Below are 106313 nucleotides of genomic sequence, written 5' to 3' on the forward strand. Positions count from 1 at the left end.
GGAACTGCTCGGTCTCTCCCAGCTAAGGAAGTGGCCCCAGGCGACGACAGCAGCTGCAGCATCCCAGCTCCCCACCAGGGACCGGAAGGCCCATCTGCGAGGACAGGAAGGACAACCCTGGCTGTCACCGGCCGAGAGCCCTGAGCCCAGGGCCAGGCCCACTCCACCCTGGACCCCGTCCTCCCGCTCCCCAGGCTCCTCCTTTCCCGTCTGTTTACGGATCTACGCCATGTGCTGGGCTCAGGTCCTCTGGAAGCTTTGCCTGCTCGTGGCTACAGGGAGGACAGTCATGCTTAGCTCACAGGAATGAGGGAAGCATGTAAAACACCGGGACGCAGCAGCGCGGTCCGCACTGGCCAGAGGGTGAAAACGGCCTGCGTGCCCGTCAGCTGGCGATCGGAGAAGCGCCTGGCAGTCCAGCCACAAGGAGTACTATGCAGCCGTGAAAAGGATGGTGGGGGGGGGGGACTGGCTACAACAGGGCACCCGGACCACAGGGTGCTGAGAGCCGGACGCAGACCTCCCTCCACGGGCAGTGGGGTTCCGTTCACTGTGGCGTCCAGAACGGGCACCTCCTTAGAGACGGAAAGTGGGTCAGAGGTTGCGGGGCCTGGCGAGGGGTGGGAGTGAGTGCTCAGTGAGTGTGGGGTTTCTTTTCCGGGTGGTGAAGATATTTCCAGAATAGATAGTGGTGATGGTTGCACAACATTGTGAATGTGCTAAATGCCACTGAGTTAGACTCGAAATGGTTAAAACGGTTATGTAAATGTACCCCACCCCCCCAAACAGGATGCATGGGAAAGGGCCTCCCTTGGGGTCTCCCTCCCTCCCTCCTTCCCTCCCTCCCTCCTTCCTTCCCTCGCTCCCTCCCTCCCTCCGGGGAAGCAGAGTTTGTGAGTGAGACTGGGAGGAGGAAGCCTGGGCGCAGGCCTGAGCTCCTTGGCAGCATCTAGAATGGAGGGGGAGGGGCCCGGCCAGGCGCTGCCCAGCGTCCAGCTCCCCGGCCAGCAGGGGCTGGGCTGAGGCTCCTGGAGGGCTGTCCCAAGACCTGTGGAGCCTGGAGAAAGGCCAGGCGGCCGGGCCCCCGGGGCCGGGGCGGAAGCCAGGACAATGGAATCCCCTGCGTTTGGACGTGGCCCAAAGAGGTTCATATTTTCCGTGGAGATAGAGCTCATGAGACAGCGGGAGGCTGGGTTTCCCTGGCGCCCGCAGCGATGCGGCCCAGGCTGAGGCCGCTCTGGCCCCGCAGCCAGCCAGGCCTGCTCACCGCAGACACCTGGCTGGTGGGTCCCGGCTACTGGAGAACCACGGGCGCTGCTCACGCCGGCCACGGTGACATCCATGTGTCTGTCACACACCAATGCAGGGCCACACATCCTTCTCGCTGCCTCTCCCCCTCCGTCTGATTGTTATCTGCATCCTTTGCGCTAATAAACGGAAGCCGTGGGAATGCCAGCTGTCGGCGATGTGAATCATCCTCGAAAATCACCGAAACGAAGCCTGGTTTTGGCAACTCCCCAAGCTGGCGGTTGGGTCAGAAGCAAGGCCGTCCCGGGGGACGGTGTCCACAGACGTCTGCCCCCGCAAGTCACCCGGTGCCCTTCACGCCACAGCCTCACCCTCACGACACCGACGACCCCATCCCCGTTTTAAGAGGAGGAGATGAAGGCGAGAACGAGGTGCAGACGATGGGAACCGTCTGATTTCCGGTCTAATGCTCTCCCACAGCCTTGAGTGACGCAGGCTTAAAAGCTGAAGGATCTGTTACCTACTGCTCCCGGAACTTGGTGGCTTAACACAACCCCGGTATTTGTTCACCACCTGGGGGGCCAGCGGCTTGGGCTCAGCTGGGCTGTTCTCCTGTCGGCACCTGGAGTCCCATGGCAGCTCCGAGGGGGCCGGGGCTGGTGCTGGTCCATGGGCAGTGGCTCCTGCAGGCCACCTCTGCCTGGCATCTCAGCGAGGCAAGAGGGTGCAAGCCCCAAGCGCGAGTGGCCTGCCAGGGTCCCACTTAGTGATGTTTGTTGGCCAAGGCCATGCCGGCCAAGGCGCGGACACGGGAGGTATAGACACGGGAGGCGCGGACACAGGAGACAGGACATGGGAGGCGCGGACACGGGAGGCGTGGACATGGGAGGCGTGGACATGGGAGGTGTGGACACGGGCTGGGCCGTGGCCATGACGGTTCTGATTCTGGGCTCACACAACGGGGGAAGATTTTGTAACGTCTGAAGCCTTCAAGGGGCGTCCTTTCATCAGCCAGTAACCCCCCTCGCGCCCTGGTGGGCATGGGCAGGGGCTGGACCGGATGATGGGCGTGGGCGTGGAGGCCGGTATGGCCTCCTCCCGGCAGCCTCACCACCCTCGCTCCACCGGCGTTGGGGCAACGGCGGCAGCAGCTGCTGGAGGGGATGCCAGCCGCTGGCCCTGCCTTGGGGGGATGCCGCCTTTCTCGGGCCTGGGAGGCGGCCAGCCGTGCGGAGGGCGGCCTGGTCGTGGAGGAAAGGCCTCCCGTCCTCTCCTAAGCCTGCCGGCTGCTCTGGACGTGGGCGGCCCGGGACAGCGTCCCTTTCCGGGGCAGAGGCCCTTCAAGCAGGCAGCTGTCTGAGCCTTGGTCTCCTCGTCTGCAAAGCAGGGGTTCCCCTCCACCCCGCCGCCCCCCACAGCTGGAGGCCAGCCTCCTGCCCCCCGAAGCCTGTCCCCATGCGGCTCCCCACGTGCCCTTGGGGCTGTCACGCTGACAGCAGGGCCTGTGCCATGGGGGGCCCTGGGCGCCCAGACTCAGAGCCCGGCTCTGACAACCTTGCTCCCTCCCTCCCTCCCAGGCGGTGTGAGTGTGTTGGGGGGCGGGGCGGGCAGGGGAAGCCAGGGTCGCCGTCCCAGGACGGGCTGCCTCTCCTAGGGGCCCTGGGGCCCAGGGACTATGACCCCAATGTCCTGCTCGAGGTCACCTGGAGCACGGCCACGCCCTCGGCCCTGCCGCTGCCCCCGGCCTCCATGAGGGATCTGCCTGCCCCTCCCCTGCTGCCCTTCCCAGCTCCCAGCCTCAGGACCAAGTCCAAAGTCCCCCTCTGCCTCCACCTGGCCCCTCCCTCCCGGCAAGGCGCTGGGTGAGCAGGGTCCGGACAGGAGCACGGCCATGACGTCGTGGGCGCTGTCGCGGCCAGGCCCTCGGGAGGTGGTCCCCGGGCTGGGACAGGCTCACAACCTCCCAGAGACATGGCTCCCTCCGTGAATGGATGGGGAAACGGAGGCGGTCCCAGCCTGGCCGGGGGGGCCAGCGAGCACCCCAGCCAGGACCCTCCTGGGTTCTGCTATGGCCGCGGGGCAGTGGAGCCGGAGCCCGGAGCCCCACTGGGCGGCCTCCCCATCTGCCCAGGGCTGAGGTCCCAGCTCCATGGCACAGTCCGCTCAGGGCGGCCACCCTCCCTGCCCAACCTGAGGGGGCGGGGCCGAGGGGGCGGGGCCGGGGCCGGGGCCGGGGCCGAGGGGCTGGGGGCTTTAAGTGGAGAGAACTCCCCAGAGGGAAGCGGGGGCTGAGCGTGTACCTGCCGCCTATTTCTGTTTCCGGGTTGGACCTCACCCCACTCTTCCTGCCCAGCTCAGCTGGGACCCCAGCCCCCTGCCTCTGCTCTGACCCGGCCTTGGGGGAGCGCGTGGCAGGCCGTCTGATGTGCCCGCTCTCGGCAGTCACGACCCCATGGGCCCCACCGCGCTCTGCAAGCACCAAGTCTCCTAGTGCCACTGCCAGCTCGCACAGGGGGCATCGGCTGCCAGGACGGGCTCGGGCACACGCCTCGGCCAACCACAGGTCACTGGGGGGCTCGGACCAGCTCTGCCCAGTGCAAGGGCCAGCAGCAGTGCCCGCGGACAGACCACCGACCCGCCTCGTCTGTGCACGGCGCCGGGAAGCCACGCTTCCAGGACACGTGGCCACTGCCTCTTAGGGCCGCCTGTCCTCGCCGCGGCTCTGCACTTGGTCCGGAACACACTCTCCCTGCTGCTAGGGAGGAAGTGGAATGGGATTTGGGGGACGCGACCCACTTTCCTCTCCTGGTGCTCAGTCCTCACTGGGGAGCAGGAGAGACACCGGGGACGGACAGGGTGTCCGGAGGCAGGGGCCCAGCTGACCGGCCGCCTGCCAGGAACCAGCACGCGTCCCCGCGGCCCAGCACACAGGCTGCGCGTGAGCCACAGCCCACGCCTGGAAGCAACTGAATGTGCGGGTTTACGGGCGATGGTGACAAATACGCTGCAAACTGCGTTTATTCACAAAGGCCAGCAGCAGGAGCAGAGGGGACCCCCGCTCCCCAGAGCCTCGCAGCAACGAGGTGCAGCCAGGGACCCGCCCACCCAACCGTCCAGGGCCACATTCAGAGGGGACTCCTGGGGTCTTCAGGAAGCACGAGGGGCGGTCAGCTGCTGGAGGCCGGAGGTGGGGCCCAGCAGGTCTGTGTCGCTCTCAGGTCCTCAGAGCCCGAGAACAGGTGCCACCGCTCCCAGGGCGTCCTGGGCTCAGCTGGGCTTTCTAAGGCCGCAGAGCCGGGCTGGGCACCTGCCTCTCCCGGCGCCCAGGCCCTTCCTCCTCCAGGACGGCACAGCAGCGCCTGCATTAGGACCATGTCCGTCCCTCCTGCCCACGGGGATGAGCCCTGGTCAGCACAGCGACATCCAGGGCCCACACATGGAAGCCTGGGGCCTGGTGGCCAGGCTGTCCCAGCCACGCCCCCCCACTGGGGGACCACACACTGCACAAACCCTGCAGCCCCACATGCGCCCTGGCGTCAGCCCCTCCTCTTCCCGCCTGAGTCTGGGGCCACTTCCCGCCAGCGCCCGCCTCCCGAGTCGAGTCTGTAGTCTGTCCGTGTGGGAGGGGGGATGTGAGCTAAAGGTGACCCTGTGGGATAGACAGCCAGCCGGGCCCTGAGGGGGGTGCCCTGGAGCCTGAGGGGTGGTCCCCCCGCACCCGACCGTGTCGGCAGGTGCCCCCACAGCTCCGCAGGCTGATGGTGTCACTGCCAGGTCAGGGTCTGGGGAGACAGGTGTGCTCGCTGTCAAGTGCGAGGTGATGCACAGGGGCTGCAGGGAAATGGCCCAGAGCCACCCCTCCCCCCACCCTGGACACGCAGGACCTGGGCTGCTGGCGCTCACTGAGGCCACATCCCTGCTCCTGGGCCTTGTCCAGTCTCCCCAGGCTCACGCAGGCCCTGCTCCCTCACCTGGCCCTGGCCCTGCCCCCTGGGGGCCTCACTGCTGGCGCCCACCTGGGTGCGGGAGCAGCGGGGCCAGTCTGGCAGCACGCGGAAGGCGGGCCCTGGGTCCCAGCCTAGGCTGAGCTCGGCACGCGCGCCCGGCAGGGGCAGGGGCATCCCCGGGGAAGAGTCGCAGGGTCTGAGGGGCCACAGGCAGGCTGCACGCTGCACGGCCGTCAGGGAGGCTCGGCGTGTGCTGGGGCAGCGGCGAGGCCGTGTGCGTGGAGCAGCCCAGTAGTGCTGGGCCCAGGACAGGGCACAGGACATACACACACCCAGCACACCAGTCCAGGGCTCGTCCCGCCTTTCCCTTCCCAGCTCTGCCCGTGGCCAGGCCTCTGGATGCCCTGGAGCCTGCCCGCCCCCTCGGCAGGGCCTGCCCTCCAGCCCCGGAGGCTCCCGCAGGGCCCATCGCCTGGAGCTCCCGGAGGGACAGCCTCGCAGAGGTCGGCTTTGGGCGGAGGGCGCCTTGGAATCATGCAGCACCTGCCGGGGCTTTCCTGCCCCCAGCTCTGCACCGGGACAGGCCCAGCGGTAACGGTGGGAGGGAGGGGGGGCTCGAGCCCACAGATGGTGCAAAAGCTTCCTTCGGGCCAAGGTGGCTCCCGGCCCTGACACCGCCCTGTGGACACGGGGCACCGGGCAGGGGCGACCACCGGCCCCACGGGGAGGGGGAGGCGCTCGGGCCTCACACAAACCAGCCACACGAGAAGCCGGAGGTGCCGAGGGAGAGCAGGTCCTGTTCCTTCCCTAAAGGTAAGTGACTTCCCAGTGTCTCTGTCCTGCTAACCTAGCTTTCCGCGGACAGAGCGTCCCCGTGTGCGGCGCGCCCGCAGGGACCCAGGGCGGGGGGCAGGGAGGGGCTTCTCTTCGTGGGCAGAGCTGGAGCCATGATGACTTCGTCCGAGTCGTCCGAGGAGACGTCTTCCCAGGGCGCAGACGAGGGAGGGGGCTCGGCTGAAAGGAACCAGAGGGGGAGGGAGGGGTCACCCCACTGCCCTCTCCTGGCAGGAAGCCCAGGGTCACTGCCAGAGCGGTCGGACCCGCGTCACACCGCCATGGCCTCTCCCGTCACCGCCTAGTCCCCCCAGCCTCTCGGCTCAGCTCCGAACACGGGCCTTTCGACACGCAAACGCCGGGAGAGGCAGCCTTGCCGGCTCCGGCTCCGGCTCCGGCACCGGCGCCGGCGCCGGCACCGGGAGGCTGAGTGTGGGCGGGGCTCCTGAGCCGCCCTGGCAGCAGGTCCGGGCCGGGTGGGCGGTGGCGGCGCAGATGCTGTGCCTGGGCCACCAGCTTCCTCCTGAGCATCGCCCATCAGGGCGGAGGCAGGACCACCCAGCAGCCACTCAAGCTGTGTGCCCACTGCACCCTGGGCTGCCACCGCCAGGCGAGGGCCCTGGGACCAGGGGACAGTGTGCGTGGGGGGCAGGCCCCACGGAGAAGGCGCCCGCTCCACGGCTTTGCGGGATCGGAGGGAAACGTGGCTGAGCCGGCGGTGAGATGAGGGGGACTCTCGCCACATCGGCTTCCTTCTGTGGCTCTCGGGGAAATGACCACCAAAGTGGAAACTTAGGAAATTAAAAACATTGCCCTGGCCGGGTTGGCTCAGTGGAGAGAGCATTGTCTTGGGGACCGAGGGTCTAGGGTTCGATTCTGGTCAAGGGCACAGCCTTGGTTGCAGGCTCCTCCCTGGCCCAGGCCCTGGCCAAGCTTGTGCAGGAGGCAACCCATCGCTGTGTCTCTCTCACATCGATGTTTCTCTGTCTTTCCCTCTCTCTTCCACTCTCCCTAAAAACCAATGGAAAGATACCCTCAGGCGAGGACTAACAAAATGAGAAGACCACTCAGGCCTTTTCCCTTAAAAACGCCGGCACCCAGAGGAGCCGGGGCTCACGGACCGGCACACAGACTGGCTCTGGGGAGCCGGCTGCACTCGAGACACGCCTGCGCTGCTGTGTGTGGTGGAGGCGAGGCTGCTGGGAGGCGGGTGCGCACATGGCAGCCCCATCACAGGACCAGGCTGCCATGGGGTCTGCTGGGCCGGGAGCCCGGCGCCCCAGTGCAGGGGCTGGGGTGGGGTCCCAGGACTGTGTGCAGAGCTTTACAAACGGAGGTTTGGAGAGAATATCGGAGTTCGAGAGCCGGGACAAGGCTGCAAAAGGCGACGAGGTGGCAATTTCCGATGAGGGATTCGGGGTGAGCTGTGCGCAAGCTCAGCTTGTCCTCAGCTCCCCTCCCGCAGCCCCTGCAGGGAAGGGGTGTTGGGCCGAGGGCGCCTCCTTCCCAGCCCCCATGGCTGCTGCTGCCGCGGCCTCCCACTCACCAGGGCAGGGCTGCGGGGCTGGGCCCTCCATGGCGTCCCCGCCACTCACTTCACCGTCTTCCTGACCTGAAACACAGGCCAGAAGCAGTCAGCGCCGGGTGGGGCCCTCACGCCCGCCCTTCTCCCGACACCTTCGGTTCAGAAAAACGCTGCAGGCGATCGCTGCGCTGGGTGCACAGATCCCGGCCACTGCGCTGTGCACCGACCCTCACACCACCTCAGACCTCGATGACCCCTCGGAGCCCCAACGGCTGCTTCCTTTCGTAGATCCCTGATTGGGAGCACGGCGCTGCCTGCCCGCCTGCCCACCTCCTCTCACTCCGTCTTTCCCACCCGAGGCCGAGGACGCAGCGGGCCAGCGGGAAAGGCTGCCGGTGACACAGCACCTGCTGGCGCCTGCCCACAGCCCAAGCTGCAGGCTTCGCCGGCCAGTCTCAGATCTCCACCCAGCCGGGCTCATCCTCCCTCCAGCAGGTGGAGATGAGCTGCCCAGTTGTAGGACGAGGTGGGAGGATCCCCAGGACAGCACGGAGCAATTCCCAGCTGCCACCTCGCATGGCGGCCCTGCCAGGCTCCGACCTCACAGGCCCGCCACCCTGGTTTCTAAGCGGCGGCTCTGGGCCTTACTGAGCGGGAAAGGAAACTCGAGCAATTCTTTACTTAAAACCCAGCCCCGGGGAGCACTGGCTGAGGGAGGGCCCCCAGCTGGAGCCGAGAGCAAAGCCAGGACGCCTGCCCGCAGCTAGGACTGGGTGCTGGCAGGTGACTGGCCTGCAGGTGACTGTGGGGTTTGAGTCCCAGGAAGTGCCTGGGGCTCTGTCTCTCCCACAGCCTGGGGAAGGGGCAGAGCTGTGACGGGGAGGCTGGGTGAGGGCTCTGGCCAGGTGAGACCCTCACTCCGCTCCACGTCCTGTGCTTCTGGGTGGTGGCTGTTTGGCACCGACACTCAATGACCTGGACTTACCAGCAGGCGCCACAGGGGGGGCTGGCGGGGAGGGCGCGCTGAGTGTGGCCGGAATAGCCGATCTGGTAGAGGCTGCAGGGAGCGCCCCGGTCCTGGAAGAGAGCGACCGCAGCTGACCACCGCCGGGCTCGCTGGCTTCCTCGGGCCACTGGCCCGACAGGATGGGCAGCAGGTAGCTGCGCCCGGCCGAACCCCATCCTGACAGCTGGCCGTGGGGGCTCCCCAAGTCCTCGGTCAGCCTCCTGCATGCTCGCTGAGGCCGGGCCTCAGACACCCCTCCCTGCTGTCTCGGTGGTGAGGCCGCCATCCACCTGCCGGCCTGACTGAGTGCCCAGGGCGGACCTGCCACGGTCGTACGGCGGCCCCGCCGGACCGTGCAGTTCTGACTTGGCTGCCCTTCTGCACAGCGAAGCTGTAGACCTAACAGCGCGGGGCCGCCGTCTGCCAGGCAGGCCGAGAAGCGGAGGTGTGTGGGGGGCGAGGGAGCAGCGTCCACGGGACTGGGAGGGGCCTGCGCTTCCCAGGCAGCAGACACTGTGGTACGGGACGTCCGCTGAGCTCACTGCGGACCCACCCTGGGCCCCACCCGTGGGCTGAGTTCACTCAGAGGGCTGAGTGCCTGCAGCCGGAAGTCCTGCCTGAGGGGCCGCGTGACCGGCAATGGCACTAATTCTTCAGGACGGTGTGGCTGCAGGAGGCCCGAGCCCAGGATGGCCCCGTGGTTCCTCAGAAAGGGGGATGCGCTAGGACGTGGGGCAGCCAGTCCACCAACTGGGCTCTGCCAGCCACACGGGTCTCACTCTCCTACCTGACCCTCCCCGTCTGACCAGGACGGTGGCCCACCCACCTGCACGGCACGGGAGCAAGTTTCACAAGGTGCAACTTTTGCTCTGGTGACGCCGTGGTCCCGGCTCGCCCCTGCGCCTGGGCGCACTTGTGCCGAGGATATGGAGTGGGCCTGCCAGGCAGCTTACCTGTGCCTGACCCGTGCCAGGTGCGCCCGGAAGACTGACTGGATGAGGGTGACAGCCGCCTCCTGCCTGGGGTCGCCCTCAGCCTGGACAACGGGGCTCGGAGGGTGGGGTGAGGGAGGGCTCTGCGCGTAACGACAGGGTGAGAGCCCTGAGAACCGCCCGTCCTCGGGCGGCACAGCCGGCGCCCCCTCCGGAGAGCAGGTGGGCACAGCTCCGTCAGGGGCTCGGCGCCTGCTCTCCAGGCAGCAGTTTCCGCTGCAGGTCCTTAGTGCCTGGCTCTAGAGACCCTTCAGGTGACACCTCGCCACTTCCCCAGGGACAGGCGCACGGACGCTCATGCCTAAGCTCCCGCCTTAATAGCAAGAAGGACCTTCTGCGGATGTCCTAGCGCCTCCACCAACTGGACCCCAAGGGCGCCAGGCGGGGCCTACAGGGCCGGGAGGGAGGCAGGCACAACCTCGGGCGAGGGGGACCGGAGCCTGGGAGGGGCCCGGGGTCCTGCCCGGGGGGAGGGGCGGGGGTTACCTGGCTGGGGAGGCCGGGCACACTGGGCGGTCCGGGACCACACGCTGGGCTCGCCAATAGCCCCTCCCGAGCCAGGTGTCCGCGGAAGGCCGCCTGGAGCACCGTGGCCGCCTGCAGGGAGAGGGCCGGAGTTGAGGTTAAAGCCCAGGAAGGTGGCGGCTTCGGGCCAGGGGAGGTTTACGGGCGGAAGCTCTGAGAGCAGAGGCAGGCGTCCCTCACGACCGACCGCACGGTCACCGAGACTCAGCGCCTCTCCCACCAGGACCTCCGGGGCAGACAGGTGACCTGGCCCCCCGCGGCTCCGTGTGTGCGTGGAGCACAGCTGGTGTCGTGTGGCCGCTCCTCCAGGCACACCGCCACCGCACCTCCGGAGGAGCGGCCACACGACCTCACGCAGGGTAGTGCCGCAGACCCGAGTCTCCGCGGTGGGATTTCGTGGGGACCAGGGTGAAGCTGCCCACGCTCACCTTTTCTGGCATCGGGGAACCAAACCTGCTCACCTCGTCCAGCGCGGCCTCCCTCTTCTGAAACAGAGACAAGGTATGAGTTAGCCGAGGACGAACTCACAGTGGAGTCCGTTTCCTGGTCCTGCCCCTGCCAGTCGGGGGCGGGGGAGGGAGAGGAGGTGCCGGCTCGGCCAGCTGCCAGGCCTGGGGCCAGCCACTGCTACTGCGAGCGCTCACTCCTCCCCAGGGAGCTGCTCGTGCCTCCAGGGGTGGTGTTTGGTCCCCCCCCGCCCCCCCGCCATTCTCCGCCGTGTCCGCTCTGTCTCCCACGTCCTCCGCACGTCACCTGCACCGACCACAGACCTGCCCGTCTGAGGGCAGGTGACAGTGGGTCGGTGAACAACGGGCAGTGGTTTGGGCAGCTGGGAGGGGCCTCAGCACCGCCTGGTGGGTGCAGCCCAGCAGGGCCCGGGAGCCCTTACCTGGCGCCTGTACACCTTCCACCGGGCCTGAAGGGTGCTGGCGGCCGCGTGTCTCTGCTGCTCGGAGCAGGCGCAGGGCTGGGACGGGCTGTCCTCGCTGGCGCCGGGCTCCGAGTGCTGTGGAGAGGGACTGCCGGCAGGCCCAGGCCCGGGCTCCTCCGGGGCCTGCAGGGAACCGCGGGGGAGGGGTCACTGGCCTGACTCAGCTGGTGCCGGGAGAGGTCTGTGCCCGCACGCCCAGTGGATGGAGGGAGGGACCGCGGCGGACTGCGGCACAGGCGGGTCTTGGCCGCCCGGGCCCTCGGGGGCGCTCTCCCGGGACGCGGGCTCCAGGAGGCAGCCCAGCAGCTTTGCAGAGCGCAAGAAGGACCAGCTTCCTGGGCCCTTTCGTCCTCTGTGACTTGGGCCTTCGGGGGGAAGGCCGTTCCTAGCCCGGCTTTGAAGGAGAAGCCAGAGTGGCTGCTGTGACGGTCAGACTGTGACTGGGGCACTTGGGGGCCCACACGCATTGCCTGCAGGGCACCCCCAGAAAAGCCGCCACGAACGACATCCTCGCCCCCGAGTGAGAGCTCCGGGGACACGAGCTGGAGAAAGCCTCCCGGAGAGGCCGTACCTCAGTGGTCCCCTCCGTGGGGTCGTCTTCCTCTGCCTCCTTCGCTGCCTGCAGGTCCTGACACTTCCAGGTCAGTGCTTGGATTTCCTCTCTAGTGGGAAGGGGACAGGGACACCCTTTGGTCTCACGTGGTGCGCAGTGTCTGCGCGTGGACATCTGGCAGCAGACGAGGGGTGTGGCCCAGCTGCCAGCAGCACCCACACGGGGCACCAGGTGTCTGTCCCGTCGGGCGGGAGCACGTGGGGCTGGCCCCCCAGCATCGCTCTGGCCAGGCGAGAACGGAAGAGGCGCTGACTATGCGGTGTGGGCAGGTGCACAGAGGAAGTGCGCCCGCTGTGGCTTTAAAGGAACGCGAACGCCCCTGCGCTGTGACCTGCCCTCTGGTCGCCAGCCGGCACCAAAGCTGAGCCTTTCGTCTGAGAACAAACGCTCATTTGGTCCCGGTGGCAGGGTCCAGGAAGGGGCCGGCGCCCTGTCTGCCATGAAGGTGGCCAGCAGCCCCTGGGGCAGCCACAGAGAGGCCACGGCGATGGAGAAGACAAGGGGTTCGAGCAGAAGCAGAAAGAGGAGCAGGAGGCACTCCAGGCGCTGAGAGCGAGGCCACAGGAGGGCCTCCGCCGGGGGAAGGGCCCGGCTGCGGGGGGAAGAAGAAATCCGGCAAAGGGAGCTGTCCCTGGGGCCTGGGGCAGTGGTGACCCGATCCCACTCCTGTGTGAGCCTCTCCTGTTACTACAGCTGCAATGGAGTGCTGTCTGGGTGTACATTTAAGAATAAACTTTTGTAAAAACAAAGTTTGTTTCAGCAACCTGTCTTAGTAACTGCTCTGAGTGTAAATGTTTCTGCTCAGATTTCTACACATGGGGGCCTTTTTCATGATGTGAAAGCCAAAGTGCACAGCCGTGTCCATACATTCACGGTGTTGGGGGCCACCACCCCTGCCTAATTCTAGGACCCGAGGGTTCCCATCGCCCCAGAGCCCCACACCCGTCTGTCACCCCCACGCCCTGACCTAGCCCTGCAACCACTGACCACTGCCTGCCCTGCCCGGCCCGGCCCGCTCTGGACGTGTCGGGTCATCAGTGGCCTGTCTGCCTGCCGCTCCTGTGGACACGGTCCTGAGGCCCATCCATGCTGGGTGCATGTCAGGCTGCGTCCCTCTCGTGCCCTGGTATGGACACCTCCGGTTTTTCTCTATTCATCCGCCCGTGGACATTTGGGTTGCTTCCGCTTAGGGGCTGTGGTGGACAAGGGCGCGTGTGGGAGGCACTGTCCCCGGGAGGCCTGACGGGGGCGCAGAGGCGCCGGGACAGCTTGCTGACGGGCCTACCTGGAGGAGAGGCCACGCCCGCTGGCTGCGCTCGCTTACCTCAGGGCCGCCTCCCGCGCTCGCCTGGCCTCCTCTCCTCGCCGCACCTCCTCCAGCTCCTTCTCCACGTCGGCCTTGGCCTGCAGCAGCTGCCTCACCTCCAGACTGGACAGAGGACCAGACGTGCGGGTCAGTCGTCCGCCGGCCTCACCGCAGGGGTGCTCAGCACACAGCCCACGCCCTCTCATGACTGCAGCACACAGGGGCCCAGGGGAGGCGGGGCAGGATGGCCGAGTCCTGTGCCACGTGCACTGAGCACCGGCCGCCAGCGGGAGCGGGTGCAGGGACCGTGGAGTCAGGCAGACTCGCCGCGGCGGCCTCACCGTCCTGGGCATAGGCGTCCCCAGGCACCTCCCAGGAGCTGCGCGCACGTGGCCATTCCTGTCCCACCGGTGACGGGCTGAGGACGGGCTTTCGGAGACCTGTCGGAGGTCCCGCGAATCCCGTGTGACCGAGATCGCACACGTGGGTGGTGGGCAGAGCGGGCACAGCAGGGCTCGGGGAGCAGCTGTTGCCCTGCCACGCGGCAGCTCAGGAGGCCATCGCAGACGTCATGGCCTCTCAAAGCGACCAGCCTCGCGTTTAGCTCCCTGACACAGTAACTGAGGAAGAGCCGGGCACCTCACTCTTGGACGCGCTATTAGATTCCACTGCGGGGGAGCAGCGGGCGGCGCCAGGGCGTGGACTCCGCGGTCACAGAAGCAGGGCACTCAGCCACCGCAGCCCGGAGTCCTCCCCAGGCCTGGATGTGCGCGCGGGCACCAGGGGTCTCAGTGGACACCAATCAGATTTGAGGTCTGGGCCCCGGCCTCCAACCAGCCCCCAGGTGGGCGGGGCCGAGGTGCTGGGTGCTGGCTCCCCGCCACCCACTGAGCAGCAGGTCTGAGAGCGATGCGGCCTCGCCTCGGAAGACGCAGGGCTCGGTTACTCTCGCAGAACGGGGACTAGCGAGCACGGAGTCATAAACACAGACCGAGCCTGTGGGCCTCCGCACAGGATTAAAGGAGAACGTGGAAGCCCCCCTACAGCCCTAAAGGCCCTCTCGATGATGCAATATGGCCAACGAATGTCCTTTTCACACTCACGCCGCCTGCATTTCGCAGCCGGAACAGAGGCTGAGTCCCCTCCAAGCATGCGTGGCGGCTGGGAGCCGAGCACTCCCCCGCCCACGAGCGCGGCGCGAGCCCAGAGCCGCTCGGACACGTACTCTCTCTCCTGCAGCTGGGCCCGCAGGGCCTTCCGCTCGCCCTTCAGGCTCCGCAGGGCGCCCCGGAGCCGCTCGCTGTCCTCCTGGCGCTCGCTGTCCTGGTGGCGCTCGCCGTCCTCCTGGGGCTCGGGGCGCGGCTGCGGGTGTCCCCACGTGCTGGACACGCAGAGCGCCAGGGCATCGGACCGGCCCCCGTCTGGGGCCTGCGGCGGGGGGCTCTCCAGCGACCTGATCTTCTGGGGGCAGCACAGGCACCGGTTAGCGTCACTCTGAGCGACCTCCCCACCCGGCGCCAGCGCCTTCAGCCCGGAAAAGCTCGGCCACTGGCCCCGGGGCCGCCTCCAGGCCTGTCCTTCCCAACAGCTTGGTTTTAAAACACCCCAAATCATAAAGTTCTACGTTTCAGCTTCTAGACATGAAGTTACAGGATTACTCGCTCAGCCAGCAGCGCGGCGGCCCTGAGCTGCTCTCCGATGCCCGGGCGCCAGCCATGGGCCCTCAGTCTGACGCTGGCATCAGAGAGCGGGCAGCGTGGCGGGCAGTCTGTGAGCTCAGGCGGCACACGCTGAGGGAGCCACCACGAGGCGTGGGCAGCGAGGAGCCACCCGGCACAGGCGGCCGCTGTCTGAGGCGCTGGGGCCTCTGTACCCACCCTGCCGGGCGCCCGCCCCCTCTGGTCAGTGCCTGTCTGCAGTCAGCCACGCGCAGGGCCGCCCGGCTCAGTCCCTAATGCAGGAGCAAAGCCCCGCTGTCCCCATATCCGTCCGCCCCTCCCCGTGCAGGGCGGGCCCTGACCAGGCGGGGATGCCGACAGGCGCTCACCTTCTCCAGCTCCGCGATCCGCCGCAGCAGCCGGGGCTTGCTCCACTCCACACACCCTGTAAAGACACAGTGTGCAGCCGTCTTCAGTGGCCCGATGGCCGGCAGCCACCCCACCCCTCGCCTGGCACCGCCCTGGGCCCCGTGAGGCGGGCGGGTTCCTGCTCCAAAAGGCTTCTCCCCAGGGGGGTCTGCCCCTCCCACTGTGGAGTCCCTGGTACCCGTCTCCTAGGCCTCAGGTGACCCTCAGTCCCGAGTCTGCCCTCTTGGGCTCTGGCCTGCTGGTCCATGGGCACGGCTCTTCAAGGCCATGGTCCTCACTGTGCCAGCCCCACAGCCGTCCCCATCCGCAGCCTCTGGACCGCCCCCCCCCCCCCCCCCCCCCCCGCCATCCTGCACCTGCTCCAGGTCACCACTCACTCCTGGCCCCATCTCTGCTCACTCACAGGTGCTGTGATGTCGCCCAGCCACCTGCTCTCTGATGGCCACCAGGCCTCGGTCTGCCAAGGCCTTGACCCTGACCTCACTGACCCTCTCCCCAAATCTGCTCCTCTCTGCACTGCGCACAGGCCGGCCCAGGGCACCAGCAGCCCCTGCGAGGACACTGCAGGCCCTGCCCCGGCCCTCATCCACCTGCCCCACACCCACCTGCCGGCTTCTCCCTCCCTGCACGATGTCACCACAAGGGCATCTGCCTGCTTCCGTTTACTACTGTCTCCAGCCCCCAGGCCCGAGCTGGGCACGCCGCATGCGCTAAGTTCCGGCATGTTCCGCATGGCCTGCCCGGGGCGGTGTCTGCCCTGTGGGGGGCCTCGCGGTGGGGGGAGGGCCTGGGGGGCTGTGGGAGCTACCCTTGGTCCGGGCGACGGTGGGTGAGCTGCTGAGCACGCGGTCCAGGTCCTCCTTCAGGCTCTGGTTCTCCTCGGTGAGCTCCTGCACGCTGCGGGACAGGCTCAGCAGCGCGCCGCTCAGCTTCCGCTGCCGCCGCAGGCCGGCCTTCCGCTCCCCCGCGGGCCTGGGAACCAGACGCCGCTCAGGCTCCGAGACCCGCCGTCCCGCAGGACGTGAACTCTGACCCCGTCAGCAAGCTGTGCGCCCGCACAGGGCTCCGTCCCTGCCTCAGGCACCGAGGGGGAGGCCCAGCTGCAGACCCGGGGCATAAGCACCCCTAGTCCCAGAGCCTCGAGCAGTCGCCCCCCGCCCGCCGCCCGCTCCCGTTAGTGACCTGGTCGGCACGGGCACGGTGGGCGCGGGTGGGACAGGCGCTGCGCCCGGCCTCCGCCTCGGTCACTGAGTGTCGCCCGCCGAGGTCTGCCGGGTGCGCGGCCACCTTCCCACTGCAGGCGGCAGCCCCGCGGCCGAGGGCTCAGCGTGACCCAAAGACGGCACGCCCCTGGGAGGCGCCGAGGCCAACACCTGAAACACGCCCGCCCCCAACCGCGCGGCATTCACTACCCAGCGCCTGCGGACGGGCCACACAGCTCTCCCGCCCTCACAGAGCAGGCCACCCGCCCTACACAGCGTCCTTCCCACGGAGGCCGCGAGCCACGCGCCGGGACCAGCGCCTGCAGACGGGCCACACAGCACTCCCGCCCTCACAGAGCAGGCCACCCGCCCTACACAGCGTCCTTCCCACGGAGGCTGCGAGCCACGCGCCGGGACCAGCGCCTCCCTGTCTGCTGACAGCCTGTGCCGTCTGGGCGCGGACAGGGAACCCTGCGTGGTGTCTCCCCAACACGTGGCGTCTGGGAAGCCAGTGCCTGCGACGCTGAGCGGGGGCTGTGGTGGGTGTGGACAGTGACGGCACCGGGACGTGCTGCTGGCAGAGAGCAGGGGGCTGAGGGCACCTCCGTAACCATGGCGATGGCCCCCAGAGGAGAGAGGGTAACACGAGATCATCGTACTTCCGTCCCGACGGTTCCGAGCTCGCCAGCAGCGTCTGGAGGCGGTGGATCTGTGGACACGAGAGAAAGGCGTGAAGTCCTAGCGCCACGGACGCCTCCCCAGAGCGCAGTCACAGGCCAGCTCTGCCCGGTGAGAGGGAAGCGCTGGGTGCCTGACTCATGGTCATGGTGGCAGCAGCGACCCCTCCCTCGCCACCAGCCCACGCCTGCCTGGCAGAGGACACCCACCTCCTCGTAGCACGTCTCCATGACGATCCGCATCTCCTCCAAGCTCGTGGTCTTCATGTCCGCCTGCAGCTTGCTGAAACCCAAGCTCAGCGTGAGCAGCAGAGCCCGCCCCGGGGCGGAGACGCGGCCTGTCCTGGGCCTCAGAGAGGCGGGGAGTGAGGGCTGAGGCCCCAGCCGCGGGCGCCGCACGGGACCCTTTCCTGACGGGAGACCGCTCAGCAGCACAGGCCCCTCCAGGCGGCGGCTGCTCCCAGGGGAGGGGACAGACCCCTGACGACGCCTTCGCCTTCGCTAGGGAGAGGCTGTCCTTGGAGCTGGGCCTCGGGGGGCGGAGTTGTAACAGGACAGAGACCTATTTCTCCCGTCCCGTCAGCATCCTCCTCCCTCCTCAGCTGCGGACAGACTAGAGAAAGGCGCGAACAGACGGAAGTTACAGAGTTCAGGGCCCTGAGCACAGGGGGATCGGCACTGACATCTCAAGTTGACAAGTTCAGCAAGAAACGGAGAGGGAAACGGACGCACCACGAGGAGACGAGGGCAATGCCAACAGCGGGAAGGGCTCTCGTCCCGCCTCTGACGGCGGGAGGGTGAGGGGGGTACGGGGGTGAGGGGGGTGAGGGGGGGTCTGGGACAAGCCACGCATCAGGGCTTCTTGTGTCAAGACCCACGCGTCCCTGCTGCAGGTGAAGAGCGAGCCCCAGGGGCTAAGGAGAGAAGCGCCTCTTCAAAGTGGCAGCAGCGGGAAAGGCTAAAGGAAAACACTGCTCCCTACTGACACCTGCAGGCGACGGCTAGTAGTCACCCTCTTTCTGGTGGAAGACAAGCTGGGACCAGGGCCCTAGGGCAGAGGGGGGCCCTGGACCAGAGGGGGGACCTGGGACAGAGGGGGGACCTAGGGCAGAGGGGGACATGGGACAGAGGGGGGACCTAGGGCAGAGGGGGAGGGCGGGAAGTCAAGCTGCACCCGAGAACCTGGAGCCAACGCCAGCCTGCATGAGGCAGCCCCCCCACCCCCCCGCCCCGTGGCAGCCCCGCACCTGATGGTGCTGTCCTTGTCCTTGCACTGCTGCTCCAGCCGCAGGACCCTCTGCTTCAGCCCATTGATGACCTGCAGCAGAAACCACGCCTGAGGCGGACGGCTCCCTCCTCGGAGCCCGGCCTGGCGCCGCTCCTGCAGCTTGGTCGCCGCCCAGCTCTGCCCACACCACGGCCGCCATCGCCGGTCCCTCCGTCGGCCGCGTGTGTTAAATAATGCGGGGCGGGGCGGGGGGGGGGGTTCTTTTGTTCCTGCTCGGCTCCTGCTTGGAGCCAGGTGCCCGCGGCACCCAGCGCTTGCTTAGTGGGAGCGGCCGTGACCGCGCCTCCTACATCAGACTCCACCTGCGGGAGCTGCTCAGCCCACCCTCTCCGGCTCCTCCCGGCCCCTCCCAGGCCCTCAGCGGCGTCTGGCGATGCCGGGCTCCGGGAGGAGGGTCTTAGAAGCTCCGAGCCCCTCGGCTGCACCTGCTTCACCGGGCGGGCGGGCGGGCGCTCGAGAGAGAAGGCGCCTCCCTTGGGCGGCAAGGCTGCCTGTCCGGTCGCAGCTGACACTCACCCAGCCAGCGTCCGGCCTTTTCTCTCCCAGAGTCCACACAAAATCCGGGCCCTGTGTGAGCAGAGCGGGACGTGAGGACACGCAGGCAGGCCCACCGCCCGGCCACGCCTCTGGCCAGGGCACCGCCCGCGGGCGGACACTCACTCGGGACGGGTCCAGCAGCTGCTCGATCTGCCGGTCCTTCCGGCTGTTCTCCTCCTCGAGGCGCCGGAGCTTCGTCCTCAGCAGGTCTGCATCGCTTCTCTGCATGTGCAGCGACTGAGGGGAGGCAGGACACACACTGTGCACACACGAGCACACACCGTGCACACACACCGCGCACCGTGCACACACGAGCACACACTATGCACACACACCACACACTATGCACACACACACACCGTGCACACACACACCGTGCACACACACACCGTGCACACACACACCGTGCACACACACCGCACACCGTGCACACACACCGTGCACACACACACCGTGCACACACACACCGTGCACACACACCGCACACCGTGCACACACACCGCACACCGTGCACCCACACACCGTGCACACACACCGTGCACACACACCGCACACCGTGCACACACACAGCATGTACACACACTGCACACCATGTACACACACCACACACCGTGCACACACACACCGTGCACACACACCGCACACCGTGCACACACACAGCATGTACACACACTGCACACCATGCACACACACCACACACTGTGCACACACACAGCATGTACACACACTGCACACCATGCACACACACCACACACCGTGCACACACACAGCATGTACACACACTGCACACCATGTACACACACCACACACCGTGCACACACACACCGTGCACACACACCGCACACCGTGCACACACACACCGTGCACACACACCGTGCACACACACCGCACACCGTGCACACACACAGCATGTACACACACTGCACACCATGCACACACACCACACACCGTGCACACACACAGCATGTACACACACTGCACACCATGTACACACACCACACACCGTGCACACACACCGTGCACACACACCACACACCGTGCACACACACAGCATGTACACACACTGCACACCATGTACACACACCACACACCGTGCACACACACACCGTGCACACACACCGCACACCGTGCACACACACACCGTGCACACACACCGTGCACACACACCGCACACCGTGCACACACACAGCATGTACACACACTGCACACCATGCACACACACCGCACACCGTGCACACACACAGCATGTACACACACTGCACACCATGCACACACACCGCACACCGTGCACACACACCGCACACCGTGCACACACACAGCATGTACACACACACCACACATCGTGCGCACACACAGCATGTACACCACACATCGTGCGCGCACACACCGCACACCGTGCACATATACCACACACCGTGCACACACGAGCACACACCGTGCACACACGAGCACACACTGTGCACACACACCACGCACTGTGCACATATACCACACACCGTGCACAAATACACTATGTACACACACCACACACTGTGCACACACCACACACCATGCGCACACACACCATGCATACACTGTGCACACACACCGCACACTATGCACACACACCACACACCATGCGCATACCACACACCATGCGCACACACACCATGCATACACTGTGCACACACACCACACACTGTGCACACACACCACACACCATGCACACACGAGCACACACACACCATGCACACACAGAGTACACATATACACCAGGTACACACAGACATATATCACACACACACCGCACACCATGCACACACACACTGAGCATATACACTGGGCTCACACACCACGCACACACACACCACACACACACACACCACGCACACACTATGCATACATACTGAGCATATACACTGGCTCACACATCGCGTGCACACAGACAGTGGGAGGCACCGAGTTCACAGCTGCCTGGCTGCCCTCAGGGCTGTGCGTGGCGGGGGTGGAGGTGGGGTCACAGCACAGAGACCGAGGGCACTGCCGACCGGGGGTTAAGTGCCAGGAGGGGCAGAACCGCCCCACACAACTAGGAACTCTCCCCCCAAAAGGCCGTGGCACAAGGTCACGTGTTCTTTCCGTGTCCACATGAAGCACCCTTCTCCCTCCAGGGACTCGTGGGCTCAGGGAGGGCAGTGTCTGAACCGACCAGCCCCCCAGGGCTCCCAGGGGGCCGGCGGGCAGCCATGCCGCGTGTCCCGTGGGTCCGGCAGGCGCGCGGTCACTGGGAGGTCAGGAACCAGCAGTGGGACTCGCTCCCGGAAACACGGAGCACGCTGCCCTGTGCCTCTCTGGCGCAGCTTTGGACGTTGGGGGGAGGCAGGGAGCTGGGAGCTGGGAGCTGGGGCCGCACTACGAGCTGGAGAAGTTGGCCTGGACCAGCCAACGGGCACAGGCCAGAACAGCCCTCTCTCTAGCAGGGGGCGGCCTGACGGACGAGCGCTGCCCCACCCCAGCAAGCGCCACAGAACGCGCCCTCCCTGCCGGAGAAGGCTGAGTGCGGCCGGCCCCCGCCCTGCCGGCTGCAGCAGGTGCTGCCCTCCTCCCGGGGGCAGGTGTGGGAGGTCAGAGGCGGCCCACTGAGGGTCAGGACTTTCCATCGTCCAGTGGCAATGAGGCCACACACACACACACACACACTTAACAAAATGGAAGACTTAACTCTTAATATAGCGACAATTACACTACATGTAAATGATCTAAACAGGCCAATTAGAAGACAGAGATTGCAAAGTAGTCTAAACACCTGACCCAATCATAGGCTGTCCACAGAAACTCCTTTAAACTAACGAGGTAGGTAGGTTCAAAGTAAAAGGCTGAGAAAGAGATGCCGTCAAAACGGTCAGCTAGAGAGGAGCTGGCCCTGGGGGGGCTCCGTTGGTTGGAGTGTTCACCTTGGACAGACCGCCGCCCTCTCTGAGTCTCAAGGTCACCACCCGATAACAGCTGTGAGCTGTGCAGAGTGGCCGAGTGCGTGGGAACGCCCGTTAGCATCAAGGAAATACACGAACGGGAGGCGTAAAGCACTGAGCGCTGGGATCGCCGGCCGGTCTCGGGGCCAAAGGGCTCTGCAGGGCCCGCCTCCCCGTGCGCAGAGCAGGGCGCAGACACGCGGGCGCGGGCCTTTCCTCCACTAGGGTCACCAGCCAGGGCCGGCCGGGGCCACGCTCCCGCTCTCCCATGGCCAGGCCCAGCACAGACCCCCGCTTTCCCGTCATGGCTGGGTAACCCGCCAGGAGCAGGTAGAGACGCTACCTTCTTCAAGTCCATGATCTCGTCATACATGTCCTCCTTCTCTCTGTAGACCGGCGTCCCCGGGGCGAGACCTGGAGGAAACACACAGCCTGTGAAAGACCTGGGAAGGAGGGAGCTCTTAGCCAGATCTGGAGGAAAACCTGGAAGTTAATAAAATTATCCTTAAGAATAAAGAGCGGAAATCTCTCAGTGCTTTTAGTCCAATCACAATCTGTTCCCCAGAAGGAATGGAAATGGCCATGACCACAAGGCTGGGGGCGGAGCCACAGTGCAGGGCTGGGGCGGAGTCGAGGGAAGGGGCACGTGTACCTTGTAAACAGCCAACAAAACAAAGACCACAAGCAATCCGGCCCAGGGCTCCATGCCACTGCCAGGCAGTGAGGGGCGCTTGGCCCGACACGGACCCACGTGTGCAAGGTGCCCAGGCGGTGGGGGGGGGGGGTGGGGCACGCGGGAGAGGCCCGACAGGAGATAGGGGCGCGAGAACAAGCCTCCGCTGTAAGCCCTGGCCTCTCCGTGGTACTGCGATGCCCACCTCTAGCCGTTCCTACGGCCGTCACTAAGACTGTGTGGGGAGGCGGGAACGGGGGGCCCGGGACGCTGTCGCTATTACGTCTGGAGCGCCACTTCCTGGGGGCAGAATGGACTTTCGGGGTCACTGTCCTCGGGACACTCCATAGAGGAAGCCCGACTCTCACCCCTTTCTGCTCCTGCTCGGTCACGTGGCCCCCGTCCCATTGCTGGCTGAGCGCCTGGGTCTGAACGTTTTGCTCTCAGTGCTTCTCAGCGCCTCCGGCAGGTGGTTGGGAGGCGGGGGTGGAGGGGTGGGGGGTGGAGAAAGGGGGCGCTGCTCCCAGGCAAGCCTGCCTCCGGGGAGTGCCGCTCCTGCTGGCTGGGGGCGGTCACTGTGCCGGTCCCAGGGGGGAAGTGGAGGTTCTCCTCTCACCCTCCTCGTGGGAAGGCTCGGACCAGGGGCGGAGGAGCAGGCGCCAGCAGCCGGCCCTCAGAGAGGAGAGCCGCCCACCATGCAGCTGCTGCCGCACCCACGGCATCCGTGTGCCCACGCCCCGTCCAGCTGCCCGTCAGTGCGCTGCCCACAGCTCACGGACTCCGACCCCCGACAGCGCGCAGGGCCGGAGCCGCCTCCACGCGGCACCGACAGCACGAGACCCGGACAGCGTCACCACGGAGACCGGCCCAGACCAGCTCTGTGTTTCGTAAAAGCCAGGAGGCTCCACGTCTCAAGATCCATGTGAATTTTCCAGACAAGTCACATTAACCCTACCAGACCGCTGTACCGATTTTCGGTAATTTCCGAATCTGCCGCTATACCGCTGTACCTAATTTCCGGTACTTTGCCTAGACCTATTTTCTACAATGTCTCCAAGTTCCATCTTATTCTAACCACTTGTTTGTATGTAACTAACATTTTTCTATATCATGTTGGTTTTTTCTCTTCAATGCTCAGGAGCCCAGGCATAGGGGACAGTTAGGTTCAGGGCCTCAGTCTGGTACGGTTAAAACCCTCTCACCCCCCCGCCACGCCTGCACCCCCTTGTGAGCCGCAGGCCACTGTTGGGGAGCACGGACCTTGCCTGGCACTTCCCAGCCACAGCCTCTGTGGCGTCAGAGGCGTCCTGCTTCCCAGGGGCATGTTCGCCGCCGTCCTCGGGGGCCGCCCGCTGGCCGCGGTCCTCGGCTTGCAGTAATACGGCGACTCTAGAAGCCAGCGCAGGGTCAGGGCGGCACCGGCCTCCACCACGCGCTCCTCCCGGGTTGCTGAGCCGGAGGCCCAGGAGTGCGGTGCTGGCGGCTCGAAGGCTCGGGCCACGGCTCAGGAGCCGCTGGGCGGGGACTCCCTCCGTGGCTCAACGACCCTCCGTGGGCACAACTCTGGGTCTCCCTCCCAGGACCCAGGATGCCCCCCGGGCCAGGCGCCCGGCTGTACTTACTGGGCGATGTGGATGGAGGTTTGTGGCCACTTTTCCTCTTTGTTTTCTGGAAGAAAGGAGAGCCGGGGGCAGCAGGTGAGTCCCACGCCCGGCCCAACCCTGGCTGCTCTGGGTGGGGTGTGAGGGCAGTGACGGAGAGACTGACCTGCAGGCCGAGCAGAGCAAGGCCCACAGGCTCAGGGGGTGCCACCAAACCCGGGGCCCCCATGGCTCAGGGGGTGCCACTGAACACAGGGCCCAGGTGGTTCAGGGGGTGCCACCAAACCCGGGGCCTATGTGGTCAGGGGGTGCCACCAAACCCGGGGTCCCCATGGCTCGGGGGTGCCACTGAACACAGGGCCCAGGTGGTTCAGGGGGTGCCACCAAACCCGGGGCCTATGTGGTCAGGGGGTGCCACCAAACCCGGGGCCCCCGTGGCTCAGGGGGTGCCACCAAACCCAGGGCCCCCGTGGCTCAGGGGTGCCACCAAACCCGGGGCCCCCGTGGCTCAGGGGGTGCCACCGAACACAGGGCCCACTTGGTTCAGGGGTGCCACCAAACCCGGGGCCTATGAGGTCCCGGCTTGCAGTAATACGGCGACTCTAGAAGCTATGAGGTCAGGGGGTGCCACCAAGCCCGAGGCCCCCGTGGCTCAGGGGGTGCCACCGAACCCGGGGCCCCTGTGGCTCAGGGGATGCCACCGAACCCAGGGCCCCCGTGGCTCAGGGGGTGCCACCAAACCCGGGGCCCACATGGGCTGCAGCTGAGGAGGGTCCCCAAGGTGTGGTGGCTCCAGTCACATCACAGACACGGGGGATGTGGGAGCCTTAAATTCAGCTGGAAATGCTGCACAAGCGGTGGACCTGCCCCCCTAACTGTCCTCAGGCCTGGATGGCGGTGTGACTGTCCCCAGGGTGGGCTCAGGCAGCTCAGACCTCATGACCAGGAGAAGAGGGAGTGTGTCTGGAGAGCCGGTGGGACAAGCAGGGTGGCGATGCAGAGCCGCGCCCCTGGGCTGCCTGCCTCGGCCCTGTGGCCTCATGCTTCCACGGCAGGGACCCCTCACTTGGCCTCAGCGGAGGCACCAGGTCTGTCCCAGGCAGTTGGACTTCAGCCGAGACTGCTGGCCCGTCCCTCAGCAGGGCTGGGGGACAGTTCTTTACCCTGCAATGGCCCTCCCACCAGACAACGGCTGCAGAACTGGGGGAGGGCGGTGTGGGGAGTCAGCTGCCATGGGGGCAGCGGGATGGCTGGAATGCCCAGCTGGGAGCCGGCTCCTCTCTCCCACCAGCGCAGGGAGCCGGCTCCATTCTCCAAACAACCCGGGGGCCGAGGGTCCACAGGTGCCCGGACCAGACCTGTCCGACCTGCTGCCTCCGCTCCTCGGGCTGGGGCTGGCCCGGACCCCGCGTGCAGCTCACAGCATCCTTTCTCCCACAGCTGCCCTGACCTCACCCCGAGCCCTGTCAGAACTGGGGGCTGGGGCGGGGCCAACGCCAGATGCAGGATGGGAACCTTCTGAACACAAGCTTGGCACTGACAGTCCCAGCCACTCAGCTAAAGACCTGCCGCTTTCAGAGCATCTGGGATCCGGGCGCCAGGGCCGCACGCAGCCGTGCAGGGAGTGCCCGCTGCACACTGAGGAGCGGAAGGGACGTCACCAGCACGGGCCACGCGGGCCTCCCGATCCCACTCACCGTCTCAAAGTCGGAGTCGAAGGTAATCGCCGACAGACTGTCATCTCCCTGCAGGAAGAGACGCACACGTGGAACTTCCAGGCACCTGCCTGGCCCCCGCGCGGGGGTCACACTCACAAGGCCGCGCTGAGGCAGGAACCCCAATCCCCGCCCCGGTGGGAGCCGCCAGCAGGCTGCTCGGCGTGTCAGGAGGGACAGCGCGGGCACAAAGCAAAAACCGCCTCCACCCCTCAACCCAGCAGGCGTGTCCCGAGTCGCTGGGGACTTTCGATCAAGAACCAGTCCCTGTGGAAAGTGCCTCTTTCATGGCCGGCGTGTTCAAGCGCTCTCTCTCTCATCTTCCATCAGAGCACCAGGACCCGTGACCGCTCCCGGTGAAAACCACACGTCCCTGCGGCAGGTGGGCTGGCGAAGGCCCTGCTTCCCGGTCCAGGGCCCGCCTGGCCAGCGAGTGAGGTCCGGGCCGGCCGATGGGGTCCAGGTCCCCGGTCCCTGCCGCACGGTGGCCACAGCCTCCAAGCCACACCCTCGGGCCCACGCAATGGCAAGGGTAAACCGGGCTGGTCTAGGGCCTCTAACCGCCTCTGACCAATAGGAGCTTCTGTTGAGCCGAGAGGGACCCCTGGCAGGTGAGGCTGAAAGCCTGAAACCCGTCCCCGCTTGGCTCTGAGATCACTGGTGGTCACGCCCGGGCTCCATGGCACCCTGGGGCCCTGCGGGGCGGGCCTGTCACAGACCGGGAGGGCAGGGCCTCAGGTGGTGAGTGCTGGGAAGTGACCAGCAAGCTCAGCGGCTCTGCCTGGCCGGGGCTGGGCCTGGACGGGCTGGACAGCCTGCCCCGCAAGGTGCCCGTTTGGTGAAACAGATCCCGGCTTAGCGGAGAAACCGCTGCCCGCCTGTGCCCCCACCGCGTCTCCCAGGGCCCGGCACAGGCTGCGTTCTGTCTGTGCCCTCGGAGCCTGGCAGGTGTAAGGGGCTTGACAAACGCATGCGAAAGAGCGTTTCTAATAGCAAATGATGAAGGGAAGGAGCGAAAGCAGGGACATGGTCAATAAAACGGGGGTAGCCACAGGTTCAGCCCTGGGCAAACTACGGCCCGCGGGCCGGATGAAATGAATAAAACTAAAAAAAAAAAAGACCGTACCCTTTTATGTAATGATGTTTACTTTGAATTTATATTAGTTCACACAAACACTCCATCCATGCTTTTGTTCCGGCCTCCGGTCCAGTTTAAGAACCCATTGTGGCCCTCGAGTCAAAAAGTTTGCCCACCCCTGGGTTAGATACTTAAAGTCATGTTTTCGAGCCCTGGTGGCTTTGGCTCAGCGGATAGTGTCGGCCTGCGGACCGAAGGGTCCCGGGTTCGATTCCGGGCAATAGCACGTACCTTGGCTGCAGGCGCATCCCCGGCCCCGGTTGGGGCGTGTGCAGGAGGCAACCAATCAATGTGTTTCTCTCACATCGATGTTTCTCTCCGTCTTTCCCTCTCTCTTCCACTCTCCCTAAAGATCAATGGATAACCTCCTCGGGTGAGAATTAAAAAAAAAAAAAAGATTGAAGCTGATTCACAGATGTCGTTACAAAGAACAGGTAAAGTTACCAAGTAGTGGTAAACCGTTATTTAAAACATAAATAAACAACGTCAGTCATGTTCTTGAAAATGCGTGGCCGTGGGAAACTGCTAACAACAAATTAAGTGGCAAAGGTTACAAAACAGTCTACATCTCTCAATTTTAAAAACTGCATGAAGCCCTGACCGGTGTGGCTCAGTGGACAGAGCGTCGGCCTGCGGACTGAAAGGTCCCGGTTTCGATTCCGGTCAAGGGCATGGACCTGGGTTGCGGGCACATCCCCAGTGGGGAGGTGTGCAGGAGGCGGCTGATCGATGTTTCTCTCTCATCGATGTTTCTAACCCTCTATCCCTCTCCCTTCCTCTCTGTAAAAATCAATAAAATATATTAAAAAAAAAAACTGCATGAAAAAAAAAGACGCTCGGAAAAAAGACTGGGAAGGAAATCCACGAGCACGGACTGGCTTCGGAGGTGGCTGGGCTCCGGGCAGGTCTCCACATTCTCTCTGATGGGCATCACAGCCCAGGAAGTGGCCTTCCCAAGAGGAAGGAGGATAACGGGCAGGACCAGAGGGCGGCCTCCCAGGGGGCAGGGCCCTGACCCAGGGGCCAGCAGGAACCTCCTGGGCGCACTGCCCCGAGGAGCACGGCCCCGGGGGCCGGTCCCGTGGCCAGTAGCTTCCCACGCCCCGAATACAACTCAAACGCCTTGCCTGGTCCGCGAGGTCGGCCCCTCCGCGCTGCCTGTCCCCCACGGGCCGGCGACCCCTGCAGCTTCCCACGCAGGGCCTGGCACCGGCTGCCCCTCTGCCCCAGGGACCCCGGGGCCACCGCTCCTGACCCCCGCCCCTGCTGCGTCCCGTCTGACCGCTCGGTGATCTGTCCCGGCCTCGCTCCCCCTGGGGAGCGCGCTGCTCCCAAAGACGTCCCCCAGGTCCTGGGCCCGAAGCACCGGTACCGGGAGTGCCGAGAGCCGCGGGTTCCGCTCCCAGGGAGGAAGGGGGGCGGCGCCGCCTCCGGGAAGCCTTCTCCAATCGGCGCTGGGCAGCGCCCAGCTCCCTCCCACCGGGATGGCTCGGCCGCTCGGCCCGTCCGCGCCCCGGCCCTAGAGGCAGCGGGTGGGCACGGGCCGGGCGAACACTCACAGTGAGCTCCGTCGCCCGCGGGCCGCGATCGCGGGCACCGCACACGCCTGGCCTCCCAGGCGCCCAGGCGAGGGCGCTGCGTCCAGGAGGACTTCCTGGAGGCGGCGGCCGATGCGAAGGCGGGCGGGGTCCGAGATGCTGGAGGCGGGCGAGGGGCGGCGAGGCCCCGCCGACCGCACGTGGGCGGGGGCCGCAGGGCCGCTCTTATGCGGTAACAATCCCGGCAGCTGTCACCGGCGGCCGCGGCGTGCGCCCTCCCCGGTCCGCGTCCCCGCCGCCGGACCCGCGAGCGGGAGGGAGCGAGGAGGCCCGCCCCCCGCGCTTACTGTCTCCGAAGCCGGATCCCCGGTGCCCAGCGACATGGCTGTGGCGCTGCGGGCGCAGCGGTCCGGTTCCGGGGCTCCGCGGGCCGCCTGGCCCGCCACCTCAAGACCTGTCCGTGCGCCCGCCGCGACCCCGCTGCTATGGCAACCGCGCGGGCCCGGATGTGGCGCCCGGCCAGCCGGCCGACTGTGCGCATGCGCGGCAACCCCGGCGGGCGGGCCGAACGGCAGCGCTCCCGGAGGTGCGGGCGGGGCCCCGGCCTCCGGCTCTGCAGTCCGCACGGCGCCCCCGCCCTCCCCGCGGGAAGCCCGTGAGCCGCTCTGCGCCCGTTTCCTCGTCGGAGGGGCGGCGGTGGTGCCGCCTGGAGGCGCGGAGTCGCCGAGTTTGTGTCGAGCGAGGCTCTTCGCGCAGCGCCATCTCCCTCCCCCAGCCCCGCTCTCCAATAGGAGCCCAGCCCAGGGCGGTCTGACCTCTGCACCCAAGTGCTTCTGAGGGCCGGGAGGGTGAGGACCAGCAGGGTGTGGTCCCAAGTGGGTCCTCCATCAGCGTTCACGTGTTAAAAGCCTCCTTTTACTTCGTTTTAATACACATAGGAATTCTGCTTCCCATTTCCTTGTACCTGCAGGTCAGGTATTCCCCCAAAATGTTGCTGAAAACTGACTCTGTACAGATGAGCCTTATTTTTGTTTTTATCCGCGGGCCTGGAGGACCTCGGGCAGCGGCGGGCTCCAGAGGGCCCAGCGACCGCAGACTTTGCCTCCAGGGTGAAGACGCCCCTTTCGGGCACGTGCTCCACCCCCCAGCCCAGCCCAGAGGTCCCGTGCCTGGGTGGGCCACGCCTCTTCCGGGACAGTCCCGCCCCTTCCGGGGATAGTCCCGCCCCTTCCGGGAGCCCCGCCTTCCTGGCGCTACGCCCGTCGGACGCTCTGGCATGTACCACTGAGTATCCCGGCGGGGGGATGTCCTCTGTAGGGCGACCAGTTTGGCGCAGGCCTGCCCCCGACGCTTTTCAGGTTGATCCTGCTCCCAAGCTCGGGCCCCCGAGCTCTAGAGTGGTCTCGCGGGAGCTCTCGCGGTTCCCCCTGCCCGCCGTCCCGTCCTCCCCCCTCCAGGTTTAGCAAGTGGCGCGGCCCTGGGCGGGGCCTGCGGGGCGGGGCCTGTGGGCGAGGGCGGGGCCTCGGCGGCGGACGGACCGGAGTGGATGAGCTGCGTGCGGAAGGGTCCCCGTGTCTGTGCAGGTCGGCGGGATCGGGACCTCGGGCGAAGGCCCGCGTTTACACGAGGGCCCCCACCCCCACCCCCGGCCTCGCCCAGGCCCCACACGCAGGTGCACACCCGGCTCGAGAGGGACGGGCAGTGTGGACACACACCGCTGGCCGCAGTGTTCCCGGACTCAGACGCGCTGACCCCGGGCTGAGCCGCACTTGTGCACATAGCTGCCCCGGAAGGGGCGGGACTATCGCAGGTGCACACCCGGCTCGTACCCGCACCCCATCTCTGGCCCGCCTGCAGCCTAGGTGAGCATCATGCTCTTACCCTCTCACCAGAGTCCACGGTTGGCAGCTTGGAGCTCCACCTAAGGCCTCGTGGTTTACAGCAGACGGACTCCCTCCCAGGCACCGCCCCGCCCCCCCCCCCCCCCCCCCAGGCTGAGGCTTTGCCTGGGTGCCTGCATCACCCCAGGGCCGGGATCATTGCGACCCGCCCGCCGTCTGGCAGCCCTGGGCCCTGAGCAGGCAGGGGGGCTGCTTGCGACTAGGGCTGGTGCGGGCCGGGCCTGACCTTTACTTTGCAGGACCCCCGGCCTCGTCATGGACCCCGAGTGCGCCCAGCTGCTCCCGGCTCTCTGTGCGGCCCTGACAGACCCCAGGCAGCCCGTGGCAGATGACACCTGCTTGGAGAAGTTGCTGGACTGGTTTAAAACCCTAACTGAAGCAGGTAAGGGGCGCTGTTCTTGACTTTCCCCAGAGGCCAGAGGGTGCACAGGGCTCCCCTGTCCTGGAGGAGGGGTCCCCATCTGGTCAGTGCCCTTCCCTCACGTCCTGAAGACCCCCCTGGCTACTTGGGGTCACACCAGGGTGAGGAAGTGATCAGGGCGCGAGAGCTGCAGCTTGAAGTTTACCGATTCCAGCCCGATTCAGGCCTCCGCAGTTCTGTCCGTGCTAGGTGGCTGCCGAGGGCGAGGGCACACGCATTTTCCTGTTCTCAATGCATTTTTTTTCTTTATTAAAAAATCGGTTTTGTTTTCTCTCTGATTATGAAAGTAAATTTTTTTTTAATCCTGATATTTTTTCTATTGATTTTTTTAGAGAAGATTAAAGGGAAGGAGGGGGACGAGAGAGACAGAGAGAGAAACATCGATGTGGTTGCCTCCTGCACATGCCCAGACCGGGGCTGGGCATCAAACCTGCAGCCCAGGCATTCCTTGACCAGGAATCGAACCCAAGGCTCTTCCGTGCAAGGCTGACACTAACCACTGAGCCACCAGCCAGGGGCGTAACACATATCCTTTATATAAAACTTCAACCACATGCCCAGCCGGTGGCTCAGTGGTTGAACATCGACCAGTGAACCAGGAGGTCAGGGTTTGATTCCCGGTCAGGGCACATGCCCAGGTTGTGGGCCCGATCCCCAGTGTGGGGGGTGCAGGAAGCAGCTGATCAGTGATTCTGTCTCATCATGGATGTTTCCATCCCTCTCTCTCCCTTCCTTTCTGAAATCAGTAGAGATATACTAAAACTTCAACAACACAAAGGAGCAAAGAGGAAAATTAAACCAGTCACCTTTTTATTTCCTGCCGGCCATTTTCCTAACACGAAGCTGTATCTACAATAATAAAAGCAAAATATGCTAATTAGACCGGACGACCTTCCGGATGAAGCCGGGCTGTGAGGGAAGCCCGGGTCCCGGGTGCCAGAGGGAAGCCAGTGCCGGCAGCCGGGGGAAGGAGGGCCTGCTCTTGCACGAGTTTCATGCATCGGGCCTCTAGTGTTTCTTTTTTCTTTTTTTTTTTTTTAATATATTTTTTTAATTGATTTTTTACAGAGAGGAAGGGAGAGAGACAGAGAGTTAGAAACATCGATGAGAGAGGAACATCGATCAGCCGCCTCCTGCACATCTCCCATTGGGGATGTGCCCGCAACCCAGGTACATGCCCCCGACCGGAATCGAACCTGGACCCCTCAGTCCGCAGGCCGACGCTCCGTCCACTGAGCCACACCGGCTTCAGCACTAGTGTTTCTTATAAAAACGAGGTCCCACCATCGTACAGGTCGGGGTCTTGCCGTTTCTAATTACGTCTCCATCGTAAGGTGATCCTGTCTCTAACGGTTCGTCACGGTAAACGGTGCCACAATTCTCCGACACTGCCTTCTGCTGTTTCCCCTTAGTCAGTCTCTTACCCTCTTTTGGGTGGAACGTCCAGGCCTTCCTTGTTTTCTCCTACACGCGCTCCTCTGACCGGCCTCCCGCCCGCCCTCCCGCAGGCTGCCTGGGCGGTGAGTGCTTCTGCTGTGATGCAGTCCCAGGGGTTTCATACTTTCCACGATGATTGTTTTCTTCGGCCACAAATTCTTTAAAGGGGTGTCTTTTAGATGCAAAACATAGGTTTCTTTCCATCTTTCCTGTTGATTGCTCACTTATTTCATTGGAGGTAGACAGTGTCTGTCTCACATCTGTTGAGGTCTGGTTGAGGCGTTGCACGGGGAGTTTTTGCGAATGTTCTGTAGAGTCTGCTGCATGTGCTGTGTTCCGCTGTGTGCAGAGTCCTCCCTGGTGGCCTCGCTCATAAGCCACATTATTTATTTAAATATACAGAGAGGAAGGGAGAGACAGAGGGGGAGAGAGACAGAAAAGAGAATCATTGATTGGCTGCCTCCTGCACGCCCCCTGCTGCAGATCAAGCCCACAACTCAGGCATGTGCCCTTAACAGGAATCGAACCCGGGACCCTTCAGTCCGCAGGCTGATGCTCTATCCATTGAGCCAAACGAGCTAGGGCTGTAGTCACAGTTTAAAAAATAGTTTTGACCCGCTATCCTGAGATATACTAATTGATTCACCATGCAGCTGACGCATTTAAAGTGTACACTTCAGTGGCTTTTAGTGCATTTATAGGGCTGTGCAGCCATCGCCACAACCTTATTTTGCAACATTTTTCTCCCCAAAGAGGCCTGGTGCCCAGGAGCCCCACCCCCCACCCCCAGAGCCGGCACTCGCTTTCCCTGTGTTCTGTCTACGAGCTCCACGCCTGTTCCTTCGTTCACGTGTTTGCTGTTCTTCTCGCTTTGCGTGGCTGTTTGTGCGAGGCGTCTGAGCGTCTTACGCTGAGATTGTGGGCCCGGCGTTTTCTTGGGGAATTCTTTTCCCTTCAGGAGCCTTGGCGTGGGGAGCGAGCAGGCTGGCGGGCCCGTCGCCTCTGAAATGGCTCCTTCTGAAGCCCCGAGGGCTCTGTGTTGGAGCCGCTTTTTACGGTAGAAGATGCGGCCTGTCCCTCCGCCCTCAGCCGCAGGTCCCGTGCGGGCTGCACGTCTCCCGTGGAAGCAGCGCGGCCTGTGGTCTGCACGTGACCTAAGCAGCCTGTTAACACGGGGCCGGTTCCGTCTGCTTCCTGTTGTACCTGAACCTGTTCCCGCCACGTCCTTCTACGTTTCCCTGTCTTTGCTCCTTTCCCGCCTTGTCCTGCCTCCACGGCGGATAAGCTTTCGGATTTGTCGCCCTTCCTTCCGGCTTTGAAGTTGCGGTCCCACGCCTGTTCCTGAGCGGCCGCCCTCCGGCCGTTAGCATCTCTGCGTCCGAGGGTCTTCGGTTCCTCCGGGCGGCACGATCCCTGGGCCCTTGTCTGGTGTTTGGAGCCAGCCCCAGCCCTGACAGCGGTGCCTGTAGATTTGCCGGGTCTGTGGCTGCCCTTCGTGCTGCCCCCTCTTCCTCGCCCTGTGCGTGCCCTTCTCCCCGAAGCTCAGTGTGCGGAGTCCTCGCCGTGGGCCCTCCGTGGGACCCGCCTTCCCGTCCGTGAATGGCGCGGCCGCGGCGGTGAGGGTAGACGCTGCGGTGCGGGGTCGGCAGGAATGGCCTGCTGTGCTTCCGGCACCAAGTTCGCTCAGTTTAAGAAAAGTGTCCACGTGAGAGGGGACGATGGTCCTGCTGGAACTCGCATCTCTTTCATAATCGGCCGGTCAGGTTTCGGCCCCTGCACTTCCTGTCTGCGCCCTGGACCTGCGTGAGGTGTTGGCCTCCTCATTTGTTCCCTGCGTTAAGGCAGTGGCTCTCCACCTTCTGGCCCTTTAAATACAGCTCCTCATGTTGTGACCCAACCATACAGTATTTTCGTTGCTACTTCACCACTGTCATGTTGCTACTGTTAGGAATCGTCATGTAAATATCTGAGATGCAGGATGGTCTTCGGCGACCCCTGTGACAGGGTCGTTCGACCGCCGAAGGGGTTGCCACCCACAGGTTGAGAACCGCTGAGTTAAATGATGGGTCCTTTGCGGCCGCTACTGTAAACATGTCCTCCCGTTAGCTGCTCCATCTAAAGGCCTGAGAGGGGGTGGGAGCTGCCGGCCGGGAGAGCAGCCCTCGGGACGCGTGGCTGTGCGGTGACGGCCCCGCTGGCCCTTGTCCAGGGTCCAGCCTGCAGCTGCTGCAGGACAGCCCCTGCCTGGTGGAGCTGCTGCTGCAGGTGCCGAAGGCCCCGGGCCTGAGTCCCCGTGTCCTCGCCTTCTCGCTCCGCCTGGCGGGCCTGCTCGCCGCCCAGGAGGACTGCTTCCAGTTCCTGCAGGTGAGCCTGTCCGCCGGCCGCCCGCCGTCTGCCCCGGCAGGTGCCGGAAGCAGGGGTGGCTGTCACACCCCAAGTCTCCGCAGTGGCTTGTCTTGCAAGGGGTTTGCATGGGGCCGGGGACAGCCTGACCCCCCGGGTGTGCGGGGGCATCCAGGTGGGGACAGCTGGGGGTGGGTGTGCCCTGATGGCCCCCCAGGCCGGGGCCAGGAGACCAGGGGGTCCTTAAGCCAGGATGTCCTGGCAGAGGTGGGCCTGTGGAGGTGCCGCTGGGGGTGCCGCTCTGGGGGGATCCCTGAAATGAGGCAGGATGGACGAGCCTTTGTTTACGGCTCCCAGGAGCCAGCTGCCCAGGGCCCACTCCCTCTCCCTCCAGCAGGGGGAGTTGCTGCCTGGGCTCTTCGGGGAGGCGGGCCCCCTCGGCGGAGCGGCCTGGACGGCGCCCACTGTGCGCAGCGGCTGGATCCAGGGCCTGCGCTCGCTGGCCCAGCACCCCAGCGCCCTGCACTTCCTGGCCGACCTCGGTGAGTGCCTCCCCGCTCGCCATGCCGCTGCTGCGAGGCCCCCCGAGAGACCTCTGCACCCGCCCGCGGGCGGCGGGAGGGGTGTCGGGCTGTGTGAGGCGCCCTGGGGTGACCAGGGCTGGAGGCCCTCGAGAGTGGGAGCGCCCTTGCCACGGCTGAGAGCCGGCGGGCGGCTTGGGAACCAGCTAGGAGGGCCGGGGGCGCTGTGGGTTTAATGCCCGGCAGTGTCCGGTGCTGACCGGCGGCGCTCAGCTTGGGCTCTTGGGCTCCGGAGCAGAGGACGCTGGGCCTCCGCTGGCCCCTCGGCTATGGCGCCAGCTCTCCCCGAGGTGCTGCCGCGGCTGAGGGAGCTGCGTGGTGTGGGTTCCCACGGTCCCCCGTCTCGCTGAGCCGTCTCCCCCCCAGGTGCCCTGGACACCGTGGTCTCCCTGCAGGGAGACTCCAGCCTGTTCGTGGCTTCGGCGGCTGGGCAGCTCCTGGCGCACCTCCTGGGCCTGTCTCTGCGGGGCCAGGCCGAGGGCTCCCCCGGCCCCCAGGTGTGCGACTGGCCGGCCAGTGCCCAGAGGATCGTGGGCCACATCGAGGAGTCCCTGTGCTCCCCCGCTGCCCCGCGGGTCACGCAGGCCCTCAACGTCCTGACCACCACGTTCGGGCACTGCCACCAGCTGTGGGCGCAGGTGCTCTGGGCGCGGCTGAGTCCCCTGGCGGCCTGTCTGCTCGAGAAGGACCCTGTGCCAGCCGCACACTCGCTGGTGGACCTCCTCCTCAGCGCCGCCCGGTCAGCCCCGGGTCAGGAGGGGGCAGAGGGGCGCTGGTTTTCCTGGGAGCCTCAGGGCGGCTGATAGGCCGGGAGTAGAGCGGTCACCGGAGGGTCTGGACGCCTGCGCCCCTGGAGGGACCTGCGTCTCCGCTGGGCACAGCAGCTGTGGGCATGGCAGCCCCGCTGGGCACCGCGTGGCCTCGGGGGAGGGCAGGACTCACGTCTCTTGCTGGGTCCTTCTCTGCAGGTCCCCTGCGCTGAGCTCCGACCGCAGCCGGTGGGAGACGGTGGCGCAGGCTCTGGGCCGCCTGAGCCCGGCACACGCAGGGCCCCTGGCTCTGGGGCTCCTGACGCTGCAGGACTGGTGAGCGCGGGCTCCTGGGGGGCGGGCGGGGCCTCGCTGTCCATGGCCTGAGCAGCACTGTCCAGGCCGTGGGCATGTCCTAGCTGCTCCCACTGCCCCCACCCGCCAAGGGCCTGGTTACCTGTCGAGGTGCCTGTGGGGAAGCTGCCTCTCAGGGCGTGTCCAGGTGCTGGCACCCCCCCTCTGCCCCCGGCTGGGCCGCTCGAGGCAGCCGCTCACCGCACCCTCGGTCCTCAGTCCCCAGGCCCTGAGCGCCCAGGCCTTCACCGTCCTCCTCCAGCCCCTGGCCTGCGTCCTGAAGGCTGCCACGCAGGCCCCCGGGCCCCCAGGTACCGCTGGGAAGGACAGACCCACGTGGGGGGACGGACCTCGGTCAGGGAGGCTGGCGGGCAGCGGGTGCCACCCCAACCAGGGGTGAAGGACGGGACGGGCCACCCAGCTCTGCTGCTCCCGTCCTCCCGTCCCCACCCCAGTCAGTGGGCGCGTCGCCCCAGTGGGCGCCACGGTGGCACAGAGCAGCCGCCTCGCCCGCCCGGCTGGGCTCTGGGACTTGCCACTTGGGCCTCATGACGGGTTGGGGTGGAGAAGGACCAGGGTGCCCTGCGGGCTGTCGGGCCTAGAGAGGAGCTCCCGACGCAGGAGCCGCTCCAGGATGGGCAGCGGACGGCGGGGCCTCGACCTGGGGAGCCCGGGGCCAGGCTCAGGCCCAGCCTGGTTGGCTGAGGTCACCTGATGAGCCCCTGCTTGGAACCTCCCTCCTAGTCGCTGGCGGGGGGCTGGCGGGGGGTTGGTGACAGGTGGCGAGGCCTGTGCGGCCCGCAGGACCCCGCTGACGGGACCTGTTTCTGGTCGCCCGCAGGCTTGCCGGCCGGGCCCGAGGGTGACCCGGCGGTGGCAGATGCGCTCCTGTCCTCCCGGTCGGCCTGTGTGGGCCTCCTGTGCCAGACCCTGGCCCACCTGGAGCTGCTGCAGCCCCTGGTAGGTGTGGCCCCGGCCTGCGTCCCCAGGGCAGCAGGCAGCAGCCTCGGCCGCGCTGACCCCCCTCCTCCTGCAGCCCCAGCGCCCCGCGCCCTGGCCCCAGGCGCCCCTGCTGGGGGCCGCGGTGACGGTCCTGCGGTTCTGCAATGGCTCAGCGGTGCCCGCCTCCGGCTCGGACGTGGGGGGCCGCCTCTGTGCCATCCTGGCCGGCTGCGTCCGCGTCCAGCGAGCGGCCCTCGGCTTCCTGGGGGCGCTGTCTGCGGACACAGGTGAGCGAGGATGCTGCGCGAGCGGCTCGGCTTGACCAGGTCCCACAGGCCGCCCTTCCCTCGCTGCTCAGGACGCTCTGGGCCTGTTGTCTTAGGGCGGGGGAGGGGCCCTCCCTGTGCTGGATTCTGGGAGCCCCGGGCGGGCGGGAGGTGGGGGTTCCACCCACCATGTCTGTCCCAGGGCCCCCCGAGCTGGTGACGCAGGTGTTTGCCGTCCTCCTGGATTACCTCCAGAGCCCCGACTCCAGCCCCACGGTACAGGCTGGGGTGCAGGCCTGGGGGTGGGGGAGGGGCGGGGGAGGGGCGCCCTGCAGGCCTCTGAGCAGGCCAGTCGCTTCCCAAGGGAGTTCCCAGGGGCAGGCGACTGCGGGTTCTGCCGGGCCTGGCGAGTGGAATGGGCGCTGGGCGCTGGGCAGGGAGGCAGGAGGGGCGGGCTTCGCACGGTTCTCGCGGGAGAGGTGGCACAGAGCCGGGGACCCTGTGCCGGTGCCTGGTGTTCCCTGCAGACGCACCGTTCTCATAGCCCCGCGGCTGAGCCGGGGCCTGGTGGGGCTCAGTGACTTCCACACTCGCCCTGAGCGGCAGTGGGAGTGGGCGAGGCCCCAGGTCCCTGGGCTTGAGGCAGAGGCGCCCTGTAGTTCTCGTGTCTTGGGCAGAAATTGTGTGTCCCCAGGAGTGAGGTCCTGACGAGGCTGCCTCTGCCCTCCCCTCCTCTCTCTCATCTGGAGGCCCCTTCTGCTTCCTGAAGCTTGGGCTCCTGGAGACAGGCCCAGTGTGCCCTCCCACAGCCCATCTGACCCCCAGGGCAGGGGCAGGGGCAGGGGCACGGGTGGGCGGGGCAGGGGCACGGGTGGGCGGGGCAGGGTCTCCCCTCCCGGCCTGCAGCCCCGCCCTCCCCAGGTTCTGAAGAAGGCCTTCCAGGCCACACTGCGGTGGCTCCTGAGCGCCCGCACGCCCCCGGGCTGCTGCGACCTGGACCCCCCCACCCAGCTGCTCCTCAGAGGTAACCCGGCCTCCCACAGGCCACCTGGGGAGCCGCAGGGCTGGGCGGGGCTGGGGGGCTCGGAGGGGGCGGGCAGGCGCGGGCCACTCTGACCCCCCTCCCGCCCCAGAGCTTCTCCCTGTGCTGCAGAGGCGCCTGTGCAGCCCCTGCTGGGAGGTGAGGGACTCGGGCCTTGAGTTCCTGACCCAGGTGGTCGGATGCTGGGCAGGTGAGTGCAGGCGGCGGGGGGAAGGGCGGGGTGGAGGGCGGGGGGGAGGGCGGGCCCTGCAGTGGCACCTACACTGGTCACCCTGGCTGGCTTTGGAGCCTGGACCAGCGAGGCTGCAGGGTCAGCTCTGGGTCACCGCGGCTGTGGCGCTCGCACCCTCAGGACAGGCCGGCTTCAGGCACGCGCTCCTGGCGTCCGAGGTGCCCCAGCTCGCGCAGCAGCTCCTGCAGGACCCCGAGAGCTACGTCCGAGCCAGTGCAGTGACCGCCGTGGGGCAGCTCTCCAGCCGAGGGCTGCCCGCCACCCCCGCCGGCCCTGAGCACCCGGGAGGCCCGCAGGTAGGCGGCGGCTGGGCCTGGGACCTGCCGAGCGTGGCAGCCTGGGGCAGGGCTCTGTCCGGCCCCCCCGGGTCTCCCCCTCAGCTCCCAGCACCCCATCGCATGGATGTGGCCCCCCTCCCCGGTTGACAGATGAGCACATACAGGGCGAGGGCACGTGCTCAGCCTGAGGCCTGTGGGCGGGTTCTGGGGGCTCTCCCTGCACCCCGCGTGGGCGCTCGCCCCCCGACCCTCCCACGCCTCCTGTCCTGCAGAAGAGCCTGCTTCCGGAGCTGCTGCACGTGCTGGCCGCGGACTCGGAGGGCTTCCCCCGCAGGGCGGCCATGCAGGTCTTCACCCAGTGGCTGCGGGACGGCCACGCCGAGGTGGCTGAGGACACGGAGCGCTTTGTGGCCCGGGTGCTCCAGGCGGCCAGCCGGGACCTGGACTGGGAGGTCCGGGCCCAGGGCCTGGAGCTGGCGCGGGTGTTCCTGGAGCAGACGCTGGGCCAGCCCGGCTCCCGCTGTCCCTATGCCGTGGCCGCCCCGGAGGCCGCCGCCCCTGGCCGTGTGGCCCAGGCCCTGCGGGCCGCCTGCCGCGTGCAGCTCGTCGAGTTCGCCTTCCGCGCCCTGTTTGACTATGACCGGCCCGTGGCCCAGAAGTCCTGTGACCTCCTCCTCTTCCTGCGGGACCAGGCTGCCCCCTGGGACAGCCTGCAGGAGGCGAGGGGCAGCCCCGACGTGGCCTCCGTGGAGGCCGCCCTGCGGAGGTGGCGGGCGGGCGAGCAGGGCCAGCCCCTGGGGCCCCTGGAGCCTGAGGCCGTGCTGGCCGTGCTGCGGTCCATGGACCTGGAGGGCCTCCGGGGGGCACTGGCCGAGAGCAGTGACCACGTGGAGAGGAACCCCCAGTCGCTCCTGCAGGACATGCTGGCCACCGTGGGCATCCTGGGCGACAACGAGGCCGACTGCTACTGAGCCGTCCGCAGCAACCTCCCTGCCCCCCAGCGACCTCCCTGCCCTGTCCCTCTGCTGCTGGGCCCTGTCCCTCCCTCAGCCCGGGCCCAGCTCGGCCGGCTGCACAGGGACCCTCGGGAGCCAGGCCTGGGAAGACCAGCGGGCCAGTCACGTGTTTGGAAGTGTTATTAAATGGCTTATTTTCTACTAAAAATCAGTACCGGTGGCAGGCCGCTGAGTCAGTGCCCTGTCTGACGCCGGCCAGGTGAGGCTTCGAGGAGGGACGAGGAGGGACCTCCTGTGGCAGCCTCCTCCCTCTGGCCTGCGGGTGTGCCCTTGGGCCCCGGGGCCTCTGGGATAACCAAGGGTCAGAGCATGCAGCGCGGCCTGGACACGGCCTGGTGTTGGGCCCTGGCTCCTCATGATAGTGGCCCCGGTCCAACCACGGCCGGGCTTCAGCCTCCACCCCCAGGATCGCCCTGAGCGTGTAGAGACTCGGCTCACCGCCTCCCCCGGGCAGGTGGCGCTGCCGTGGTCACGTCTGGGGAGCTGAGGTCCAGGCTGGCCGAGCAGGTGCCTTTCGGAACCGGGCAGGCCCGGCTGCCCTTCCCTCCCAGCGTGAGCACCCAGTGCTCAGGCAGGATCAGAGGAGAAGGGTCCGGAGACACTCGGAGATGACTGGACCCGGAGGAAACACCGTGACGGGGACGCAGCAGGAGGGTGCGTGGGGGCTCAGCCTCGCGTGCTCACGCTGGGGACATCCACAGGTCAGCGACCTTCCACCTTCGGAAAACCGGGAAACGACCAAATGTAGAGGAAAAGAAATAATAAAAGAGCAGAAGTCAAACTGGAAACGGGAAACCAAGAGAGCTTATGTAAACCACAAGCTTGGTTCTTTGGCCAGCAGATCGAGGCATTGGTAAGCCTCTAGCCACGCCGAGAAGGAGCCGGCAGGCATCACCAGGGTGGGAAATGGAAGGGGCCAGCACCCGGCCCACGGACACGGGGAGGGGAGTGAATGCGGTGAGCACCCTATGCCCACGGCTTTGATGACCGAGATGAACGGACAATCGGCCGAGACCCACACAGAAGGAGCTGGTTTAACAGACCTGTTGCTGCTAACGGGATGGGATTAACATTCCAAATCAGCCCCCGGCCGAGACGGTCCCTGGTGAATTCCACCAGGCGGCTGCGGTCACCCATTCTCTGCAATTGCTTCTGGAGGTAGAACTGGGCTGTTTCCTGACTCGCTCACCGAAGCCAGCATCACCCTCACACCAAGTCCAGACAGTCGGTCCCAGAAAGGGAGGGAGGCCTCCCTCTCTCATGAACACAGACGTCAAATCCCCGACAAAATGCGGAATCCAGCGACCTGTCAGTCGATTCCCTGTCCTGACCGAGTGGGTTTAGCTCAGGCAGGCAGGGCCGGCTCAGCCTCCCGTGGTCACATCCGCCACCGACAGTCCCGGCACAGGCTCAGGTCACGTGGCACACGCGGCAGATGACGGGTGCAGAGGCCGAGGGTGGGAGGGGGAGCAGTCGGGCCACCTGCTGCCGCTGCACAGCCCCTCGCGGTGCCGTCCGCGGGCCGGGCTTCCTGTCTGGGACACGCTCCCGGCTGTGCAGCGGGCTGAACTCTGACCCCTTCCCACCCTCAGAGCACAGCCCTTCAGTGTCCAGTTTAAGGTGGGGGGCCTTCCGTACACCCCGACTTGGGCAGGTCTGGCCCGACTTCTGTCCCCTGACTCCCTGAGATCACTCAGGCCACTTCCTGGCCACCCGGCCTCACCCAGGGCGCTCAGGGTCCCGGGGGCTGCGCTGGGCAGCAGGAGTCCAGGCTGCAAGGACAGCAGTGGCTGCCCCTCAGGTCACGGGCCCTGAACGCGGCCACCTGCTGGGCCTGAGGCGCTGCCACTGGACGAGGCCCTGCGGAAGCTGCAGCTCGTCCTGGGCTTCCAGCTCAGAGAGGGACAGGGTGAGCCGCCCCCCTGGTGGCGCCCAGGCCGGGAGGGGGCGGTGTGAGCGGACTGCACTGTGGCCCCGGGTGCCGAGCCCGGGCGGCGTGTCCAGCCCCCCAGGTCTTACTGCAGCCTGAGCCTGGAGCCTGGGCAGGCAGCGTGGGGAGGAGGAGGGACGGGAGGCGGCTGTCCGCCCGTCTGTCCTTCCGTCCACAAGGGCCAGGTTCACAGGGTGCTGCTCGGTGCAGGGCCCTGACCTGGCGCTCGCGGCCTCACCCGGGGTCTGCATCACGAAGGCTCCCTCCCCGCGTGGTGGCGATGGCGTGGTCCCCCGTGTGGCCTTGCTCTGCGGGCGCATTGCCCCCCAGGGAGGGCAGCCCCAACAGCCCCACAGGCGGGCGCTCCCGTCCTCCAGCCCGCGAGGCCGTGCTGCCCTCTGCCGGCGGCGTGAGGCACCGCAGGGGCATCATATCCCCAGTGAATTGTAAAAGCTCAGCGCCACCAACACCCCCCCCCCCCCCCCCCCCCACCCCACCCCACCCCCCCCCCCCCACCCCCCCCCCCCCCCCACCCCCCCCCCCCCCCCCACCCCCCCCCCCCCCCCCCCCCCCCCCCCCCCCCCACCCCCCCCCCCCCCCACCCCCCCCCCCCCACCCCCCCCCCCCCCCCCCCCCCCCCCCCCCCCCCACCCCCACCCCACCCCACCCCACCCCCCCCCCCACACCCCCCCCCCCCCCCCACACCCACCCCACCCCACCCCCACCCCCCCCCGCCGCCCACACCCTCCCGCCCCCCCCACACCCCACCCCGCCCGCCGCCCAGGGCCTGGAGCCCGCGGTGTGGGCGGAGCCTGGCCGCAGGGCCCGCCTCCAGGAGGCGGTGCTGGTTTTCCGGATGGGCTGCGGGAGGCGTGTCCACGTCTAGTAAGACCCACCCGCCCACGGAGGATGGCGAGGTGCGCCCAGCGCAGGGGAGATGGGAAACATTTGGGAGAACCCGCCCCTCCCGTCCGCTGCTGGAGGGGCCACGGCCCTGCGACCTAATCTGACCGCTTCTCCTTTCCTTCTTCTGCAGAAGGTCGCTCGCTGGAACGGGGCGAGGTCAGAGGGCATTTGAATGAAAACTTGGCTTAGGCTTAGGGTTTTGCGTGGCCACCGCCGCTTTCTGAGAGGTGTCCCCCAGCAGCCAGAGCTGACCCCCTTTCTGGGGGCCACAGGCCTGCTCCCACGTGGCCCTTGCTAATACCGGCCCTGGGACATCTGATTCAGCCTTTCCTGGGAGGAAATAAATCTCCAAAAGGGCTTAAAGGAAACAATCAGCACCGGCTTAGCCACCGGCTAATGTTACAGCTCCGCGTCCAGTGACGGCCACCGAGTTCAAAGGAGCGGCCACCGCGCTTGGGCGCAGCGCACGGAAGGGCCAGCACGGCCACGCAGCGGCTCTGCAGACCCGATGGGCCGGGCGGCTGCTGGAACCCCTCCTCGGGGAGGATGGCATCTCTCCTGCAGACACTGCCCGGAGCAGGCCTGTCTCCATCCGTCCCTGGGCGTTGGCCACCATCAGCCCTGAGTCTACAGGCGCCCACCGGGCGATGCCCTGCTGTGGCCCAGGAGGCCCCGCTGGCCTGGGGGCTGCTGAGCAGCCTGGTTGGCACCGACCCTGAGCTCTGGGTCTTTCTTAGGGAAGCACCTGGCCAGTCTGAGCAGGAAGGAGGCCCCAGGTGGGAGACACAGCCGGCTCCCGGCAGCCGCTCGGCCCTGCCCGGCCTGGTCCTGACACCTCCCCCAGACTCTGGAGGTCCCAGCGGCCGGGTGGGTGGCCAGCCTCGGGCGAAGGTGCCAACCTAAACAGGCCCCACCTGCCGGCTCGGAGGCCCTGTTTGCACAGAGAGGGCGAGTCCCAGCAGGAATATTTTTATCCCAAGGCCGGGAGGAGCAGGGCTTCCCTGGGGAGGCACAGGAACCCCAGTGGGGGCCCGGGAGCCAGCACAGGCCTGGTCTCTGCACTGTCCCCCCCCGGCCCGCGGGTCCTAGTGGAGCTGGATTAGTCCTGGCTCCAGTGGGGCCACTGAACACAGAGGAACCCACTGCAAGGAAACCAGCTTATGGCCAGTGTATGGCCCTTGGAATGAGGGCCGGGAAAGCTCAACCTGGGAACGAGCCAGGAAACGCCTCCGCTTCGCCAAGCTGCCCGTGAAGAGCTGCCGAAAGCCCCGTAAACCAGGGAGAAACGGCCAGCAGCACCCCCGGCCTGAGCACCTTGATTAACGAGAACCCGGAATAACAGGTTTATTTTTAGACCAGCTTCTTGGGCAGAGAGGCAAATGAAAACAAGCCGGCAGGGGCTATTTTAAAAAGCAGTTCCCAAGAAACGTCCACTCCGTGTCCACCCAGTTCCTCGCTGTGATGAAGGCCAGGCGGCCCAGGGCCGGCTCAGCAGAGGCGCCCGAACGCAGTGTCCGCCTCCTCGGCCTGAGGAGTGGCCCCCGGAGGGCCCGCAAGGCCGGCTGTGTCCCCCCCGCCCCCCCACTCCCCACAGGACGCCAGGCTCTCAACCAGCCAACCAGAAACCAAGTCGGCCGGTCCCACGTGAGGCCATCGCCTGAGCACTTGAATCCACTGTGTTGTGTGGAGCTGGGCCAGGCCTGGCGTCCCGGGCTCTCGGCCCGTCCCCCGGGGCCCCTCTGCCCCCGCAGGCCCTGCCACCCTGGCTCCTGGCCTCCAGACACCACTCACATCTCAAGCACATCTCTCCTGCACGCGTCCCCCACCCGTACCAGCTTCTGCCCAGACCACAGCGTCACCGTCACCTCAGCGAGGCCACCGCGGCATCCCTGTGGGCTCCCGGACACTCAGCACCGTGCTGTTCTCCCCGCGTGTCCGTGTGTACAGTCTCTCAGTGGCCCGTGGTCAGTGGGGTCTGGTCCTAACACCTGGGGGCACACTCATCTGCCAACAGGAGGCCAGAGAGCAGGAGCCCCCGGGCGGCCTCGGTGCGTCTGGAGCCCACGCATCCCTCTCCCCTGCGCTTATAGCAACCAGGGCGACCCAGCCTCCCGGTCCTCACCACCTGCCTCAGGTCACACCTGTCTGAAATGAGAGTCGAGTGTAGGCCTCCACCGGCCCAGCCGGGCACGGGAGGAGCTGCTGGGGCAGGGGAAGCAGGTGGCCGGGGGCAGCTGGGCGGGAGGCACCATGGCCACCTCCCTCCACGGCTGCTCCTGCCTCAGTCTGTCGGGGGAAACGGCCAGCACGCGACAGCCTCTCGCCCTCGTTCCACAGCGGATCCCGCGCAGCCAGCTGTCACCTGCTGGGGGCGTCGCGCCACGCCTGCCCGTTGGAAGCTGTGCCTGGAGGCCTTCGTTCCCAGCAGCACCTGTGCCAGCCACCCGTGCGGCCGGCCTGTTTAGCACGTGGAGTGAAACTGTGATCACCACAGTGAGCCCGCAAGCAAACCAGCATCAACGCCCTGGTCTGAATTTTTGGGTCTGAAATTAAACTTAATGTTGGTTTTGAGTGCTGAGTGGTTTTCTTTTTTTTTAAAAAAATGTACTTTTATTGATTTCAGAGGAAGAGAGAAACATCCATGATGAGAGAGAATCATGAATTGGCTGCCTCCTGCAGGCCCCACACTGGGGGTGGAGCCTGCAACCGGGGCAGGTGCCCTGAGCGGAAATTGAACCGTGGCCTCCTGGTTTTCAGGTAGATGCTCAACCCCTGAGCATGCTGGCCGGGCTGAGCGGTATTCTCCACTGAGCAAAGGAAAACTAAGGATTTATTTTAATAAACTCCGAGAGCCCGGAGGCGGTCACACGGCAAACCAGACGCTCGCAGCCGTGCTGATCCGGTGCGAAGGGCCGGCTGGAGCCCACGCGGACACCGTCTTCACGGGGCGCTCACCCGCGGGCGTCACAGCCACGCCGAGGGCCCTGCTTCCAGACCAGCGCCTGCTCTGGGAGTTCATAACCCGACTCAAGGCAAGAAACGCACGCGAGTGCTGCCGTCGCAAAGCCGTCACCCAGCATCTCCGAAACGATCTCTGCAAACAGCCGTTAAAACCTGAGCAACCCCCACGTGTGGACAGCGTAAGCGGGAGGAACACGTCTTCTTTGAGGAAGTTTATTGTTACATTTTTGCAATAATAGATGAGGCACCACTATCTCCTGCTCCTCCAGCATCTCAATACAAAAGACAATATTCAAGGGTGACAGTGAAATTAAGATAAAAAATTACAAAAGCCGCGGCTTCCGAGACAAGGACTAGTCTATGTGTAGAAAGTTGTAAATGGTTTAGTTCAGCCTCACAAACAGGACCTTCTCCGGTCAGGCGCCTCCCAGGACTCGGAGCAGCGCCTGCACGCCCTCCTCGGCTGGGGACACCTGGGCGCAGCGAGAAGCCCACAGGGGCGAGGGGTGGCCGAGCTGGTCGGGGTCCTGGCCATCCTGCCCCGCTCACCGCGGTCACAGTCCCTCACACTCACATGAACGTGAGGCGCCAACGGGTCAGCCTGGCTAGAGGCAAAGCGCTCAGGACCTGACGGGGGGGGGGGGCAGGACCCAGCCGCCGCTCCTGAGCCCCGATTCCCGGTCGGGGAGGACCAGCCTGCTCCTCACACCTGAGACCCGGCGCCCCGTCACCGAAGGCGAGCCGACCTCAGACCCGCCTGCCCGAGCTGCCCTGTGCTCCTCCCCTCCAGGCCACACGGCCGGTCCTGGGCCGCAGCCTCAGCTGGTGGAGAGCCGCAGCGGCAGCCCCCAAACAGCACCTTCTCACCAGAGCCGACCTCAGCGCGTCTCCTCACTGAACACAGTGACAGGCGACTCAGGAGCAGGCGGCCACCCTTCCCTCTGGGTCAGCCCCTGCCCCAGACCCACGGCGGCCGGGCCTGCTGACACGGAGCCGAGGGAGGTGCAAAGGGACACAGGAGGGGCCCAGGGTGGCCTTGGGACAGGGGCCCGGGACGTGACGAGGCCAGTGAGTTCTGCTGCCGGCTAGCCAGGAGCGCTTTCCTTTTCTCTCAGGTGCGAGGTGAGCCCTGCCCCCGGAACCGCAGTGGAGGGACCCGCACGGGCAGTGAAGGCGATGCGCCGCAGTGTGGCGCCGGCGGGGGGGGTCTCCACGGGGCCCGCAGCTCCTGCCCCTGAGCTGGGAGCACGTGGTGTGGACCCTAGAGGCAGGGCCTGGACAGGCCCCGATGCAGGCGGCCTGAGAAGGGACCGGCTGTGAGGGGCACTGGGGTGGCGGCCGTCTGCAGGACCCAGGTTGGTGTGGGGCCGGGGCTTCCTGAGGCCAGTGTCTGCGGTGCGTAGGCCGCGTGCAGGCCACGGGCTGCGCTCACCCTGCAGCTCCCGAAGCTGCAGGCACAGGGCACGCGGAGGGGCACCACCTGCAGGGGGTGCCTGCGGGGGAGGGGGTGCCTGCGGGGGAGGGGTGGCAGGGCAGGGCGGTCGGGAGTGATGAGCACCAGCGGGCGCTGTGTGGAGGGACGAGCCCTGTCCATGCGACGGGCCAGGCGACAGCAGGAGGACAGCGCCCGGGCATTAAGGCACGACAGGCCGGAGCCCACCCGCCCCCAAGGCTGGGCTCTGGGACGGGGCACAGGAGCTTTAAAAGGCAACGCGGTCCCTCTGGGCCGCCTACCGCGAGGCGGGGCTCCGGGTCGGCGGCAGGGAGGCCTGCGGGTCAGGGGGAGGCGGGTGGGCGGTCTGTGCTGGTGGCAGAGACGCGCACGCACCTGCGCACACGCACGCGGACACACACACACGGGGCGCGGCCGTGGCACCTGTGGAAAGCCGCGCGGCCCGACAGCGGTCACCGGCTGCTCGGAGCTCAGTAGTGCACCTTCCCGGATTCAGTAGCTCGTGGCGGCCGCGGTCCCGCGGTGGCCCGCAGCGCCGGCGGCCAGGAGGAGGGCGGGCCTCACTGCAGCATGATGTCCTTGAGGTTCTCCTGCAGGATGGTGTCCTTGACGGCGTGGAAGACGAAGCGGATGTTCTCGGTGTCGATGGCCGTGGTGAAGTGGTGGAACAGCGCCTTGCTGCGGTTGCGGCGCCGGCGGTCGAAGCACTGCACCAGGTAGCGCTGCACGTCCTCCAGCCGCTGCGGGTCGCCGCGGAAGTCGGGGAAGTGCTTGCTGATGCTGACGCTGCGCACCTTCTCCACCAGCAGGTCCATCTTGTTGAGGAAGAGGATGATGGACACGTTGACGAAGAGCTTGTTGTTGACGATGGTCTCGAAGATGTTCATGGACTCCAGCAGCCGGTTGGTGCGCCGGTCCTCCATGAGCACCTGGTCGTACTCGCTGGAGGACACCATGAACAGGATGGACGTGATCCCGTCGAAGCACTGGAACCACTTCTGCCGCTGGGACCGCTGGCCGCCCACGTCCACCATCTTGAAGGGGATCTTCTTGATCACGAAGTCGTGCTCCACGATGCCCTTGGTGGCCTTCCTGGCCAGCAGGATGTCCTGCTTGCTGGGGAAGTAGTTCTGCAAGACAGGGGGGCGGGAGCTTAGGGAGGGGGGAGGAGAGCTTAGGGAAGGGGGAGGAGAGCTTAGAGAGGGCAGGGAACAGGGGCCGGGAGAAGAGACAGTCCCAGGGGCTTGGAGAAGTCGCACCAAATACCAAAGGCCACACTGGCTGGTAGAACACGAGCGGTGCTGGGACCAGCGGGCTGGGGGCTGCTGCCGCCTGAGGGAGTCACGGGAGGGGCAGGTACGGGGAACACCTTGCCCTCTGTCTTCACCACAGGAACAAGCCGTCTATTTTTGTTTCTGCGCCACAGCTACCGTTTACTCCCCTAACTTCCAGAGGAAATGCATCCCAAGCCTCGCTGGGAACCAGCACACTCCAGGGTGTTCCTGGACGGGAGCTTCAGGGCTTTAGCCGCGGGCAGGCGGGCGTGGGAAGTCTCAGGGCCCGGAGTCACCCCTTTGCGACCCACGTGACCCCCAGGTGGGTGCTCAGGCTGCAGTCTCCCCAAACACGACAGGGACAGCGACGCCTCAGGACCAGCCACCAATCCGCAGGTGGGCGGGAGCCCGCAGGGAGAGACACTCCTGGCACGTCAGCGAGGGAGAGCGGGGCCGGAGCGAGAAGCCGCAGGGGAAGCGGTCCGAGCGAGGGACCTGCCGCGTGGGCTTGTGAGGGCGCTGACTGGCGGCGGGAGTGGCGGCGTCCACACAGACGCGCCGCGAGAGCCGGAAAGCCCGGCCGCTGGCGTTCGGAATGGCTGCTGTTTTCCGGGAGCGACGGTGGTGTGTGGCTTTGGCTTCTGAAGTCTTACCTTTCGGAGACAGGCTCTGACGTATTATCAGTGAAATACATAACAATGGGCATGTTCCTGGGAGGGGTGGGGCTGACGGAACAAGACCGACCACAAGTGATCACTGTTCAACCTGGGGTTTCATGGACTTTTTTTAAAGCAGTTTTCTTTTTAAAATTAATTAATCAGTTAGCTGTTGTTGTGAATCCTCACCTGAGGATCTTTTCCCCCTAATTTTTAGAGAGAGTGGAAGGGGGAGAGACAGAGAGAGGGAAAGATCGCTTTGAAAGAGACACATCGATTGGTTGCCTAATGCCAGAGCCTGCAACTGAGGTACGTGCCCTTGACCAGAATCGAACCTGGGACCCTCGAGTCCGCAGGCCGACGCTCTATCTGCTGAGCCAGACCAGCCAGGGCTCATTAACTCTATGTTGGTACATGTTTGAATCTTCCACAATAAAAAGTTCCAAAGCCCGCCTCCCCGACGGGGTCTGGGCGAAGGGATTCAGCAGAAACACCGCCTCCCGTGTGAGTCAGCAGGACTGGCGGTCTATGGACAGGAGTGGAGTGCCCTCACGGGAACGGGTGGCCCTTCCCAGCACGGCCGTGGCTTCGTCCTCTCCACGGCCACCGGGCGCAGCAGCCGGCTCCTCAGTCCAGCGAAGCCCCAGCCGCCGGGGCTGCGCTGCTCTCCAGCCGCGGGCGGGTCTGTACTCACCAGCTGGCCGATCCGGTCCAGGTTGTCCAGGAAGTACTTCACCGACTCGCCCTGTCGCGGAGGAAGAACAGCCCGAGCTCAGTGTCGGCTGCGGAACCCAGCCCGGCCGACAGGAGAGCTCGCGAGGGCGATGTGCTGGGCCACCGAGTCAGTGGCATCGCGGGGTACGAGGCGTATCTGGAGGAAGCGGTCGGTGAAAAGCACCACACGTTTCCCTGAGGAGGAGGATGGCGGGAGCGCACACCCCACAGGGATGCGCACTGTGAGAGGTCACTGGAGCCCAGCTCTCGCGGCCGAGGGCTCTCACGGCCCAGGGCTCTCACGGCCCAGGGCTCTCACGGCTGAGGACTCTAGCGGCCCAGGGCTCTCACGGCCGAGGGCTCTCACGGCCCAGGGCTCTCACGGCCGAGGACTCTCACGGCCCAGGGCTCTCACGGCCGAGGACTCTCGCGGCCCAGGGCTCTCACGGCCCAGGGCTCTCACGGCCCAGGGCTCTCACGGCCGAGGACTCTCACGGCCCAGGGCTCTCACGGCCGAGGGCTCTCACGGCCCAGGGCTCTCACGGCCGAGGACTCTCACGGCCCAGGGCTCTCGCGGCCGAGGACTCTCGCGGCCCAGGGCTCTCGCGGCCGAGGGCTCTGCTCCTTCACTGAGGCTCTGCGGGAGGCGGCTGTGCCTTGGGAAAAGCAAGGGGCACGACCCGCACCCGCGGCAGCGCCATCGAGACCTCGGAGGGAACGAGTGGGAGGAGCGAGGTCACGCCGAGCTGTGGCTCATAAAGAGGAAAAGGAGCCGGAGGACAGGACCCAGCTCTGACGGATCTTCCCCCCTGGTCCCAGTGGGCCCAGGGGAAGCACCCAGAGTCCACTTCCTTTCGGGAAGGGCCAGCCTCCCGCTCTACAGCAAGGCCTCTGGCTGACTTGTCTGAGGGTGGGACAGTCTTCCTGCTGGAGCACAGAGCACAGAGCACGCTGAGCAGATGCAGCCCCCCCCCACACCCCCCCCCCCCCCCGCCCACCCAGGAGGCTGTGGGCGCTGACTGGGACCGTCCGCTCTGGGAGGCGAGCGGCCAGCGTGGAAAGGCACCCGCAGCTCCAGGGAGAAAGACACCTCCCCTCCGGCAGCTGCCTCCGCCACGTGACTGCGGCCCCTCCCCTCCCGCATGCAGCCCTGGCAGCGGGGAAGCCAGGATCCGGGACTTGGAGGCAGTGCGTCCGCCCGCTGCTGTCCGTGTTCCTGCTTTGTCTGCACCCCCTGCCTCTCCCACGCGGCCAGGAAACAGCTGTGAGGGAAAGAGCTGCGGAGCCCCCACCAAACCTGCCTGTTGCCCTCCTCCCCGAGATCCCTTCTCCCTCACCGCCTGCCGGCGCTTACCATGGAGACTGCCGGGCCTCCCACGGGAAGCGTGAGCCCCCGGCCGCCACCCGGGCCAGCACGATAGAACTGGCATTAGTCTCACCTCGGTGACTGTCTGCTAAAGCAAACCCCAGGTTAGCTGGCGGGTAGAACAGCACCCAGAGTCCTCACGACAACATGCGTCATGTCCAGGATGCCACCCAGAATCACTCACTATGCGGAGAGCCAGGAAAAGGGCACTTATCCTCAAGGAAAAAACAGCCACAGACAGCAGCGCAAATAACCCAGACACTGGGATTGCCAGACAAAGGCTTTAAAGCAGCTGTCGTAATTATGTTCAACTAGGGAATATGCTTATAATGGATAAAGGCATAAAAATCTTAGCAGGTACACAGGAAATACAAAGAGCGCCAAGTAGAAATTGTAGACGTTAAATGTACAGATTCTAAAAGAAAAAAATTAGTGGACGGACTTAACAGACTGGAGATGACACAGAAAGAATTCATGAGCTTGGAAATGAAAAGATCCACAAAGCAGACAGCAGCTGTGGTGTCCGTGGGGCAACAGCAGAGGGTCTTACACCTTAACTGGAACCCAATAGGAGAGGGAGAGCCGGGCAGGAAGGACGCTTTTTGTAAAAAAAGCCCAACACTTTCCTAATCTGGTAAAAGATATAAGTTTACAGATTTCAAGAAGCTCACAAATTCCAAACACAGTGAATGTGGAGAAAGCCGTGCTCAGGACGCGCGCTTAGAGGTGGAAACCTCACTGTTCTGGTCTCGTCCTCACGGGGAAAACGCTGAGCGAGCTGAACGGAAGTTCTGAATTTCAATGATACCAGCACGGACTCTTTTCAGAAATGACTTTCTCACTGACTGTGCTTTTGGTGTCACATCGAAGAACTCTCCGCCCAGGTCAGGTTCCAGGGGGTGGATGCCATCTGTCTTCTCCACTGGGCCTCTGGCCTGGGCGCTCGTCACGGCCGACTCCAACACGGGTGGACCGGAAGCTGGCTGGCAGGCTCCGCGCGGACGGCCCCTGCGCGTCACTCATTCCCACAGAGCAGCCCCCCCACGCCCGGGATCCACCGATCAGGGTCAAAACTGAGAGAATCAGAAAACACGAGGCTACGGGAGCACGTCTGCAGCCAGCCACTGCGGGATGACATCACACACACGGGCCTCTGCGACGCGCACCCTTGAGGGAAGGAGGGGCGGAGAGCTGTCTCATCGCGTCTCGTGCTGAGGACCTGCCCCAGACCTCCAGCACCCCGGCCAGAGTGCGCAGACCCCCCTGCACTGGGCGCAGGGCACGGACACGGTGGGGCGTGAGCCGACAGGACGTGGGGTGGGGTGTGCCGTGGAACCAGCACCCTGAGACCCTCACGGAGACGCTCCAAACGCAGCAGTGACGTCGAGACGCGTCGGGGCGACTCTGCAGCCTCTCACCCATGTGTAGGACTCGGCTCCCAGCGCCGCCCCCACACCCACTGGTTAACCCTCAGGGGACTCAGGCAGGGCCACGGGCACCGGCTTCACCGACGACAGGACCGAGGCGCTGGGCCAGGAACCTGCCATGCAGCCAGGTGCATGGCTCCTCAGCGCCGTGCGGGGCCACCAGGCGGGAACCAGCCAGGAAGGGAACCTCGCAGCGAGCCCAGGCCAGCGGGGGTGGCTGTCAGGGGGGGGGGTGGCTGTCAGGGGGCGGGGGTGGCTGTCAGGGGGCGGGGGTGGCTGTCAGGGGGCGGCAGCGAGAGGGCGGGCGCTGCGGCCATGTGCGGGCAGCGGGATTGGCTCGGCGCCTTCAACTGCTGACGGTCTCAGACCTTCTGCGGTCTCACAGGCTGAGACAAATGTCTGTATCTGGTTTTCAAAAGAGCAAGAGCGAGAGTGAGAGAGAGAGGGAGAGAGAGAGAGGGAGAGAGAGCGAGAGAGAGAGAGGGAGAGAGAGAGGGAGAGAGAGAGAGAAAGGCAGTGCAGGCCCTGAGCCGTGCCCCTCGGCGGGTTTCTGGAAGGTGCGCGGATCCTGCGAACTCCCAGCTGCCGGCCACGCTTCTCAAAGCCGGTGACGGGCGCCCCTGGCCCCTCCACCCTCCTGCCACCAGGAAGCAGCAGAGGCTTCATCTTAGACCCCGGACACACGGCAACGCCATCCACACTCAACCCTAAAAAGGCATTAACCAAACAGAGACCCCTGGGCTTCCGGGGAGGCGCTGAGTCCAGAGCGTCGGTCGCCACCCACGGGCCGCTGGCGTCCATGAGGCCCGAGGCTGGCGGCCGCTGGTCCAGAGGGAAGCCCGCGAGCCAGGGGCCGTGACGTGTGGCCGCGGACCCTGGCCCTTGGCTGTTCTCTCCCGTCCCCGCTCTGCCCGGGGAATGGGTGTGGGATGTGACTGAGAAGACGGCCACGGCGGGTTAGCCGGGGCCCCCGCTTCCCCCATCACTCGGGCTGGCACTGAGTAGCGCTGCCCCGTGTGGTCCCGATGACCCGTTTGGTGCATCTCCCCTCGCGCCCGGACGATGCCCGGCCACAGGACGCGCCACGCCAGCCCCACGCCTTCCCCAGGCACAGCCGGGCGCACAGAGCCGGGAGCCGTCTCCAGGTGCGCGCTGGCGCCTCCCTCCGGGGCAGCGTGCTCTTCATTCCAACCCACGCCCGTGACCGCGGCTACGCCGGGGACGCCACGCCACCGCCCGCAGGTCCATCAAGCACCCGCAGGACACTGTCCCTTTAAGTCCTCCCACCCCTCCCTCCAACCCGGCCACTTCCTTCTCCAGCAGCATCTCTGGGAGCAAGTTTAGCTGCCGCCGCCCCACCCCCTCCAGGACGGCCCAGGCCTCCGCCAGGGGCCAACGGCCGCCCAGCTTGCTTGCAGGGCTGTCAGCCCGGGGGCACAGGGTGCCTCCGCACAACAGCTTTTTGGGGGGCACTGCAGATGGGAGCCTTCCTCGCCCCGGCCAAGGCGGCCTGGTCCCAGCACAGCCGTGACTCCTGCTGGGACAGCTGGTTATTCTGGGTCCAAAACCACACAATTGACATGAAGTCACAAAGCCCAGCCTCACCCACCCGCCTGTCTCCTCCGCCCCGGGCTCAGCGTGGGAGCCTTCCCCGAGGGCATCTGCAGCGGGTCACGCGGTCCCAGCCCAGCCCGCGGCTCCCTGCGCAGGCCCTCACCGTCTCCTGCCCAGAGCTGCCCGCAGGCTGGGACAGGGACAGAGGGGCTGTCCAAGGGCCCCTCCTGCCCACAGGTCCTGAGGTCACGGTTAGGGCTGGGGTGGGTGCGGGTCCTAAGGAAGCCGACGAGGGGGCGGGACCCGAGGCCCACGCAGGAAAGGGGGCGTTTCGCTGAGTGCTGCCCGGGGACAGGAAGGGGTGACAGAGCACCCCGCGGCCCTGGGCCTGTCCCGGATCCTCGCTTCTCCACGCTCCAGCCCCCACGCACGCGTCCACTTCACGCACGCCTGGGTCCCTGCTCCGCGGGCCTGGGCTTGCTGACAGCCGCTTCGTGAACAGTTGCCCACAGGCTACGGAATAAGGTGTCAGCACGAGCTCGGTGAGCGACAGCGACTAAAACACTGCCTCCCGCCAGCAGACAGGCTGGGGCCCTCGCTCTGCAGACACTTCCATTCCGCTCCCCGCCCCGCTCGCCGTCCCATCTGTCATGCCCACGGGACAGGACGGTGGAGACAGCGGCCGCGTCCAGCTGCCCAGCCACCCACAACACCACACGCCACGCTCCCCCTCCTCCCCACGGCGGCCGCCACCCCACCACCAGCCGAGCCGCGTGGAGCAGTATGAAGCCAGCGATCTTGGGGGGGGAGGGTTGGGGAGCCGGCTGGACACGGTCCGTGCAGGAGGCACCACGGGGCCTCGCAGTGCCAGCTGGACACGCCCCCGCCGGGTTCCCAAAAGATCGCGGGCAGTCAGCACAGACCACACGCCAGCAGCAGCCTCTCCGTGGAGGTCCCACCAGGTTGTGCCACGCGCCTGGCACGCATTATCACGTTTACCCAAATCTCGTGCGTCACTCCCGCGTCCCCGGCTTGGGAGGTGACCAGCCTGAGGCCAAGAGAGCCGTGCGACACCCCTCCCCCCGTGGACGGACCCGCAAAGGCCACACGCCAGGGGTCGGCACCAGGACGGCAATCCATCCCGAGGTGGCCTGGCTGCCAGGGGAGCCTAACCCGCCCCCTCGCCGGGGAGAGCCAGGCCGAGGTCAGGGTGCTCCCCGCTGGCCGCTCCGCATTACCCCATCCTCCCCCCCTCGAGGCACAAAGGGCAGGAGCGCTCCGAGCTCTTCCCTCTGCCAGGGCCTGAGTCATGGAGCGCTGCGGCGGGAGCAGGGGAGACCGGCCCAGACGCTGCTCATAAAGGGCGCTTGTGCTCAGGGCTCCGCCGCCACCGCCGACCTGAGCTTCGTGGAGGGAGGGACGCAGGCGGCCCGAGGCCCCCGCCCCTCCTCCCACATCGCTGACGGGCTCTGCTGTGGAGGGAGGGGCTCAGGGCAGACACCTGCTCCAGGCAGGGGGGCGGGGGGGGGCACCCGTGCCAGGCGAGGCCCTGGAGAAGCTCGTGCCCCACGCCCAGGAGGAGCCGGGGAGCGGGAAGGAACCCGAGAGCGGCCTGCTGTTGGCCGCCCCGGGGGGTTTGTTGGCTTCTGAAGCGGCCGCCCACAGGGATGCCTACCTCTGGCCTGGCCAGCGTCTGAGTCACGGCCGCCTCCGGGCACGCCCCGCGTCCCGCTGCCCGTGCGGTCCTCGGGTGGGAGGAGCCCGCACTCACGCACACAGAGCCGACTCCGGTCTAGATGCCGCGCTGCCGTGGGCCGCGGCTCCCAGGACAGCAGCACAGGCCCGGCTGCCGCGCTGCCGTCACCCCGGACGCGCCAGGACCTCGGGGGCCTCACGCACGCTCTGCTTCACCGGAGTGACCACAGGCGTCCACCGGCCTCCAACGCCCCAGAGCCACGCAGGCGAGCCAGGCCCTCCGCGCCCAGACCCGCGCGGGACGCAGCTCCAGGCGGGCCGAGCCTGCGAGATGACTGAGACCGACTGGCCAAGCCACTGGCCATCCAACCTCCGTCCAACCTCCGTCACCAGACGGATGCCGCCCGCTCCCTTCTCCGCAGCGGGACGGGCGTGAAGCACTCCCGGCAGCTTTCCCCTCAGGAGTGGAGCTGGCAGAGGGGACGCGGGCCGGGGGCCCTGTGGGCACAGTGTCTCCCGAGGCGCTGCTGGTGGGCGCCCGCGAGGGCTCAGAACCCAGCCGGCTGCCCGGGGAGCCGCCCGAGAGCCACACAGGGTGTGTCCTGGAGCAGAGCCACGGAAACGTAAGCCACCCGGACAAAGAGGACGTTTGAAAGGTGTCAATAAATGCTTCTCAAAGCACCACATTTCCCGCCGTCTCAACGGAGACTTCTGCTGGATGTTTCCAAATGTGTGTCTGAAGCTCGCTACTCTCCAGGCAAGAACACTCCCGCCTCCCTCCCTCTCCCCCAGACGCCGAAACAGCCTGCTCTGCCCCCCGCCCCCCCGCCCAGGGCTTCCTCAGAGGCCACTCGGGAAGCCACCTGGGGCTAAAGGCAGGCACCTCGGCCACACGCTGTATGTGGCTTCCCCTGTGGCTTTGCGCTGACCCCCCAGGCTCTCAGCACCGTCAGCCTGTGGCAGGAGGGAGGCTGGCCACGTGTCCAGTCACGAAGAGTGAGACTTCCAGGGCAGTCCCATGGCTGCACCCACCCAACCAGAGCAGGAGACGTGGCCTGGCTGGGTGGCCGCACTCAGCCCCAGGACCATGCGCGAAGGGGAGACGACGTGGGAGTGCCGGGAGCTGGTCCATGCTTGCTGTTTCAAGGGACCTGGCATATATGGCATACTGTTCTTAATAAGTTTGCTCACCTTCTTGGCACTATGTGTTTTAACCAAGGTCACCTCTCAAAGGTTGTTTCCCCAGGTAGGGATTTTCCCCTGAAGTTAGGGAGGGAATAAAACCCCTTAACTAAGTGCCAGGCGGGTAATTAATCACTTTAACTACGAACAATCATGCTTAAGCTACATAATCTTTACTCCCTGGAATGGAGATAAGAAACGCCCTAACCTTTGGAATAGAGATTGATAGGATTGAATCAACTGGTATAAATACAGATGTAACAAGACAACAGAACCTAGACACAGAACCTACATAGAACCTAGAGACAGAAGAACTTCGCTGGAGAGAACATGGCAAAAGATCCTGGACAGAAACTGAAGACAGAACCTAGAGACAGAACCTAGTGAGAGAACATGGCAAAGATCCTGGACAGAAACTGGAGACAGAACCTAGAGACAGAACCTAGCGAGAGAACCTTGCTGAAGAACCTAGAGACTGAACCTGACTACAGAAATTGGCAAGAGAACCTGACTAGAACCTGGTGACTGAACCTGGCTGGAGAACCTGGACAGAACCTGGCTGGAGAACCTAGCAAGAGAACATGGACACAGAACCTGGCTGGAGATCCTAACCAGAACTTCGCTGGAGATCCTGAACAGAACTTGGCTGGAGATCCTGGCTAGAGATCCTGGCTAGGCTGCTGATCAACTGAATGCTGTCTCCATGCCATTCCTTCGTCGCCAACTCCGTCTACACCTTTGGGAACCCCTGGACCTGCTGGGGTTGGACCCCAGCATGGGAGCACCAAGAGGCTGCTACGATCCTCTGCGGCCACTCACCTGCCAGCCGGCTGCCCTGCCCACAGCCCTCCCACTCGCTGCTCTCATCTCCTCACAGGATCCACGCGCTCAGGGACGTGCACACGCGCATACCGCACCCCCTTCCATTCACGTATTTACAGTCTCCCTGGCAGACAGCTCCGCCGGGTGCAGACTTGTTTGTGTTTGCTTGCTGCTCTTTCCCAGGACTTGTAAGAGCGTCTGACACGTGGTGTCTGCTCCACAAATATGTGCTGAATGAATGAATTCCATAAAATTAAAGACACACACGCCGGGAGCACAGTTGCGAGGTGTCTCCATTAGCATACGTGATACTTCATTGAGTGTCTGTAAGTATCTCCTTACTCAACAGAGAGTGAGACTCACAAAACCCCGTGTGCTCCCAGGGGCTCCCCTCAGGACCCCATCACCCTGGGCAGCACTGCAGCACGTTCAGCAGCCTCCAGGAGGGTGGCCACGTGACCTGGCTCCGGCGATGAGCTGTGCCAGGCCTGCCGGCGGGTGCTCCAGGCCACCAGGCCGTCGCCCTAGAAGGAAGGGATGACTCTTCCCCGCACCTCCTGTCTGGGGTGCACTCCGCACCGCCTGTGGCAGGAGCCAGGCCCCGGGCCCTGGGAGGTCACCCACCCTGTCGCCCGGGCTGGTGGGCTCTGAGCTTCTCACACGGGAAACGGTCCCAGGCTTTGGGTCACATGCAACCCTCTGTGACCGCCTCACGGCACCTCTCCCCCAGCACACGTCCCACCTGCCGCCAGCAGCAGCCCTGCTCTTTCCAAGTAGGAGTCTGGAAAGTTCCCGACTGCACCCATGAAACATCGATGAAGGCACTGCCCTCACCGCCCTGCCCGGGCGTCCGCCTGTCTCCTCTAGTCCACACTGTGGACGGTGGCAACCGAAGAAGCAGTCCTCATGGAGAAAAGAGGGTTCCCGCTGAAGCCAGGCGGCCTGGCTGAGACTCCGGGCGAGGAGGCAGCTGGACTGGTAACGGCCCTCAGGACCGCAGAAAACTCCTACGTCCCCCACAGCCCAGGACACAGCTGTCCTTCGCCAGGCTGGCTGCTACTTCCGGTCTTACCCCTAGGCAACCAGCTACCCGCCACTTCCCAGCAGCCGAAGGAGACAGGCCGCAGAGGGGCCTCCTTCCTAGAAGCACTGGGACCCGCACGAAGGGCATCTAGCCCAGCCCCCAGTGTCTCGAAAGTTTGGGGAGAGTTTTTGGAAACCCGATGAAAACAATAGCAGCAAAAGCACAGACGCGCTTCCCAGGCAGCGAGGCTAACCCGCGCCCGGCTGCTGGGAGAGCAGGGCTGTGTCCTGAGGCACTGGAGCTGCACGCAGCGCGGCAGGTGCCTCAGGAATGCCAAGGGGCATGTGGGCACTCCCCCGCCGGAGCCGCCCCAGGAGGCTCGCCACGCCGAGCGCACGCGGGGTGCAGCCCCGACAAAGCCCACGTGCACGGGGCGAGGGTGGGAGGAGGCTCAGGCCCGGGAGGCGCAGGCAGTGGCCAAGTGCTCCGACGCCCCGAAGGCACGGGGATGGCATCGCGTTAGGGGCGTGGCCACCCACCCCAGGCCCCTTCTGCAGTTAGCACACCGCTCAGCCATCCGCAGGCCCATCCTGGGGCTGCCCACCCCTCGGGTCCTAAGGAGGCAGCAGCCACCGCCCATGATGGGCACCTCTCCACGCCGACAACGCAGCCCGCACAGCCGCCTTCCCTACACTCTGGGAATGTCACAGCCTCGATTCCTGTGAGCACAGCAGGGAACATCACTAAGGGCAGCATCGCTGGACTTGGAGAAATGGAGACACACTGTGCTCTCAACAGAAACGTCCTCTCCGTGGCGGCTCCGGCTGCAAAGCCCCAGGATGAAGCCTCAAGAAAGCGCAGGCCGCCACCTGGACGTGAAGCTGGAGGATGGAAAACGGGCCCGTGAACACCCGAGTGGTGTGAAGCCAGCGGCGGAGGCGCACCGGGGCCTCGTCTCCCCGCACCTGAGCAACAGCCCTGGCGCCACCGGCAACGGGAGGGCAGGTGAGGGCCTACCAGGCGAGCTCCAGGGTCACTGTCCAGCTCCGACCCACAGGGCCGTGTTGCTCCTGGAGCGGTGGGCCTGGAGAGCAGGATGGAGAGCAGGCACCGCTCCACCACCCAGTCAGCTCGGCACCTGTGTCTCCCAGCTGCTCACCGGCCCATTAATGAGGATGACGATGCCCTAGCCCAGTGGTGGGCTCCGTGTCATTCCTTCTTTACAGCGCAAACTTTACTTAAAGTTTTAAGTCTTAGTTAAAACCCATAGTTAGAACCACTTCTTCAAAATAGACTCGTCCAGGCCGAAAACCGACTTCTGCGCATGGGCCACGAAGTTTCAATCGCACTGTACGTGCGCGCCCACACGTGGTATTTTGTGGAAGAGCCACACTCAAGGGACCAAAGAGCTGCAGTTTGCCGACCACTGCCCTAGACAAGCGGTCGCCAACCGGTGGTCCGCAAGGTCCGGAAGGTTGGCGACCGCTGCCCTAGACAACAAGCAAAGAGCTGTGCAAATATGGAGCATGAAACATGAGGTCCAGTCTCCAAACCACTTCTGCCCGCGTCCAAGCTCTCAGCGTCCGGCCCGCGCCTCCCTCAGTGCACCCTGCGGTCATCTCTGGAAACGCTGCAGATCGGATCTGTCAGCTGGTGCTTCACCACTTCCGTGGCTCGCTCTCATAATTCCAATCGCCTGGCATGGTGTGCGCGGCCCAGTGCGCCCTGCCACACCCCCCGCGGCTGCACACCGCTCTGGGTGGCACAGGGACGGAGGGTTCCCAGGCCTCCCCACCCGTGCTGTCACAGTGAGCCCTGCCACACTGGCTGCCCTGCGGTGCCCTCTTGCTCCTGCTGCTGTGCGCTGTGCGGCCTTGTGTTGCCGCTACCACGGCAACCACAGGGGAAGCCAGACCCCAGGTGACAAGTCCAGGGGAGCCCGAGGAGCAGGAGACACAGTCCCCAGCGCAAAACGCTCCCACCACCTCCACGCTGGGCCTGGTCAGTGCCGCGCCCCCGGTCCCTCCAGGAGCTAAGCTGGTCTGAGGGGGAGGCCGCTGCGTGTGAGAGCGTGCCATGGGTGCGTGGCCTCTGTGCGCCGGCCTGCCTCTCCGCAGCACCCACATTTCCTGCTCAGGTTCATACCTCCATGACTTTAAGTGACGAGGAGGACAGGCGTCTCGAAAGGCTCAGGCTTAAAGTGAAGGGGAAGAAGCTGAATAGAACCCGCCGCAGGGAGCAGGTGAGCTGCCCAGTGGTGGATCCCAGCAGCGCATCCCGGGAGCTCCAGGCCCTACACTGTCCGCGGGGCACGTCCCAGGGGCATCACCCCCTCCCCCCCAGACCTGAACCCCGAGCTCCGAGTTACCGTCTCTCACCCTTCGGGGCCCTCCCTGCCTACAGACCTGGCTGAACCAAAGTCATCTGCTCCCCCGACACCAAGACAGCGCGGCCGCCTGCCGTGTGCGGGGGTGAGCTGTGTGCTGCCTGCCGTGTGCGGGGTGAGCTGTGTGCCGCCTGCCGTGTGCGGGGTGAGCTGTGTGCCGCCTGCCGTGTGCGGGGTGAGCTGTGCGCCACCTGCCATATGCGGGGTGAGCTGTGTGCCGCCTGCCGTGTGCGGGGTGAGCTGTGCGGCCGCCTGCCGTGTGCGGGGTGAGCTGTGAGCTGTGCGGCCACCTGCCGTGTGCGGGGTGAGCTGTAGGGTGAAAGTGGCCTCCGCCTGCCTGTGCCTGTGCAGAGTCCAAGGGCATCGCCCCGAGGTCACCACCTGCGGGGAACCCCCGCGGCCGGCTCACTCACCAGCTGGAACTCGCTCCTGCGGCGGAAGGCCTCCCGGATGCCCGAGTCCCCCCAGAGGGCGCTCAGGGCGGGCACGTAGAGCTGGAAGGTGGCGGGCTCCACGGGCAGCCCCGCCTTGTTCTCGAAGGCCATGAGGAACATGCCGTGCTTCTCGTTCTCCGAGTGCTGCCACGGGATGCCCAGCTTGTCCCGCGCGTCCACGAGGACCTTGGAGCCCTGGGGGCAGAGGAAAGGGTGAGTGAGCTGCAGAGGCCGGACCACGCGGAGCTGCCGGCAGCGACTGCGACAGCAGGACACCCCGCTGTCCGCCGTGCCACCCTCACGGCCCTCGGCTGTCGGGTCAGGCGCGGATGCGTACTCCTGGGACACGACTGCGCCATGCGGTTACGCACCAGGCGGCAGCGTGCCCTTTGCTGCCCTCACCGGGGAGGTCCTGGGAGCACACGCCTGGGGGGAGACCTGGCCACCCCGAGCACAGCCAGCACTGAACGGGCCACGGCAGGAGGCGGCAGTGGGGGAACCACTCCAGCACCACCAAACCCAGACCCACCGAACCCGCCTCAGCGGACGAGACGCCGTACCACACCCCGTTCCCACCGTCCAGCTCCCGGTGTGTAGCTGGCGGTTTCCCGACAAAGCTCCCCTCCTCCACGGGCAGAAGGGGCAGTGACGCCTCCGTGTGGCCCGCCCGAACTGCTGGGTGGATGGGGGTGGGGACCGAGCCTCTCCCAGGCTGCGGGCCTGCCCGGCTGCTCAGTGCGGAGGGGAGGGGGGCGGGGGGGCGCTCCTCTGCCAGGCGACGTGCCCTCCCCACGCACCAGAGGGAGGGCGGGCTGGGACCCTCACCGAAGCAGCGCGTCAGGCCCGTCGAGAGCCAACAGAACAGAGAGGTGCTCAGCTCTCCTTCCTCTGCCCACACCCCTGGGGCCTTTCATCTCCCCGCTTTCTCTGACGACATCTCAACAGACCCCCCTGCCCAGAACCGAGAGGGATGCCTGCTGTGGCCACGCCTGCACAGCCAGGTGCACGCAGCGGGCAGGGCGCTCCACCTTGGGCCCTCGGAGAAGGGCAGCTGCTCAGGACCTCGGCGCCCCGCCCCCTGCCCTGCCACGCGACGCCCTGCCCCACAGCTCACAGCACGCGGCCAGACCACGAGGCGCCTCCACACGCAGAGGGTTAGCCTCCCAGCGCGCCCAGCCTCAGTCACACGTGACCCGGAACCGCTACTCCCAGGGCCGCTCGGTTCACGTCGGGGATGAAGGTGGGAGCCACAGCGACGCGGAAGGCGGGGCCCTTCTGCACGCTGCCCCACCCTGAATGCCCTTCCTTTCTCAGTCTCATCTGGAGGGGGAGGCATCAAGGAAAAGACATCTCCCCTTTGTCCTTTTAGATTATCTGCGCGGAGCCCGAGCATCCACACTGCCCCGGTGTTTCCTGCGGGCGTCTGCTCACACTGCGCCCGCACTCCCGGGTCAGCGAGAGCCTGGCCCCTGGGGTGTCTCACGCACTGGCCGCGTGCGGAGCGGACAGTCCTACCGTCGCCATCACTGCATAGAGCGCCACCATGTGCGGAGACCACAGCAGGCACGACAGAAAGACACCTGCCCCGACATCTTCCAGCAGAAGACCCATTTCCCACATGAAAGCCCCGAGTTCCCCCAGCCACACACTCACAGGACAGAGATGAAGGCGGAGACACCGACCGAGGCCCTGCCACCAGCTCCGAGGCGAGGGCAGTATTAGTGCTGAGTGTGGTTCCCATAACTGCGTGGCACCCAGTCGCCCAAACACACCCAGTGCAGCCTAAGCGGCTGACCTCGCCTTGCTGCCATGTAACACTGACCTGCTCAGAGAACACATTTCTAAGACAATCTGTAAATCCAGGATTTAAACTCCAAAGAACTGATTCCCTGTCTGCTGGGGATGTAGATGTGGGGGGTTTTTTGGTTTTACCGGACGAACACCAAAAACGGCAAACCCTGCTATCTCATCCCCAAACACGTTTTGTGATTTTCACTCCTAATCAAACCACCTTCTCAGACCAGCCGTTCCTCACTAGGCTCCCTCGGAAAGCGTTGCGGCGGACATGTGGCGTGCGGCGGACATGAGGCGTGCGGCGGACATGTGGCGTGCGGCGGACATGTGGCGTGCGGCGGACATGTGGCGTGCGGCGGACATGAGGCGTGCGGCGGACATGAGGCGTGCGGCGGACATGTGGCGTGCGGCGGACATGTGGCGTGCGGCGGACATGAGGCGTGCGGCGGACATGTGGCGTGCGGCGGACATGTGGCGTGCGGCGGACATGAGGCGTGCGGCGGACATGTGGCGTGCGGCGGACATGTGGCGTGCGGCGGACATGTGGCGTGCGGCGGACATGTGGCGTGCGGCGGACATGTGGCGTGCGGCGGACATGAGGCGTGCGGCGGACATGTGGCGTGCGGCGGACATGTGGCGTGCGGCGGACATGTGGCGTGCGGCGGACATGTGGCGTGCGGCGGACATGTGGCGTGCGGCGGACATGAGGCGTGCGGCGGACATGTGGCGTGCGGCGGACATGTGGCGTGCGGCGGACATGTGGCGTGCGGCGGACATGAGGCGTGCGGCGGACATGTGGCGTGCGGCGGACATGTGCGGACATGTGGCGTGCGGCGGACATGTGGCGTGCGGCGGACATGTGGCGTGCGGCGGACATGTGGCGTGCGGCGGACATGAGGCGTGCGGCGGACATGTGGCGTGCGGCGGACATGTGGCGTGCGGCGGACATGAGGCGTGCGGGCGCCTGACGCCTTTCCTAGAGCCTGAAGGGAAACCAGGAAGGGTCTGCGGTGTGTTCACCGCCGACAGCAGCGCCTGCGCTTGGAGAGCGGGTTTTGCTTGAGACCCGAGGCTGGTTGCGGGCCTCTGGCCACCGCCCAGATGGAGACGTGCGCCAGGGGTGTAAACAGGACGGTCCTGGGAGCCGGGAGCCAGCAAGGCGGCGGCGCCTCTTCAGTGTCTGAACCCGCGGGAGGCACCTTCCAATGTAGAGGCTGCATGAAACGCGATAAAGGAGAGCAGCCTGCGGGCAAAGGGTCCCCAGAGCTCGATGGCAGGGCTGCTGGCCTCCTCGTGCAGCCCCCGCCCCCCATTCCTCTCGGGAACAGCGCCTCGTTCTGATGGGCCGGCTGCTCCTCACCAGTCCCTCCTCTGGGAGCCGCCCACCTGCTCGGCCAGCTTCCCAGGCGCCCAGCAGCGGAGCGGAGCCCCTTCCTGGGAACGGCCGCTTCACCCCTCAGGAGTGGGCCTGGGCACGTCACGGGAAACAAAGGCTCGGAGGTCACGGACACGCCGTCTCCCACAGGCCTTTCGGTTCTGACCACGGCGTCCAGTGGGCAGATGCAGGGCCCCCAAAGGCTGTTTGAGATGCTCCAGCCACACGGCACCGCCCACAGCTGCGCCCGCTCGGAACAGGCCTGCCCAGAGCCCAGCAGCCACGGGCTCACGCCCCCTCGGGACACGTGGGGGGCAGTGCTGTGCCCACTTCACAGAGAAGACGCACGCAGCTCAGGATCAGGGAGGCCAATGCGAGTGCTTGTTTTAACCCATATTCTTCCTGCACCTCGACGGGTGTGTCGGGGAGACGGGCAGGGGCAGGAGGGTGGCACGGACTTCAGAAGCAGATCTGCACTGACCTGGGCGGACCCGGCATTTCTGGTTCTCTCTAGAATGCTTGTTAAAAAGTTAACTAGACCTAGAAGCAGGGACATGCTGAGCGCCTGGCGAACTCAGAGGAGATGCGATGAGTTCAGACCCGACTTCACAAACAGGAAACGCCTTCACTCACACACCTGTCACAGCAGCGTGGTCGAGACCCCCGCCACCGGGCTGTGGGCAGCGGGACGCGGCCAGTCCGAACTGAGATGTGTTATAACACTCACTGCATTCAAAGACTTCGCATGAAAAATAAATGGAAATACTTTAAAATTTTTAATACTGACTGTGTTATAACAAAACTATAATATTTTGGATATTTTGCATTATTAAAATACATCATTTTACTTATTTCTTTTACCTCTCTCAATGTGGGCAATTTAAAATGTGTTTTTTTAATTGATTTGAGAGAGAGAGAAGAAGGGAGAGGGATAGAGAGATAGAAAGAAACATCAATGAGACACAAACATCAATCGGCTGCCTCCTGCACACTCCCTACTGGGGATCGAACCAATAACCTCTTGGTTCCTGGGTTAACGCTCAGCCACTGAGCCACACCAGCCGGGCTGACTGTGGACACCGTGTGTGTGAGGTTCACCTTACGTTTCTGCTGGACCGCGTTGCTGTACGGGAACATTTCTTAAAATGAAGTTTGTTTCTTTCCGATTACAAAAATGTCATTTTTTACTGTAGAAAATAGAGGAAACAACTCCACAGAGAAGCGAACTATCACTATCTGGAAATAACTTTCGTTAACATCTTAGAACGCCCGTCTCGTTCCTTCGGTGACAGTCACGCAGTCTCCCTCCGTCAGGTTCCGGTGGACGGCACAGAGGCCTGCCGCTCAGGCCCCGCACGGTCTTCACGATGTTCCCGACGAAGCCGGTGCCGCACCATGTCGTGTGACTGCTCTGTACCTACCCGCCTGCACTGCTCACTCCCTTCCCCTTCTCTCCTGGCCCCACCCCCGCCGACATTGTCAGCCTGCTTTCTGTTCTCAAAAATGTCTCTACCTAGAGATAACGTCTGAGATCTGAGAATGTCCTGGGTCTCGCTCCTGATGGAAATCTCTCTGTGTGACATTAACATTCCGCGTGGCTCAGGCTCTGGTCGGCCACCATCACGTCCCACCTGGATTCCTGCAACCTTCTCGCTGGTCTCCTCACGTCTGCTCTTGCCCCCTTCGGTCATTCTCAAACCAGCCACCATCACATTCCTCTGCAAACCCCACCTGACTCCCTCTCATGAGGGTAGGAGCTCCGGTCCCCACAGAGGCTCGCTGCGCCCAGCCGTTGCCTCTGCCCCCATGTCCAGCCTGCTGCCCCCGCCCCCGCGTCCAGCCTGCTGCCCCCGCCCCCGCGCCCAGCCTGCTGCCCCCGCCCCCGCACCCAGCCTGCTGCCCCTGACCCCGCGCCCAGCCTGCTGCCCCTGACCCCGCGCCCAGCCTGCTGCCCCTGACCCTGTGCCCAGCCTGCTGCCCCTGACCCCGTGCCCAGCCTGCTGCCCCTGACCCCGAGCCCAGCCTGCTGCCCCTGACCCCGCGTCCAGCCTGCTGCCCCTGACCCTGCGCCCAGCCTGCTGCCCCTGACCCCGCGCCCAGCCTGCTGCCCCTGACCCCGCGCCCAGCCTGCTGCCCCTGACCCCGTGCCCAGCCTGCTGCCCCTGACCCCATGCCCTCCTTATCTCCTGCCTGCTCTGGGCCAGGACCTCCCTGCATCTGCCTGGGCCTGGCCCTGCTGGCTCCTGGTGCCTGAAACCCGCTGCCCAGGATCCACATGACCCCCTCCCTCCGTCCACAGCCACTACGTGAAGGTCAGCCTCAGCGAGGCCCTGCGTGGCCACTGACCCCACATCGCAGCCCCCGCTGCCGGCTCCCGGCCTCCGCTCTCGCTCAGCGCCGGGCCTGACGAGGCCTCTGCTCCCCCCGCCGGGAAGGGAGGCTGCGAGGGAAGGGAGGCTGCGAGGGAAGGGAGGCTGCGAGGGAAGGGAGGCTGCGAGGCGGCTCTGGGTCGCGCTTGTTCTCTCCACAGCCCCAGGCCTGCACGGTGCGTGATCTACTTGGTGACGAGGATGCCTGGGTCTCGGGTCCCCCGTGGGCGGCCCAGGGACCACCCTTCCTTCCTGCCTCTCAGGTTGCGGCGAGGATTCCTGACGGCAGAGGTGGGACCGTGACAGTCAGACCTGCCTGGCGCCAAGGCAGAGCCACAGGACGATGCCGCCACCACTGTCATGTCCATGGCTCCTCGCCGGTAACCTGGCCACACGGGATCGTTAGTGAGGCTGAGAGTTAACGCTGGTCTGTGCTTTATTTGAAATCAACTGCACTGTACTGGGTTAGGAAATCCCTTTTAACACCCCTGTGCGCTCGCTTCGCAGCACGTCTACTAAAGCTGGAACCATATCAGCATGGCCCCTGCGCAGGGATGACATGCAAATCCGTGATGCGTTCCATATTTAAAAACACACAAAACTCTCTCCTTTTCACGTACAAAGGTAAGAGAAAAGCCTGTTTACAGGAAAAGCTCAACCACAGAAACAGCTCAGCCCACTGTGGTGAGTAAATTAAAGTGACAAAGCGACGGGCCAAGTTCACACAGAGCACCTGCCCCACGCGGGCAGCCCCGTGTGACGAAAGCGACTGCGCCCACAGCCCCGCTCACACCTTGTGGGGAGAAGCTCTGACAAAAGGGCCGCCCAGATGGAGGAGAGCTCCCGAATCGGCCACCTCCCTGTTCAGGGACGCGGGGAACACACCACGCCGTTCCCGTAGCTCAGGATCCGGGTCATGATGGTCACAGGAATCACCATGAAACGCTGGTCCCAGACGGCAGGTGCCGGCAGGTGGCACCAGGTAACAAGAACATGGGGAAGCAGGGCCCCAGGTCCCTGCAGGGCGGGCAGCCTCGCAGGCAAAGAATCAGGAGGACGCCGTCCGGCACAGCCGCGGGAGGGGACCTCACCTCCAGCAGCAGATTAGACTTGGGAAGGAACGGACCAAGGACGCCCACACCCCAGCACCTGGGCTGGGTCTGGGGGACGTGCTCCCGGGGCTGGGCGGCAGCTTCACTCCAGACAGGCAGGCTCGGTCCCCCCGGCAGGGCTGACCTGGCTCACCCGCAGCTCTCGGGTCACGCGTGTGCAGGGCGGAGGGTGTTGCCAGGTCCGATGGGGGACACACTGGCTTTACTGCTCAGACGCGTGCTACGGCAGGAGCACTGCGGTAACTTCCACCAAACAGCTGCTGACTGCACAGCCCCATCCTGGCGCAGACAACGCTCCCCGGGAACCACCTTCTCCAGAAACCTTCTCCAGCCCTGGCCCGTGTGGCTCAATGGATAGAGCATCAGCCTCCGGATGCAGGGTCCCAGGTTCAATTCCGGTCAAGGGCACGTACCTCGGTTGCAGGCTCCAGCCCTGGTCAGGAACATGCAGGAGGCAACCAATTGACGTGTCTCTCACGTCGATGTTTCTCTCTGCCTCTCCCTCTCCCACTCTCTCTAAAAATCAATGAAAAATACCCTCGGGTGAGGATCCAAACAGAACAAAACAACACAACAACGTCCTCTAAGTGAAAGGCTGTCAGTGCTCTGCTGCCGGATGCTCCGCCTTCTGCAGGCTCACGGAGCTTCGAGAAGATTCTCGGTCCCAGGCGTCCTACAGACGGGCTGGGAATCAAGTGAGCCCGCCACCCGCAGAGCAGGCCTCGGTGCTGCCCAGCAGAAAGGTCGTGGCACGAGCCACCCCCAGTGCCCTCGGGAGTCTGCGCGCCAGTGTGGGTGGCGGGTGGACGGGGCAGAATCAGGCCGCGTGCCCCGTGACCAGGACGAAGCACAGAGGCTTCCGCGGCAAGCGAGCGAGCGACTGCGCCAGGAAGCTGGGCCTGTGGCTCCTCCGCCCTCGGTGGCCCGGCCGCCCTCCAGCCACCCGAGTCCCCGAGCCTCCCTCAGCGACAGTGAGAGGCCGGACCAATGCCCGGTGAGCGTCTCTCCCCTGCCCAGTGCCAGCGGCGGCACCAGGTCAACCATCTTCCCGCGGAGACCTGACCTGCGTGTTCTTAAACCATGAAAATGCTTGGTTTAGGAGATCGTTAACGTTATAATTTGTTCTTCCAGACATTTTCCTCTGAACGTATTTATTCACACATCCAACCAATGCTGGATGCCCACCGCGTGCCGGGACCAGACCCGGCCTGAGGCTCACGGGCACGAGACCAGGGCTGACATTCAGGGCTGGGACCGAGTCAAATGTGGTGCCGGAACCAAGATCTCCAACACTAAGCCCTGCCCACACCGGCTCACGGATGTCAGCCGCACTCACTCCGCTCCCAGCCTGTGGGCACGCGTCTCACTGGAACCTGCGCGTCTCCCCTGCTCCTGGCGCTGCTCCGTGACGCTATCCTTTGGCAGTTTTTGGGTCTCACAGCCAGGTGTCACCGGACGGCACTGGCCGACCTCAACGCCGCTCCCGTCTGTGCAGCACCGCAGTGCCCTGTGGCTTGGGGAGCCATGGCCGGGCACGGCCTCACCTCCAATCTCAGATCTCAGGAGTCCCTTCTCCAGCCCCAGGGAAGATGAAAGACAGTGACCTGCGAAGACGGCCAACAAACCCCTCCCCCCGCCCAGGGTCTGTGCCCCTACCCAGGGCCCCACTGTGCGCCCCGCCCGCGCACTCCCTGGACCCCAGGTGGGGCAGAGGTGAGAAGCAGCCATCTTCCAGGAGCACAGCGCCAGCCTCCACTGCGGCCCTGAGACGTCACCCGCGCCAGTGACGGCTCCTCCTGCATCGCGGCAACCACGCCCCATGCACGGCCGTTTTGCTGGAAGGGCCAGCGCCTGGCCCGGCGGCCTCCCCCCCGTCATGTGCGACGCAGTTCCCCGGGGACGGGGACGCAGAGGCGAGAGGAGCTGCTGCTATAAAAAGGCTGCTTATCTCAGGAAGTCTCGCTGAGGACAGAGTGTACGCTGAGGACACGGCCCCGAGCTGAGGTGGGGGGAGTGCTGGGAGGGAGCAGGAAGGGGGGCACGACAGAGAAGACAGGAGAGCCCAGGGAGGTGGCCCTGCTCCTTTGGTCTCGGTCAGCTCACAGGAAACCTCTGCCGCTGAGAAGCACACACTGTGCTGGGAGGCCCGCGTTCCCCACAGAACGGGGACCACCTGCCACCAGCGCCGGCGAAGGGGCACAGAGGCATCACGGCGGGCCCGCGGCATCACGGCGGGCCCGCAGCTCACAGGGGCACAGCTCACAGGGCCCGCAGCTCACAGGGGCACAGCTCACAGGGGCACAGCTCACAGGGGCACAGCTCACAGGGGCCCGCAGCTCACAGGGGCACAGCTCACAGGGCCCGCAGCTCACAGGGGCGCAGCTCACCGGGCCCGCAGCTCACAGGGGCACAGCTCACAGGGCCCGCAGCTCACAGGGGCACAGCTCACAGGGCCCGCAGCTCACAGGGGCACAGCTCACAGGGGCACAGCTCACAGGGCCGCAGCTCACAGGGGCACAGCTCACAGGGGCACAGCTCACAGGGCCCGCAGCTCACAGGGGCACAGCTCACAGGGCCCGCAGCTCACAGGGCCGCAGCTCACAGGGGCACAGCTCACAGGGGCACAGCTCACAGGGCCTGCAGCTCACAGGGCCCGCAGCTCACAGGGGCACAGCTCACAGGGCCCGCAGCTCACAGGGGCACAGCTCACAGGGGCACAGCTCACAGGGCCCGCAGCTCACAGGGGCCTGCAGCTCACAGGGGCACAGCTCACAGGGGCACAGCTCACAGGGCCCGCAGCTCACAGGGGCACAGCTCACAGGGGCACAGCTCACAGGGGCACAGCTCACAGGGCCCGCAGCTCACAGGGCCGCAGCTCACAGGGGCACAGCTCACAGGGCCAGCTCACAGGGCGCAGCTCACAGGGGCACAGCTCACAGGGCACAGCTCACAGGGCCGCAGCTCACAGGGGCACAGCTCACAGGGGCACAGCTCACAGGGGCACAGCTCACAGGGCCCGCAGCTCACAGGGCCGCAGCTCACAGGGGCCTGCGTTCCGGTCGGCTGGACGCGCATGACCCGAGGAGACAGAGCTTTCGAAAGCTTCTGTAGACACCGAGCGGGCGCTCTGCTCACAGCTGGGACGGGCAGGCAGCGGTTCCGACGGAGAGGACAGGCCATGACGCCCGAGAGGGACGGGCGCCTGCAGGTCTCCTCCAGGGTGAACCACGCGCTCAGAACGGAGCCGTGGCCTCGCTGCTCACTCCGCTTGCCGACGGTCACTGTCCTGCCCCCACATTTACTTACGCTTTTAAAAAATGTTTTCATTGACTTTTGAGAGGGAGGGAGAGGAAGAGAGAGGAACATCATCGGCTAGCTGCCTTCTGCATGCCCCTACTGGGGATGGAGCCGGGCATGTGCCCTGACCGGGAGTCATGGGTTGACAACCACTGAGCCACACCAGCCGGGCACCACTGATGTATGTTTGATACTCAATTCGCGCCTGTTCCTGGCGTTCTCTCCTCGGTGCCCCGGGAAAGCGTTCACACCCGTTCACACTTGGTATCCAGCCCCTCCTGAGACCGGCTCTCATCCCAGTCACCTCTCGGGTGACATGCTGGATCCTCTCTCGCGTTGGCTGTGGGGGCTACACCTAATGTCTTTCCTCTTGTATTTGACCGGCTCGAGTGCCACACGCCCCGGAATCACCGATCGGCACCGGTGTCCTGGCTGCCGTTGGAGGGGGAGGTCTGTGCCGGGAGCCGCCGGCTCATGCCAGCACCACGCAGGCTCCTGCTCGCCGGGTGTCTGTGGCCGAGTGTAAGTGACGTCCTCTTGGGTCACGTCATTTACATAAAATACGTTAAAGCGCAGGCTCAATATCAAAACAATTTGGGAATAAAAGCCATAATTAAAGAAACAACCACCTGAGTATAATTTTACAAAAGCAATATGCAAGAAAAATGACTATGTATATTTATTACAATATATTGCTAATTAACTATTAAAACATGGGGCAAAGTTCTTTTTTAGAAGACTTAATTCAAGATTTAAGTCTTCTCATCTACTTCAAAACACACTGAAACATTTTCCTTTTCCCCACTCATTTATTTTTAAGGATGCCATTTAAAAACACAAGCGAGGGGGTGGGGGCCATGAGGGAAAAAGGACACATATGTAATACCTTAATCAATAAAGAAAAAAAAAAGTAACAGAATGCTGCAGCCATTCCCAAATAAAGCACTATCTAAAAAAGATCCTTTAAAAAATAAAATAAAAATGTAAAAACACAAGTGAGAGCCCAGCCGGCGTGGCTCAGTGGCTGAGTATAGATCTAAGAACCAGAAGGTCATGGTCAAGGGCACAGGCCCGGGTTGTGGGCTCGATCCCCAGTAGGGGGCGTGCAGGAAGCAGCGGATCCATGATTCTCTCATTAGTGATGTTTTTACCTCTCTCCCTCTCCCTTCCTCTCTGAAATCAATAAAAATGCATTTTAAAAATATAAGTAAAAATAAAAACACGAGTGAGACGAGAGCCCCCCCCGCCCCCGGGGGAGTGGCCGCTGCAGCGGGCACAGGAGAGGGGGCTTGGGCACGTGGGCTCTTCCTTGAAGTTACCGAGAATTCAGAAACAGGCCAGTCCCCAATGAAAGAGCACGCTGAAGACGCGGTGGCCTCCTCAGCAAATATTTACGCACCCTAAAAATACTCAGGATCACAAAAACCCCGAAGCAAGATTCAAACCACAAATTAAGCTCAAGCGCCTACAATTCCCAGTGAACGCACCCCGTGACGTCAGAGGCGTGCACGTAGGGAGAGGGGCTTTCGTAATCGCTGATCACGAAATCCACTCCCAGGCACTCACACCGTCACGGCACGATCGCCACGCAGCCGCGAAGGAGACGCATTTAGACGTGACACACCCGCCCTGCTCCTCAGACGGGCGCGGGGTGTCCTGCTCTCCCGGGGGCGGGTCCACAGACACCTCCAGTCGCCCCGGGCCGCGGCCGTCCCGCACTGCGTGAGGGCGTGTGTTTCTCCCCGCGCGGCACCGTGTTCCACGGGGTTTCCGTGTGGTTCTGCTCACGTGGGAGAATGACCACACTGAGTTCAGTTCCCAAGTCCACTTCTGGCGCCCCAGGTCAGGGAAAACTATAGATGCCCGGGAACCTGTGACCACCCAAGCAAGACTCCCATTTGTGACTATTATTTTTTAATTTGTTATTCCTCACTCAAGGATATTTTTTTACATGGGTTTTTAGAGAGTGGGAGGGAGGGGGAGAGAGAGAGAGCGCGAAACATCAATGTGAGAGAGACATTGATGGGCTGCCTCCCACACACACCCTGACGAGGCGGGGATCAGCCTGCAGCCGAGGTTCACGCCCTTGACTGGAATTGAACCTGAGACCCTTCAGTCTGAGGGCTGACGCTCTAACCACTGAGCACCCAGACAGGGGAGACGCCCATTTTTTAAGAGACGAGCCTGAGGAGATGAACCAGGCCTGTGTCACAACTCCGGCCGGACAAAGTCTCACGAGAGAATCCCGTGCACGGGGCTCTAACCTGCAAGCGCAAGGCGAAGCCGTCGCTGTGCGCTGGGGGCCGGGGCAGCTGGGGGCCCTCTTCTTTCACCCTGAGTGACCTGTCTCTGAGAGATGAGGTTGGACCATAAGAAACTGTGTTTTTGTGGGTCAAGAGGGTCACATATGAGAATTTCACACGGTTCAACCTCTGTGCACTGTTGCTCCGCCCCTGAATGCTTCTGGGAGGTTTTCTATTCCCACGTGAGTATTTACCACACACACACCACACACACACACACACACACACACACACACACACACACACGTACATCCACCCCCAGACTGAGCTTACAACACTAGCTGCAGAGGGGAGAGGGTGTGTTCGAGGCTCACTGGCCCAGCTGGACAGACACTGGCGGGCACCCCAGCTCAGGGCACCTGGACACAAGCAGGCACGCTCCCTGGGGGCAGGCGGCTCCCGGGACAGACCAAGAGGCTGAGTCCCTCGTGCTCACTCCTCCTCCCAAACTCCGTGGTCCTGCCGCTCACCCCTGGGAACCAAGGGCGAGGGAAGGTGAGGAAACGACTGAGGCTGAAACGCCTCTTGCGGACAAATGAAGCCAGAGGCATGAAGACCCTGCCACCACCTGACCCCCACCTGACCCGAGGGTTCTAAGAGAACCCAGTAAATAGCAGATAAGGTGCTGCCAACATGGCAGAGCCCCTTACGGAGGGCACGCGCTGCTCCTTCTAGAAGGTGGCTCGGGAGTGTGTGCGCGCACAGCACTCTCTCACACACACACACACACACTCATAGCACACACACACACACACTCATAGCACGCACGCACACAGCACACACGCACACACAGCACGCACACACACGTGCACACAGCACGCACACAGCACTCTCACACACACTCACAGCACGCACACACACACAGCACGCACACAACACTCTCTCACACACACTCACAGCACGCACACACACACAGCACGCACACAACACTCTCTCACACACACTCACAGCACGCACACAACACTCTCTCTCACACACACACACACACACTCATAGCACGCACGCACACAGCATGCACACAGCACTCACACACACTCAGCACACACACACACACAGCACGCACACACACGTGCACACAGCACTCTCACACACTCACAGCACGTACGCACGTGCACACACAGCACGCACGCACACACAGCACACACGCACACAACACTCTCATACACACAGCACGCACGCACACTCACAGCATGCACATGTGCACGCACACACATGCACACACACAGCACTCACGCACACACTCACAGCACGCACGCACACAACACTCTCATACACACAGCACGCACACACACTCACAGCATGCACATGTGCACGCACACACATGCACACACACAGCACTCACGCACACACTCACAGCACGCACGCACACAACACTCTCATACACACAGCACGCACGCACACTCACAGCATGCACATGTGCACGCACACACATGCACACACACAGCACTCACGCACACACTCACAGCACGCACGCACACAACACTCTCATACACACAGCACGCACACACACTCACAGCATGCACATGTGCACGCACACACATGCACACACGTGCACACACAGCACGCGCGCCCACACAGTGCTCGCTGGCCGGGCTTCCTGCGATGCTGACCCGATGAGACGCCTGCTGTGGCCGCACGTCCGGGGGATCTGGAACGCGGCTCAAACAGCTCCTCACGCTGCAGTCCGCCAGGTGAGCGCCGACAGGACGTAAACGGCCGTTTCTGTCTCAGTTCCACTGGCCTCTCGGGAGCTCCCCCCCGCCCTCCACTTCCACAGCTCACACCTGCCTCTCAGCCTCACCGGTCATCGCGATCCCAGGCAGACACGTCCTTCCCCCGGGGCGAGAGCAGCAGCACATGAAACTGCCATTGTGGACTGCGCGTCCTTGAGAAAACACCTGGATGCCCATCAAACAGAAGTAGTCTGGCACCCCCTGTGCCAACCATGCCCGACACGACACTGAGTGCCCGGGGGCAGCCCTGCTCGGCCTGGCCGGGGCTCAGTCGGTTGGGCGTCGTCCCGAGCACTAACAGGTGCTGGTTCGATCCCGTCAGGGCACAGGCGGGGCTGCAGGTTCGATCCCGGTGTTGGGGTGCAGGAGGCCGCGGGCTGCTGTTCTGCTCTCACACCAATGCTTCTCTCTCTCCCCTCCCCCTCTCTCTAAAATAAAATAGACATAAAAGCCCTGCGCACAGTGCTGGAAACTCGCATGCCACACCTTGGGAGCGGCCTCTCCTTCACCCACAGGGAGCCAGCAGGGAGCAGGGGCTGAGGGACTCCCTCCCCCCCGTCTCGGTAAATGTCAGGTCTTCCGTTTGGAGCACACGTCTTGTCTACAAAGACGAACACAAGTACCTTGAAAATGAAGCCACTCTGCACCCCAAAGTGCTCGGCCCATGCCTGCCTCGCTGACCAGCACTGAGCACGGACTGCTTGTCACGGGTTCCCGGCAGCCTGAGTCACCGGCGGCCCCAGGACGTGTCCAGCAGCTCTAGCCCAGGTGACCCTCGTCACACATCCCGTGCACGGGCTCCTGTCCCCCCAGGGACTTCACTGTGACCTTCCGGCGCCCCTCCCCGCCCGTGTCTCTCATCCCCACAGCAGCCCACGGGCAGATGGGCAGGAGGACAGGAGGGCCCAGCACCGTGCACCCTCTACTCAGCTCACGCACAGGGAGCGCTGAGGCCGGCCCTACACGCGGCGCGGGCTCCCCACGGCCTCAACCGCTTGGAGCCTCTGCCGGCCGGTCCGCACAGGCACTTGGGCTCACGGAAAGCCACCGTGCCAGCCACCGGACACCCCTCCGCGGTCCCCACAGCGCGAACACTGAGGACACAGGTTCTGAGTCTCCGTGTCCTCTTGGCTTAGTGTCCGCTCGGCTGTCTAAGTGGACAGGTGACCTGAGACCTGGCCCACACCAGGGAGGTCTGGCTACCCAGTTGATGGCACAGGGCAGCTGACCAGGCTGGTGCCAAGGTTCAGGCTAGACAGTCACACAGATGCCCAGCTCAGAGAGAGGGGCTGTCCCAGGCCTCTGCCCCTTCAGAGAGCGGGCCTGGAACATTCTCCGCCCGTGGCATCCGCTGCCCTCTGTCCACCTGCGAGAACTCCCACAGCCACACTGTCCCTGTCCTGGCTCGCTGCACTCACAGCACCAGTTCCGAGCGACTCAGTCCACCGGGCGATGGGCGTGGCCTCTCTAACGAAGCTTTCCATTCCCAGGACCAGGGGTGGGGGACGTCCGGCCCGCGGGCCATCTAGGCCTCAAAATCATTTGGCCAGGCCCTGCCAAGGCATTAGGGGCGAGGTGACTCAGTGTTCGACCAAAGATAGCCGGCTCGTTTTCAAGTTGGTAATTTTGTATGGCCCTTGAGTGACATTACAAATAGGCAACGGCCCCGGCAGAATAATGGTTCCCACCCCTGCCCTGGACCGAGCGCCTGGGCCTGCGTGAGCATCGAGCCCGTGTGAGACACAGTGTTCCTGCCCAGAACCCCAGGCGCGGAGCAGCCGCAGCCAGCGACCCCCAGCAGCGACCCCCGCGCTCGGCTCCGGCCCCAGGGCAGGCGGTGGCAGGAAGCAGGCGCCGCGCCCACCAGCAGGGACGCAGATGCCTCTGGCGCTTTGTTTACCTGCAAAGGACACGACTCGACTCACGGCCTGACACGGCCTGTCTTGGGCCGCCACGGCTCCAGGTGGTGCAGGCTACGTGCAGGTCGTTGCACAACGCGGGCGTCCGGGTTGGAGGCCGCCCTGTAATTATCTCTCTGGGTAACACTATGTCCGTCCTGGTTCCACCAGAACCCAGACCGGTGAGATCCATGTCGACACTCAGCTGTGTCACCGCAGAATCTGGCTCCGAGCCTCCACACAGCACTATCCAGCGTCCAGCCAGAGGTTCCAACCTCGGCGGACAGTCGGCGGAAAGGCAGCCTGTCCGCTAAGGCAGATTCCGAAAGCTGGGGACCAAGCGGCATGTGCTCTGAACCCCCAAACAGCCAGCGGGCCTCTCTGGGGTGTTAGCCGATGGCAAGGGTTGGGTTTGCATGACTGAGAGACCAGCCCGCGTGCCCGGCAGTAACAGTGGACCTGCCACTGAAATGCGATTTGCCAGCAGGCACCCCACCCCGGGCGCTCTCCCGGGCCCAGGGCACACGGACGCCCCATCCCACAAACCCACTGCGGCCTGGAGACGGGGCTGCTCCAGAACCCGGGAGGCGGCTGCGGGCGGGTCATGAGCTTAGCACAGAGCAGCGGCACAGCTTCCTCTGAAGCCCCATCGCCGCAGCCAAAGAAAACACGGCCCGCACCACCCTGAGGAGGAGGGGACCAGCTCGCAAAGCCCAGCACAGGCGCAGCGGGTCCACGGCAGACTCCCGAGCCGTCCCTCACCGCAGGCTGACCGCCCGCCGCTACATGTGCACGTGTGTTATCTAGGGGAAGGTGCCACCACTACATGTGTGCACATGTGTTATCTGGGGGAAGGTGCCCACCGCTACACATGTGCATGTGGGTTATCTAGGGGAAGGTGCCCGCCACTAATGTGTGCACATGTGTTATCTAGGGGAAGGTGCCCGCTGCTACATGAGTGCATGTGTGTTTTCTAGGGGAAGTCGTGGCTTCCAGCACGAGTACTGAGACCACGGGTCTGCAGCAAGCACGCATCGTGACCCTGGGTACCAGAAAGTTCTATCCAGCTCTTCCACTCCTTCTCGTCTAGAGCCTCCTCCGATCAGAATCCCCTGCCTGACCACACAGATGCTGGGTGGAGACGGCCGAGACGGGTCCTGTGTCTCCTCCGCCTGCCGAACCCCATGGACTTCAAAGGCCGGCGTGGCACACGCCCCCGACAGGCTCTTCCAGGTGCCTGGCCAGAGCACCCCCCTGCTCTCCGAGCGCCTCTGCGCCACTGAGCCTGGCACACACCCGACTGGGCACCAGGCGCCTGTCTCCTCCGCTGCCAGCGTGCCCGGGGCAGGGACTGGCAGCGCTCACTGTGGGCCCCCAGCACCTGGCAGAGGGTCTTGGGTCCGTGTCAGAAAAGTCTGTCAAGGTGGTTCTCCGTTCCAGCGTCAATAGGAGATGCTCGTTTTAATGCTCTAGTCCAGCGGTTCTCAACCTGTGGGTCACGACCCCTGAAAATACATCCTGCATATCAGATATTTACATGACGATTCATAACAGTAGCAAAATTACAGTTATGAAGTAGCAATGAAAATAATTTTATGGTTGGGGGTCACCACAGCATGAGGAGCTGTATTAAAAGGTCGCGGCACTAGGAAGGTTGAGAACCACTCCTTCGCCAGGTTCCTAAATCGTGGATACTCAGGTGGGGGCGGGGGTGTGTGTGGCTGGGGCACACGGGTGGTGAAAGGGACACCCAGCAACCACACGCCTGACACTGACCTCCAGGCTGTAATGGAGGACCCGGAACAGCTAACACAGCTAACGTTTCATGTACCCCCAGCGGCTGTGAAATTCAGTGTTAAAGGGGCTCCGTCCGAGCGGCGAGGGAGGGGCCGAGGGGGAGCCTGGCTGCGGGGCCTCGGCACACAGCGCCCGCACCATCGCTGAGCCGCCACGTCCACCGGGAGGGAGAGACGGTCACCTCTGAGGTTAGGAAAACACAACGCGGGACAGGGAGTATTTACAGGAAGTCAGAGCGACGCGCAGACTCCCATGACCCGTGGCGGGGCCTGGGGGAGATGACGCGGGGCTGACACGCTCCCACTCAGCCACCGCTGCCGCCAGGGAAGGGCCTGGTCCTGGAATCCCAGGCCGGGAGGGAGACTTCCGGTTCCGCCCAGACTCTCCCTCCCCCCTCCCCCTGAATGCCAGCCTCTGAACAAGAGGACACGGTGGGCAGGAGAGGTGTCGCTATGGGCTCCACCGCAGGCGAGGATGCCCTCCAGGGGCGGGGGCACAGATGTTGGGGCGAAGCAGAACGAAGGACGGGGGGCAAACCCCACTGGAGAACGCAGAGAAGGCTGCAGAGGCTCCACAGGGAGAGGGACAGGCGCGGGCGTCAGGAAGGGACACGCTCCGAGCGGGCCGCGGCAGGGCACAGGCACGGACGACGGGCCTGCCCCTGTGGGTGTGAAACCCCATCTGAGGGCTGCAGTCAAGCCAAGGATGCAACGTCCCAAGAATAATACAAACACGTAGGACATTTAAGTCTGAACTGTGTGGAGGGCAAAGGGAGCTGAGTGGGAGCAGAGTGTCCACACTTCACTTCAAGCTGCAACACAGGTTCCAGCACCGGGACCAGCTTCAGTGGTTCTCAACCTTCTGGCCCTTTAAATACAGTTCCTCATGTTGTGACCCAACCATAACATTATTTCCATTGCAACTTCGTAACTGTCATGTTGCTACTGTTAGGAATCGTCATGTAAATATCTGACATGCAGGATGGTCTTAGGGGACCCCTGTGAAAGGGTCGTTTGACCGCCAAAGGGGTCGCGACCCACAGGTTGAGAACCGCTGCTCCAGATGTGTGCATAGTAAACCTAGAGCCACCGCCACGAAACGAGACACACGCGACAACCAATCATCAAAGACAGAATCCTGAGACACCTTCCCATCCCCCACAGGGAGGCCCTGGCCGGTGGCTCAGTGGTTGGAGTGTCAGCCCTTAGACCAAAGGGTCTCGGGCTCGATTTCCAGCCGGGGGCGGTTGGTCAATGTGTCTCTCTCTCTTTCCCCCCTCCCTCCCTTCCACTCTCTCTAAAAATTAATGGAAAAAATATCCTTGGGTGAGGATTAAAAATAAAAAAATAACCCACAGGAAGGTAAGAAATAAAAAAATAATAAAACGAGCCCTCGCCAGTTTTCTCAGTGGTTAGAGCACCGGCTGATTGAAGGATCGAGGGTTCGATTCCTGTCAAGGGCACATACCTCGGTTGCAGGCTCAATCCATCCCTAGCCCCGGTCGGAACACGTGTGGGTGTCACCCAGTTGATGTGTCTCTCTTACATCGATGTTTCTCTGACTCTCCCCCTCCCTTCCACTCTCTCTAAAAATCAATGGAAAAAATATCCTCAGGTGAGGATCAAAAAATAATAACAATAAAATGAGACTTATGCCCCAACATATTAATAGTTACTTTACCTTAAATGTAAATGGTCTAAATGTACAAACTAATGGACAGGTATGAACAGAGTAGATAAAGATGATATGATGTAACAACACGCTGACTATAAAACTCAATTCACACAACTCAGTAGGTCGGTTACAAGCACACGGATGGAAAACATATGCCCCGATAGCACTCAGGACAGAAAAGTGGCCGCGTTCAGACAGACAGATGTCAGAGCAAAGAAAACTGCCAGAGACAAGGAGGGAATCACTATGACAGGGATCCATCCCCCAGGAGACGTAATCCGAATATTTACACACCTCACAACAGAGGCTCAGCCTGCTCGAAGCCAGCACTGAGCTCAAGGGGAGACCGACAAATCCACCATCAGACCGGCGGCCCGTGAGCAACACGGCCTTGAACAGCTGGAGCCACTTACGTACGGATTTTTTCCAATAGGTGCTGCAAATGTGCCTTCTCTTCCCTGTGACTTTCTTAACATGCGCTCTCCTCTAGCTTACGTCAGGCCTCGGTCCGCAGTGACTGCGTGGAGGGTGGAGACGTGGACACGGCACTCTCAGCAGCTGCCACCCCTCGGTCAGCGAGGCGACAGGAAGACACCCCGTCAACCCACAGGATCTCACTGACATAGGAAAGCACTTCCCCGAATAAGCACCTTTTCCCAGTCCCACGGACCGTTCCCAGACACGGGCGCACAGAATACAGACCATATTCAGACCCTGACAAATTTAAAAGAAACGAAACCACACAGTGTTCTGGCCATAATGGAGTCAGAGAACTCAGTAACAAAGGCGGCAGGAAAACCCATACACTCTCAGAAACAACGATGCGCCTCTGGGTAATCTGTGGGTCAGAGAAGACCTCGCAAAAGCAATCAAAACGCACGTGGATCTAAGTAAACATGGAAATACCGCACACAGACACATGTGGGCAGGCGAACGCAGTGCTGGGCGGGAAGTTACAGCACTAGGAACGCTTACGGCGGAAGAGAGGAAATGTCTCAAATAAACACGCCAGTCTCCACCTCAAGAAACTAGGGAAAAACAGCAAAATAAACCCAAAGGAAGTAGAAGGAAGGAAATGATAAAGAGTAGCAATAAATGCAATTGAAAATAGAAAAAGCCCTGGCTGGTTTGGCTCAGTAGAGCATCGCCTGTGGACTGAAGGGTCCCAGGTTTGATTCTGGCCAAGGGCACAGGCCCAGATTGCAGGCTCGATCCCCAGGAGGCAGCCGACCCATGATTCTGTCATCACTGATGTTTCTATTTCCCTCTCCCTCTCCCTTCCTCTCTGAAATCAATAAAATAAATATTTTTTAAAAATAGAAAAAAAACCATAAAGAAGAACCAATGAAATTAAAAGCTGGATCCTCAGGGGGAGAAAATCAAGAAATCTGATAAACTTCTAGGAAGATGGACAAAAATGAAAAGGAAAGGAACAGAAGCCAAGGCTACTCTCACCACTCAGTTCAACATCACACGACAAGTCCTAGTGCTGCACTAAGGCTAGAAAAAGAAATAGAAGGCATACCCGTGGGGCAAGAATAAATGAAACTGTCCCTATCTGCAGACAACACGATGACTTATCTACAGAATCCCAAGGAACGCACGGGAAAGCCCTGGAACCGATAAGTATATTCCACACGGTCGTCAGGCACCAGACTGAGACACAAGAATCAGTCCCGTTGCTGTGCTAACGAGGAGCATTTGGAAATGGAAAATAAAAGCACAGTGTCCTTTAGGACAAAGGAAATGAAATGCTTTAGCACAAATGTAACAAAACACAGGCAGGATGCACAGGCTGACAATCACAAAATGACGGTCAGAGATGACCTTCTAAACCAGCGGTTCTCAACCTGTGGGTCGCGACCCCTTTGGGGGTCGAACGACCCTTTCACAGGGGTCGCCTAAGACCATCGGAAAACACACATATAATTACATATTGTTTTTGTGATTCATCACTATGCTTTAATTATGTTCAATTTGTAACAATGAAAATACATCCTGCATATCAGATATTTACACGACGATTCATAACAGTAGCAACATTACAGTTATGAAGTAGCCACGAAAATAATTGTATGGTTGGGGGTCACCACAGCATGAGGAACTGTATTACAGGGTCGCGGCATCAGGAAGGTTGAGAACCGCTGTAAATGAAGACATACCATGTTCATGGACTGTAAGACTCACCACAACAGAGACGTCTATTCTCTCCAAATTGATCTGTAGTTTTAATAAAATTGCTATAAAAATCCAAGCTAAGTTTTTTTTATAGACACAGACAAACTTACTCTAAAACTTATAAGGAAAGGCACAGTCCCAGGAATAACTAAGAAATCTTGAAATTGTTTTCATCTATATTAAGGCCTACTATATGGCTAGAGTAATCAACACAGTGTGATGCTGGCAGAGGAGAGACAGACAGATCAGTGGGTGGAACAGAGAGCCCAGAAATAGAACCATACTGATTTTTTAAAAAAATTTAAGTTATTGATTTTTTAGAGAGAGAGAGAGAGAGAAAGGGGGGGGGGAGATGAAGAAACTTTGATTTTTTTTTTTTGTTCCATTCATTTATTCCTTCCTTGGTTGATTCTTCTGTGTGCCCTGACTGGGGACTCAACCAGCAACCATGCCCTATCGCAGGGGTCCTCAAACTACGGCCCGCAGGCCACATGCAAATACAAATATTGTATTTGTCCCCTTTTTGTTTGTTTACTTCAAAATAAGATATGTACAGTGTGCATAGGAATTTGTTCATAGTTTTTTTTAAAACTATAGTCCGGCCCTCCAACGGTCTGAGGGACAGTGAACTGGCCCCCTGTTTAAAAAGTTTGAGGACCCCTGACCTATCGGGACAATGCTCCAACCAACTGCGCTGCCCGGCCAGGGCCGACCCCACTGATTTTTGACTAAACGTGCAAAAGCAAGTCAATGGAAGAAAGACAGTCTTTTCAACAGATGTTGCTGAAACAATTTAATATACATAAGCCAAAAAAAAAGGAAAAGGAAAGAAAAAAAAAACTCTTCACCTTATACAAAATGTATCAGGGACTTAAATGTAAAACTATAAAACCTTTAGAAAAAAAATAGGAAATCTTTGGGATCTATGGCTAGATGAAGTGTTTTGACACCTGACATCAAAAGCATGAGCCATAAAGGGAAAAACTGATGAAATGAGCCTCATTAAAAGGGAAAACTTGGCTCCCTGAAAGTCGAGTGGATGAAAAGTCACCCTAGACCAGAGGTTCTCAACCTGTGGGTGGTGACCCCTTTCGCGGTCGAACGACCCTTTCACAGGGGTCGCCTAAGACCATCCTGCATATCAGATATTTACATGACGATTCATAACAGTAGCAACATTACAGTTATGAAGTAGCCACGAAAATAATGTTATGGTTGGGTCACAACATGAGGAGCTGTATTTAAAGGGCCAGAAGGTTGAGAACCGATGCAGACAGACCGGGAGAAAATACTTGCAAACCACGTATCTGAGCTCACGGAAAGGCGTTCAGCACTGCGACCCACGAGGGCAATGTGGTCGGTCACACAGCAGTGCGGCGCTCACACCGACAGACGCCGGGACCGAAGAGGCGACACCGCCAGCGCTGGCGGGCGTGTGGATGGGGCTCACTGCCACAGGGCCAGTGAGGGTGTGAGACAGGGCGCCCACTTTGCAAATAGTGTCCTCACAAAGCTGGACACGCAGCCCGGCCGCATGGCTCGGTGGTTGAGTGCTGACCTATGAACCAGGAGGTCAAGGTTTTGTTTTTTGATTCCCAGTCAGAGCACGTGCCTGGGTTGTGGGCTTGATCCCCAGTCGGGGGCATGCAGGAGGCCGCCGATCCATGATTCTCTCATCATGGATGTTTCTCTCTCCCTTTCCCTTCCTCTTTAAAATCAATAAAAAAAATATTAAAAAAAAATCAATGGAAAAATATCCCTGGGTGAGGACTAACAAAATAAATAAATAAGTAAAAGGAAAAAGAAAATCACAAAAAACCTAAAAAACAAAACTGAACATGCAGCTACCATACAACTGACCAATTTTATCCCGGATACACGAAAACTGATGCACATACCAAAACATGTACAGAAGTGATCATAGGTTTGCTCATACGAGACAGAAACGGGAAAGGACCCAGATGTTCCCCGACAGGTAAGTGGTGCACTGTGGTAAATCCACACCACGGATGCTGCTCGGCAATCAAAAAGCAGAAACGACTGGTGACTGACACATGAAACCACGTGGCTGAATCCCCAGGGAGATAAGCTGAGTGCTAAAAGCCAATTCCAAAAGATCACATTTTGCCTGCTTTGCGTATATAATATTCTTGAAGTGGCAGAAGCATACAATCGAGAGCAGACAGGTCAGTGCCAGGGCAGGGAGTGGCTATAAAAGGCAACAGGAGGCGCCCTTAAGGTGATGGAATGTTCTGTACCTTTCCCCACGTCAACATCCCGGCTGCAACGCTGCACGGCAGTTTCGCAAGATGCTTCCACGGAGGCTGACCAGGTGGAGGGGACATGATGTCTGTATTATTTCTTACAACTGCATAGGACTGTGATTATCTCAAAATTAAAAGTAAAAAAAAAAAAAAAGACCAGGTTCCCAGCTCTGCCACCTACTAATTAGGTAACTGACCTTGAATTTAACCCAGGATCTCCAAATTCTCCTGGCTAAATGGCACAGAGCCATCGGAAGTGCCATGGGAGGTGAATGCGGGTGTGCGCGCCTGGCGATGAGCAGGCGCGCGGCTAGCGCTTTACAAACAGCACAAATACTGTTCTGAACAGCGCCATTCCACTGTCCCCCAGTGAAGCCACCCCACGCCTCTCCCGAGGGATCTGTCCTAACGAGCTACTGAAATAGTCACAAGAAATGAAGTGAGCTTCACACTACGAACTGCAATTAGTGAAAATCGTGGGAAGGAAACTGGGTGCTGGTTCAACAAGCCCCTGTCTGTTGCTAAGTCGGTGAGGTCCATGTTTCTATGCATCGGGAAAAGCTTAAGACCGAGTTTTCTAAAACACATTTCCACACTGTTCCAAACGAAGGTTCCGTGTTTTCCAAAATATCTTCTCTGCCTCTCGAGTTAAAGAAACGAGGAGACGGTCGGCCGAATCTTTGTGCCCGGCTTGGAGGCCAGAAAAGCAGCAGAAAGCAGTGCTGGCCAGGGCCACAGAAAGACAATCAAGTGCACTTTACCCCAGAGGCCGAGGGGAATTTCAAACACACGGCGTCCGGGAATCGCCCCGGGCACCGGCCTCGGAGGGCTGGGCCGCTGGCTCACCAGGGGCTTTGGAGAGGCTTTGGAAAGAGGTGAAGAGGGGAGGGGAGGTTTTACCACGCAGGTCGCTCTATCCCGATCCCAAAAGGGCTATTTCTACGACAGTGAAAGATTTCAGTAACAGACGCATCACGTGGGAATGCGGGCGCGGGACTCCGGATGCGGGCCTGGACGCTGGCAGCCCAGGGTCCCAGGATCCCAGCACCCAGGCCCCGGCGAGGAGGCCCTAGCCGGCCAAGGCCAGAGCTTCCTGGGGGTGAGGAGGGAACTGTGCGGGAGGGGAGGGAGCTACCCCCCTGGCTAACTTTAAGTCCCTCGGGCACACGAACCTCGCCTCCAGGCCGTGGCCTCTACCTCGGCTTCCAGACAACCCTCCTCAACCTCTAATTTGGTTCCCACCACCAGGCCCGGGGAGGGCGGTGAGGGGACAGGCAGGGGAGATGAGAACCTGAAACCAGGGAAATGGGCATCCAGGGGCAGTCCCGGGCGGGTCCCCCAGACCCTGCGCACACAGGCTAGGGAGCCACCGGGACCAGGCTCTGTCCATCTACAGGTTTTTTGTTTCCCCCCAATAAATTGTAAGGAGTAGAATCGGAGCAAGAGACAGCGGAGAACCTGGGGCACCGGCACCTAAGACGCGTATGAGAGGGAGGCGATTGTATCCGGACGCAAACAAACAAAGCAACTTGGTGCGCGGAGGGGGTGGGAACAGGCTGGTACCCGAGATGCGTGCGAGGGGTCGTGGGTTCCCGGCTGATGAGGGGAGACGTGCGCTCAAGCTCGGTCTCACCCGACGGCACCCCGCAGGGCAGCAGGGGCCCAGGTGGACGCTGGCCCGGAGACGTCCAGGCGCCCCCTGTCCTCCCAGGTACACGGCTGACCTTTTCCGGATAAACACTCGGAACCGGAGGCTGTGGCCCGTTCCTCCCGCGTTCCCGGCGCTCGTCTACGCCCACCGGGAGGGCAGGGCAGGGCAGGCTCCCCGGCTGGACCGGGCACCGCGCCGCTGCCATCGCGGAGGGGCGCGCCCTCGCCCGGGTCCGGGGGCCTCCCCACCGCTGAGACCCCTCCCCGCCGGCGCCCAAAGCTGGCCGGCCTCTCGCTCCCACCGCGCCCAGGCCCTTACGGGGGCAGGGCGGGAGCGAAGGCCGCCACGCCGCCGGGCACACGGGGCGCGCATCCTTGGCCCGCTCCCCGCAGCGGGGGGCACGTGGCCGCAGGCAGGGGGCGGTGCCCGCGCCTGGGGGCGGCCCGGGGCAGGAGGGGGTCCCGGCGGGGGTCCGGGGGCCGCACCTGCGCGCACTGGGCACACCTGGGCGCACCTGGGCGCACCTGGACGCACCTGGGCGCACCTGGGCGCACCTGGACACACTTGGACGCACCTGGGCGCACCTGGGCGCAGGTGTGCGGGGGCGCGGCGACGCACGCACCTTGAGGATGTTGTCGAAGATGGTGTCGCGGAACTCGAGCAGCGCCTTCTGGTCGAACTCGCGGCCGTGGATGATGCGCATCTGCTTGAGGAAGGTGGACTTGCCGCTCTCGCCCGCGCCCAGCAGCAGGATCTTGACCAGACGCCGCACGGCGCGCCGCTCGCGGGCCAGCCCCGCGTCGATGTCCCGGCTGCGCCGCCGCGCCTCGCGCTCCGCGTCGCGGGCCCCGCTGCCTCCCGCCCTGCGCTCGCGGCCCCCGCCGGCCTCGGCCGGCAGCAGGCAGCGGCTGAGGGTCCGCACCACGCCGGACATGGCCGCTCAGGCCATGGACCCCGCCGCGGGCGAGGCGAGCCCCGCGCGGCAGCCGGCCGCTCCCTCAGGCCGCGTCCGCCGCCGCCGCCGCCCGGAGGCCCGCTCTCGCCCGCCGCTTGGCCCCGGCGGAGGGGCGGGGCGACGCGGCCCGGGGCCCGGGGATTGGTCAGGCTGCCTCCCATACGGACGAACGCGCCCTTCGATTGGTCCGTGCCACGCCGAAAGGCGGGCATCCCTCCGGCTTTTGGGGCGTGGTCGGAGCCGAAAGAGGCGGGACCTTGGGGGTGGAGGCGCTTTTCATTGGACGCTCGGGCTGAGGTTCTTTCTTTCAGAATGAAAGGGAGGCGGGGTCGTCGGGGAGGCGGAGTGGTCGTCCGCCATGACCAATTATAATTGCTCCGGGAGCACGTCAATCACGGAGAAAGTGTCTGGGATTGGGGGTTTTGCGAAAGGGGGCGGGACCAGAAGTGCCAGGTGTACAAAAAGTCGCCCTGGATTCCCAGATGGTACCAACCTGTGAGACCTGGGGCTCTGCACTTTGCGCTCCGTGTTGCCCGAAAGCTGGGAAATGCCGATGGGAGGTTCACCTGCCGCTCGACCTGTGTTTAGGGAGGCAGCTGTTTAAACCATTTTCCTTCCAGGAACGGGGAGGGGGATGGGCCATACATTTCAGACAAATGCGCCCTTTGAGAGCCGCCTGGGCTCTGGCTGCTTCCCCAGAGCTGGCGAACCAACCACCAGAATCACCGCAGTGACTGAGCGCGGAGCCTGGCGCTGCTGGGTCAGAGCTGGAACCTGCACTGGACCCCGTGCCAGTTGACCAGTCGAATAACCTCTTCAGCAGCCCCTCCTCCTCCCCCACCTGTTTTGTTTTAAGTTTATGTTATTGATTATTGTTATTGATTGATTATTGTTATTGTTATTGATTTTTGAGAGAGAGGGAGGGAGAGACAGAAACATCACTGATGGGCTGCCTCCTGCACAGCCCCTACCTGAGACCAGGCCTGCAACCCGGCACGTGCCCTGCGGGGGAATTGAACCAGTGACCTCGGGGTTGGTCGACACTCCACCCACTGGGCTACACCGGATGGTAGCACCTGCCGCACATGGCTTGAAGCGTAAACAGAACATGAACTTGCACAACCCGGAGCCCGGTGCCCCGACCCAAGTTCGCTCCTGCGAAGCGTTGGCCCATCTTCTTTCCGAGTCTTCGTGTGAGTCAAGCTCCTGAGAAACGCAGCGTCTCCTCCCCTCCAGGCGGCGGGCCGGATTTGGGAGCCCAGGTCTGTTAAAAGATAAGCTGAGGCGCATTCAGCATTTGAAGGGTTGTTCGTGGCTGGTTGTCCTTCGCGTTCTGATCTTGTAACCTGGAGGCATTCACAAGCAGAGATTCTGGTTTTCCTACCAAGGCCGCCTCAGCCTCGGGCCGCCTTGTTGGATTAATTGAATGGGCCTGAAAGATCATCCTGTCCACCCCCCTCGCCATGAGCAGGTGTGTGACGAGGTTCCATCATGGGCCGTTAGAACCCTGCCCTCTCCACCCTGCGCTCACTGCACGGCGAGGTGGGAGCGCCAGGAAACGTTAGCGGGTGTGATCTCACGCGGTTGTACAGGTGCTTTTTGCATAGTTATGAAAATGCCAGGTGCTGAGGGCTGCGGGAGAGGAATCTGAAGACAGATAAAATGCAACCTTTGAATCAAGAAACTTACAACTCAGCCCTCGCCAGTTTGGTTCAGTGGAGAGAGCATCGGCCTGCGGACTGAAGGGTCCGGGGTTCCATTCTGGTCAAGGGCATGTACCTCGGTTGCAGTCTCCTCCCTGGCCCGGGCCCTGGTCAGGGCTCCTGCAGGAGTCAGCCCATCACTGTGTCTTCCTCACACCGATATTTCTCTCTGTCTTTCCCTCTCTCTTCCGCTCTCTTGAAAAATCAATGGAAAAATGTCCTTGGGAGAGGATTCAAAACAAAAAGAAAGAAATGCATACTTCAGTTCGGGCACCAGACCGCACAAGTCACAGGCACGTGCGGATGGGTGAGTCCCTAGTTCCTGCCCGAGAACCGAGAATTAGTGTCAACACCTTCTGCAGTCCTTTGTCATCCTTCAAAGTGACGGGGAAAGTTCAGTTTCTTTGTGAAAATGGCCTGCCACAGGAAAGGTAAACGCTAAACGCTGGCTGTCTGAGAGAACAAAGGGAGAGTGCAGAGGCCTCGAGGCCGCGTTTCTTAGAAAGAAATCGGAAATGTTGGACAACCGAGGAGGGGACTGTGGAATTCAGCAATGGGCCAGCGTTAGCCCCTCACTCAGCTGAAGGAAGTGAAGAGGATTCAGAAAACGCTTTGAGCAGAGGCAAGAAAGAACCAGAGACCACATCTGAAAACGAAAGCTAGAATGACCGAAGTCTATAGAAACGGAATAGACATATTAAGGTGCAGACTCGGACACAGGTGAAGAGAATGCACTGAAATACAGATCTGAAAATAATTACCCGGAATCCAATATAAAGATAGAGAGGCTAAGAGACAGGAAAGATAGAGGAGGAGGAATCGCTAACATATAATTACCCAGACTTCCAGAAGGGACACGGAGAATGGGGAAGAGGCAATATTGGATGTGACAGTGGCCGGGCATTTTAAATGGACAAATGACACAAAATGCTTAGTGGGTCAAAAAGGGAACCCAGACCAAGATACACCACAGCAAAACTGCAAGGGCATCAAAGACAAAGAGGAGATCTTAAAAGCAGCTGGAGAGAAAATAACAGCGACTATACTTTAAAATTTTTTTTCATTTTTATTAATTTCAGAGAGGAAGGGAGAGGGAAAGAGATAGAAACTTCAATGATGCTGATGAGCTGCCTCCTGCATGCCCCACACTAAAGATGGAGCCCATAAGCCGGGCATGTGTCCCAACCGGGAATTGAACCTTGACCTCCTGGTTCAAAGGTCGACACTCAACCACTGAGCCGCGCCGGCCGGGCAATAATGGCTACTATTGATATAATAGCTCCTGGGTGCAGGGCCCTACGCCAAGCACGTTGCGCAAGCTTCCCATGTAACCCTCAGAGGAACCACCTACACGCAGGGCTGATAGCTCCGTGACAAAAGTGGGAGCCAGATGGGAGACCACATCCTAAGACCACTGAGAGAAAATAACCACTAACCAAGAATTGTAAACACAGTCAAATAGCTTTCAAGACAATGGAGAGCCCAGCTGGTTGGCTCAGTGGATGAGCGTCAACCCATAAACCAGAAAGTCACCGTTTGACTCCCGGTCAGGGCACATGCCTGGGTTGCAGGCTCGATCCCCAGTAGGAGGCAGCTGATCCATGATTCTCTCTCATTGATGTTCCTATCTCTCTCTCTCTCTCTCCCTCTCCCCTTCCTCTCTCTGAAATTAATAAAAAATCTATAAAAAAAGAAAAAAAATGGAGAAAATGAGGACATTTCAAACAGATAAAAACAGATTATTTTATCTAGTGTGTGTAAAGGGCTGAATTGCGCCTCCTTTCCCAAATTCATAGTTGGAAGCCCTAACCCCCAGCACCTCACAAGGTCACTGTATTTGGAGACAGGACTTTAACGAAGCGGTGAAGTTACAACGAGGTCACTAGGGTGGGCCTCGATCCTATATGATTGGTGTCCTCATAAGAAAAGGAAACGTGAACGCAGACCCGGGCAGAAGGTAGACCATGTGAGGTCGTCGGGGAGGATGGCCGTCTACAAGCGCGAGAGCGGGCAAGGCTGCGGGAGAAACCGACCCGGCCGACGCCTGGACCCTGGGCTTCCAGCCTCCAGATTTGTCAGAAAACGAAGTCCTGTTGCTACACCACCCGTCCTGGGGCGCTTCGTTCCGTCGGCCCTGGCGGCCTGACACGGGTGCCTCGGGAGCGTCGTCTCACAAGGGAGGTCTGCCATACCGAAGGGACAGCGGCGACTCTGTGGACAGACAGGGAGCTCTTACTGACCGCGTCAAACACGGATCGTTTTCATGCGTGGAGTTAAGGCAAAACAGAATTAAAATAATAGGACACAAAAGGCATGGACATGTCAGGAGGGGACGTCCATGATGAGAGCGCTCTAAGATCTTTGAATTATTTACGAGGACAATAAATATTTTGATTAACGTTCAACTTTGTCGAGTTACACAGTCACGTTAAAATGTTTAGCGTAAACACGAAAAGAAGAGGCATAGAGTGAGCGGGTGCCACGTGAGCGGAGGGGCGAGTGGGATGAGGGAGCGGAAATCAATCAGTGCGCAGAACGCAAAAACAAAGAGAACAGAGCAGCCTGAGCAAAAGGGGAAGGTGGCCATGAACCCCAAGCCATGGCTCACCACGGTCGATGCAAACGGGCTACGGCTGAAAGATGAAGACGGCAGGCTAGGGAAATGAAAACCAGGATCAGCTACCTGCTCAGGAAGGACACACCTGCCGATCCAGGAAAGATCCACGTGAAAGAAAGAGTGGGGAGGGATTTACCAGGCAAACGGCAGCCGCAGGCCGCCTGGCGCATCGACGTGAACAGGAGACAACACAGATGTTAAGGCCAAAGCTAGACTAGCGATAGAGTCCTTTCAGGCGGGGAAAGACTTATTCGCCGGTAAGAGGTAACGTGTCTAAACTCTCACGCAGCTAATTACATGGCCTCCAACGCTGAAGGCAAAGAAGTTGGCAAACCTCAAGGAGGCACTGAAGACTCGGCCGTCACGCGGGGGTGCGGGTGCGGGTGGCACACCCTTCTCGTGCAGCAGTGAACAAGCTTGACCTACTGAATACACGCTAAGCCGTGAACCCCATAATTAGAGAATACACGTCCTGTTGAAATCCAAGGGACATTTTTTAAAAAAATTGACCACAGAAGCCCTGGCTGGTGTAGCTAAATGGTTAGAGCATCAGTCTGCGCACTGAAGGGCCACAGGTTCAATTCCTGGTCAAGGGCATGTACCTGGGTTTCAGGCTCGCTCCCCAGGGGTGAGAGGCAACCAATTGACGTGTCTCTCTCAGGTCGATGTTTTTATTCCTCTCTCCCCTCCTCCTCCTCACTCCCTCCCTTCCACTCTCTCTCTGAAAAGCAACTGGAAAAATACCCTCAGGTGAGGATTAACAGCAACACAAACTGACCACAGAATCGGCCATCAAGCAGGTCTCACTGCGTTTTAAGGGATTCATGCCGCACAGACCACGTTCTCGGACCCTGTTGCAATTACCTCTGATATCGTAACATCAATATTTCTTCTGTAAAGTCCGAAGTTATAGAAATTAAGAACATACCTTCTAAGGAAACAGCCCAGCTTGTTGAACTGTTTGTTACTGCATCACAGGAAAAGGATTCTGGTGTTAGTTACTGCCCCATCATCTGATCTACCCTCCGGAGACAACCTCCCTCAGGCACCGCGGTCGGACAGCGAGAGCAGGGCTCTGGGGCCCAGCCGCCTGCGCTGGAGGCCTGGCCTGTCCTCTACTGCTTGGAGGACCTTGAGCAAATTGCTTAACCTCACGGCGCCTCACTTCCCCTCACCTGTAGAGTGGGGAGAGCAATGGCACCACCACAGTACAAGGCGGCAATCACTAAGATGCAGTGAGATAACAGTAAAGTCCGAAGAAGAATGGCACACAGTAAAATAGCAATAAGTGTTAATTATTACTGTTATCATTACAGAAGTCAAGCTGACAGAAATGTAAAGTCTTCGCCCAAAATCATACTGCAGAATCCCGGTCTTTGGTCCTCACCGGGCACCCATCTCCCCTCACAGCCCCTCTGTGTGGTGACCAGGACTAAGGTCACCATCCCTTCCTTCCTGCGTCCCCACAAACCCACCCACTCAGGTCAGTTCCAGGGAGAGGCTGCTGTTGCCTCGGGGCCACGGCTCCAGGCGTCCCCTCAGCCCCGGAAGCTGCCCTCAGTTCTCTCCCAGGCTCTCCCCTGAGAGCAAAGCGCAAAAGGTACTTCCTCAGGAAAGGCCTTCTCGCCCCAAACTCCCCGACCTCACCCCACCACCCAGGCCCAGTCCTCCAATCTTCTCTCCCAGTGTCCATCCTTTTCCTTCCTAGCACAGATCACATTCTAAATCATTCGTGTAATTATATGCTGAATCCATGAGGTAGGGAGGGGGTCTCTTTAGGTAGGGCTGGAGCCCCTGTACCTGCACACAGTAGGAACTCAATCATTGTTTGCTAGGTAGATGGGGGGGAAGGAAGGAAGGGAAGAAGGGAGTGAGGAAAGATGAAAGAATGATGGATGAATGGATGGATGAGTGGATGGATGGGTGGATAGATGAGTGGTTGCATAGATGGGTGCTTGGGTGGATGATGCATGGGTGGATGGATGGATAAATGGATAAATGGATAGATGACTGGATGGGTGATGGATGGGTGGATGGGTGAATGGATGGGTGGATGGGTGGGTGGATGGATGGATGAATGAATGAGTGGATGGATGGATGGGTGGATAGATGAGTGGATGGGTAGATGGATGGGTGATGAGTGGATGGGTGATGAATGGATGGATGGATGGGTGGATAGATGAGTGGATGAGTAGATGGATGGGGGATGGATGGATGGGTGGATAGATGAGTGGATGAGTAGATGGATGGGTGATGAATGGATGGATGGATGGATGGATGAATGGGTGGACGGATGGCTGATGAATGGATGGATGGATAGGTGGATAAGTGGGTGGATGGGTCGATGGGTGGCGGGCACAGTCCCCGGGGGCTTTGGGAGCGGTGCAGAGGGCCCTCTCTTTAGCATGAGCTTTGTCACTTCTCTTGGGAGTGGACAAGGGGCCTCTCCGGGGTGCGGCCAGGGCTGGCTGGCGAACTACCTCACCCGAAGTCAGCATGTTTTTAAGGAAGTGTGGTCGTGGGACCAGGATCACGGGCTGAGGCACTTCCCTGTTTGGACCTGGGTTTTACTTCTCTGTCCCCCAAGCCCCTGAGGAGAACATGTATAGGAACTAACAGTCAGCCGTTCTGAGAAGCAAGTCAGCAGGCCGGCAGCTGGCTGACCTCTATCACAGGGTCCGATCAGGGCTCCACCATCACGGGGTGTTATCATTCCATCCTTGGCAGCCATGCCTGGGGCCTTTCCTCCTTGGTCCTTGCGGCTCCGGTGAGGTCGGGCGCCTGGGGGATGGCGCAAATGCACGTGGTGCAGAGGGACCCAGTTTCTTTCGCTGCAGCTTAGCTTCACCAAAGGCTCCTGGACCCAAAATGTGCGTCCGGCTCCCAAGTCCGTCACGGCTGTTTGGCAGGTCCCTTCCAGGTGACCTCATTCCAGGACCGGGGCCGGCCCCGCAGCCCCGTGTCGAACATGGCGGCCACTGAGCAGAGGGAAGGGGAGGAGGCTGTAGGGTTGGCATGACAGCCTGGAGGGGACTTGCCAGCCCAGCGCAGCAGATGGGGCACCACTCAGGTTGTTTCGTTTCGTGTTGGGTTGGCTGGGCTCAGGTACCCAGCGACTTAATCACACATAAACCAACAGTTGCTGTGGCGTTGTGTGTTCTGCAGAGGTGGTTAACACTTGCAATCAGCTGACTTTCAGGACATGACCCTCAGTGGTGTGGGTGAGCCTCATCCAACCAGTTGAAGGGTCTTAAAAGCAAAAACTGAAGTTTCCCAGAAAAGGAAAAATTCTGCCTCAAGACTGCAGGTCCTGCCTGAGTCTCCAGCTGCCGGAGGCTCCAGGTTTCTGACTGGCCAGCCCCACAATTGCATGAGCCAGTGTCTTAAAATAAATCTCCTGATGTACGGAAACATGGCATGAGTCTCCGGATATATGTCATTACTATACAATAGTGTATGTATACTATGTATTATATAACACTAGAGGCCCGGTGCACAAAATTTGTGCACAGGGCAGGGGGTCCCTCAGTTCCGCCTGCACCCTCTCCAATCCGGGACCCCTTAGGGGATGTCTGACTGCGGGATTGGGCCTAAACCGGCAGTCAGACATCCCTCTCGCAATCTGGGACTGCTGGCTCCTAACCGCTCATCTGCCTGCCTGCCTGATCGCCCCTAACTGCCTCTGCCTCGGCCCCTGCCATCGTGGCTTTGTCCAGAAGGATGTCGGGAAGGCATCCAGTCTAATTAGCATATTACCCTTTTATTAGTATAGATTATAGACACATACTCTTCTTCTGTTGTGTCTGTTTCTCTGGAGAACCCCAAACTGACACACGTCACGCTGCCCCCTCCGACAAAGGGGCCGGGAGGTACCATCACGCCGTGGTGTGGCCCTGGCGTTGGGTTAGTGTTAATGAGTCCCATGGAGTCATTGCAAAGGTTAGCGACAACGTAGGGAAGACACCCAGGCTGCAGAGAGGGCCTGCTCTCGCCCGGGCTCTGCCACTCCCAGCGGGCTGACTCTCGACAAGGTGCGTACCTCTCTGTGCCTCAGTTTCCTATTCTGGAAAATGCAGATGAAATCACCGAGCCTGGAACTCCGCACGTGTCTGGGCCCCAGGAGCTGCTAGTGTGGCCTGTCCCGCTGGCCCTGGCCTTCCCACTGCAGCCGCCTGCAAGTCCTGCCTGGCTTCCTGCCGCTTCTGTGCTGGAGCCCGCCCTCCTCGCCCTTTCCCCCCAGGTGTGCAGACCTGCGCTGATGGGGTCTCCCCTGCTCTTTGGGCCCCTGTCTCTGGGCCGTGCAGGCCGAGGCTCTCAGAGCTCACGGGCACCGGGCATCCTGGGGGGTGCTCAGAGCCTCCTGGGGACACAAGTGGGGAGCCTGCCCCAGGCCAGAGACCCCAGGCGGTGCCAATGGGGAGCAAGGAGCCATCCAGGACCAGCTACAGGATTTGGGGGCCCAGTGCAAAACGGCCCCTTGTTCGAGCCGTGTTAGGAATTTCAGACGGCAGCTCAGAGCCTGCAGCCACGCAGGGCGCTTCTGTGCACAGCCGAGCCTGGGGCAGCCTGGGGCCCAGACCCGCAGGGCAGCGTGTCTGGGGCGGGGAGGGACAGAGGGAGGCTCAGGCTCAGGCGCTGGGCTGGGCCCGGCTTGATCCAGGCCTGGGGGTGGGGGTGGGGGGGAGCAGTGGCTGTGGATGAACCCCGGCCTCTCTGTGGTGGGGGGGAAGTGGCTGTTGATGAACCCTGGCCTCTCGGGGGGTGGGGTGGGGGGCGAGGGCAGCAGCTATCTATGAACCCCGGCCTCTCCCAGATGCACAGGAAATGGGTCAGTTTTCCCTGGCGATTCACGGCCTCAGGCCTTGCTCCCTCCAGTCTCGCTTCCGGTCCCTCCCTGGGGCTCAGGCCGACTCTGTCATTCCCCGGGCACTTTGGGGCAATAAAAAGGCTGGTTTGGTTGAATCTAAAACTTCCATCTCAAATCCAATTTCACGCTGCCTTGTCCCCTCCCGCAGAGCAGCCCAGCCAGGTCCCAGCTTGCAAGAGGCAGAGACAGGGGGCCAGTGCCACCTCCTCTTCTTCCCTCTCTGCTGGGCCGGGGGCGGGGGGGTGGGGGGAGGCAGGGCAGGGAACCCCCCAAATGGTGTCTCTTCATTCTCCACGGCCCACCCCTGCCCGCACCCCGCCCCCGCTGCCTCCTGGGTGGCCTCCTGTTGCGAGGCTGGGGGCGGAGGGTGGGAGGTGGCGGAGAGCCTTTGGCCACCTCTTCAGCTCTGAGAGGCACCCATTTGGCTGCTGGCAGGACCCCCTCTGCCTCCAGCTGGGGGTCCAGGCCACAATTCCGGGGCCCAGGAAAGGGCCCGCCCCATGCAGGGCACAACAAGACACCCGAGTCTCATGGGGAGGCAGATGACTCAGCGCTTGCCGGCCTCTGGGCACAGTACCACCACCAACCACTGGGCTACCCTTTCCCAGTGTCTTCCTGTGCGAGCACCTTCCTGACACCCCCACTTTGCAGTCTTGCCACGAGGAGGAGCGGGTTCTCACACATCCTGGTTCTCACCGGCAAGGAGTCCGAGGCCGAGGAAGCTCAAACTCCTGCCCGAGGTCACACCGGTAGGAAGCGCAGCGTCTGGCCTCCCCAGCTCCAAGCCCAGTGCTCACGATCATTCGCGTTCCTGACCTTCTGTCAGGGGTCATACAGGTTGCACAGACGATGGGGTGGGGGCCGATTCTGCCTGTGGAGTATCAGGGAAGGCTTCATGGAAGAGGCGGCCCTTGCTTTTGTTATAAAGGGCAAGCAGGGTTTCCCACGGGGACGAGGTGGGAAGGCACTGCAGCTAGAGGGAACAGCGTGTGCAAAGGCCCTGAGGCCTGGCCGGCACCTGCAGACCGGGGTCTGCAGGGTGCCCGGTGAGGTTGGGGTTCAGGGCCTGTGTCAGATGCATGTTGGGAGGTGAGGCTGACGTGAGGGTCACGGAAGGCCCAAGAAAGAGGATTTGGGCTCTACTCCTGAATCCCCGGGCGCTGACATATGAAGATATTCCACTCCCTACATGCCTGCTATCGCCTCCCTCCTGTGGTGGGAGCTCCGTGAACCCGCACGTGACCCTGTGTTCATCCCTCTGTCCCTAACTCGGCATGGGGTGGGCGCTTAATACCTGTTTGGGGGATGGATGAGTGGACGAACGAATGAATGAACGAACAGGCACCTGGCTGGGAGGTGTGGCCCCACAGCTGTCCCTCACTGCAGCGGTCCTGAGTCTTCCAACACCTGCTGGGCCACCGCTAACCTCAGTGGGTGGTCTCACCTTTGCACAGCGAAGGGCGGGGTCCTGCAAGGGGGGGGGGGGCTTGTCCTCAGCATCCTAGGTACCACGACTTGAAATTCCATCCTGCAACCACCAGGTGTCGCTCACGCCACACAAGAAAACCCATCGAGGGACTGTTGGGGTGATGGCGGGGGGAGTGTCGGCAAATCTCATCTGTGAGCCACAAATGGGTTTCCAGGCTGCCGTTTGTTCTCATCAACGCAGGGCTTGGTCCTCCGGAACCAGGCAGGTGTGACCACCTCGGGCTCCCCCTCCCCAGCCACGGGCAGCATGGGAAGGAGGCGACCGGCGGGGGCCCAGGCCCGGGAGGCCTGTGGCCATGATGCCACCCAGCCAGCAGGCCTGCCCACTGGCCTGGGCCTTGGCCGTCAGGAAAGCTGGGTCTTCGAGGCCATGCATGGACGCCAGCCGCACCGCCCGCCCCTCCAGGCCGCCGGCCCCCGGACGCTGCAGGCCGAGGGAGTGGCCCTCCCCTGGCCAGTGTCTCAGCTTCGAGCCCCAGGGGTCTGGCCACTGCTGCCCTCGCCTCCCAGCTGGGTCTGGAAGCTGCTGGCTTCCGTGGGAAGGAGGCGGCCCCTGATCGGGCAGGGGGTGCACTCACAACACGACGGCTGTTTCCTGTCAGTCAGCCCAGAGCCAGGGCCACCTGGGCCAGTTCCAGGTAAACTGGTCATTGAGCCTCTGAGTGGAGCCCCCTTGGCCCTTCTCTTGGCCTGAATGGCTGTGACGTTCTGGAGGACGACACAGACACAGGGCCTGGGCGGCACCTGGACATGGGCTGCCCCGAGGCTGGCGACCCCTGGAGGGACCTGGCCTGGCTGACCCCTTCGGTCGTTCCCGGGCCTGGTTGTCCATGGAGTGAGCTGGGCAGAGTCCAGGCCAGGCTGACGGGGGCCGAGGGGCGGCAGGTGTCAGTATAGGGACAGCAGTGACCGCCGCGCGGGCTGGGGCGGGAGGCGGGGAGTGTGCAGGCCAGACGGGGGGGACCGCATGCCCTGGAGAGGCTGTGCGGGGCCCACGGTGAGACGGGCCGGCCGGGCCCCGCGTGCGGAGAGCGCGGATTCATCAGCCTTCGGGGAGCAGACGGCGGGAGTTACTCAGGCGCGAGAAGGAACACATTCCAGCTCCCACCTCCCACTGAGGCCGTGCGAGCAGAGGACTTCCGGCCCAGCGGTTGTCCACCCTCCACCGCGGGCGGGGAGGCTGGGGTCACCCCGGAAGGGCAAGCGCCAGGCGGGAGGGGCTGAGCCCTGACCTCGCAGGCTGGGACCAGGTCTCGGGGTTCTGCCCGGGACAGGGCGGTGCTCAGGCCACGCGGCTGACGGCTCAGAGCAGAGCGTCGGCCTGGACCTCCCTCCGTCCCCTGCTTCCCCGCCAGCCAGCCAGCCCCTCAGCCCCGGGTCGGCATCTCCCTGTGGGCCGGTCCTGATCTCCCCCCGACTCCCGTGCCCTCGCGTGGCAGTGTCCCCCTCCCCCAAAGTCCTCCTCACTTCCCTCCGTCTAACGCCAGCCCCCCACTCTGTGCTGGGCCCTGCGTGGGGTCTAGGCTCCACCAGCCCCCCCGCCCCCACCATGAGCCACGGCTGGGAGCCACGTGGTGGCGGTGGTATTACTGCTGCGGGCGGCCTGGAGGTCAGGGCCATGGAGGACGGATGGTGTCGGGACTTCTGGGAGGATCTGGCCACAGCCACCGCCCCTCCAACCTCGTCACAGGGACGAAGCCTCATTTCAGGCCCCGCGGCTGCTGGGGGTACGTGTGTCCCAGGTGGCCGTCCCGGGTACTGACAGGACGGCCCCCCTGGCTCCCGCCCCCATGTGCTGGTCTCCCTCTGTCAGCTCCCAGGGGTGCAGCCCGCAGGTCACGGCAGCCCGACCTCAGGGGTGTGTAAGCAGCTGTGGAGGCAGGAGGGGCCTGAGTTTAAAGGGAGTGGAACCAGCCAGACAGGGAGGGGCACTGGAGGGAGGGGCCAGCAAAGGCTCACGCGGCTGGAGTGTGGGACCGTGTGTGTGTGCTTGTGTGTGCCTGTGTGTCTATGTGTGTCTGTGCGTGCCTGTGTGTGTGCGCCGTGTGTGCCTGTGTGCGCGTGTGTGCCTGTGTGCACGCGTGTGCCTGTGTGTGCGTGTGTGCCTGTGTGTGCCTGTGTGTGTGTGTGTGTGTGTCAGGGGAGCTGATCACGTTGGTGCAGGAAGTGGAGACCAGACTGCAGGGCAGAGTCTGCCCCGAGGGCAGTGGGAGCCCTGGAGGTGTCTGCGCTGGGCAGGGACCGGCCACATCGGCACCTACTAGAAAGTTCCGTCTGTCTGCAGAGAGGAGAGGAGAGGAGAGGAAGGCGAGGGAGCGGAGTGGGCCTTCTCAGAGACCCCAGCTGCGTCCAGTGCCGGAGCGGGAGGCCCGAGCATGCCGCCCCTCCCCGCCCACCCCGGCCTCCAGGGCTCCCCCTCCCGCTCCGCAGGCTCCCTGGGCTGGCCTCCGCCCGGCTGGCCCGGCGCCCTGGGTCCCTGCCTCCCGCCCCACGCACTTGGCCGTGTCCCCTGGCCCCGGAGGGCAGGACTCCTGTCTGGACACCGCAGCCCTCGGGACGAAGCCGCTCTGGTAAACACGGGGCCTGGACAGGAATGTGCACGGGAGGGAGTCACCTTGCGATGACCCCACGGCGCAGGGCGCAGGCTTTGCTCTGGATTCTGGGAACTCCCTTCCAGGCAGGAAGACCAGCCCGCTTCCCGGAGGCTGTGGGCAGAGGGGAGGCCGGGCCAGCGTTTCGCAAGGGGGTGGGGACACGCCAGTCCCTGCGGCCCTGTCCATTGCGTCCACCCCCCCGCCCCCCGCTTCTGTGCACGCGGGCCTGCAGGGTACGCCACACGCCTCGCCCCGCCCCGCGCATACCTGCTCCTGCTGGCGGCCACGTCCAGCACAGCCTGGCCACCGCGGCTGCGCAGACACCCGGAGCGGCCTGGCTCCTTCTCACCAGCCCCGAGTCCCAGGGCCCCACCAGGCTCTGCGCTGTGGTCTGTGGGGTTTGCTCTTTTGTTCTCATCTGGGGCCGTGGCAGGCAATGCTGCCGTGGGGCCCTGGGCCACGGTCGGCCCGCACCTGGGCCAGTGTTTCGCTGGGGCGGAGGCTAAGCTGTGGGCCCTGCTGTTCGCAGGCCCGGGCTCAGTTATCTGGCCTGTGAAATGGGTTCCGGCACCCCCTCCTTTACGGGGTTACATGGGAGTGCATTCAGCTGGGTGTTGGCACCGCTTCGGGCATCTGCCTGGGGTGGGTGGCCGGGGCCTGGATTGTGGGGTGTCTGCCTGGGGTGGGTGGCCGGGGCCTGGATTGTGGGGTGTCTGCCTGGGGTGGGTGGCCGGGGCCTGGATTGTGGGGTGTCTGCCTGGGGTGGGTGGCCGGGGCCTGGATTGTGGGGTGTCTGCCTGGGGTGGGTGGCCGGGGCCTGGCGGCCAGAGAACAAAGCCGGTGCCGGGAGAACAACAGGCCTGCCCCTCCCCGCTCCCGGCTGCCAGGGCGGGAGGACTGGATGCAGGAGAATGCCGGCCCCATCACACCCGCGGCTGTAACTCAGGCCCCAGACGCTGCCAGCGCCATAAATTTGGGCGGAAAGTGCAGCTCCAGCAGTTTGCGAGCCGGAGCGGGGGAGGCCGCGTGAGTTACCGCCGCGGAGGAGCCCGCCGGCATTGTTAGCGCAGCGGGGATGGATTGCCGCTGCCTTAATGAAATGGAATTTTAATTTATGTCCGAGCCCGCGGCGGGTGGGCGTGCCCGGGCAGAGGTGGGCTGAGCCCCAGGACGGGGTCCCCTCTGTGGGGAGGGGGTTGCAGCCACATCTTACAGGACAGGACGAGGGGCACCCCTGGGTGCTGCCAGCCTCGGGGAGTTTTGGGGAAGACACGTTACCCCTCTGCGCCTGCCGCTCACCCGGTCACACCTGCGGGCCCAGGTGCAAACCCCTAGCAGCTCAGGGAGCTGGGGGGGGGGGTCCCATGCTGCCGCCTAGTGGGAACTGGAGGGTCACCTGGCGCTGGACCAGGCGTGGAGACGTGGGGGAGGGGCAGGTAATGAACATGGGGCTCTGGGGGAGCCCCCCAGCCCCCACAGACGAACAAGGCATCACCACCTGTGCTGCTGTGGCCGTTACACCCCTCTCGGCAGCCTGCTCAGCGGGGCGCTCTGCGGGCATCTGGCAGCCGCGGTGGTTCCCTCCCCGCGGGGTGCACAGTCACACACGTGCTCTGGGGGGCGCTGCAGAGCCCGCACTTCCGGGTGAGCCGGGCCTGGTTGCACATCCCAGCTGCACAGTTCCTGCCCCCGGGGAGGCTCTGCCTCTCTGAGCCTCAGTTTCCGCTTCTGCCCTGGAGGTGATGAGGGTGGAGGGTCCCAGTCGGATTCTGAGGGTCTGGCCCACCACAGAGGCGAGGTTCTCAGCGGAGCTCCCCACAGCGCTCAGCCCTCACCAGCGCGTCTTAGATCCGCGCCCATTTCACAGCTGGAAACACTGAGGCACCTGCTCAGGTTCGTGAGTGGTGCAGCCAGGCTCCAACCCTGTCAGTGGGCGTCGGGAATCACGGGGTTTCTCCTCCACACAGGCCGCCCCTGGTCCGCGTGAGGGATGTAGGATTTATCGACGTGATGTTGAAGGTCTGGGGACCTCCTGGGTGTGCCAGGCCCTGGAGGGCCCCGGTCACTCGGGATGGAAGACGCCAGGAAGAGCCTGCCCTTTGGCCGTAGCATTTGGCGAAAGGGACTCGATGGGTCCCGGTCCAGCCAGCTGAGCAGGACGCTGTGCCCTGCAGGTGACAGGCCAGGCACCTCCACAGCCAGGGGCAGCTGCACCTGGGAGATTGATGTCCCCGGGACTGCAGGCTCCCGGGCAGGGGTAGGGCCCAGTCACCCGCCCTGGGACTCTGACCAAAAGCCAGGTCAGCCGGCCTGAGGGACAGGGTCTGGGGGGCTGGGCTTGCCAAGCTGTTTGGGGGGAATTTAAACTGAGCGGGGTGCACTGGGGGGCAGGTGGCAGTCACAGCCAGGAGGGAACAAGGCCATCAACTGGGCCAGGGGTGATGGAGAAAAGCCAGGAGAGGGGTCTCCATGAACATATGTGTGACGTGTGACTGAGAGCCCAGCAGCCATGCCCACGTGTGCCCCGCCTGGACCTGACACCCCACACTCCAGCGTGAGCAGAAATGTGCATGCACACACCCAAACCCATGTGTGCACACCCACCCCAAACACACACACACGTGCACACAAAACAGCGCACACCCAAGTACATGCGTGTATATGCAAATACACGCACACCCCCAAACACATGCATGTGTACTCAATCACAACACACGTATGTGCATATGCACACACCCAAACATGTGGCACACCACACACACACACATACACACACACACCCAAACATGTGCTCCCCCCCCACATGCACTCATACCCATGCACCGAGTAGTGGGCCCCTCTTGCCACTAGAGGGCACTGGAGGCCTCCCAGCCTCTGACTCATTTGCTGAAACAGATGCATGTGTGCGCTTGCGTGTACACACACACACACACACACACACACACACACACACACACACACTCTCATGGCCAGTCGGCCTCGGAGCCAGGATGACACATGGTGGGAGAGGAAGGCACCCGGTGCTGGAAGTGTTCCCGGCGGCTGCGCCCTTTCAGACAAGCACTGGGCGTGTCGGCAGCTTGGCCCCCTCGCCCACACACGGCTGACATCAGTGTCCAAACGAACCAGGAAGCCCCCAATCTCCTCTCGCCCCTACGCCCCCATTCACTGCCCTGAGCCTCACTTCCTGTCACTGGCCGTGGCGTCCTCTGGACGGCTCTGCCAGGGGAGGGCCTGGCTTGGGGACCCGGGGACCCAGGGACCCAGGCCCGGACGCTCCTGGGGGCAGAGGGCTTTGCTGGCACCGGGGGCGTGGAGGGAGGTGTGCCAGGTCAGCGGATGAGTGGCTGGTGGAGGGACCGGAGGATGTGCAGAGGGAGTACCTGGGCTTCTGCCACAGCCCTCAGCCCGGCCCTCCTCTCCCTCAGCCTCTCCCCAGACCTGGGCACCCAGGCTCCCTGCATTTGGTCTGACTTTGACCCCTCCCCCAGGACAGCCTGGTGTGACCTCCAGGTGTGACTAGGCCCGAGCACAGGTGTGACTGAGGCCTGCCAGCAGCCACCATCACCGAGCCGGCTGAGGACCCAGGTGGGTGGGGCTGCCTGCTGAGCCCTGCCTGCATCCTGAGCACCAGCTGTATGAAGCCACCAAGCACCGGGAGCTGGTTATGCAACAGCAGAGAACCAGGACAGGGGACACGGGGGCCCCCCAACCGGCCACTCCCCTGCTCCAGCCGCCAGACACAGTTGCTGCCCAAGTCAGGTCACCCTGAGGCTGGGCCGTGGGCAGGCTGGTCTGGGCTGACAGCAGGCAGGGGTGCAGCAGGCCCGTCAGTTAGGAAGGGGTCCCCCCCCATGCAGAGCATCACCCCTGCGGAGGCGGGGCTGTGGGAGGTGCAGGGGAAGAGACAGGGGGGTTCCCCAGCCGGGGAGGAGCCCAGCACCTTCCCCAGCGGGACAGGCTCCCGGGGACGAGGAGAGGCCCCGGACACGCTTCAGGCGAAGAAGCAGCGAAGTGCAGCGCGGCTGGCGGGGCTCTGTGGTGAGCGTCGACCTATGAACCAGGAGGTCGTGGTTCCATTCCACTCGGGGCACCTGCCCGGGTTACAGGCCCGATCCCCGGGGGGGCGTGCAGGAGGCAGCAGACGGGTGATTCTCTCTCATCACTGATGTTTCTCTCTCTCCCCCTCCCTCTCTCTCTGAAATCAATAAAAAGAAAAGAAAAAAGAAGCGAAGCACGAAGGAGCGTGGCTACTGTGCTTGCGGTCGGGGGAGAGGGGGAGTGAGCCCCTCCGTTGCGCTCTGCGGAAGGCTCTGGAAGGCACATGTGACATCACAAGCGTGGCTTCTTGTGTCCTGGGGGATGGGGATGGGGAGTGGGAGGGGGCAGAGGTGGTGGCCTTTACAGTGTGTGGCTTTTCCACTCTGGGAATGTCTTACCTATTACAGATGGGTACTCGATTCCAGGTTAAAAATGGAGGTGAACCACCTGCCTCCCACAAAGCCTTGCTCTGAGGCCCAGTCCCTGCAGCCGGTCCGAGAGGTGCCAGGTCCGAGAGGTGCCAGGTCGGGACTGGCCCGCTGGCCTGGGGGCAGGGGTGAGAGGGAGGACAGCGGGGAGCATGCCTGCTGCTGTCAGTTTGGACTCTTGGGGTTTGAAATGGGAAGGATGAAGCCGCGTGGGCCCCAGCTGGCGCGGAGCCCTCGCCTCCGATCTCTGTCCCAGGCCCCCGGAGCTCGGGGCAAGGCTTTGGGGAGTTACCAGGGACCCCCAGGGCGTCCTGGGTAACAAGAGGGGCCGGGCAGGTGCTGGGACCATCTCCCCACCGAGCAGTCCTGGCATCCAGGCCAAGGACACATCTGGGAAGCCGGGCAGGGAGAGGGATGCCAGACAGACACAGGGCAGCACGGCCAGCAGGTGGTGGCTCTGGGGGCAGCATGCGGGCAGTGCCAGGGCTGGAGGCA

General features: G+C 63.1%; 3 protein-coding genes, 1 long non-coding RNA gene and 1 pseudogene across 16 annotated transcripts; 3 read left to right on the forward strand and 2 right to left on the reverse strand.

Moving 5' to 3' along the window:
• Positions 1-4222: 4222 nt before the first annotated feature.
• IQCE (IQ motif containing E) lies at positions 4223-29286 on the reverse strand. 7 transcript variants are annotated; one of them, XM_036311850.1, is made up of 24 exons: positions 28682-29096; positions 25641-25688; positions 23965-24010; positions 23603-23731; positions 22013-22083; positions 18842-18955; positions 18698-18748; positions 18141-18211; positions 17104-17176; positions 16876-16925; positions 15823-15986; positions 14975-15030; positions 14153-14388; positions 13269-13367; positions 12946-13050; positions 11580-11670; positions 10967-11131; positions 10506-10562; positions 10039-10149; positions 9514-9635; positions 8540-8631; positions 7576-7641; positions 6043-6209; positions 4223-4633 (listed from the first exon to the last, which is right to left on the reverse strand). In XM_036311850.1, exons 1-23 carry the CDS (start codon positions 28715-28717, stop codon positions 6043-6045), a joined length of 2220 nt encoding a protein of 739 aa, XP_036167743.1. In that variant the 5' UTR covers positions 28718-29096; the 3' UTR covers positions 4223-4633. The 7 variants fall into 7 exon arrangements, with proteins under 7 accessions (XP_036167743.1, XP_036167747.1, XP_036167744.1 ...); XM_036311854.1 differs by lacking the exon at positions 28682-29096 and adding an exon at positions 29150-29286 and having other exon boundaries at positions 4223-6209; XM_036311851.1 differs by having other exon boundaries at positions 4223-6209; positions 14153-14385; positions 28682-29097.
• Positions 29287-29844: 558 nt separating this feature from the next.
• Positions 29845-40684, forward strand: BRAT1 (BRCA1 associated ATM activator 1). Of its 3 annotated transcripts, none has more exons than XM_036311846.1 (14): positions 29845-30196; positions 30475-30617; positions 34303-34457; positions 34831-34978; positions 35384-35756; positions 35986-36102; positions 36340-36431; positions 36962-37080; positions 37157-37349; positions 37531-37604; positions 38250-38352; positions 38462-38560; positions 38723-38898; positions 39153-40684. In XM_036311846.1, exons 2-14 carry the CDS (start codon positions 30491-30493, stop codon positions 39849-39851), a joined length of 2475 nt encoding a protein of 824 aa, XP_036167739.1. In that variant the 5' UTR covers positions 29845-30196; positions 30475-30490; the 3' UTR covers positions 39852-40684. The 3 variants fall into 3 exon arrangements, with proteins under 3 accessions (XP_036167739.1, XP_036167741.1, XP_036167740.1); XM_036311848.1 differs by having other exon boundaries at positions 34834-34978; XM_036311847.1 differs by having other exon boundaries at positions 29854-29917.
• A 1921-nt stretch (positions 40685-42605) lies between these two features.
• Positions 42606-45303, forward strand: LOC118657875. The gene is made up of 2 exons (XR_004968138.1): positions 42606-42743; positions 42863-45303. It is a non-coding gene; the product is annotated as an uncharacterized LOC118657875 (long non-coding RNA).
• Positions 45304-45890: 587 nt separating this feature from the next.
• On the reverse strand, positions 45891-88192 carry GNA12 (G protein subunit alpha 12). 5 transcript variants are annotated; one of them, XM_036312558.1, is made up of 4 exons: positions 87700-88191; positions 61660-61875; positions 49771-49821; positions 45891-48276 (listed from the first exon to the last, which is right to left on the reverse strand). In XM_036312558.1, exons 1-4 carry the CDS (start codon positions 88057-88059, stop codon positions 47707-47709), a joined length of 1197 nt encoding a protein of 398 aa, XP_036168451.1. In that variant the 5' UTR covers positions 88060-88191; the 3' UTR covers positions 45891-47706. The 5 variants fall into 5 exon arrangements, with proteins under 5 accessions (XP_036168451.1, XP_036168452.1, XP_036168453.1 ...); XM_036312559.1 differs by having other exon boundaries at positions 87748-88189; XM_036312560.1 differs by lacking the exon at positions 49771-49821 and having other exon boundaries at positions 87700-88192.
• Positions 67711-67807, forward strand: LOC118659427 (annotated as a pseudogene).
• Positions 88193-106313: the final 18121 nt, after the last annotated feature.

This window comes from Myotis myotis, unplaced genomic scaffold, assembly GCF_014108235.1.
Source record: "Myotis myotis isolate mMyoMyo1 unplaced genomic scaffold, mMyoMyo1.p scaffold_m19_p_6, whole genome shotgun sequence".
Classification (NCBI taxonomy): Eukaryota; Metazoa; Chordata; class Mammalia; order Chiroptera; family Vespertilionidae; genus Myotis; species Myotis myotis.

Bases quoted from the DNA above. Each gene is read 5' to 3' on its own strand.
- IQCE (XM_036311850.1), bottom strand. From the start codon at position 28,717: ATGTCGCTGGGCACCGGGGATCCGGCTTCGGAGACA. The intron at 18,749-18,841 runs GTGAGTGTCCGC...CTGCTCACACAG, and splicing joins AGCTGCTGGACCCGTCCCGA to GGCCCGGATTTTGTGTGGAC. The intron at 13,368-14,152 runs GTACGTGTCCGA...GACCTCCGACAG, and splicing joins GCCCAGCTGCAGGAGAGAGA to GTCTCCGAAAGCCCGTCCTC.
- BRAT1 (XM_036311846.1), top strand. From the start codon at position 30,491: ATGGACCCCGAGTGCGCCCAGCTGCTCCCGGCTCTCTGTGCGGCCCTG. The intron at 34,979-35,383 runs GTGAGTGCCTCC...TCTCCCCCCCAG, and splicing joins GCACTTCCTGGCCGACCTCG to GTGCCCTGGACACCGTGGTC. The intron at 37,081-37,156 runs GTAGGTGTGGCC...CTCCTCCTGCAG, and splicing joins TGGAGCTGCTGCAGCCCCTG to CCCCAGCGCCCCGCGCCCTG.
- GNA12 (XM_036312558.1), bottom strand. From the start codon at position 88,059: ATGTCCGGCGTGGTGCGGACCCTCAGCCGCTGCCTGCTGCCGGCCGAG. The intron at 61,876-87,699 runs GTGCGTCCAAGT...CTCTGCCCCCAG, and splicing joins CTGCGCCCAGGTGCGCCCAG to GGCTCCAAGGTCCTCGTGGA. The intron at 48,277-49,770 runs GTGAGTACAGAC...CCTGTCTTGCAG, and splicing joins TGGACCGGATCGGCCAGCTG to AACTACTTCCCCAGCAAGCA.